The sequence below is a fragment of the Elephas maximus genome, chromosome X (assembly GCF_024166365.1).
Source record: "Elephas maximus indicus isolate mEleMax1 chromosome X, mEleMax1 primary haplotype, whole genome shotgun sequence".
In the NCBI taxonomy this organism is placed as follows: Eukaryota; Metazoa; Chordata; class Mammalia; order Proboscidea; family Elephantidae; genus Elephas; species Elephas maximus.
Genome location: NC_064846.1, coordinates 2,188,474 through 2,314,037, shown reverse-complemented (window position 1 = coordinate 2,314,037; position 125,564 = coordinate 2,188,474). Strand labels below are relative to the sequence as shown.

At 46.2% G+C, this 125,564-nt stretch overlaps 2 protein-coding genes and 1 pseudogene across 6 annotated transcripts; 1 reads left to right on the top strand and 2 right to left on the bottom strand.

The window, feature by feature from the left end:
- Window positions 1-5,740: 5,740 nt before the first annotated feature.
- Window positions 5,741-17,911, bottom strand: IRAK1 (interleukin 1 receptor associated kinase 1). Of its 5 annotated transcripts, none has more exons than XM_049872361.1 (14): window positions 17,676-17,911; window positions 17,424-17,591; window positions 17,162-17,299; window positions 16,994-17,088; window positions 16,642-16,827; window positions 16,430-16,494; window positions 16,192-16,306; window positions 12,146-12,264; window positions 11,422-11,629; window positions 10,805-10,870; window positions 9,410-9,646; window positions 8,220-8,658; window positions 7,738-7,881; window positions 7,174-7,327 (listed from the first exon to the last, which is right to left on the bottom strand). In XM_049872361.1, the coding sequence occupies exons 1-14, from the start codon at window positions 17,809-17,811 to the stop codon at window positions 7,266-7,268; spliced, it is 2,178 nt and encodes a 725-aa protein (XP_049728318.1). In that variant the 5' UTR covers window positions 17,812-17,911; the 3' UTR covers window positions 7,174-7,265. The 5 variants fall into 5 exon arrangements, with proteins under 5 accessions (XP_049728322.1, XP_049728318.1, XP_049728320.1 ...); XM_049872363.1 differs by having other exon boundaries at window positions 16,642-16,797; XM_049872360.1 differs by having other exon boundaries at window positions 16,642-16,830; window positions 17,676-17,909.
- Window positions 17,912-21,416: 3,505 nt separating this feature from the next.
- On the bottom strand, window positions 21,417-89,705 carry MECP2 (methyl-CpG binding protein 2). The gene is made up of 3 exons (XM_049871721.1): window positions 89,556-89,705; window positions 31,183-31,530; window positions 21,417-29,541 (listed from the first exon to the last, which is right to left on the bottom strand). Exons 1-3 carry the CDS (start codon window positions 89,615-89,617, stop codon window positions 28,464-28,466), a joined length of 1,488 nt encoding a protein of 495 aa, XP_049727678.1. The 5' UTR covers window positions 89,618-89,705; the 3' UTR covers window positions 21,417-28,463.
- LOC126069446 (ferritin heavy chain-like) lies at window positions 81,199-81,782 on the top strand (annotated as a pseudogene).
- Window positions 89,706-125,564: the final 35,859 nt, after the last annotated feature.

Genomic DNA, 125,564 nt, shown 5'->3' with positions numbered 1-125,564 from the left:
CAAATTAAAACTACAATGAGATTCCATCTCACACCAACTAGACTGGCATTAATCCAAAAAACACAAAATAATAAATGTTGGAGAGGATGCGGAGAGATTGGAACTCTCATACACTGCTGGTGGGATTGTAAAATGGTACAACCACTTTGGCGTTATCTTAAACAGTTAGAAATAGAACTACCATACAACCCAGAAATCCCACTCCTCGGAATATACCCTAAAGATACGAGAGCCTTCACACAAACAGATATATGCACACCCATGTTTATTGCAGCTCTGTTTACAATAGCAAAAAGCTGGAAGCAACCAAGATGTCCGTCAACGGATGAATGGGTAAATAAATTGTGGTATATTCACACAATGGAATACTACGCATCGATAAAGAACAGTGACGAATCTCTGAAACATTTCTTAACATGGAGGAATCTGGAAGGCATTATGCTGAGCGAAATGAGTCAGTTGCAAAAGGACAAATATTGTATAAGACCACTATTATAAGATCTTGAGAAATAGAAAAAACGGAGAAGAACACATACTTATGTGGTTACAAAGGGGGGAGGGAGGGAGGGAGAGGGCTTTTTATTGATCAATCTGTAGATAAGAACGGCTTTGGGTGAAGGGAAAGACAACACTCAATACAAGGAAGGTCAGCCTAATTGGACTGGATTAAAAGCAAAGAGGTTTCCGGGATAAAATGAAAGCTTCAAAGGTCAGCGGAGCAGGGGCTGGGGTCCGGGGAACTTGGTTTGAGGGGACTTCTAAGTCAACGGGCAAAATGATTCTATTATGAAAACACTCTGCATCCCACTTTGAATTGTGGCGCCTGGGGTCCTAAATGCCAACAAGCGGCCATCTAAGGTACATCAATTGGTCTCAACCCACCTGGACCAAAGGCAAAGGAAGAACACCAAGGTCACACGACAACTAAGAACCCAAGAGACAGAAAGGGGCACATGAACCAGAGACCTACATTATCCTGAGACCAGAAGAACTAGTTGGTGCCCGGCCACAATCGATGTCTGCCCTGTCAGGGAGCACAACAGACAACTCCTGAGGGAGCAGGAGACCAATGGGATACAGACCCCAAATTCTCATGAAAAGACCATACCTAATGGTATGATTGCAACTAGAGGAATCCCAGAGACGATGCTCCCCAGAACTTCTGATGGCACAGGACAGGAACCATCCCCGAAGACAAATCATCAAGCATGAAAAGCACTGGTCAGTGGGGGGGAGAGAGATGCTGATGAAGAGTGAGCTAATTAACTCAGGTGGACACTGGAGAGTGTGTTGGCAACTCTTGACTGGAGGGGGGATGAGAAGATAGAGAGAGAGGGAAGATGGCAAAATTGGCACGAAACGAGAGACTGTAAGGGCTGACTCAATAGGGGGAGAGCAAGTGGGAGAAGGGAGTAAGATGTGTGTAAACCTACATGTGACAGACTGATTGGAATGGTAAATGTTCACTTGAAGCTTAATAAAAATTAAAAAAAAAAAAAACCAATGGAGAGAAAATCTTAGTCAGCAGACCTGCACTTCCAGAAATGCCAAAGGAAAATGTTTCCAGATGGAAACCGAGGTCTAAATCTTTAAAAAATGAAGAGTGTTGGAAATGGTAAACATGTAGGTAAATATACAAGTTTTTTTTTAATGAATTTTTAATTTATTTAAAAGATAATTGAATAAAAATAAGGTATTGTGGAGTTTGTCACATGTGTAGAAGTAAAATACGTAACAATAGCACAGAGGATGGAGTGGAAGTATTTGGTGTAAAGTGTATAAATTCCACATGAAGTGGCATATTATTATTTGAAGGGAGAGTGTGAAAAGCTAAAAACGCATATCATAAACCCTAAAGCTAGTAAGTCAACAGTGAAGATAAACGAGTACCAGAAATAATTTGATCAATCCAAAAGAAGTCAGGAAGAGAAAAAGGAACAAAGAACAGAGGGGACAAATAGAAAACAAGTACAAGATGATAGACTTGAACCTATTCACTAAATGCAAGTAGATTAAAAGACCAATTAAGAAGTAGAGACTGTTAAGATGGGTTAAAAAAGGAAGACCAAACCATATGCTGTCTATAGTAAATATACCTTAAATATAAAGTCACAGATAGGTTAAAAGGAAAGAATGGAAAAAGTTATACCACAAAAAAAAAAAACTAAGCATAAGAAAGTTGGAATGGCTATATTCGTACCAGACAAATGGATGGAATATTGCCAGAAATAAAGAGGGGCATTTCATAATTAAAAAAAGGGTCAATTCATCAAAAACACGTAACAATCCTAAATGTGTATGTACCCAATAAAGGAGCTTTAAATTACATGAGACAAAATCTGACAGAATTGAAAGGAGAAAGATAAATCCACAATTATAATGGAGACTGCAACACCCTTGTCTCAGTCTACCAGACAGACCTAGCAGACAGAAAATCTGCAAGGATACTGAAGGCTTGAACATGATCTATCACCTAATTAACATTTATAGAACACTCCACCCAACTGCAGAACATACATTATTTTCAAATAGGCATGGAAAATTCACCAAGCTAAGCCATACATGAGGCCATCAAACAAGTTCCCAATAAATGGAAAAGAAATGAAATCATATAGGATGAATGATCTGCCCATAATGGAATTAAATTAGAAACACATAATATAACAATGGTGTGGGGGCAGCGTCTGACCTCCTCTAACTTCACAAGGGGGAAGGTGAGTCATCAGCAGTATCAACGGCCTAGGGCTGATTCCTATGAGGCAGGTTCAGACAGGCCTCCTCTCACCAACCTTTTTACCAGTTCTGACACCAGCCATCCCACAGCACTCTCCACTGCTCTGCTGGATTCGATAATTCATTGCAATGGCCACGCGGAGCTCACAGACCATACTCACAGTTATGGGGTTTATTTGGGAAGCAACAGGTTACAATTCAGGATACAGCTCTTCGATCAGGACAGCCTCTTCTCAGCCGTGCCCATGGGCAGGCCTCTCTCTGGTCCGTAGCCCCTCAACCTGGCCTCTGCCCTGTTCCCGCAAGCATTACAAAGCTCTTTAGCTCCACCCATAAGTACCTGGGGGCACCCCACTCCACCAGCAAGCCTCCTGCCCAAAGGTGCTCAGCTTTCTCACTCTTTGGGCCAAGAAGCTCACTTTGCCATCTACTGCCAGCCTCCTGGTTCTGCTGCCTCTGCTGCTGCTGTTTCTCGCCGTCTTGCTGTCTCCACTGTTAACAGCTCTCACTCTGTCTACTGGGTCTAGGAGGGTCTCAGTGCAGGGATCCCGGGTCCAATGGACACGCTCTGGTCCCCTCTTTTCTTTCTGGTGGTAGTCAGGTCCCCCTTTGCTCTGGGATTGGCTCTCTTTTAAGCCTAGTGGGATAGCAAAACTGACCAATCCCCTTGTTAGGGTTCCATATACCTTATTTGCATGGTCCCACCCCCACATGGGTGCCATGCACCTTATTTAGATTATTAGCAAGCTATCCAACCCCCTTGGTGGGCCACAAGCACCTCATATGCATATTCTCACCCAGTCATTTGGTAGGAGTAACTATGGTTAGAAGGCCCATATTAAGTAATTCGCTGCACTGCATATAACAAAAAGATACCTGCAAAATATCCAAATATTTGGAAATGAAACAACACACTTGGAAGTTAGTCATTGATCAAAGATGAAATCTCAAGGTAAATTAGAAAATATTATGAACTGAATGACAATGAATATAGAACATATCCAAACGTGTAGGATGCAGCTAAAGCTGTGCTTAAAAGGAAATCTTAAGCTTTAAATGCTTTTATTAGAAAAGTTTAAAATCAATGATTTACAGTCACACCTTAAGAAGCTGGAAAAGAACAATCCACAATACTGGGGAAATCAGCACAACTTGTACAAAGCAAGGTCACGGGAGCTCCACAGACACATCCAAACTCCCTGAAGGATCAAATTACTGGGCTGAGGGCTGTGGGGACCATGATTTTGGGGAACACCTAGCTCAACTGGCATAACAGAGTTTATAAAGAAAATGTTCTACATCCTACTTTGGTGAGTAGCGCCTGGAATCTTAAAAGCTTGTGCACAGCCATCTAAGATACTCCACTGGTCCCACCTCGTCGCGAGCAAGGGGGAATGAAGAAAACCAAAGACACAAGGGAAAGATTAGTTCAAAGGACTAGTGGACCACTACTACCACAGCCTCCACTAGACTGAGTCAGGCCCAACTAGATGGTGCCCAGCTACCACCACCGACTGCTCTGACAGGGACCACAGTAGAGGGACCCAGACAGAGCTGGAGAAACATGTAGGACAAAATTCTAACTCACAAAAAAAGACTAGACTTACTGGTCTGACAGAGACTGGAGAAATCCCAAGAGTGTTACCTCTGGACACCCTTTTAGCACAGTACTGAAGTCTCTCCTGAGGTTCACCCTTTAGCCAAAGATTAGACAAGCCCATAAAACAAAATGAGACTAAATAGGCACACCAGCCCAGGGACAAGGAAGAGAAGGCAGGAGGGGACAGGAAAGCTGGTAATGGGGAACCTAAGGTCGAGAAGGGGAGAGCGTTGACATGTGGTGGGGTTGGCAACCCATGTATTCGTATATTGACTAACGAGAAGCTAGTTTGTTCTGTAAACCTTCATCTAAAGTACAATCAAAAATTTAAAAAAGAATAAAATAAATAAAGTGGTTGTCATCAATTTGGGAAGTTTAGGTCCCTGAATGCTGACTGTATCTAAAGTGTCACCAAAAAGCGTTAGCATTAATCTAAATTCTAGCAATTTCAGAGTGTTACCAGATCCTGGCAGAGAAATGTTCATATCATCACTTATAAGGGAGAGAGTGCAGAGGGTCACAGCAGGTTTCTGAAGGAAGTACAATGTGACACCAGCCCCATGGAGCTGGAAAAAGATGAGAAAATTAAACCCAAAGTATAAGTAAAAGAAATCCATGAAATGGACAATGAACAAACAATAGAGAAAAATCAGTGAAACCACAACTCGGTTCTTTGAAATTATTAGTAAAATGGAGAATCCTGTATTTAGGCTGATCCAAAGGGGAAAAAAAAAGATGCAAATTACCAATATCAGGAATGAAAGAGAATGTCACAATGGGCATACAGACATGAAAAGGATAATAAGGGAATATTATTAACTATATACCAACTGAAATGGACAAATTCTTTGAAAGAAAATTACCAAAACTGACATAATAGAAAATCTAAATGGTTTGATATCTAATTAAAGAAATTAAATTCATAATTAAAAAAAAAAATTACCTCCCCACAAATAAAACTCCAGGTTTAGATGGCTCCCCTGGTGAACTCTATCAAACATTTAGAGAAATAACACAAACCTTGTAAGAATGTGTAATAGGAGAAGGGAACAGTTTCCAACTTATTTTATGAGGCCAGCATTACCCTGATAGTAAAAAACAGAGAAAACATTACCAGAAAATGACAGATCAATATTCCTCATGAACACAGATATAAAAACTCTCAACAGATATTAGCAAACGGAATTCAGCAATATATAAAAGGATAATGAATCATAACCAAGTAGTGTTTTTATCTAAGAAACACAAGGTTGATTTAACATCTGAAAATCAATCAATGTGATTCACCAGATTAACATCAGAAAAATATTATGATCATCTCAACAGATGCACAAAAAGCACTTAAAAAAATTCAAGAATCATCTATATTCAAAATTCTCAACAAACTAGGATATATGAAAACTTCCTCCACCTGATCAAATACATTTATGAAAATCCTACAGCGAACATACTTAATGGTGAAAGACAACACTTTCCACCTAAGACTGAGAACAAGGCGATGATGTTCACTTTCACCACTTCTATTCGGCATTTTACTAGCGGTCTTAGCCAATGCAATAAGGCAAGAAAAAGAACTAAAAGGCATACACATTTGAAAAGAAGTAAAACTATTTTTATTTGCAGATGAAATGATCATGTACATTGGCTACCCCAAGGTATTTACCGAAAAACTACTAGTACTAATAAATGAATTTAAGCAAGGTCAGAGGCTACTAGGTCAATATATAAAAAAATCAATTGTGTTTCTATATACTATGAATGAACAATCGGAAAATGAAATAAAAGTGCCATTTACAGTGGAATAAAAAAACATAAATGACTTAGAGAAAACATTAACGCCCTAGGAAAGCACTGTTGGACAGCAGTACTGTGGACCTGGCACCAGTGTAGGTGCGGCTCATTAGGAGTGGAAACAAGGGCCTCCAGAGGATTTGGGGAGCTAGTGTTTTTAGATGGACAGTCAAGAATCTTAAGATGAAAAGCAATGGAAAGAAAGCTCAACACTTTCAGTGCAAGAAACTCCACAAGTATAGCCAGAGATCCAAAATGCAAAATTTTATTACTCAAGGACAACTTTTACTTCACCAATGCCTAGCTTCATGGGGGCGTGTAGTGTGACTCATGATTGTGGACAAACAATCATCATAAGCCTGTGCTACAGCCCGGGGCTACTTTCTAAGACACCCAAGAGGACGCTCAGTTAAACAAAATCTGACTTGCTTCTAACATGCGAAGGTTGTTTTTTCTCTGAAAATGCTTCCCCTCCCTCTCTGCCTTGTTCCCAACTTCCGTCTTCTTGGGCCTCCTCACTGTTTAGGCTTGGGCCTAGCTGCTCCTTCTTTCACCATCAGTGCCTGGGTCAGAGGCTGAGCCCATGGCCTCCAGAGCTTAACCTGGTCTGCAGCCGTTCATAGACCCAAGGATGCCAGTGAACCCTGGGGCATGCAGGCACTGGCCAGACTTGTGGGGCGGGGGGAGGGCGGGGCGCTGTGGACTGGGAAGAGACTCAGAACTCCTACTTCTTGTGAGTGGACCGAGCCACAGGACAGCCACATGGCAACTTTCCACATTACAAACGGCCCGGGAGGGCTCTGGGCCTCACCTGCTCTATTCTGCAGCATAGATGGCTGCAGATACCCCACCTCACTCTCAGGGGAGCCAGCTCCCCTTCATCCCACTGCACCAGCACCCATGCAGCCAGCGGCCTCAGATCCGTACTCCCCATGTCCCTCTAATGACACCCAAGTGATGACCCAAAGGCCAATCGATGGCTTGGCTGGCCGAGTCCTGCCTGTGACCCCCCCCCTTCTCCCTCCAGGGACGGTGCCCCCACGCCCGCAGCCCACGAGCTGCCAAGCGTTCGCACACCGTGAGAACTTCCGACCACGAGAACTTTGACTTCCAGGTTTGGGGCGTCTGACCGGGCACATGCTCAGCTCTGAAACTCGTCACTCTCTTCAGGCCCCTGCCTGTCCGCAGGGCCCAGGCCCAAGCCTATGAAAGGGAAGAGGAGAGGACACTTAGCAAGCAGGTGGGGGCTCTGCTGCTGCCTCATCTCCTGGGGCATTTTCTGGAATCAAGGCTATTTCTAAGAAGCGCCTCTTCCAGTAGCATCTGGAATGGAAAGTTCTCGCTGGGCTTCTTAGTTTCTGGGAGCATCAGCGAGGGTTGGCAACCCCAGGCAGAGAAAGGTGTTGTCAGGGGCAGCCAAGGTTCACAGGAGAAGGTAGGGAGCTGGGGTAGAGTCGACAACTTGCCAAGGGAGAAGGGGTGGGAGGGCAGGGGTGGCTGGGTTTTCAGCCCTCCTTGGGGGAGTGGCCTGCCTGCACTGTCAGGACCTGTGGCAGCTGGCAGGAGTGCAAGTCTCCAGGGTATCTGCCCCATCCACCCAGCCTCTGGGGTACCTGGGAGTGAGCTCGAGGACAGCAGCTGGAGGCTGTCCAACACCCCATCTTCGTACAGGGCCAGCTTCTGCACCATCTTCTGTCGGGCGGGGTTGATGACGATCTGCGGTGGCTCAGATGATGTGGTACTAGCCAGCGGTGACCCTGGGGTACACAGCATCCTCTTAGCTGCCAGAGCTGTGCCAGCGTGGCTTTCCCTAGGCACTCCTCGCTGACCCTCGAGGTCTAGGCCTAGCTCCTGCTGACATCAGTTCCCGCAGGGCTCTCAGGGGTGGGGAGGGGAGAAGGGCTAGGAACCGAGGGCCCGGCCTCTCCTCTGGTGAGGCCAGACAGTCCCTAGGTCCCTGGGCCATGATGTGGGCCTCTCTCTAAGGCTGGCAGGCCCCCGCCCCATCAACAGCGGCCTCTTACTAAGGACACATGGGGCTGAACAGCAGGCCCCCAGTTCCTCTTCCCAGAAGGAGTCCCCTGCCCCCAGATACCTTCCAAGGCTGTGGGCCAGGACCCCGGGCCGCTCCCCCAATTTGACTCTCCGGTGACACCCCCTGCCTGAGTGCAGCTGGCCAGTCTGAGGGGCGCTGGGGCCCAGGTGGCAGCTCCTTGCCCAGGGCTACCTGGCAGGGCCGGGCCTGGGGGGGGGCTTGGAGTCAAGTGCCAGGAGCACAAGGCACCAGAGAGGCCGGACATGCTCTCGTCGCTCTCCACAGGCTCGTTGGGGCCTTTCCGGAGCTGGTCTGCAGCCTGGGCCAGGCCTCTGGATGGCGCTGCCAGGGGCTGCCAGGGGGCGCCCCTGCTTGGGGCAATGCCGGCGGTGGATACATAGGAGTTCTCCTGTGGGGAGGGTGGACCACGGCCGGTGGGCTCAGCAGGCTCCAGGGGCAGCCCTGCTGCTGCCTGCAGCTCCTCAAGCCTCTCGTACACCTGCGGGGGCAGAAAAGGCTCTCTGGGAGGGACCCAGGTGGGGCTCTCCTGCCCCACCAGACCCCTTTAAGAAGCAGCCCCAATGCCAGGCAGAGCAGGTCTGCCCACAGGCCAAGCCTTGGGGAGCAGAACCAGGGCTCTCTGGCAGGGCTACCAGCTTCAATCACGGTCTTCAGAGCACGGCCCTGGTGTGGGGCCCTGTGCTCAAACCACAAGGCTGCTTCAGGCTGTCCGTGACCTGTCCTCGGGCTGTCAGGGCCACTAAACTGGCACAACTTGTAACCGGGAAAGCTCTGTTCTTTGCCCCTTTGTCCCTGTCACCAGGAGCCCTTAGTCACAGCTACCAGCACCAAGGACTGAGAAAGGATTCTCTGTATCTTCTAGAAAGTGAACCTCACTGCCCTGCTGTCCTCAAATGGGGCCTTTTCTACTCTCAGCTGTCACCAGAGGGGATAGAGATCAGGGAGGGGGCAGAAAGATGCAGATGCAGTGGCACCATGCACCCAGCAGGGGGCGCAGCAAAGGTCATTTGTTTTTATCTCTGGGCCAGGCTCAAAGTCCAGCGTCAAAGCAGGAAAGCCCTGGGTCCCATGGTGCAGAGAGAAGCAGATGAAACTTGAATGCTGAAGGGCAAGCAAAGAATGTTGTTTTGGAAACTCCAGAAAGAGGCCTGGCAGGCAGTTTGGTCAGCTCACTCTGGTACAGGGCCAAGAATGCAGGACTTCAGGTCAGGCCCTCCCTCCAGGGCTACCTGGGTCATGGGGGGCCTCCTCTTAGCCCTGCGGTGCAGGCAGCAGCAGGCCAGCTGGCCCAGGGGCTGGCCTAGCTTGGGTGGGCAGGGCCCGGGCCTGGGATCCACGTGTTTCTTGTAGATCTGGGCAGCGATTGGAGCAGCCCAGGCATCCGAGGCCAGACCTGCCTGCGCTGTGGTGTGGCCACCTTTCAGGGCCACCCCGGCCTCCTCCGCCTCCTCTTCGACCAGGTCCTTCTGTAGAACAGACACAGTGAGCAAAAACTTCATCGTTTATGCCTCTTTCTATGTATTCATTAATCCCCCAGTGGGTGCCAAGCCCAACACCCTGAGCCCTCTTCACAGAGCTGACATTCCAGTGGGGGAGATGCCCAGGGGCCACAGACCCTGGGAAGCTGCTGCCACTGAAAGACATGCTGGGGCGGAGAGGCCCACGAGGGCGCTGACCAGGGCTGCTGGGTTGGCCAGGCCTCCCTGAACGAGTGCTTGATGGGATCAGAACTAGTCAGACGGCACGAGGCAGTGGGGACACACATAGGATCAGGCCCTTCACCCCAAGAGCAGTGGGGAGGCCTTCACCGGGGCTTTGGCTGTAGCCTAGAGAACAGACGGGAAGAGGAAGGGCTCAGAAGGCCAATGAGAGACAACCACTGAGGACCTGGCAAGTGATGGTGACAGTGGAGAAACAGCTGGTCAGGGTCTGGCTGGAAAGATGGGCCACCGGGACGTACTAGGGCACAAGTGGATGGGTGTGGAAGGTGAAGGAAAGGAGTCTGTTGATGAGGGAGGGCAGCTGAGGCCGCACAAAGAACAGGAGGGGAGAACACAGATGAGATGGCAGGAGCAGCTGAGAGTCCCCACAGAGACACCAGTAACAGACAGGGCCACGCGTGTTTGTTCCCTGAGCCAGGAGCAGACGCACCAGAAGGGTGAGGAGCAAATACTGACAGAGCACATTCCAGGCGTTTCACGTGTCCTGTCTGTTTTGCAGATAGGGAAACTGAGGCCCAGTGCTCCCTCTCAGGCCCCTGTCAAGTTGGGACTTGAACCCAGGTCTCTAGTCTTCTGGCCATGGACAGGCACCCAGGAATACAGGAGGGAGAGGCTGGGGTAACCCAGACCTGCCCTGCAGCCCTGACTGTCCCCTGCTGGGTGCCTAGCCTCCCCTTCCCCGCCCTCCTCCAGAGGTTCCTCTCCAGCCTTGGACCCAGCGCCAGCTACAGGGGGTTTTCATATGCAGTACGTGCATATAAAGACACAGGGTTCTCCTCAGCAAGGAGCAGTCCAGGCCCTGGCTGCTTTCAAAAAGGAGTCAGCAACAGCGGAGGCAGGCTTTGGGGGGCCCTGCCTTCCAGATCGTTCTACCCTCCAGGGCTGCCTCAGGAGCTGGCTCACCAGGTACTTGGTCCCAGTTCCCTGTGTTCTCACAGCCCTCTGGCCCACCAGGGTCTCCAGCACCACCTGGGAAGAGGGCAGAAGAAAGAGAAGTGGTCTCTAAGGCTGACAGAATGGCATGGGTTGGGGCCAACAGGCACACAGCCCTCAGACAAGCAGAGGAGCACTGGTTCCCAGAAGGGACAGCGCCAGGGGGACAGAGACCAGAGATGAAGACAAAGAATGCAGTGGCCCCACACGTCCCTAGTGAGTGAGAGGCCGCTGTTGATGGGGCGGGGGCCTGCCAGCCTTAGAGAGAGGCCCACTTCATGGTCCAGGGACCTAAGGACTGTCTGGTCTATCCAGAGGAGAGGCCAGGCCCTCGGTTCCTAGCCCTTCTCCCCTCCCTGCCCCTGAGAGCCCCGTGGGAACTGGTGTCGGCAGGAGGGCGCGGAGGATGCAGGGAGCTAGGCCTAGACCTCGAGGGAAAGCGAGGTACAGGGCTTGGAAGCGGCCTCATTAGTGTCTCACCAGACCAAACTCTGGTCCCCACATGGAATTTTCCAGGCCCTCTCATCTGTGACCATTTGTGGCCTTTTCCTCCCCCAGGCCGCCACAAGGGCCAGCAAGCAGCTCACCACCCCAAAGCTGAAAGTGTCGGTCTCCACGGCCAGCTTCCCTGTCTTGACATATTCCTCGGGCAGGTAGGCCAGGGTGCCCCGCACCGTCCGAGTCCGGGCCACGGCACTGCTTTGGCCAGGGCTGGCACCAGTAAAGCGGCTAAAACGGGCGAGGCCAAAGTCTCCCAGCTTGGGCATCAGTCTCTCATCCAGGAGGACATTGGAACTTGGGGACGAAAGAGAGTGGAGTCAGCCCCGCCCCGGCCCTAATGTCTCTCCATACCTGCCTGGCCCCTAACGCAATGGAATTCAGGATTGTTGACCTGGTGCTTTGCCCCAGGAAAACGGTCTGTCGCTGCCCTGCATAGTCCAGCAGACTGGCTAATCCCATGCCCACTGCCCAGTGACAGAAGGCTCAGTGGGCACACCCACTGGGTCCTTGCAGTAGAGGGTGGGGCAGCCCCCAAACTCACTCACTCAGTTTTGGCTCCCGTTCTTCAGCAGGGCCTGCCCTTGGCCTCCATCTCCACATGGGTCTGATGCTGGGGTACTCAGCAGCCCTGGAGCCCCCCAACTTGGATGTCCCAGGCCTCAAGCAGGAGAGGGCAGGCCCCTCACGGAGGCACTTAGGGCAGGGCTCCTCTGGGGCCAGACTCGCTGCTCTAAGCTGGCGGGAGGCTGGGAGGCATCTTCCCTTCACAGCTCTCATGGGCCCCAGGGTGCCGGCTGTGCCCCTCCTCACCTCTTGACATCCCCGTGGATGAGGCTGGGGCTGTCCTGGTGTAAGAACTGAATTGCCCGGGCTGTGCCCACAAGGATGTCCATTCGCTGAGGCCAGGAGAGGGGGGCGCAGGCCGGGGTCTGGAGGGCAGAGGGACACAGGGGGCTGGGGGGGCAGCCATGAGCACTCCTGTTCCTCGACTCTGACCCTCCCCCACCTGTCACGACTTCACTCTCTGGGCCTCAGTTGCCCCTTCTGGAAAAACAGGATCAAAACTGCCATTACCTACTTCACAAGGGGGCTGAAACTAAGTTAGTCCGATGTTTTGGGAAACGTTTTAAGAACGTGGAGTGTCTGTTTCCGGGATTCATTACAAACTATAACAGTCACTCCTGAGTTCCCCGAGTTCTTCTCCAAGCAGCTACTTGTCCTGGCTGAGTGGATTTTTGCCCTCCCCCATCACAGTGTGCCCATCCTGGGCACACAGGTGACAAGGCAAGGAAGCCCACAAGACACGAAGAGCTGCCAACTGCTCCCTTTTCTCAAAGGCCGGGTTGATGAGACCCTTTCGTCACTCTGCTCACAAGGGGGAGAAGCATGAGTTGGGGCGCTCTTGTGCAGAAATCCCCCTTCCGAGAGGCAGTGGGCCCAGCTCCAGGCCGTGCAGGAGCAGCCAGGGTAAAGCCATCAAAAGAGACCCATACATCAAAAAAATAATTCACCCTGATCAAGTGGGATTTATACCAGGTATGCAAGGCTGGTTTAATATCAGAAAAACCATTAATGTAATCCATCACATAAATAAAACAAAAGACAAAAACCACATGATCTTATCAATTGATGCAGAAAAGGCATTTGACAAAGTCCAACACCCATTTATGATAAAAACTCTTACCAAAATAGGAATTGAAGGAAAATTCCTCAACATAATAAAGGGCATCTATGCAAAGCCAACAGCCAATATCACTCTAAATGGAGAGAACCTGAAAGCATTTCCCTTGAGAACGGGAACCAGACAAGGATGCCCTTTATCACCGCTCTTATTCAACATCGTGTTGGAAGTCTTAGCCAGGGCAATCAGGCTAGACAAAGAAATAAAAGGTATCCGGATTGGCAAGGAAGAAGTAAAGTTATCACTATTTGCAGATGACATGATTATATACACAGAAAACCCTAAGGAATCCTCCAGAAAACTACTGAAACTAATAGAAGAGTTTGGCAGAGTCTCAGGTTATAAAATAAACATACAAAAATCACTTGGATTCCTCTACATCAACAAAAAGAACACCGAAGAGGAAATAACCAAATCAATACCATTCACGGTAGCCCCCAAGAAGATAAGATACTTAGGAATAAATCTTACCAAGGATGTAAAAGACCTATACAAAGAAAACTACAAAGCTCTACTACAAGAAATTCAAAAGGACATACTTAAGTGGAAAAACATACCCTGCTCATGGATAGGAAGACTTAACATAGTAAAAATGTCTATTCTACCAAAAGCCATCTATACATTTAACGCACTTCCGATCCAAATTCCAATGTCATATTTTAAGGGGATAGAGAAACAAATCACCAATTTCATATGGAAGGGAAAGAAGCCCCGGATAAGCAAAGCACTACTGAAAAAGAAGAAGAAAGTGGGAGGCCTCACCTTACCTGACTTCAGAACCTATTATACAGCCACAGTAGTCAAAACAGCCTGGTATTGGTACAACAACAGACACATAGACCAATGGAACAGAATTGAGAACCCAGACATAGATCCATCCACGTATGAGCAGCTGATATTTGACAAAGGACCAGTGTCAATTAACTGGGGAAAAGACAGCCTTTTTAACAAATGGTGCTGGCATAACTGGATATCCATTTGCAAAAAAATGAAACAGGACCCATACCTCACACCATGCACAAAAACTAACTCCAAGTGGATCAAAGACCTAAACATAAAGACTAAAACGATAAAGATCATGGAAGAAAAAATTGGGACAACCCTAGGAGCCCTAATACAAGGTATAAACAGAATACAAAACATTACCAAAAATGATGAAGAGAAACCCGATAACTGGGAGCTCCTAAAAATCAAACACCTATGCTCATCTAAAGACTTCACCAAAAGAGTAAAAAGACCACCTACAGATTGGGAAAGAATTTTCAGCTATGACATCTCCGACCAGCGCCTGATCTCTAAAATCTACATGATTCTGTCAAAACTCAACCACAAAAAGACAAACAACCCAATCAAGAAGTGGGCAAAGGATATGAACACACATTTCTCTAAAGAAGATATTCAGGCAGCCAACAGATACATGAGAAAATGCTCTCGATCATTAGCCATTAGAGAAATGCAAATTAAAACTACGATGAGATTCCATCTCACACCAGCAAGGCTGGCATTAATCCAAAAAACACAAAATAATAAATGTTGGAGAGGCTGCGGAGAGATTGGAACTCTCATACACTGCTGGTGGGAATGTAAAATGGTACAACCACTTTGGAAATCTATCTGGCGTTATCTTAAACAGTTAGAAATAGAACTACCATACAACCCAGAAATCCCACTCCTCGGAATATACCCTAGAGATACAAGAGCCTTCATACAAACAGATATATGCACACCCATGTTTATTGCAGCTCTGTTTACAATAGCAAAAAGTTGGAAGCAACCAAGGTGTCCATCAACGGATGAATGGGTAAATAAATTATGGTATATTCACACAATGGAATACTACGCATCGATAAAGAACAGTGACGAATCTCTGAAACATTTCATAACATGGAGGAACCTGGAAGGCATTATGCTGAGCGAAATGAGTCAGAGGCAAAAGGACAAATACTGTATAAGACCACTATTATAAGATCTTGAGAAATAGTAAACCTGAGAAGAACACATACTTTTGTGGTTACGGGGGGGGAGGGAGGGAGGGTGGGAGAGGGTTTTTTTTATTGATTAATCAGTAGATAAGAACTGCTTTAGGTGAAGGGAAAGACAACACTCAATACATGGAAGGTCAGCTCAATTGGACTGGACCAAAAGCAAAGAAGTTTCCGGGATAAAATGAATGCTTCAAAGCTCAGCGGAGCAAGCGCGGGGGTCTGGGGAACATGGTTTGCGGGGACTTCTAAGTCAATTGGCAAAATAATTCTATTATGAAATCATTCTGCATCCCACTTTGAAATGTGGCGTCTGGGGTCTTAAATGCTAACAAGCAGCCATCTAAGATGCAGCAATTGGTCTCAACCCACCTGGAGCAAAGGAAAATGAAGAACACCAAGGTCACGCGACAACTAGGAGCCCAAGAGACAGAAAGGGCCACATGAACAAGAGACCTACATCATCCTGAGACCAGAAGAACTAGTTGGTGCCCGGCCACAATCGATGACTGCCCTGACAGGGAGCTCAGCAGAGGACCCCTGAGGGAGCAGGAGAGCAGTGGGATGCAGACCCCAAATTCTCATAAGAAGACCAAACTTAATGGTCTGACTGAGACTGGAGGAATCCCAGCGGCCATGCTCTCCAGACCTTCTGTTGACACAGGACAGGAACCATCCCTGAAGACAACTCATCAGACATGAAAGGGACTGGTCAGCGGGTGGGAGAGAGACGCTGATGAAGAGTGAGCTAATTATATCAGGTGTACACTTGAGATTGTGTTGGCAACTCTTGTCTGGAGGGGGGATGGGAGGATAGAGAGAGAGGGAAGCCGGCAAAATTGTCAAGAAAGGAGAGACTGAAAGGGCTGACTCAAGACGGGGAGAGTAAGTGGGAGTAGGGAGTGAGATGTATGTAAACTTATATGTGACAGACTGATTGGATTTGTAAACGTTCACTTGAAGCTTAATAAAAGTTATTATAAAAAAAAAAAAAAAAAAGAGACCCATAGAAAATGGCCACCCAACCTCGGGAGGAGCCCTAAGCTAGGGGCTGCAGGGAGAGCCGGGAGCCCGGGCCCTGCCCACTGGTGAGACTCGTTCACAAATACTGAGCCCAAGGCTGTATGCCCAGTTCTCCCCAGGACCCCGTGTGCCACAGGCCCAGGGACCTGTGCCAGGTCAGGTGGGGCTACCTGGAAGTGGAGGCGGTCTTCCAGGGAACCATTGGGCAGGAAGCCGTAGACTAGGCAGTAGAAGCCGCTCTGAGCACAGTAGCCGGCAAAGTCCACAATGTTTGGGTGACGAAACCTGCTTGACAAAGGGAGGGCTACGTGTCTCGCCTCAGGCTTCACCACACTTTCCCCCTGGCCATGGCGGGGGCCCAGAGAGCCAGGCACAGCCCTGGAAGCATTTTGGTAGGGGGAAGCTCACCGGGACAGCTGCTCCACCTCAGTCAGGAAGCTCTGCTTCACAGCGTTCCACTCCAGATCGGCGTCCTGCAGCCCCGGTGAGGAGGGGAGGGGAGGGGAGAGGCTCTGCTCACCATGGCCACCCCACCACTCCCACTGCCACCTTTCCCGGACTTTCTGCAACCCAGCAGCCTGGGACCCTGAACTGGCGCCTTCGCCGGAGGACACACCCACCTCCTTCAGCCTCTTCACAGCATACACCGTGTTCCTCATCACCGCCCGGTACACGCAGCCAAAACCACCCTCACCGATCTTGAGCTCCTCGGAGAAGTTGCGGGTGCCCTGGGCAATCTCAGGGAGGGGCCAGCAGAACGGGGCAGGGTGGGCCCCCTGCAGGAAAGCCAGTGGGCTCTCTGGGCTCTGCTGTGGGACAAGACCCCAGCAGGTGGGCTCCTGTGTCTGGGTCTCCTCCCCTCTGCCCTGGGCAGCCAGGTCCCCAAATCCACCCCAGCTGCCTCCCAGCTGGCTGCTGGCTCCGCTTTCTTCCTCTGTGCCTGGAATCTTGCCTGAGGCAAGGGGCACCCACCTCGGTGGAGCAAGGGGCTGGAGTTGGCAGTGCTGGTCGGGGGACGGCAGGGTGTGCGGTGGGGCCGAGGTGGGGCCCAGGATGGGTCTGGGAACCTGTTAAAGTGAGAGACCACGGTCAAGGTGCCTCTTCCCCAAACCCATCTTGTCCAGCAGCCCCGGCTCTTACCTGGGGAGAGGAGGGTGGAGGCTGAGGACTGCGACTTCCTGGGGCTCCTGGCCTTGGCCTCAGAGGGGACAGAGATGCTGCTGGGCCCCAGGGGCGGGGTGGTGGCGGTGGGGGGCGGGAGAGGGGCAGGAGGATGCCCTGTGCACGGCGGAGGAAAGGGAGAGGGTGAGTGGCGCCTCGGCCCTCGGCCCCCGGCCCCCGGCCCCCGGCCCCCGGCCCCCGACCCCCGGCCCCCGGCCCCCGGCGGCCAGCGGGCACTCACAGGCCGTGATGATGTCCCGAGCGCGGAGGAGCTGCAGGTGCGTGAGGATGCGCACGAGGTCGGCCACGCGGGCGTTGCGATTGATCCAGGGCCACAGGACGCTGGCCGTGCGCTGTCCCGAGCGCTCGCAGAGCCGAAGCTCGGTCTGGTCGCGTACGATCAGGGCCGCTGCGGGGCAGGGGGCGTCAGGCGGGCAGCGGCGACCCGGGGACCCCCCGCCCCCCGCCCCGGCCCGCGTCCGCCGCCACCCACCGAACTGGCACCAGTCGGCAGGCTCCAGGGCGTCCATCACCTTGTAGAAGCGGCACATGACCCAGGGCGGCACCTCGTACAAGAAGTGCTGGGCGCCGGGGGCCGCGGGGTCCCCCGGGCCCGGGCCCCCGGCCATGGCCCGCCTAGCGCCGCCGCCGCCGGGCCGGGGCCTCTGGGGCCTCGGCGGGCGCGGGCCTCGGCCGGCCGGGTCGACGGACACTGACTCACTTCCCCTTTAAGTCGCCTCGTGCGACGCCCGGCGGGACGGAAGGGGCGGTGCCCGGGCCCCGCCGCCATCTCGGCCGCCGCCGCGCAAGCCTTGGCCACAAGGGGGCGCCCGCGCCCGGCCGCAGCCCCTGCTCCCGCGAGCCCGGGAAGTCGGACCTGCACCTCGCCCAACCGGGCGGGCCTCCAAGAGGAGCGGCCTGCTAAGTGGGGCGCTGAGGGACGAGGACGAGCGCTTCGGGCACCAGAAGCACAGGGCACGGCGAAGGCACAGTATGTTTCAGAATGGGAGAGTGCTTCCAGGTGGCTACAGCCGGACCATGAGAGAGCCATTTGGAGGTCCCGTTAAGATGTTTGGTCTTTAAGTGGTAGGCAGTGGCTAGTCATCAGAGTTCTGGGCAGGACAGGGTCAGTTAGGTGTTCCACAAAGGCCCCCCTTGGCTGACTCCAGTCAGGGAGGGCGCCCTGGCTCCATCTTCTCTCCTTCAAACCTGCTCCACCAAGTGTTAGCTCCTCTACTTTCCTTCTCTACTGGCTCCCTCCAATGAGCACATACACCTAAGTCTCTTCTGACCGAAAAACCGATCTTGGTGCCTCCCCGCATCACCTTCACCTCCTGCTGTCTCTCCTCCGTTTTGCTGTCACACTTCTCAGGCAGTTCTCACTTCCCCTGGGGCAGGACAGCAGGGTCTGGCTTCCCCCAGTCACCACCTCGAACTCTGCTCAGCTAGTTTGACTTCTTTAGCCACGTTTGTGTCTCTTGCCCACTCTCAAAATGTTCTCCACCCTGATTTCCTTGGATTCTTGGGCCACCCCTCCACTCCTCTACCCCACACCTCAGCAGCCACTATCTTCCCATCGTCCCCTGATCATCTCTGGGGCTCAGCCCTTCCCCACTGGCCCCCGCCTGCTTTATTACCTTCCCTGCTTACACTCTTCCCGGGGTCCTGGAGCCCTCTGATGGGGTCCCAGTTCCTTTTTGCAGCACACATGGCTGTCACGATGTGGCCCCTGCCCATCCTCTCATTTCTAACTCTCTCCACAGAGCAGCAGCCTTAAGCAATTCAGAACTCTGCAGGGTTCCAAAAATGTACATGCAGGGTTTTCTGTGTCCTGGAGTTTGCACATGCCACTGGATTGGCCTGGAACATTCTCCTTGTCCAACAGCTGTGGCGAACCTTTTCCGGTCCCTCGGCAGACAGAGCTGACTGCAGTCCACCCGGCACCTTTTACTTCTTGTGCATCCTGCTCACCACAGGGCCACCACCCCACTAGACGGGGAGTCCCCAGGAGCAGGACTGTTCCTTCTTCAGTTGGCTTCTCCAGCTGCCAATAAGTCTTCTCCGCCAGCTTCCTGGCCCCTCTCAATCCTGACCCCAAAGGAGCATCCCCAGCTTGTGTTCCCAGGGACTTAGGGCTGCTTCCAGAAGCCAGATCCTCCCACAGGGCCTGAAATCTATCCCCACTGAGCTTCTTCCACAGGACTTCTCAGGAGACAGCCCTTCCTGAGACACACCCTACCATCTGAGATGACCACACACATGCTAAGCTTCAGGGGAGCAGGGCCTGGGGCCTCCTTGCTCATGCAGGCTGTCAGCTCCTAGAACAGTCCAGATGCCTACGAGTGGGATCTTGTCCCCCTCCCTTTCAGTTTCCATTCAGGGCCAGGACTTGAGTGTACCTTCCAGTACGTGTGCGTCCAGCATCTGCAGCGTCCTCAGTCTGGAGCCAGGGCAAACAGCTACCGAGAGCCCATACCCTGACTGGGAACCAGAGAGGATGGGGGGACAGGCCTATAAACCCCTTCCGCTCCTGGGGAACCAGGCTCTTGTGGCCCACAGGGCCCCCTTAGGGCAATCTGTCAGCATGCCCTTGCTGGGTCAAGCGGCCTGGTCATCAGGCAGCCAAGGCCAATGCAGAGGTCACAACTGACGTTCGAGACAGGAAGAGCCAGAGCTGGGAGAAGGGGTCCAAAAGCACCCAGATGCTCCCCGCCCCTGGCAGGGACACGCAGACCCTCCCGCCCCCAGTCCCTGTGCTGTGATTAGAAGGACTGGAAGAGATGGAGGCAGGGCAGACCTGGCCGGCCCTTCTGGGGTTCCCCATTGTCCTCAGGACTTGGAGCACCCCAAAGAGGTGGCCTCCGCAGACGAAGAGCGCATCCCTTCTTTCTGCTCTGCCAGGCCTCAACCCCGTCCATCTGTGGCAAGGGCAAGCCAGAGACGGTCAGGAAACCCGTGTGACCTGGGAGGGGGACTTCTGACAATGAAAGCCCAGACCTTGAGTCACTTTCACAGAGAGATTTATCGAGAATGCTAACAGCACAGGATACAGTACTTCCCAACAAAAGGTGCAAACGCGTCACTTAGAAAGGCATGCTGAGTATTCTTTGCTTCACATGTATTAAAAACCTTACAAAAATAAAATAAAACTGCGTGCTGCCCATCTTTTCGAATAGTAAAAGAACCTTATGAAAAATCACTGGGTTTTACAACAAAAGACACAAACGGACATTTTTATGTAAATTTATAAGGCAAACTCTTTATATAATAAATAGGTTACAGGGATTCCGTGGGGGTGTTTTTCAACGTATACAGGTACATTCAGACAGGTTTACTGAAATGGTACAAATTTCCTTAATAAATTGCCTTTTGTTTTTAAATATATCAGTGCTTTCAGTCATTTGGCTATACACAAAGAACCCTTTTTTTTTTTTAACACTACAAAAAAGCAATCAATATTTTTTTTGTTTTTAAAACGACCTACTTATTTTCTAAAGTAATTGTCCCGAAACACAAAACCCGAAGGTTAATGCCATCAAGGCTGAGTCTGCCCCAGGCTCTCCCTACCCTCCACACTTCCCCCATCCTCGGACAGGCTTCCGGGCTGGGTGGCCCGTGTCACTGGCCTCCAGGCTGGGACAGGGAGTGTAACTGCGCCTCCGGAGGGCAGCCCTCCCCCACCTGGTTTTTGTAGCTACTGCCCCTCCCTCCCCGTGCAAGTGGCCACCACGACCGGCACTGTCCCTGGCCTTTCCAAGGAGGGCTGCCGGACACGGAGCAGAGATGTGTCCCATGAACCCCAAACAATGTCTAATGCTGGGTGACAGCTTCTCTGAGGGAAGGGAAGGGGGTTTCTCAATGCCACATTTTGCCAGGGATCAGAGAGCCCCCTCCCAAGTCAACTTACTGCCCTGGGACATCACATTGGTGTTGTGCATATGAATGGGGTGGGAGGGGATGCTGTGTCTTTAATGGTAACTTCCGCGGGACCCGCCTTGGAGAGGATCATCCAAACGCCAGGCCTGTTCAGGAGGAGCTGCTTCTGGCGGGGAGCACTCACCTCCCAGCGCCAGCTGGGCCAGACCCCTCCGAGGACCTCCCGGCCCCACCACTTAGGCCATCCACCCTCCCTCCCCACTTAAGCGAAGGCAGCTGCACACATCCAGTCCTCTCCTGGCTACCCTCGCAAATGCCACCTTGTCTTTCCTTAAAAATAACTCTGATGTGAGTAATCTTGGGGTGGGGGTGGGGTGAAGCCAAAAGAATCCACTGGGTGGTATGAAAGGGGTTTTGCTCTTAGAGGATGGCCACGTGTCAGCCAGAACCGGACTCTCTTTTGTCTTTTTGTCTTTTGGGGGGGTTGTGGCTGACCTGGGCAGGGGGCCATCTCTTCAGATTTCCCCGGAACGGGGGAAGAGGTAGCCCCTCTCATTTCAGTCACCGGCCTCCTCCCTCCAATTTTTGTTCATTTGTAAAGAAATGGTGTCTCTGGAACAATTACTTTAAACATGGTTACAATACAGACTTCAGTTCAAACACGTAAGAGATTTACTTAGCAAAGTTCCTTTCACCCACCAAAAACTACACAAATATAAGCCTCAACACCACAGTTAAGAGGACCAGTAGAGAGTGTCTCATGTTTGGAACACAAAAGGAAAAATCAAATCCAAACCAAACCCAAACAGAAACCCCCCAGAAAGACAAGGCAAGGGCAGGGCAGGAAGGAGAAAGGAGCGCAAACACAGCACGCGCTACAGTGTCCGGATACTCGGGCCGGCACGTAGTTAGTAACAGTCCTGGTCATATTTGGTCATATATTCATCAACTACTGACTCTGGAGCGGCTGTTATTGATTGAAGCAGGAATAAACTCAAACAGAAAAAGGCGGCCTTGGTAGCAAGGGAAGGAGCAGGCTTCAAGTTCTGTGACCCTTTCTGCACCCATCGTCCTCCACAGAAGCACTGAACAGGGGGCCTCACCGGCCGGCAGGGCTAGCAGCCCACGCGGGCTAACTCCGGCATTGCCTTCACTTCTGGTCAGAAATCACGTGCATTTACACATGGGGACACCCACCTGGGAGTGGCAGGACATCAGCGCCAGTGGTCTCCTGGCCGACTCTCCCCCACCCGGCCCACTGCTAATACTGAACACCAGCTTCAGGGTGAGTACCTCCCACCCAGCTTTCTCTCGAGGGTCCTGAGGGCAGCCCAGCCACCCAAAGGGCCAGAGACCCATTCCTCTTGTGAACGCGGGCCTCAGAAGCAGCAATGGCGCAGGGATGGAAGCTTTTGGCCCTGGTGATTATAATGCTCTCTGCTTTGGAAGAACAAGTTTCTAGTTTTTTTTTTTTTTTTGGTGTTTTTAATTAAAAAAGGATCAAAAAGAACCGTTACAGCTAAACTCTCTAGCAGATATTGCTCATTAAGAATTACAAAAGCAAATGCAATTTACTGGTAGGCTACGGGAGAAGAAAGGGGTGGTTCTGGAGTCTTCTCCAACTCCTGGTGGGGGCACACCGGACGCATGGGGTTCTGGAGTCCCTGGGGCCCTTCCTGGCCTTCCCATCTCCCCTCCGTCCCCTGACTCCCCATGCTGATCACCACGCCCAGCTCACTGGCAGGGGAGGGAGAAGTCGAGACTCTCTGTGGGTTCCAGCTCCCCCACCCAGAGCTGACTACACTCCAGTCTTCCCCAGGTCAAGGGAGCCTTGGCCACCTGCCCGTGCAGGTGATCTGTCCTGCACCCAGTCTAGGGACACAGCTCACAAGCACAAGAGACTAGGAAAAGGAGGGCACACCCTGGGTGACATTTGGCGCCTGCCCTGGCTTGGCACGAGGCAGCCCTGGAGACACCAGCAGGAGAGCCCACGGATCTGCTTGGACAGAAGAAGTGACCAGCAGACAGAGTTGTCGGTTTTTTTGGTTTTTTGTTTTTTATTTTCCCTTGTCCTATGCTATGGTTATCAGAAATATTGTAATTAAGCAACAGGTATCATTTTAACAGGTCTTTTGTGTGTGGCGCCACAAGCAAAATGAGTTTATAATTGTGCAATATACAGATATATATATAAAAATTCCACTGCTTTTTGTGTCTAGTTGGTGCATTAAATAAAAGGGACAGAAAAACTAAAGGCAGAACTAAAAAGCAAAACAAAGCCAGCCCCAGGATCAAGGAGCACAAGCAGCCTAGGCAGGTGTCTCTAAGTCACGAGGAGCATCACTGGACACACGGACACTGCAGGAGGGCACTGTTCACCTGATTCCTCTCCCTGCTAAGCAGGCCAGGACCAAGGGCAAGAGAAGACGGGAGGCCAGCAGAGCCAAGGCCATGTGCGAGCCTCCCAAATGTTCTCAAATTCCAATGTTGGGCTTCCACCCAGGAAGGTGGGGACTGGACTGGGCTGGGCTGGGCTGGTGGGGGCTGCTCTCCTCGCACCTGTCCTGCCTCCGCCCCAGGGTTTCTCCCACCCGCCCCTCCCGACAGGGCCCGGTGGCTTCAGGAGGTGGCCAGGCGCGAGGTGAGGGGCTCATCCAGCACAGCCTCTGTCCTCACCTCTGGAGTCAGAGGGGAACCCGGGTGGCAGTCTCATGAAGGGGCTGCTTCCCAACACTCTAGGCCCTAAGACCCGGAGGGAGAGTGAGGCAGGGAGAACTGGCCGAGGGGGTGGGAGGGGACTGGAGTCCCTGGGGGACAGGGTGCCCAACAGGCAGATGCCGAGGGATAGACGTCACGCCCTCCGTCCAAGTTCCCTACGCGTCAGTGACTGGGGTGGGCTTTGTCAAGACGAGGAGAGAGCAGGAAGTAGGGTGGGACCGGTGGTGCCAGCTTGCGGCCTGCTGAGTCACCGGTAAACATTCCACCTTCCATACCAAGAGCTGGGCTCCTACGCAAACCTCCGTACCCAATTCCAAAGAACAGGTCACAGGCTGGCTCCTCAGGGACTGCTACCAAAGGACAGACTGGCTCTCCAATGACAAAGTGGCCCAGAGTCTCAGGTGGCTTCGGGCTGGATTTCCCTTGGCCTGTACTGCTCACCAGACACCTCAGGCCAAGCTCGAAGTATTTTTAGATCAGCATTTTTGCAGAAGTTTGCTCTTTTTCATTCAGAAACATCGAAATGTAATTTTCTGCCAACCGTTTTCTAGGTTTTCCTTCTAATTCTTGAGAATTGGTCTCTGTGTTAAATTTTTCTCCTTTAATATGTAATTATAGACCCTGGAGGAGGCAGTATCCTAGTGACTTATAACAATTAAGACAACGCCTTTTCTAAAGCTTGACACAGTATCTAAAAGAGAAAAACACAAAAGTGGAGAAAATGAACAGGTTCTTTCGGAGTGTAGCTAGTTCGCTGATGGACAGAGCAGAGATGGGCCCTGCAGACAGCAGAGAGAGAGCATGGCGGGCAGGCAGGAGCAGGGCATCCTGGGGACCGAGGGGGTGCACAGGGCTTGGGACGCAAAACACTCACTGCTCACACCGGGGCCACTTCCTCCCCGGCCTGCTATGTCTGCGGGAACCGAGGGGCTTGCCCTGCCAACTTCCACAGGGGACTCTAGAAACAGCTCATTTCTGTCGGGTTAAACTCGAATCAGGAAGCAATGTGGGACAACCATAAAGGTCTCAAAGAACTGGTGACCCGTGACCATCCCCAGCCCAGTCAGGGCGGAGGGACGGATACACAGCTCAGGCTGCCCAACTCCAGTCAGGTACACCAGGTGGACTCAGTGCAGACCTTTCTGCTCTTGCCTGGGCTTGAGCTGCTTATTAAAAGTTGGATACAAGTCAGAGGTCCTGTCAGTTAAGGAAACGCCTGCCCTACCCAACTTGGCTGTTGGCTTCTGGTGATAACCCTTCTTTCAGGGTCCCCTTCAGGGCAATGACAAACAAGGCTTGGGGCCAGCAGGGAGCTTCAGGCCCATGCAACCCTGATGGGCTGGGTGATGTGGCATTTCTAAGGGGCCCCAGTGCCTCTGTACTAGTGCCTGGCTGTGGTCACGCCCCCACTCAAGGCTGGCTACCCCACTGATGACAAGCCCTCTAGTGCGGGGCAGGGCAGGACGAACCAGGGAGAGGAGGTAGAAACTAACACCTAGATCAAGGGTGGGGACGACTGAACGCGACCTTCAAGGCTCCAGCCCCATGGGCATGTGAAAGCTGTTGGTCAATGCCTGTATTTTTCACATAGTCACTAAAAGATGCCCTCAATCTTTGTCGAGTTCAAGAACACACATACCCGAGGCCCCCTTAACACAGGGTGGGACACAGCCTTCCTCCAAGCTCCTGTTCAAATCGACCTCAAGGCAGGGCAGCCACAGGGGCCATCCTCAGCTTAGACTCATGACAGATGGAAGGGGAGAGGAGAGTGTAGACTCTGCGGAGCCTGAGGCACCAGCTGCAGCTTTGGGAACCAGAGGGAAAGAAGCTGGGGGAGTGGGGGGTGCTGGCCAGCCCTGGGCCCGACTGCCAACTCCTGACTTTGCTCCCAAGAGCCACACTGCACTGGACTAGGCACATTGTATAAAAGCCAGACCAAGCCCAACCCATGTCTTCTTAGTGACAGTGTCTCAGCAAACTGGTCGGATGCCACACACACATGGGCAGGTGTCCTTCGGAGGAGCCAGGAGTTCCAGGATCACAGAAGCCTACCGAGTGAGGCCACGTCAGAGGTCAGGAGCCTTTTGTCCTCCGAGGAAGGGGAGTTAGGAAGGCCTCGCACCCTCCCCAGACCGCCCACTTCCCTTCCTGGGGAGAAGCCAGAGAAGAAGCTGGAAGGTTTGACAGCAAGTGCAGGTGCAAGGAATCAGGCTGACATGGGTTTTGTTGCAGTACTTGCCTTTACAGCATAAGAAAATGGATACAAATAGGCTAAACAGGCCAGCTATGACTCTACGAACCAAACGGGGCAAATTCCCTTGCTTCTAACCATTCCGGAAGAGACAAACACTGTTTTATCTGAAGCTACTGATTGGAACTGTCGACTATGGTTCCTGATCACTAAGACTGGCAAGGAAGTGCTACACGGTTTCTATGATGTTTCACTCCTTCAGGATCACACCAGAACAAGAAAGCCGGGGACAAGAACAGAAATACACAAGACAACACACATTTGACAGGTCACTGCAGCAGCTCACAGGTGACGTGCTTGTGGGTGTTTCTGGAAGCATAAGACTGCTGTCTCATTTTGCTACTTTGATAAGGTACTTCTCAGTTGGACAGATTTAGATATAAGAGACATCTCTGTAAACACAGAAAAGGATATACCAATATGATGAAGATATGCAGCTAAATAAGGACTTCCTGAACAGAGGTTAACAAGACAGGAACCCAAACTAAAACTTGTAAATTAAAACCCATCCCAAGCCCAAGCCCACTACTACCCCCAGCACCACACCTTGGACCAGAGAGAAATGTGTGATGCACTGGCCCCACCCAGCCTTCTCTGTTAGACAGGACTTCCTAAGAATCAGAGGAGCTGAGGGCTGAGACTGGGCGCTAAGTCAGGTCTCAGGAGTGTCTGCACTACTGTAAGCCAGGAGGAGCTGGGCAGAGTCAGCCAGAGGCCACTGTCAGGATAGCACAGGGGCCTCAGAGACTACACTGGGGGCCTCAATGCTGCACCCAGCTAACACACCCACCCAACTTCTCCCGCCTGCTTCTCTGGAGCTGAAGTTTTTGCAAAGGCTTGTTGCTTAGGGTTGGAAGAGCATTTTGCTTTTTTTCTTACCAGGGAAGAAAGGCCTACCTAGGAGAACAAAACCTTGTTGCTCCTTCATTCTCTGCAGGGAGAGAAGCCCTGAAATGCTATGGCCAGCTCTCATTCAGCGGAGACCGGGGCCTCCTAAGGGGCTGGGGCTGCAGCGTGAAGGCAGAGGGATAGGCAGGGAGACTTCTACAGGGCCAAGAGCCTACAAGCGTTAGCTCAGGGTATGGTGGGGCACTGCGGCTGCCTGGAACAGAAAGGACAAAATAGAAGGAGAGAATGGAAGAAATGAAAGGGTAAAATGAAAGGAAGAAATGGAAGGAGAGAAGAAAACACAATCAGGAAGTCCTTATAAAATTGCAGCAAACACTTAGAGTTTCGAAGCTTCGTGGGAACCCTATGTGCTAATCCCACTTTAAAACAAGCGCAGATATATACAAATACAGGCAGTCTGAACACTGTCACTTCTGGTGGCTGGAGTGAGCCAGTTTTCTCTCAGAGCATCTCTGTTTGTTTTGAAGTGGGAACATGAAGACTCAATAGTGCAAATAATTCTAAGCTGTCCCTAAAGTAGTAGAATTGGAAAATAACTGAAAGAACAGTTTTCCTCCCCCGCCCAGGCCACTATGTCCCTAACTACCGGTAAAGACAGCCTGGAGTAACTAGGAACCCCTTCTGCCCCACTGTGCTGGGTCTGGTCCCCACCCTGGGCCAGCCTGCTGTGTCCTCGGCTGGCTGTTCTCCCAGCCTCTCTCTCTAGTGCCACCCTCTGGAGAATGTCCCCTGAGAGTGGACAATGCCACCTTGCCCATTCTCCACTGGCTCAGGCCAGTCTACAGCCAGCAGTTCACATGATGGCTCCTCCCAGGCCATGTCAGGACTGGAGGGGACAGGGGTTACTGTTCTGTTCGGGCAAGTGTCCTGGTCGAGTTTGGATGGGTACCGGCGTGGGACCAGACTTGGCCTGCCATAGGTGGTCTTGCAGGGGCCAGAGCTACTTGCCATCTCGGTCTGCTCTGCTAAAGAATCCCGCTGTCTCTCCTGCCTCACACCTCCTTGTCCCGTTATCGCTGGGAGTGGGAGGTGGGGGGAGCTGGGAGAGGTACAGGCAGGGTGGGGGCAGGAGACTGGGGCACCAATGGCACGGAAAACGGGTATTTTCTAAACTGCTCTCTGTTCCTAATGACCACCAGCAGCGTGCCACTCCTGCCCCACACAGGGTAAAAAGGGTTGGGTGGGAGGGCAGGTGCAGGCGTTGCCTAAGCAGCCTGACAAACAGCTTGTCTGGTCAGTAGTATCTGCAGCAAGCCTTGTTGAAGGAGCCTAGTTTAGAAAAGTGCAAAGCTACTTCTGGCCCTGGTTAGGTCTTCAACCTGACTGTGCTTGTCGGTAAGAAAAACATCCCAATGCTCCAACTACTCCCACCCTGAAGCCACGAAACTCTAAGTTTACTGAAAGAAAAAAAAATATTTTTTATTTCAGTTAATCGGGAAGCTTTGTCAGAGCCCTACCCATAAGGAGAAGAGACAACAGCTGCCTTTATTCTTGTTGGTTTGCTTTTTCAATCCCCTCAGTTGAAAGTCAGCTAACTCTCTCTGTCACGGGCGTCCGGCTGTCCACAGGCTCCTCTCTGTTTGGCCTTGGCATGGAGGATGAAACAATGTCTTTCCGCTCTCCCTCCCCTCGGTGTTTGTACTTTTCTGCGGCTGTGGCGGCAGGAGCAACCGCGGGCTGAGTCTTAGCTGGTTCCTTGGGGCAGCCGTCACTCTCCAACGAGCCTCCTCGTGCCATCTTCTCCTCCTTGCAAATGCTGCTGCTTAAGTCCTGAGGCTCGGGGGAGCTTTTGGGGTCCTTGGAGCTTTCAGGCTCAGGCGGGGGCAGAGGCGGCAGCAGCGGCGCGGGGGCCTTGGGGGACTCCGAGTGGTGGTGGTGGTGGTGGTGCTCCTTCTTGGGGGGTGAGGAGGTGCTGCTGCTGCGGCCCTTGGGGCTGCTCTCCTTGCTTTTCCGCCCGGGGCTTTTGCAGGTCTTCAGTCCTTTCCCGCTCTTTTCGCCCATGGTGGACACCAGCAGGGGCTTCACCACTTCTTTAACCTCGATGCTGACGGTCTCCCGGGTCTTGCGCTTCTTAATTGGGAGCACGGTCTCCTGCACAGACCGGATGGAAGACTCTTTCACGGCTTTCTTCTTGGCCTCGGCAGCCGCGGCTGCCACCACGCTGCCGGGCTTCCGGCCCCGCTTCTTAGGAATGGCCTGGGGGTCAGCCTCTGCTTTCCGCTTCCTGCCTGGGCGTTTGATGACCATGACCTGGGTGGACGTGGTTGCCCCTCCCCCTTCTGCCTTGCCCCCCGCCGAAGCTTGGAAAGGCATCTTGACGAGGAGCTTCCCAGGACTCTTCTCCATGACCCTTTTCACTTGCACGCCCTCGGACGCTGCTGCCTTGGGTCTCGCAGTGCCACTCCCTTTGGGCCGCCCCCGACCTCTGCCAGTTCCTGGAGCTTTGGGAGATTTCGGCTTCTTAGGTGGTTTCTGCTCTCGCCGGGAAGGGCTCCCTCTCCCTGTGACCGTGAAGTCAAAATCATTAGGGTCCAGGGAGGTGTCGCCTACCTTTTCGAAGTATGCAATCAGCTCCACTTTAGAGCGGAAGGCTTTGCCCTGGGGGCTGGGGGAAAATGGAGAAACACAAAGAATGATTAGCGGCTTTCCAGGACAGTGTCAGAGATGGGGAAGTGCGGGAGAGGGCCATGAGCTCTCTGAGAGGATGTTTAACTGACACACCTGATCTCACTAGTAAACAAGAGTCTAGTGAGGAAAAGCCACAGCACACTGTCACTCTAGGGGCACCAGAAAGGCTGTGTGTGAAGCCACATGGCACAGGCAGGCCTCAGAGGAGCTGGTGTGCAGGCGGCCTGTGCAGCCTGTTAAAATGCTTGGGGCAGCCTGGATTGCCCAGAGTACCCTCCTGCCACTAAGCCCCCCGACCCAGCCCCGGCCTCTCCACAATCCAGCAACCAAAGGGGTCGGGCCTGTCACAGAAGGGACCCCAGGGGCCCTGCCTAGAAGTCAACCTGGAGTACATCCCGCTGGTCGGTGCCTGTGCCTGATCCACATGTCTGAGCCCAGGCATGTCGCTTAACCTCTCTGGGAATCTGTTTCCTTCCCTGTCAACAGGCTAACACTTTGCACACTCTTCTCAAAGGTGATGTACACTTAACCCTCATTACCCACAGTAGTGATGTTCCATAAAGTCCCCGTAAACAATAAACTAGCAAATACTGAACGAGCCTTGTTCAACCTCAGCTGGGAACTTTTCACCACCCTGGGTATGCACATGTCTGGGAAAGCACCACGAGAATTTTTAGCGAATAGGCCAACTCGCAAATAAGGAACCCGTGAATAATGAGGATCGATTGTAATTAAATAAATGATACACAAATGTCCTTTGGGAAGTGCTAACATTTTCTGCATCATTCCAAGGGGTATAACTGAAATGTACTCATTCCCTGTTCCTCTAAAGCTCAAACTCTGGAAGTTGCTCTGTTTCAACAGAACAAGTTCAGCTGGACAAATATCAAAGGGACAGATGGAAAGGCACGTCAGTGCTGTTGGTCTCTCTTCTCTGAGGCCATGTTAGAAGGCACACCTTTCTCAAAAGTGATTCACATAGTAAAACAAAAATCAGAATAGGCTGGGCACTATTAACTTCTTCTTCTGTTTCAAGGAAAGAAAAGAGGGCAGTCTCACGGTTTGGAGAAAAATCCCTGCAATGAATGTTCTCCAGGGGGGACATGGCAGACCCCGGGAGCTCCAGCTGCCATCAGTGCTGGGCTCGCAAGCTTGGGGGAGCAGGCTGCAGTGGGCCCGGCTTGGGACAGGCTCTTGTGTCCTTGAGCACAGCAGGCATGTCACCCTGAGTGTCTTCACTGCCTACATGTCGGACTCTGCTCTCTGTACTCTCCAGGGCTTTGTCTGGATCCTCACTGGACCCCTTGGGTAGGGTCTACTGCTACTCGTTATTCCATTTTCCAGGTGAGGAGGACATGAGGCACAGAACTCAGAGCATGGCACTGTGTCCTGGCCTTCTGGACACAGGCCTTCTAACACATCTGGTGGGCATTGTGTCCTGGCCTTCTGGACACAGGCCTAACACATCTGGTGGTCTGGCCTTGGACTTATTTAAGGCCTGGCCTGCCTCGCCCCAGGAGGCGGGGCTACACACTCCCACCAGTTTCTGCGCACCTGCCCCACCCCCAACCCTCGCAGCCCTCCAGACCCCACAGAGACAGGAGCTGCTCTTACTTACTTGATCAAATACACGTCATACTTCCCAGCGGAGCGGCCAGATTTCCTTTGCTTCAGTTTTCGTGTCCAACCTTCAGGCAGGGTGGGATCGTCATACATGGGTCCCCGGTCGCGAATGATTGAGCGCCGCTGTTTGGGGGAGGCAGAGGCCTCTGGGACGGCCGGAGCAGAGCCTGACCCTTCGGACGTCTCTGCCTTGCCTGCCTCAGCTGGCTCAGCAGAGTGGTGGGCAGACTGCACAGGCTCATGTTTGCCCTCTTTGTCTTCTTTCTTATCCTTCTTCAACTTCTTCAACTTCAGGGGCTTATCCTTGAGGCCCTGGAGGTCTTGGTCTTCTGACTTTTCTTCCCTGAAGTATTAAACAAGTATGTAAGTATCACAAAGAACACATCAGTTTGCAGAAAAAGTCAGCACCGTCAGGCAGGCTGGGGGGGTGCCCAGCACAGAGCAAGTCTCTAACTGCTGCCCAGGGCTCTGGTACAAGAAGGAAGCAACTCCAGACTGGTCTGCCTTGTCATGAGATGCTCCTTCCCAAGACTCCGCACCTGGAGAGGGCCACAGCCCTCCCTACCCGCCTTCCTGCTGGGACAGAAGACAGCCCCCTATTCCATTGATGGGAGCAGATCCCGCCTTGGCAATTTCCTGCACCCTGGGGCCAGTGTTTTGCCAGGATACTCTATGGCCAGGTCACAAAGCGGTCATCTGCAGGCGGTGTACAGAGGCCTCAGGATCACAGGCACCCTTTAGCAGCAGACATGAAAAAATGGCAAGGGCAAGACCATTCTTGCCCTGTGTCCTCAGCCAAGAATCCTCCTGGCCCGTAGGGCTCGCATCTCTGCCAGTCACTGCCCCTCTCATCTATTCCAGGGAGACTGGGCAGTGAAGGGGACCAGGGCACGCTCTGGCTGTACCAACTGGAAACTCAACCAGTGCATGTCACAAGAACACACATTTCTGAGTCTTGGGTCCTGATAAACTAGGTGTGGCCGACCAGTTCAGCCTTTGGGACTGGCTTACTAGACTTCCATGTGTAAAGGATGGGAAAGGAGGGCATGACAGCAGCACAGCAAGCCCAGAAAAAGGCTGCCCAGAACCTTCCAGTTAGTTTGCAGTCGCGGACAGACTAGACTCCCCACTTTCACACAACTCACAACATGATTCACACCCTGAATAACAGGGGGCTTCCTGGGTCCTGGAAAGGTCTGGCTTCTGTGGAGCTCTCGTTTATACTCCCCAAATAATTTTAACACCATGGGGCCAAGGACAAACCACAGGCCACAAGAAATGCCTGTTAAATACAACCAAGGGGTGGAAGGAAATTAGCGAGGTTCTGTTTTCAAGAAGGACAAGGTTGGGATGTAAATAGGTATTTTTAAGGTTTTTGAACTTATGACCTCTTTATGCTTTAAAAGGATATGACGTGTGGGCCGTGACCCATACTAGGGAGGAGGTAAGGTAACCCTACACAATATGGTTACTCAGCCTGCAGCTGACCAGGCACAGTTTCACTTTCCAGCTCGTCACCGAGAGCAAACGCTGCCCAGGGTAGAGACTAGGAAAGAGGAAAAGAACCTGGCTTCGGAACTAGTCTCTGGATATGCGTTTCAAATGAGAAGTGGCTCCATGATGGGACGTCAAGCCTGGTTTCAGTACCCCAAGAGCTTCCGGCCCCTCGGCCAGCACAGTCTGACCTGTACAGACTACACAGGTTCCAAAGAAGTCTCCAAGAGTCTCCTTTTCCTAGTGGAGGGAGTAAAGGACCCAAACCCTTGATGGTTCAAAGGGCAGTTCTGCCCACACAAACATCCAAGGACCACCCTGATGAGGCACCACCTTGGTGGCCTACGTCCTCAGTGCTTGGTCTTGAGCGCGGAGCAGCACATTCCCCAGAGGCACAAGGGTGCCACGCTCTCCAGACCACGCAGCTGTGGTCACAAAGGGGACTGAAGAGAGCCCCAGTGATGGCTACCCCAACAGTGAGAAATGAAAACATGTGAGGAAAGAGGAAAAAAGTGATTGTTATACACTGAATTGTGTCCTCCCAACATATGTGCTGTAAATCCTAACTTCCATGCCTTTGGTTCTAATCCCATTTCTGAACGGGTTTTCTTTGTCATGTTAATGAGGCAGGATTACTGTAGGATGCATCTTCAGTCAATCTCTTTTGAGATATAAGAGATTAAACAAGTAAGCAGAGCACAGATGGGGAAGAGAGATGCCAAGCCACATGAAGACCGTCCAGGAGCAGAAGCTCAGAAGAAACAAGGACCTTCCACCAGAGCAGTCGGAGAGAGAAAGCCTTCCCCTACAGCCTGCACTCTGAATTTGGATTTCTAGCCTCCTGTGAGAAAAAAATTTTTTTCTTTGTTAAAGAAAAAAATATTCCTGTTATAGCAGCACTAGAGAACTAAGACAGTGCTCCCACCGCCCTCCCCTCACCCCCTCCCTTCCTTAAGGTATAAGGTACAAACCATGAATTGCTCCTATGGAAGTTCAAGCTGAAACTGAAGAAAATCAGAGCAAGTCCACAAGAGCCAAAGTATGACCTGGAGTACATCCCACCTGAATTTAGAGACCATCTGAAGAACAGCTTTGATGCACTGAACACTAGTGACCCTTCGAAGACCACACGAGTTGTGGAATGACATCGAGGACATCATCCACGAAGAAAGCAAGAGGTCCTTAAGAAAGACAGGAAAGAAGGAAAAGACCAAGATGGATGTCAGAAGAGACTCTGAAACTTGCTCTTGAGTGTTGAGCAGCTAAAGCAAAAGGAAGAATTGATGAAGTAAAAGAACTGAACAGAAGATTTCAAAGGGCCTCTCGAGAAGACAAAGTAAAGTATTATAAATTAGATGTGCAAAGAGCTGGAGATGGAAAACCAAAAGGGAAGAAGAAGCTCGGCGTTTCTCAAGCTGAAAGAACTGAAGAAAAAATTCAAGCCTCGAGTTGCAACAGTGAAGGATTCTATGGGGAAAATATTAAGAGACGCAGGAAGCATCAAAAGAAGATGGAAGGAATACACAGAGTCATTCTACCAAAAAGAATTAGTCGATGTTCAACCATTTCAAGAGGTGGCATATGATCAGGAACCGATGGCACTGAAGGAAGAAGTCCAAGCTGCTCTGAAAAAAAAAAGCTCTGAAGGCGTTGGCGAAAAACAAGGCTCCAGGAATTGACGGAGTATCAGTTGAGATTGTACAACACAGTGAATGTAATTAATGCCATTGAATTGGACATTTAAAAGTGGTTAAAATGGCACAAAAAGGACAGAAAAATGAAATCCTGATACATGCTGCATGGGCGAACCTTGAAAACACTATGCTAAGTGAAAGAAGTCAGACACCAAAGGTCACATCTTGCATGATTCCATTTATATATCATGTCCAAAATAGGTAACTCTATAGAGGCAGAGGAGCCCCAGTTGCACAGTGGTTAAGAGCTACGGCTGCTAACCAAAAGGTCAGCAGTTCAAACCCACCAGCTGCTCAGAGAAACCCTATGGGGCAGTTACACTCTGTCCTGTAGGGTTGCTATGAGTCAGAACTGACTTGAGGGCAACAGGTTTGGTTTGGTTTTAAAGAGACAAAACAGAGATTAGTAGCTGCTTAGGACTGGGGAGGGGGAGATGGAGGAGTGGCTGCTAATGGGCATGGGGTTTATTTTGTGCAACACTGTGAATGCAGTTAATGCCACTGAATCGCACACTTTAAAGGAGTGACTTGTACGGTATGTGAATTCTCTCCGAAGTTTTAAAAAGCCCAATAAAACAGCTGCTGAATTAACCAATTACCTTAAGTCGTGAAAGCAGGCTTTGCATCGCCTGTGCAAAGTTGTAGCTGGCCAGACTGGCTGGCACGCAGGCACTGGAGGAAGCCGACCGGGATGCCAGCTCCGGAGTCCGCGACACAGTAACCACGACAGTCAGAAAGGAACTTAGTTCAAAGAGTTTGAGGACCAGGCTATTAGCCATGTAGAAGGTTGTCAGCTAAATGTTCGGAGGGCATTTGATCAATCGTTTTATTGTGGTAAAATATGCATAAGATAAAATTTACCATTAGTGGCATTTAGTACATTTACAACGTTGTGCAACTATCACCACTATCTAGGTTCCAGAGTATTTTCATCACCTCAAAGAGAAACTCCCTACCCTTTTCTTTTTAAAATAATGTTTATTGTGCTTTAAGTGAAAGTTTACAAATCGAGTCAGTCTCTCACACAAAAACTTATATACACCTTGCTACACACTCCCAATTACTCTCCCCCCAATGAGACAGCCTTGCTCTCTCCCTCCATTCTCTCTTTTCATGTCCTTTTCACCAGCTTCTAACCCCCTCCACCCTCCCATCTCCCCTCCAGGCAGGTGATGCCAACATAGTCTCAAGTGTCCACCTGATCCAAGAAGCCCACTCCTCACCAGCATCCCTCTCCAACCCATTGTCCAGTCCAATCCATGTCTGAAGAGCTGGCTTCAGGAATGGTTCCTGTCCTGGGCCAACAGAAGGTCTGGGGGCCATGACAACTGGGGTCCTTCCAGTCTCAGTCAGACCATTAAGTCTGGTCTTATGAGAATTTGGGGTCTGCATCCCATGGCTCTCCTGCTCCCTCAGGGGTTCTCTGTTGTGCTCCCTGTCAGGGCAGTCATCGGTTGTAGCCGGGCACCATCTAGTTCTTCTGGTCTCAGGATGATGTAGTCGCTGGTTCATGTGGCCCTTTCTGTCTCTTAGGCTCATAATCACCTTGTGTCCTTGGTGCTCTTCATTCTCCTTTGCTCCACGTGAGTTGAGACCAATTGATGCATCTTAGATGGCTGCTTGCTAGCGTTTAAGACCCCAGACACCACTCTTCAAAGTGGGATGCAGAATATTTTCTTAATAGATTTTATTATGCCAATTGACTTAGATGTCCCCTGAAACCATGGTCCCCAGACCCCTGCCCCTGCTACGCTGGCCTTCGAAGCATTCAGTTTATTCAGGAAGCTTCTTTGCTTTTGCTTTAGTCCAATTGTGCTGACCTCCCCTGTATTGTGTGCTGTCTTTCCCTTCACCTATAGTAGTTCTTATCTACTAATTAGTGAATGCCCCTCTCCCACCCTCCCTCCCTCCCCCCTCTTGTAACCACAAAAGAATGTTTTCTTCTGAAACTATTTCTCAGGTTCTTGTAATAGTGGTCTTATACAATATTTGTCCTTTTGCAACTGACTAATTTCACTCAGCATAGTGCCTTCCAGGTTCCACCATGTTATTAAATGTTTCACAGATTGCTCACTGTTCTTTATCGATGCGTAGTATTCCATTGTGTGAATATACCATAGTTTATTTATCCATTCATCCGCTGATGGGCACCTTGGTTGCTTCCAGCTTTTTGCTATTGTAAACAGTGCTGCAGTAAACATAGGTGTGCATATATCTGTTCGTGTAAAGGCTCTTATTTCTCTAGGATATATTCCGAGTAGTGGGATTGCTGGATCGTATGGTAGGTCTATTTCTAGCTTTTTAAGGAAGCGCCAGATAGATTTCCAAAGTGATTGTACCATTTGACATTCCCACCAGCACTGTAGAAGTGTTCCAATCTCTCCATAGCCTCTCCAACATTTATTCTTTTGTGTTTTTTGGATTAATGCCAGCCTTGTTGGAGTGAGATGAAATCTCATTGTGGTTTTGATCTGCATTTCTCTAATGGCTAATGATCGTGAACATTTCCTCATATATCTGTTAGCTACCTGAATGTCTTCTTTAGTGAAGTGTCTATTCATCTCTTTGGCCCATTTTTTAATTAGGTTGTTTGTCTTTTTGCAGTTGAGTTTTTGCAGTATCGTGTAGATTTTAGAGATCAGGCGCTGATCAGAAATGTCATAGCTAAAAACTTTTTCCCGGTCTGTAGGGAGTCTTTTTAACTCTTTTGGTGAAGTCTCTGGATGAGCATAAGTGTTTGATTTTTAGGAGATCCCAGTTACCTAGTTTTTCTTCTACGTTCTTTATAACGTTTTCTATACTGTTTATGCCATGTATTAGGGCTCCTAACATTGTCCCTATTTTTTTCTTCCATGATCTTTATCGTTTTAGGTTTTGTATTTAGGTCTGTGTTCCATTTTGAGTTAGTTTTTGTGCGTGGAGTGAGGTATGGGTCTTGTTTCATTTTTTTTGCAGATGGATATCCAGTTATGCTAGCACCGTTTGTTAAAAAGACTGTCTTTTCCCCCATTTAACTGTTTGGGGGCCTTTGTCAAATATCAACTGCTCATATGTGGATGGATTTATGTCTGGATTCTCAATTCTGTTCCATTGGTCCATGTATCTGTTGTTGTACCAGTACCAGGCTGTTTTGACTACTGTGGCGGTATAATAGGTTCTCAAATTAGGTAAAGTAAGGCACTGTGTTCTTCTTTTTCAGTAATGCCTTATTTACCCAGGGCCTCTTTCCCTTCCGTATGAAATTGGTGATTTGTTTCTCCATCTCAGTAAGAAATGTCCTTGGGATTTGGATCAGAATTGCATTAAATGTATAGATTGCTTTTGGTAGAATAGACATTTTTATAATGTTAAGTCTTCCTATCCATGAGCAAGGTATGTTCTTCCACTTATGTAAGTCTCTTTTGGTTTCTTGCAGAAGTGTACTATAGTTTTCTTTGTATAAGTCTTTTACATCTCTGGCAAGATTTATTCCTAAGTATTTTATCTTCCTGGGGGCTACTGTAAATGGCATTGATTTGGTGATTTCCTCTTCGATGTTCTTTTTGTTGGTGTAGAGGAATCCAACTGACTTTTGTAGGTTTATCTTGTATCCTGATACTCTGCTGAACTCTTCTATTAGTTTCAGTAGTTTTCTGGAGGATTCCTTAGAGTTTTCTGTGTATAAGATCATGTCATCTGCAAATAGAGATGATTTTACTTCCTCCTTGCCAATCTGGATGCCCTTTCTTTCTTTGTCTAGCCTAATTGCTCTGGCTAGGACCTCTAGCACAATGTTGAATAAGAGCGGTGATAAAGGGCATCCTTGTCTGGTTCCCGTTCTCAAGGGAAATGCTTTCAGGCTCTCTCCATTTAGAGTGATGTTGGCTGTTGGCTTTGTATAGATGCCCTTTATCATGTTGAGGAATTTTCCTTCAATTCCTATTTTGCTGAGAGTTTTTATCATGAATGGGTGTTGGACTTTGTCAAATACCTTTTCTGCATCAATTGTTAAAATCATGTGGTTCTTGTCTTTTGTTTTATTTATGTGATGGATTACATTAATTGTTTTTCTAATGTTGAACCATCCCTGCATACCTCGTATGAATCCCACTTGGTCATGGGGAATTGTTTTTTTTTTGATATGTTGTTGAATTCGATTGGCTAGAATTTTGTTGAGGATTTTTACATCTACATTCATGAGGGATATAGGTCTACAATTTTCTTTTCTTGTGGTGTCTTTACCTGGTTTTGTTATCAGGGATACGGTGGCTTCATAGAATGAGAAACTCCCTACCCTTTAAGCATTAACTCCCCATTCTCTCTTCCCCCAGCCCATGGAAACTATTAATCTGCCTTCTGATACTAGGCATTTGCCTAATCTAGGTCTTTCATGTAAGTGGGATTATGCAATATTCGTTCTTTGGTGTTTGGTTTATTTCACTCAGCATCATGGTTTCCATGTTCATCCACGTTTTAGCAACTTAGTAACTCCCCATTCCCCCAGCCGCTGAAACTACTAATAAACTTTTGTCTCTACGCATTTGCCTATTCTACATATCTCATATAAGTGGCATTGTACAGGATTTGTCCTTTCATATCCAAAACTTCACACAGCATAATGTTTCCCAGGTTCTTTGACCTTGTGACATGTATCAGAACTTCATTTCTCTTTATGACTGAGTAATATGCCATTGTATGAATGGATGACATTGTGTTTATCCATTCATCTGTTGAAAGAATACAACCCTGGCGCACACCTTTCCTGACTTTAAACCACTCAGTATCCCCTTGTTCTGTCCGAAGAACTGCCTCTTGATCTATGTAAAGGTTCCTCGTGAGCACAATTAGAAGTGTTCTGGAATTCCAATTCTTCACAATGTTATCCACCGTTTGCTCTGATCCACACAGTCGAATGCCTTTGCACAGTCAATAAAACACAGGTAAACATCCTTCTGGTATTCTCTGCTTTCAGCCAGGATCCATCTGACATCAGCAATGATATCCCTGCTTCCATGGCCTCTTCTGAAACCGGCCTGAATTTCTGGCAGTTCCCTGTCGATATACTGCTGCAGCCGTTTTTGAATGATCTTCAGCAAAATTTTGCTTGCGTGGGATATTAATGATATTGTTCTATAATTTCCACATTCGGTTGGATCACCTTTCTTGGGAATGGGCATAAACATGAATCTCTTCCAGTCAGTTGGCCAGGAAGCTGTCTTCCGTATTTCTTGGCATAGAGAAGCTGGACTATATGAAGAACAGGGCATCAGGATTGGAGGAAGACTCATTAACAACCTGCATTATGCAGATGACACAATCTTGCTTGCTAAAAGTGAAGACGACTGGAAGCACTTACTAATGAAGATCAAAGACCACAGCCTTCAGTATGGATTGCACCTCATCATAAAGAAAACAAAAATCCTCACGACTGGACCAATGAGCAACATCATGATAAACCGAGAAAAGACTGAAGTTGTCAAGGATTTCATTTTACTTGGATCCACAATCAACAGCCATGGAAGCAGCAGTCAAGAAATCAAAAGACACGTTGCATTGGGCAAATCTGCTGCAAGGGACCTCTTCAAAGTGTTGAAAAGCAAAGATGTCACCTTGAAGACTAAGGTGCACCTGACCCAAGCCATGGTATTTTCAATCGCATCATATGCATGTGAAAGCTGGACAATGAATAAGGAAGGCCGAAGAGGAATTGACGCCTTAGAATTATGGTTTTGGCAAAGAACATTGAATACACCATGGAGTGCCTGAAGAACAAACAAGTCTGTCTTGGAAGAAATAAAGCCAGAGTGCTCCTTGGAAGCGAGGACAGCAACGTAGTGTGGCCACGTTATCGGGAGGGACCAGCCCCTGGAGAAGGGCATCATGCTTGGTAAAGTAGAGGGTCAGCGAAAAAGAGGAAGACCCTCAACGAGACAGACTGACACAGTGTCTGCAATAATGGGCTCAAACACAGCAATGATTGTGAAGATGGTACAGGACTAGGCAGTGTTTCATCCTGTTGTTTGAGTCAGAACCGATTCAAGGGTACCTAACAAGGACTAATGATGTTGATCCTGTTTTCACGTGCTTATTGACCATTTGTATATATATTTATCTACATATTTTTTGAGAAATGCCTATTGAGATTTTTTGCCTATTTTTTAATTAGGTTATTTGTCTTTTTATTATTGAGTTAAAAGAGCATATGTTTTCGACACGAAAACCTTATAAAATATATGATTTGCAAATATTTTTTCCCATTCTGTGGGTTTACTTTTTACTTTCTTGATGGTATCCTTTGAAGCACAAAAGTTTTTAATTTCTGTCAAGTCCAACTTATTTTTTCCTTTGATTGCCTGTTTTTTTGGTGTCGTATCTAAGAATTCTATCCCAACTCCAAGGTCACAAAGATTTACTCCTCCATTTCCTTCTAAATGCTTTAGAGTTTAGTTTTCATATTTAGGTCTTTGATCTGTTTTGAGTTGTTTTTGTATATAGTATGAGGTCAGGGTTCCACCTGATTCTTTTGCATGTGGAGATCCAGCTGTCCCAGCACCATCTGTGGAAGACACTACTGTTTCCCCGCAGAATGGCTTGGCACCAAATAATCCACTTTGGAAACACTTTCTTCTGGCTTCTGTGATAGCCTTCACCCGGGCTCCTACCTCACTGTTCTAGTGTGCCGTCGAGTCGATTTCGACTCAGTGAACCTATAGGACAGAGCAGAGCTGCCCCATAGGATTTCCAAGGCTGTATTCTTTATGGAGGAAACCCTGGTGGCGTAGTGGTTAAGTGCTATGGCTGTTAACCAAGAGGTTGGCAGTTCGAATCCACCAGGCGCTCCTTGGAAACTATCGGGCAGTTCTATTCTGTCCTATAGGGTCACTATGAGTCGGAATCGACTCAACGGCACTGGGTTTGGTTTTTTTGTTTTTATTCTTTATGGAAGCAGATCGCCAGGTCTTTTCTCCCACAGAGCTGCTGGTGGGTTCCAACCCCTGACCTTTTGGTTAGGAAACAAGCTCTTAACCATTTCACCACCAGAACTCCTTTCTATTTCACTAGTGGTTCCTTTTTAAAGTTTCCTATTGATAATTTTTTTTCCTACCTTTGTATACTTTATGTATATGTTTTTACAGACTTATCAAAGTGTTGGCTGCTTTTATTGAAGAAGAGAATTTTTGACAAAATGAATTTTCAACATGGAGGCAACATTTTGGGGAAAAATAAAAAGAGATATCTAGTGAAGGGAGGAAGCTCAGGGCCATTCACTTTATGTGATTATCTCATCAGTAACTCCGAGGGCTGTCTTCACTTTCACTATTTTGCCTCTCCCTAGTGCCGCTGTGTCTCATCCACATGCCTGCCAAACTTCTGCTTTGTGACAAGGGTGGCCACTGAGCCCACATTCTGACTTCACCTTGACCCCATAGGAATGACCACAGAGTAGACAAATGGGGAAATACCTTTACTATTGTTGGAAAACAAGAAGGCTGCCATCAACATCTGTGGTGCAGTGAATTAAACATGGCCCTTTTAGCCATGCATGGTCTTGGAACTCCGGCTCAGCGACGTGGTGGGAGTATGTAAAAAAAGGTGCTTGTGGCCCACCAAGGGGATCAGACAGCTTGCTAACAATGCAAATAAGCTACATGGAACACTTGCGGGGGTGGAATCATATAAATAAGATGAATGGAACCTTAATGACAGGATTGGTCAGTTTGCCATCCTGCTAGGCTTAAAATGAGCCATTCCGGAGGTGGAAAGATGGGACTTCACTACCACCAAGAAAGCATGTCTTTTGGATTCGGGGTCCCTGCACTGAGAACTTTTTAGACTCAAGAGAGAGGGCTTTAACACCAGAGAAAGCATGAGATGGCAAGAAGTGGCGGCAAGAGTGGCAGAGAAAGGCAGCAGCAGAACCAGGAGATCGGTACAAGACGGTGTGGTGGGCTTCCCGACCTATCAAACGAGACAGCTACAAGAGGCAAGCCGACTCATGGAGCGAGAGAGCTGTGTGTCTGCAGTGTAATGAATTTCTTAATATAGCCCTTCTAGCCATGGTGTTTGTGACTCATGCACAATGACTGAGTGGGACTACGCAAACAAGGTATATGGAACCTGTGATGGTTGGGGTTATGGGTCAACTTGGCTAGGCCATGATTCCCAATGTTGTGTGGCTGTCCCCCATTTTATGTGTTGTGGATTCTGACCTCTACATGTTGATGAGGCAGGACTGGTGGAGGGTGTGTCTTGTGTCACAGCCTAGCAGGAGGGCAGGACTCAAGTCCCACTCTTAAGTTACGCCCTTCCCTGGAGGATGGCCTGCATCTAAGATATATGTGTGGATGACCTGGCAGGCTCTCTCTCCATATGGATCCTGTGTCCAGTTTGTGATCAAGTGACCTCTGGTTCTTGGGCCCGAGGCCTGCTGTGTGACCTGTCAATCCTGGGGTTTGTTGGCCTCCACAGCCCCGTGGGCTGACAGCCTATCATCTGACCTGATTCTCCAGCTTCCGTAGCCTTGTAAGCCAGCAGCGTCAGCCCCCGCAGCCACAGACCCACATATTTGGGACCTGCCGGCCTACACAAGTGTATGAGCCATTTCCTTTGTACAGTGTGTGAATTCCAGGAGGCGTTGCGGTGAATTAGGGAACCCAAAGACGTGAGGGAGAGTACTGAGGGGAGAGGGAGTAGTGGATGTTAGAGATGATGGAGTGGGACAGCAGCTTGGAAAAGGTGGACCTTTAGGACATCTTTAACCTCTGCCTCATAGGAACCAGCCTGGTGCTGATCCTTATGAAAGAAATTAATTATTCATTTAGTGCCTTTGGGCAGGAAGCTTGCTGGCAGAGTGGGGTGCCTCTGGGCATTTACTGGCAAAGCTCAAACAGCTCTGTAACACTTGCCCTAGCAGGGCAGAGGGCAGGCCAAGGGCCAAGAGAAGAGGCTTGTCCTGAAGGGGCCGAGAGGAGCCTGTCCTCAGGGAGCCAAGAGGACCCCTACATGGCCGAGAAGAGCTGAGAGGGCTGTCCTACACCGAAGAAGGGAGACTTTGCCTAAATGCTTCCTGATCCTGATTCCAAGCTGTAGCCTGTTGATGCGGATCCCCAGTTCTAACCTAGTACTTCCCTAATAAACCCCATAATTGTTGAGCACTGTCTGTGAGTTGTGTGTCGCCACTGCAACAAATTTTCGAACCCAGCAGAGAAGTAGAGGGTGCCATAGGAAGGACGGCTGGTGTCAGAAGTGGTAAAAAGGTTGGAGGGTGGAGGTGTGTCTGACCTCCACCTCATAGGAATCAGTCTTGGGCTGATGTTCATCTTCTCTCCTCCCCGTTGTGAAGTCAGGTGAGGAGGTCTGACAACATCACACCACAACATTTCTACAATGGCCTAGAAACTCTGCGAGATTTCTGGTGGATATGGTGCCACTGGGATCAATCTAAGAGAAATACTGCTCACACAATTCTGCCACGATTTAGCATGAACGAAGCAGGGACCCATCAGGGAGTTACGTGGACAGGATGCCCCAAGAAAACCCTAGAAAGTCTTTAAGGTCAGGCAAACAGGGCAATTTGCCGGTAGCAAGTCAGGGGAACCTGGAAGCACACTAGTGCCCTATGTGGAGAGGCCACTACAGGGCTGACCTGTTTCCCTTGGCACTGCTGAGAGGTTCCTGACAGTGATGGAGGGGCAGAGAAGGGCTGCAGCACTCCAGGTACCTCTGTACGACTGTAATGGGTAGAGGTATACGTATGGGTCTAGGTACAGGCAGAGACAGAGATTCCACTTATTTCGGCCACCTCCCCAGTAGGACCCTGGACCTCTACCCCACCCCAGCTTCTGCCAAAAGAGGTTCAAACTGCCTGGAAAGCCACGAGTGACCAGCAGGGGATAAAACTTCTGTTCCCAAAAACAACTCTGGGGTATTGGCTGAGCAGTTAAGTAACATGGTTGACGGCAAACAAATATAAACAAATTGGTAACTTTCTCATGTATGGATAGTCGGTAGAAAAGGGAATGGGAGGGCTGAATTACTGCTGCTCCAATCAAGATCCCAAATGGGTTTTCTTTGAAGCTGACATTTACCTAGAAGAATAAGCATCTGCAAATAGCCAGAGAAAGTAAGAAGAGGAAGCCGAAGAGGGGGAACCCAGGCCATGCCTTACAGCCCTATCAAAACTTACCTCTTACCAACTGTTGCTCACACATCACACGACAGAATCGATTCCACACGGATTAAAGAATTATGTTCAAATGGCAGATTCAAGGGTCCTCAATGAATTTCACTCTCCCAATCCCTAATCAAATGAGAAACAAACAAAAGCAGGGAGAAGGAATGCGAAGGAAGGAAGTCATCAAAAGATGGGAGGGGCCATTCTCGAAATCAGGATGCTTCAAGAACTGGCAGCCCAGGGAACGATTCTAGAGGAAAATGTAGCTGCCAGATTGAGCTCCTAGGCCTGCCCCTGCCCCCAGAAACCTTCCTGATGAGCTATATCCTGAGAATTCTCAGCTTGCAAGCTGGAAAGGAACACCTGGGTGCATGTCCTTCGCTTTTTCCTTTGAGACCTAGAAACTGCAATCTTGCTGGGTAGAGAGAGAGAATCAGATAAGGCGGTCAGTGAGTCAAGCCCACACTGGGCAGTGTATACTCTCAGGGACACACAGATGCAGGGAAACATCCAGAGCTTGAGGCTTCCCCATTGCAATGAGGAGGGCACACATAACCTTCGGGCAGCTAGAATTAGCTCTGGTATAAGACGTTTCACCCAATTCCAACAACAAGGAGAAGAATCTAGATAATGACAAAGATTACCCAGCTGCAGCTCCCCTCAGTATCCAAATTCTCTCCAACGCCCAGACAACCAGCCCTCACATGATAGCCAGAGGGAGAACACAGAGAGGAAATGCCAAGAGACTGGGAAGACAGAATCCCCATTCTATCAAAGCAAACATAAGAACTGCACAGAACCATCTAAGCCAGAGACCAAAGGAAAACAATTGACATGGTAAGTTTGCAAACATGTATGGCAAAAAGAAAAAAGAGAGACACGGGGAAGGAGACGGCCCCTGAAAGCAAAGTCTCTGTTCGAGAAGAAAATACACCTCAAGGAAAAGAAGGAAATTCCTTACAACTTTATAAGAACACATTCCCAACAGAAGAGCTCAAAGATGAGACGATGAAACACAATAAGATGAAAAGGCACATTCCCAACCTATAGGAACAAACTGTAGACCAAAACACATCATTATGAAACAAATAAATACATTAAAAACAGCCAGGAACAGAATATACATCGCTGAAAATCAAATTAGATAAACACAGTGAATGCAGAAGAAAAAGATGAAAGCTAAGGCAATTAGAGCAAAGCTAATAGCATCGGAAGAGAGACAAAGACAATTCAACATAAGGATAATTTGTGTCCCTGAATGGACACTGCCATCAAAGATCTATTAGGAGAGAACTGACCTGAAATGGAGACGAACTGTATTTGCAGCTTCAAAGGACACATCGTGTTCCTGGGAAAATTTGATAAAGAGTGCTCAATGGCAAGACAGACTCTAGTCAACCTACTCAGCTTCAAGGATAAAGAAAGAATTCTTCAGGCGTTCTGGCAGGAAAAACTATGTGACTTCCAAGGGGGAAACATCAGAAGACCACGCACATTATCTACAAAGTTCTAGGGCAGCTTGGTGCAGTGGTGAAGAGAGCAGGCTCAGGAGCCAGCTTGCCTGGGCACTCAAATCCTGGCTCAGCTGTTTACTAGGTGAGGGTGGGGGAGGTGAGGGGTCAAAGCACAGAGGTCAGAGACAAGTCAGAGAGATGGGTAGGGGCCAGAAAGCTCAAAGTGGCTACTCTGGGAAGGTGAACTTGAACACAGACCTGAATGAGGAGTGAGGAAGCAGGTCATGCAGAGGGATCCAGGCCTCTTAAGGAGCAGCAAGAGCAAGGACTCTGACACTAGGAACAATTTGGCATTTCCCTGTACAAACAGATGAGTGGGCTGGAAGCAAGCGAGCAAGGAGGAGAACGGCAAAAGATGTGGTTACAGAGGTAGGTAGGAGCCAGGTTATATCTAGCCTTCTAGGTAAAAAAAAAAAAAATTTTTTTTTTCTAGCCCAACTATATAATTTGCAGAGCCCAATGCAAAATAAAAACGGGAGCCCCTTGGTCAAAATTAAGAATTTCAGGATGGTGACAGCAGAGCATCACACCAAACACAAGCTCTCGTAAATCTTAAGGGACTGTACAGGTGGCACGCCCAGGAAGCCAGCCTTGCTTCTGGGCAGATTTTGAATTCTATTCTGAGCTGGACGGGAGGCCCTGGAGGTTTTTATCAGGGAAGTGACTTCTAAAAAAGGCTCATTTTTACAAAACTCACTCTAACAGTATGGAAGATGTACAGGATGTAGGGGGTGGGCATGAGGGAACAAGATGAAAGCAAGAAGACCTGAGGTGCCACAGACTGGGCTCTCCAAAAGAAGACGCTGAGTGCCAGCCCAGGGGGCAAGATGTGTACCAGGGGCTGATACCTGGGCAGAGGAAAAGGTCAAAGTGCACAACAGGCCTGACAAAACTTCAGCCCACCTGGCTGGGAGCTCTGGAGCAAGGAGTGCCTGGCAGAGTCCCACCTTGGGCAGAAATGGCCAGGGGGAGGGGGCTCTGTATCCCCCTGGCTCAGTCACCAGTGGGCTGCCCTGGGAAAGGCAGGACCTTGGGTAAGGAGCCTCTCACAGTTGAGCCCACTGAAGCTGGCAGGTGGAGCCTGCCAAGTGCATTCACGCCGAGGGTCCATGCAGTGACCTCTGTGTCTGTCACGTGAGACTACGGCAAGAGGCTCGGCAGGAAATGTTGGTGGCTGGCCTGGGGCAATCAGGGACAAGAAAGCACGTGCAGTGTAGGGGACGTAGGGCAGGTGGGAGATCAAGAGCTCTGGATTCCATGTTGTATGTTTTAGATATTTAACCTTCTAGAGGTCTCAATGGCAGCTGGATATACAAAAGTCTTGAGTTCGGGGAAGCAGTATGGCCTGGATAGAGTCTTGGCACGGAGGTCGGAAGAGCGAGGCAACTGAATGTGGCACCTGAGGCATGAGTGCAGATCTCTCACTTCACTATCCGGAGTTGTGAAGAGGAGAAAGAATCAGCAAAGGAGAAGAGAAAGAACAGTCAGTGAGATGGAAGGAACATCAGGTGTATCTGTCCAGATTATTAGTTGTAAGCAACAGAAATCAACTGTAGCTGATTTAAGCAGAAAAAAAAGCTTGATTAAAAGGCTACTGGGTGGCCCAGAGAATCCCTAAAGGGTTGGAGAAACAGGATGGAGTCCAGTTGGCCAGGAGCAATACCCCACTTCCTGCTACCAAACTGGTCGCATGCAGATACACAGCCTCTGCCAGCGCTAGTCCCATGGACCCTGCACCCCAGGAGCTCGTCCTTCTCACAGCTGTGGCAGTGAGACAGGGCTCCTCTGCAGCAGGTGTATTAGACTGGCAGTGCCAGGGTCACACGCCCACACCCTCTCAGGGCTCAGCCAATTTTTGTTGGGAAGCGCCAGATAGTAAATATGTAAATATCTTAGGTACTGCGGGCCACATAGTCTCTATCAAAACTACTCAACTCCACCACTGCAGTAAGAAAGCAGCCATGGACAACATGTAAAAGAATGGTTGTGGCTGTGTGCCAATAAAACGTTATTTACAAAAACAGGCTGCGGGCCGGGCGTAGTTTGCCAACCGCTCATAAGCTAAAGGGGAGACTCTCCCAAACACAGAAGTGGGTGCAGATGTGAGGTTGGCAAAAAAAAAAAAAAAGAAGCCAGTGTACACCATACCAGGAGAGTGAGGGGTCCCAGGAGGTACAAGAGGAAAATGTTTGAAGGAAACATTTTCAGGAAGTGGAGGACTCACCACTGGCCACACGACTTGGCTATGTGGATGCTCACTGGGGACAGGACAAGACAGTTTCATGCAATGAGAGGAAGAAAGCCTTTGAGGAGTTGGCTGAGCAGAGTGGGGGTAAGAAAGGAGGTGGAGACAGTGAGTACAAATACTCCAGGAAGGGCTTTGCTAAAGAGGAGCCAGAGAATTAGATAGGAGCAGAAAGAGCTATGAAATGAAGGGAGGGTTTAAGATGGAAAAGTCTAATGCACGTTAATATAGTGGTAGGATGATTCATAAAGGAAGGGAAACTTGAAGTCTGAGAGAGAGAGCGAGCACGGAGTCGTCACAGATCACGCCAGCTGGAGGGACAGGAAGTTCTCCTCATGGACTGAGATATCTGAATTCTAGCTCTGCGAGTGGAGCTGTCTCAAATGATGACAAAGCCCAGGGCGTGAACATGGCAGTGGGTGGCTGAGGCCGCTGGAGCAGAGGGGTCAGGGAGATACCTACATGTACTGCGGTCACTGGTGGGATGGCAGGGACAGGGAGAGATAGAAAAAAGTTGTGGGCCTGGCACTCAGTCCTCAATGCACAAGGACCACTGGGGCAGTAAGTGAGGTGGTGACAGGGAGTCAGTGGGGCTGGAGAACCAAGTAGCACAAGGGTCACATGGTGCTTTTTCAGATGGAGAGTAAGGAGGGGCAGGGAAGGAAAGCTGAGTCTGAAAGAGTCAGCAGGATGTGGAGGTAGATGGGGAGGAAAAGGAAAAGAGATGGCAGCTTTAGGCAAGGGAACCAGGTGTGAAGGCCTGACGTGGGCAGCAGGGCAGTGTGTGGAGGAGCTTGAAGCAGCCCTAAGTAGCTGAGGGTAAGCCGGTGAGAAAAGGAGCAGCAAAGAGGCTAAAGAGAGAGGCAGGGCCAGATGAGGGACCATGATGTCAGCCTTCATGGACAGTTGTCACTGTCACTCGCAGGTTTAAAGCACAGGAGGGAGACGTGACCCTAGAGAGTACGTGCTGGCTACAAACAACAGAACCCACCAGCTACTGGAGGAGTCCTAGAGAGAGGTGAGGCTTGAACTAGCATGGTGGTGGCGGGATGTAGAAGAGGAAGAGGCTGGAGACAGAGTTCAAAGGTGACTCCCTGGATGTGGGCAGGGCAAGGCAGATGGCTCTCAAGTTTCTAGCTGGAGGACTGGTGCTGTTAGCAACTGTAACAGAGAACAGAAGACATGGGGCTTGGCTGTCTGGTCTTCTGGTCCAACCATCTTATTTTAGAGGTGCTAAGGCAAAAAAAAAAAATTTTTTTTTTTTTAAGGCAAACAGTCAGAGTGACGCTATGGGACACAGCAGAACTGCCCCATAGGGTTTCCAAGGAGCGGCTGGTGGATTTGAACTGCCAACTTCTTCGTCAGCAGCTGTACTACCAGGGTCTCATGAGTCAGAACAGACTCTATGGCAGGGGTTTTTTTTTTGTTGTTGTTGTTTTTTTAAAGGGTAAGCAGTGGGTTGAGGAGAATGAGAGGGCAAAAATTCTTCCTAATGCTCCTTATTTTCTACCATGAAGGAAGCAAAGCAAGGGTTATTTCCTTTTTACTTCCCCTTCAGTGCTCTCTGTTGCCACCCAATGGGATCTTCGATGAAACCCCAAGAAGACTCACTGTGGACTCACGGGCAGACCGGGAGTCTTGGGAGTCTCAGGAGACAGCCAGCCTAACCGCAGAGTCGAGAGTGGTCCCAAGCCACAGCCACGGAACCAACCCACCCAGCCCAGGAATATGGGACAGCGCCCCGAAGCAGCCACTGAAAGCACCCCGGCTTCCTTTAGACACGTGACAATCCCTCTGCAAAGATCAGAGATTCCTGGAACTAAGAGACAGGAATTCATTTATATTCAGTAGTTCAAACTAAGATGGTTTTTGGCAGACACGCCTTGACCTTGACTTCTCTGTACTCCCAGGATCACTTATCAAATTCAGGTATACCAAGAGGAACAATTTGCAGACATCCAAGAAACTGTTATTTGGTGGATAAAAATTATGGTGCACTTGAGCTGAACTAAGTTTTAGGTTCTAGTGTTTAGCGTCTACATTTCAGGTGTATTTATTTTTTAAATTCAGGAATGCAAACAAACTTAGTGAAAAGTGTTAGCTCTCAGGGTAAAGCATGGAGCTACAACTACTTGCTGCTCTCCACCTTCCACCCCAGTTCTATCCTGGCTACCAATGTCACTTGCTGAACAACACTCTGTAAGGAGTGCTGTACCCAAGGTCAAAATGGGAGGCTCTATGGGTGAGTGGAGGCTGTCACTGCTCTCAATGGACTTGGCTGAGTGGGGGGAAACATGCATCCACAGGTCATGTTACCGTCATTGGACCTGCTTGATAAGAAGCCCACCCAGCCTGGTATGAAGCCTGAATGCAGGACATACAGCTCCGTACACGGGAGGGACAAGGATATGGAAACAGGGTCAAACAACAGGACCTGGCTTAACTCTCCTTTTCGGCAGGGAGGAGTGTCAAGGAGCAAATGAACATTTTCAAATGCCAGAGAGAGGTCCGGTAAGATAAATACTTGAATTTGGTAAACTCCAGGAATGAACAAATGGGTTACGCAGCAGGTGCAAGCTAACATTATGCTGATACCTCGAGAGAGAGAGACAGACAGACAGAACAAGGGAATAATCTTCTCTCAGTTAAATTTTATCAGTGGCCAGAAAGGATGAAGACACATGACTTCTGGAGAATCCGACCAGATCAGATGGACACCTGCAGCAGACCTGAGTGGCTGGTACCTGAGTAATTTCACCCTTAGGGCTCTTTATTGTAAATGACTGTTTTGGACTGGTAAAACGATTGGGAGGGGGAAGTTAATCCTTCAAGTATGAAAGTGCCAGTGGCTAGAAGAGCCAGGGGGGTAGCCTGCGGTGCAATGAATTACTTAATGTGGCTTTTCTAGCCATAGCCTTTGTTACTCACAAGCAATGATTGAGTGGGACTATGCAAATAAGGTGTATGGAACCCTAACAAGGGGATTCGTCAGTTTCGCCATCCCACTAGGCTTAAAATGAGCCAAACCAGAGGCAGGAGGAGAGGATCTAACCACCACCAAGAAAGAAGAGCCAGGAATGGAGCACATCCTTTGGACCCGGGATCGCTGCATTGAGAAACTCCTGTAAGTATGAGACAGAGAGGCAGACAGAGAGAGAGAGAGAGAGCTGTAACACAGAAGACAGCGAAAAGTGGCAGCAGAAAACAGTGGCAGCAGAGGCAGGAGACCAGCAGGAGGCAGCGCAGTGGGCTTCCTGGCCCATGGAGTGAGAAGAGCAAGAAAGCTGAGTGCCTTTGGGCACCTGGTGGAGCTGGGTTTGTCAACCCCCAGAGTTAGTGCTGTGCGCCTTTGGGCCAAGGCTTGCTGGCAGAGTGGGATGCCTCAGGGCGCTTATTGGCAGAGCTAACAGAGCTTTGTAACACTTGACCAAGCAGGGCAGAGGCCGAAGGGCCAGAGAGAGGCCTGCCTGCAGGCATAGCTGAGAAGAGGCTGTCCTGATCAAAGAACTGTATCCTCAGCGTTCCTGAACTTGAATTGTAACCTGTTACTTCCCTTATAAATCCCCTAACTGTGAGTATGGTCTGTGAGTTATGTGTGACCATTGCAACAAATTATCGAACTCAGTAGAGACACAGAGAGTGCCGTGGGAGGGAGGGCTGGTATGAGAATTGGTAAAAAGGGCTGGCGAGAGGAGGCTGTATCTGACCTCTGCCTCACAGCAATCAGTCTTGATTCTCCTCCTCCATTGTGAAGTTAGAGGAGGTCAGACGATACCTCCGCCACACCATTTTTACAGTTCCCGTCTGAAAAATGTGGGTAGAAACTGAGCCTACCTCGCCAGGGGGCTGTGCAGAGTGGGTGAGTTAGCACAGCACTGGGAGGGCTGGCCTCGGAGGAAGGCCCTGCTGCTGCTAGTTCTGTGATCAGAGCAGGCTGTTAGGGCAGGAACCAGCAGAGATGCAGATCCAGGGCCGACCACTGGGGAGGACTGCAGCTAGAAGCTACTTTTGTGGAAAGGCTGGCATGGAGAAGGATAAAGAGCCAATAGGAGGCTGCAGAAGAAAATACACTAGACGACATGATGGATAGATATTAGGCAGCCTTTCAAAGGATGTTTAGAAATAGTTTTTCATAATGGGGGAAAAAGCAGGGTACAACATTATGTATACACCATGTAACAGCAATTAAAACTCTATCCAGGAGAAAAATACAAAATAAAAACCTGAAGAAGTGGGAAAAAAGAAAAGGCATATGACACCACCTTAGTAATGAAGGAGATGTTAGTGGATGAAGGAAAAGCATTATCAGTTATAATGATAAAAGGGTCAGCCCACCAGGAAGAGAGAACAATTTCTAATCTTGAAAGCACCTGAAAACAGGGAAACTGACAAGTCCATCCTCACAGGGGATTTTCACACACATTCCTCGGCAATTAACAAATCAAGTAGACAAAATTACAGCAAGAATATAGAATATGTTCACAACACAATTATTAGGGCTGAGGTAGCAACTGGAGGCCACACTCCCTGTTCCAGCAGTCACCGAATGGGTATCAACACAGATCGTGGACCAAGTTCTCTGACCACAGTGCAGTTTAGTTAGAATTTGGGTTTTTTAAAAAGTAACTAGAGAAAAACAAAACCAATGCGCTTGGAAATGAAAAAAAAAAAAAACTAAGTAATTTGTGGGTCAAAAAAGAATCATAAAGTTTAAAAACCCTTAGAACTGAATTAAAGCGACAAGACTATATATCAAAGCTTGCTGGATTCAGCTGCAGGAATACTGGAGGGTCAGCCTTCAGTGCTTACATTTGAAAAGGCTGGTTGGCAATCAAAAACCTAAGTTTACATTTTGAGACGTTAAAAAGACAAAGACTGTACTTCAAGGAAGTAAAAGAAATGATAAAGATAAAAGCAAAAACTAATGAACTAGAAAACAAACATACACTAATACAGAACAGCTTGCTCCTTGAAAGACTAATAAAGCTGACAAGACTCCTAGCAAGACTGAAGAAGGAAAAAAGGAAGAAGGCACAAATAAACAGTCTTAGGAAAGAAAAAGGAGACACAGATACAGATGCTGCAGAGATGAAAAAATGATGATATGAACACTCATGTGACAAGAAATTCAACAACTTAGACAAAATGGACAAATTCCTAGAAAAACATACCTTCTCCACACTGACACAAGCAGTTGAGGAAAACGAAGGTCGGTTTAGAGGTAAGTGCTTAGAGCATCTCCAAGGCTGCGTCCAAGAACCTGGCCACGACGGTACCCTGCAGAGGGGCCTGGGGGCTTGGAGAGCAGGGCAGCAGGGACACTAAGATGAGCTGTCACTCGAGTTGATGCATGTTCAAAACTAAATCCAAATGTGCCTAACTCGGCTGTGGTGCGGAGGCTGGACAGCAGCGTGGGGAGCAGGTAGAGGGCAGCTCTGACCCCTGGCCACACTGGGTCTTTCCTTTCTTTCTTCTTTTCCCTTTTAATCTCTCCTAATTTGGAAGGTGACATGGCATCTTTTTTGTTTTCATTTGGATCTCTTTGATTACCACGGAGGCAGCACTTTTTTCCCATCTTCATTAGCCATCTGGATTTCCTTTTATGAATTTCCTGTTCATGTCCTTTGTTCAGCAGTGGTGACTACTGGTAAGTTAGCAACAATCAAAACTTTTGCATTCAAGTCTAGACTGAGAAGGAAATTAAAAACTCTGACCCAGTGCACTTGCAATAAATTCTACTGAATAAGCCCCAGACAACTGTACCCACAGCCCACGTCAGAGGCGTTTCCACCTTTCCTTGTAGAAACATGAAGCCTAGAATGAGCACTGGATGGTGGCCTACAGCAGAACTGTTTTTCTAACTCAAACGGTTCCCTCTTCTGGGTTCCAAGAAGTTACCACCTGAGTATTCATCCATTCGACAAACATCTGCTCAGCTGCCTCAGCGTGCCAAGCACCGTGCTTTGACTGAGGCCTCCTTCTGCACCCCCTTTCCAGCAGGGCCCTGAATTGCAACCAGTGCTCCTAAATTACTACTCCATTACTAAAAGGATGTACATCCAATCAAGAAGGTTAGTAGATTAAAGGCTCAGGAATGAATTCCAAGGCCACATGGCGTGAAAAGCCTACACTTGGGTCACTCCACTTGAGAGCACATTGTGAAAGCACGTTTTTACGTGGTCCACACCTGCACGTTTTGTCAAGAGTCCTTGGTCACAATCAACAGAAACCAACGGTGGCTAACTCCAATCAAAAAGGAATTCTTTGGCAGCATGTCTGAAAAGGGAGAGAAGACTAGAGAACTTGGCTTAGAAACACAGCTGCACAACTGAAAACACAGCCAAGCCAGTACACAAAGCAGCCGTCTGGTCGGACACCCACTCTGGGGGCCACGGCCACTTCATCACTGGACATCAGCCGCTACTGCTGCTTTACTGTCTCCATTACCAAGCCCTCACCGTCCCTAAAGTGTCCAGGTCCCAAAGGGTTTGGCCAAACCCAGGTATCATCACCATCCCATACCTGTTCTCCTGGGGCAGGCACGGCTGGCAGGCTACCCACAGTCCAGGCTCTCTACCTCCCTTATTAGCGGGAGTCTGTGCTTGGCTAAAACACAGTATTTCCCAGCCTCCAAGGACAGCTAGGTGATGATGGTCTGGCCAACAAGATGGCAGCAAAGGGCTTTATTTGCTCATCAGTTTCCACTCCCAGCTGCTCCTGCCCCTGGCTCTGGGTTTATGCACATGTCCTGCTTCAATTGCTGGGATGGGGAAGGAAGTGACAGCATGCTGGTCCCCAACAGAGGCTTTAAGAGGCCTCCTGTCTCTGCTCCTCTTCTGGGGCTCCTGACCTCTGCCAAGCAGAGACTGTCCCTGGTAGCTGCTTCCCCAGCCTGGGTCCTGGCACAACAAGCTTGAGAACACATCTGAACCCCATCTTGTGGCTGACCCAGACCCATGGGTAAGAAATAAATGACTGCTGCTCTCGTCCCTGAGGCGTTGGGGCTGTCTGTCCCCCAGTAAACCAGGAATTGTTGAATGGGCCTGCAGGGCTGGGCTGGCAAGTGTCCTTCTGCCCTTCCCCCGTATTACCCTCTTTCCTCTCACCTGTAACTGTCATCTCCCAACCATGAGGCAGCCTTGAGGATGGCATTCACGCACTAAGGATGATGGAGCAAAAGGACAGAGGAGCCATGGGTCCTGGATACTGATGGGGCCACTGCAGCGGCCACGGCCAGCTACCTCCAGATGTCATGTCACATGAGAGAAAAAATGTCCTGCTAGGCTCAGCCCCGTCTGGGCTTTCTTAAGTGGAAACTAGGGTCCACCTGCCACACCATGGGGGAATTCTTTTATAACAAAGAAGCTTTCATGATGACTGGAAGTCAAAACACAACAAAATGTCCATGACATACCCTCTGTGAGACTCACCCACAACATGGCTTCTCACCAAATTATCTACCACAATCACTGTAACTCCAACTACTGAAAAATGACACAATACCTTCTGAAATTGTTTCATCTACTTCCAATGGCTAAAAAACCAGTCTTTGGATGGTTATAAATGAATTCAAGAGACAAAAATCCAGATAATTCAGAATACACTACCTAAAACACATGTGCTTTCTTCTGTGTAATAAGCTCCCACTATTACTTATTCAGAGAAAACTCACCTCATTGCAGAAACATAAAAACGTTTTCAAAAAATTACTCAACACGCCATCTCCTATGACAGCAGATGACAAATCACTTCCTTTACGCTTGCAGTTGTCATAACCTGACCAGAACAAAAACACATTATTTCAATCGCTGAGACTCAGAAAGTTTGATTAGCCAGGGAATAGAAAATGCTCTACCCCAAACTATACCCAGTACACTGGGCTGAACGACTTCTCCCAAAATACATGTCCTTCCCAGAACCTCAGAATGTGCCCTTATTTGGAAGCAGGGTTGTTGCAGATGTAATTAGTTAACATGAGGTCATACTGGAGCACAGCGGGCCCTTAATCCAAGAAGAGACACATATACATTCCATGTGATGATGGAGGCAGAGATTACAGTGATGTGTCTACAAGCCAAGGAGTGCTGGCAACACCAGAAGCTAAAAGAAAGGCCTGGAACAGATTCTCCCCTAGAGCCTTCAGAAGGAGCATCACCTTGATTTTGGACTTCTAGCCTCCAGAACTGTGTAAGAGCAAGCTTCTGGTGTTTTAAATCACCCAGTGTGTGGTCCTTTGTTCTGGCAGCTCCAGGGACCTAACAGGCCCACCTAGAAGTGAAGCAAGTAGAACAAGCCTATGGAATGAGATGGGTCAACAGATACCAGGCCCACACATGGGCCATGACCAGATGCCAGGAGCAACGCTGGCTCTTACGCTTCCCTCAGAGATCCAAGGGGACTTGGCCCACTGCTCCTTCCTTATTCCAGCAGTCACTGGGTACCTCTGACAGCCAAGCGCTATGCTATGAGGGAGAGCACCGGAGCAGTCAGCTGAGATCTCTGTACTCAAGAAGCTTGTGACCCATTAGGGAATAAGCAACATGCCAAAAACCACTGTCTGGCTAGAGGGGCTACCAGAGCTATCTGAAGGGGATCTAGCGAGGGTACAAAGGAGAAAGTGGTCAAGTCTCCTGGGACACGAGATAAGGTGGGCACTATTAGCCTCTTTTCCATAATCAATTCTTAAGGTTCCCAAACTGTCAAGTGGAAATCCACCAAGGCCACTCTCATGGGCACGTTAAGCAGCACACCTGTTGGCAGAACACAACTGCTGTCACACAAATATGAAGCCTGGGTCAACTGCAAAGGCCCCTGACAGCCATCACCATTTCATTTCCTCTGCTCTGCAGAGCTCTGTTAGGAAATCACACTGTTAAATTAGACATTTGTTAAGTAACCACCTTTACGAAGTGGATGAACTGTGAGTACCACTCAGACTTCATACATTTCTCCCGTGTTTTCTGATAACTGAAAATTCCCCAAAAGCAGCCCAAACTTGAGCCCCACCTATTACTCTGTGTGTGTGCCTTCTGACTCACAACTGCAGAATTTATTAACCCATTAACAATCCCGTGCCTGCTGGCCAAGGAGAAGCTGATGGCACAACAGCAGACTGGGCTGTGTTCTATTTGGCCTCTCTTATCAACAACAACAGGAACCCCAGTGGCACAGTGGTTAAGTGCTTGGCTGCTAACTAGAAGGTGGATGGTTCAAACCCACCAGCTACCTCGTGGGAGAAAGATGTGGCAGTCTAATTCTGTAAAGATCTACAGCCTAGGAAACCCTATGGGGCAGTCCTACCCCGTCACATGAGGTCGCTATGAGTCAGAATCAACTCGACGGCAATGGGCTTTTGAACAAAAACAAAATCCCAGGGCAAGGTCCCACTGCAGAACTCATTCATTCATTAAATATGCAGAATTCTAGGTGCTGGGGATATGGCAGGGAAGAGGCAAAGTCTCTGCCCTCACAGCGCTTAGATTCTAGAGGGGTGGGAGGGAGTGGAGGGAGAGAGACGGACGGAGTGAGCGTGGATGAGTGTACTAACAAAACCAACCAGTAAAACAGAGTGGAGGAGATGGTGACCAGTGCCAGGGAGGGAGACTGGTAGGTAGGTCAGCGAGGGCCGGAGTGAGAAGGTGACACTTGAGAAGGCTTGAAGGAGACCAAAGAGGGAGCCATGCAGCTACCTGGGGGGAAAAGTGCTCCAGACAGAGGGTAAGCAGGTGCCAAGGCCCCGGGACAATGTGGCTGGAGCATCCCAGGAAGGGAAGGGAAGCCAATGAGGCTGCAGGGGGTGAGTGGACACGGGGGTGCCCAACGCTGGCACGTTGGGCAGAGGACTAGACAAGTGGCCACAGAGCTGAACAACGTGGAGACCCTCACAGAGCAGTCGGGTAGAGCTGGGTCAGCTAAAGGCCAACGGGAGAAGGTTCGTGGGTGCGTGGGCATAGGTCTTATGGCCAGTGAGTAGAGCATCCTTCCAGGAGCCCTACTGTGAAGGGAAGCAGAAGAAAGGGTCAGATGGAGAGCGTGGCAGCTTCTAAAGGGTGGAGCGGTCATGGCACAGGAGACAGTGGAAGACGGGTGAGTGTGATTTCTGGGAACAGGGGAGAGGAGCCTGGAGGGCGATTCCTCACAGCAGGACGGGAGGGAGGGCCCTGCTGGTGGTATTTCCTCTGGGAACTGAGAAATGAGGTGATCACCTGAGAGAAGGTGCAAGGGAGGGAGAGGAGAGGAGAGACTGGGGAACTGCAAAAAGGTGGGCAGGCAGCGTGAAGGTCCCTGAATGTAAATTTGGACGCAAACCAGTTGTCAGGCTGTGTTCGTCCTGACAGACAGGGCAGGGCAGGAAGACTGAATTTGCTCAGGGCCAAATATGATGAAGAGAGTGGCTAGGGAGACGAGGGGTATACCAGGGAGCAAGAACCAGCGGTTCAGGCTCGGGGAGAAAGGGCCAGAGAAAAGATGGGCCTGGCAAGGAATTCTAAGTTTGACTACTGGAGGGAAAGGGTATGGTAGAGTTTTTACTTTGGCACAGGACTGGGCAGTGTTTCATTCTGTTGTACACAAAGGGTCGCTATGAGTCAAACCCACTCCACGGCACCTAACAACAACCACTGCTTTGGCAGATAACTGAAAAAACGAAAAGATGAGAGCTCAATTTTCTGGAGCCAGCACCAGTCCTGGCAAAAATCGCTGAACTGTGAAAAAGAGTAAAAAGAGGTGCTATCAGTCAGAGCATATGAATCTTTAGAAAGTTGTCTTTAAGCATATCACGTAAGTACTTTCACTTTGCAACGTCTGATCTCTGTGGCAAGTCCAAGAACAAGGTACAGACGAGAAGGGACTGAAACTGACAGTAAGTGCTGAGGGGGGTCCTCCTGACAGCTGCCCAGCAACTGCAAGCAGACAGAGAGCAGCTGCCCTTGCAGCTGGGAGTCAGGCGGGCATTCGACTCAGACAACTCAGGACAAGAGGAGCATCTTGCTAAATCTACTATGAACCTTTTTAGGCTAAATCTGTTGTGATCATGCTGTATGGAGTAGAGCTAAACTGCCACTCCCCATCTGTTTATATCCGAAATGGAAACCAAGAGCTCTGTGGGGAAGCCTGGCCTTTCCTTGGGCCCTTCTATCCTGGAGGTAGGATGGGCATCTGGAGTGGGCTGAAGGGTGGTCCCAAAAGATTCACCCACATCCTGATACCTGGATCCAGCAGTGGTGGCCTTATTTGGGAAAGCGGTCCTTGCAGATATAATTAGTTAAGATGAGGTCATACTGGAATAGGGTGGGCCTTAACCCAATGACTGGTGACCCAGAGGGAAGGCTGCCATGTGATAATGGACGCAGAGATGGGAATGATGCCACCACAAGCCGAGAAGCTGGAAGAGACACGGAAGGATCCTCCCCTCGAGCCTTCAGACAGAGCACAGCCCTGCCGACACCTTGATTCCCAACTTCTGGACTCTGGAACTGTGAGAGAGTACATTTCTGTTCTTATAAGCCACCCAGTGTGTGGTATTTTGTTGAAGCAGACACAGGAAACACATACAGCGTCTCCGTGTGCTCTAATTCTCTGTAGAGTCCTTGGCTTTAACAAAGGATTCAGGTACTTTCCATCCTCCCTGTCTCCCCAAAGCCCACCCCCTATGTGGCCAGAGGCTCTGGGTGCTACCTCCTCTCTCTGTGCAAGGACTCTGTTCCCCCAGGTATGCAGCCTCTCCTCCTCTTTAGGTGGCCTCTTTACTGGGCTGTGCCCCTGTGGGGTGCAAACATGCCCTCCTATCCACCACTCAAGAGGCCCTTTCCTATCTCCACCCCCACCTCCCTGGTCTCCATCACAGCAGAACTTTTCAAGAAGAGCTGTCTACACCAGTCTCCACTTCCTCGTCTCCCACTCACCCATCCGCAGCTCCAATAGGCTTTCTGCTTCCATCACCTGCGATTATTTTCACCATCTTACAGCCAGGGTAGTTGCTAGTTCTTTGACATAAACTTACAGTGTTACTCCCTGCTTCAGATCCTCCAAGGGAAGGCAGCCTGCTGTGTACACGCATTTGCCACCTGCCCCTCCAGGCTCAATAAAGCTGAAGTACGAAAGTACAGAAGAAGAAACCACTAGCAGGGACGATAGCAGGAAGGGACTTATAAATAAATAGTGGGATGTTTCCAACAAAACCCTAGAGCTGAAGTAGTGAGGAACGTGGTGACAACTGAAACAGGGCAGAATGAACTACAAGGGAGATACAGAGGAAGGGGAGGTCGTGTGCCTACTAGAATCTCAAAGAGGCTTTTGGGTCAGATCAGATCAGGTCAAGCAGTGCCCCTCAAACTTTCGTGTACACACGAATCACCCGGGGTCTTGTTCAACTCTAGATCTGATCCAGGAGGTTTGGGGCAGCCCGAGGTTCTGCATGGCCAGCAAGCTCCCAGGTGAGGCTGATGTCGCAGGGCTGGTCCGTGGACTGCTTTAAGTGGCAAGGTGCTATGGTCTACAGAAAGGAGAAATGAGACTAAACAGGTGGGGATGGGGTGGGGAGGTTACAAAAAAGTTTGGGAATGCCTGTCCCTGGAGACACCTAATCACATACCCTCAGGCTAGAAACCAAAGGAACTTTCCTGAATAAATACCTGTGAGCGTTCCCCTCAGGCTTCTGATGTGGCTGCTGGCAGCCCAGGGGAAGCCCACCTCTTTCTCGCATCTGAGCGTCTGTAGTGGGAGGGTTAGCCCTTCCCTGCCCTGCACTGTGCAACACAGAGCTCCTAGTCCAAATCACCCCTCGGGAAAGACCCAGCAGGAAGAGGGCGACTCCAGCACAGCAGAACAGAGGCAGCCCGCCAGCTAACTAAGCCTCCTCTCCCCAAAGTGAATAGCTCTCCAGGGGCAGGAGAAGAGAAGCAGCGACATGAAAGACAGACCAATTCCATCCCTAGGAGAAACAGATAATACTCTCAGGGAAATTCTAGAAGATAAAACAGTCAGAAGAGAAACACCCGTAAACAAGAAAGAAACAGACAATAAAAGGGTTCAGAGATTAAAAATGGGTTAGCTACAAATACTAACAACACCCAGCAAGGTTTTCCAGTTGGCATTGTTTGTAATAGGAAAAGAGTAAAAATGACCCAACTGTCCAGCCACATGGAAACCCTGGTGGCAGAGTGGTTAAGTGCTACGGCTGCTAACCAAAAGGTTGGCAGGTGGAATCCGCCAGGTGCTCCTTGGGGCAGTTCTACTCTGTCCCACAGGGTTGCTAGGAGTCGGAATAGCCTCTACAGCAATAGGTTTGGTCTGGATTCTGGTCCAGCCACAGGGAACTGCTCGACTAAACCACATCTGTACAAGGGGTAACAAAGAGAGGGAAGGAAGAACTCCATGCCGTCATGGAAAAAGAAAGGAAGATCTTCGTGCTGATGTGGAGTGATCTCCTGGATATATTACATGAAAACCCGTAAAAACGAGATGCAGACCCATATATACAGCAGGCTAACTTTCCAGGTAAGAAACAAGGGAAAATAAGAAGACACATGTTTATCCGCTTACCTTACAAAAAGAAACACTAGAAGGATGAGCAAGAAATGAAGAAAAATGGTCACCTATAAGGAAGGAAGGAAAGAGCATCAGGGGTGAGATGTGTAAATGTCACTTCTCTGAGTATACCTTTTTATGTAGACTTGACTTTTGAACCATTTAAATGCTTTACATATTCAAAAAAATAGACAAAGGAAAAAGCCAACCACAAAGTTGTAAAAATGAACCAACTGTGTATCAAGTCGATAACATAACCACTGAGAAAAGAATTATTCCGAGGGACTTTTTCCTGAGCTATTACAAAGAAACATTTCAAACATACAGAAAAAGTTTTAAAGAACTGTTCAAAAAAACACCCACATGCTCGCCATCTAGATTCTGTTAGCAATTTGCTATATTTATTTGATCATGTATCATTTATCTATCCATCAATTTCTTATTTTTGATTCATTTCAAAATTTAAACACAAGTACACTGCACCCCTGAACACTTTAGCACGCATATCATTGACTAGAATGGAAAAGTGGCTTTCAGTGCTGCAGGTGACATTTACAGGGATCATTCCATGAGTTCTGTCAAGCGCATGCACCCGTGGCACGCGCTCGCCACACAAAGCCCTGCCCTCCGTGACACTTGGTGTCGTCACTTTTCAATTTTGGCTATTTTGGTAGGTGGGTAGTGGCATCTCACTGTGGCTTTAATTTCCACTTCTCTGGTGATTAATCGTGTTGAGCACTTTTTCATGAGTATACTGGTTATTTGTACGCCTTTGTGAAGTATCAAAATCTCTCCATTTTTAAATTGGTATTGATTTGTATTAGTTCTTTATCCTGGATACAAATCCTTTGTTAGATATAAGATTTTTCTATTTTCTCTATAACTTGTGTCAATCATTTTCTCTATGACTTTTCATTTTTTTAACGGTATCTTTCAAAGAGCTAAATTTTAACAAAGTCCAATTCATCCATTTTTTTCCCTTTAATGCTATTGCTTTCTGTATCCTAAAAAACCTTTTCCTACCTCCAGATTGCGAAGACATTCTCCTATGTTTTCTTCTACAGCTTTATACTTTCAGCATTTACATTTAGGCTTATAATTCATCTGGAATTAATTTTTCTGTATGGTGTGAGGTAGGGTCAAGGTTCTTTTTTTTTTTTTCTGGCACAGACAGCCAGTTGCTCCAGCGCCATTTGCAGAAAAAGACATTCCTTTCCCCATTGGACTGCTCTGGTGTCTCTATTAAAAAATCAAATGATACTGTAAAAATCAAATGGTCTATTTCTGGACTCACTATTCTATTCCACTGACTTATATATTTGTCCTAATACCAGTACCAAATAGTCTTGATTACTGTAGATTTACAGTATGCCAAAATCAGGTAGTATAAAAAAAAAGCCCTCCAATTATCCTTTTTATATATTATTGGATTCAATCTGCTAATATTTGATTAAGATTTTTGCTTTTATCTTCATGAGGGATACTGGTGTGTAATTTTCTTGTTTTGTAATGTCTCTGTGAGGTTCTCATAACATGAGCTGTGAAGTGTTTCCTCCTCCATTTTCAAAAAGATTATGTAAGACCGGTGCGCTATTTCTTAAATGTTTAATAAAACTCACCAGTGAAACCAACCAGACCTAGAGTTTTCTTTGTGGACTTTGTGATAATTAATTCAATCTCCTTATTAGATAAAAGGCTATTCATATTTCCTATTAAATATGAGATCAGTTTGGTAAGTTTTTAGAAGTTCTATTTTTCAAGGAATTTGTCCACTTCATATAAGATTGCAAACGTATTGGCATAAAATTATTCACAATATTCCCTTACAGTCCTTTTAATGTTTAAAAGGTCTTTAGTAATATTTCCTTTTATGCCTGATATCATTAACTTATGAGCTTTTCCTTTTTTCTTGATCTGTTGATATATTCAAAAAACCACCATTTGGCTTTGTCAATTTTCTCTATTGTTTTTCCTTTTATCAATTTCTGCTCATCACTTTTTCTTCCCTCTACTTTGCTCTTCTTTTTCTAGCTTCTTAAGGTAAAACCTTCCATTACTAATTTTACATCTTTCTTCTTTTCTAATTAAAAGCATTTAAAGCTATAAATTTCCCTCTAAGCACTGCTTTGGCTACATTCTACAAATCTTAATACATTGTATTTTCATTATCATTTGAAATATTTTCTAATTTTTCTTGTGATTTCTTCTTTGACCCACAGGTTATTAAGAAATGTATTGTTTAGTTTTCAAATATCTGGTTCTCTTCCTATATGTCTTATTGTTATCATTCCTAATTTAATTTCATTCCGTTCAGAGGATATAATCTATAGAATTTCAACCTTCTGAAATTTAGTGAGCATTGTTTTATGGCCTAGCAAATGATACATGGTTGAGCTATATCACATACACTTGAAAGGAACTGTATTCTTTAGTTGTTGGGTATATTGTTCTAAAAATGTCAATTAGGCTAAGATGGTTGATAATGGGAAACCCTGGTGGCATAGTGGTTAAGCGCTACAGCTGCTAACCAAAAGTTCGGCAGTTTGAACCCACCAGGTGCTCCTTGGAAACCCTATGGGGCAGTTCTACCCTGTCCTATAGGGTCACTATGAGCCAGAATTGACTCAATGGCAACAGGTTTGGTTGATAATGTTGTTCAGATCATCCATGTCCGTACTGATTTTTTTGTATAGTTCTATTAATTACTGAGAAGCCCATTGCTGTCAAGCATATTTTCACTCAAGTGAAAAGCCATTAAAGAAGAAAACTCATCCAATGCAGTTCCCCTCTTCCAAATATCAATTTCCCTCCAGTTTCTGCCTGCTTTAGTCACTCTCCAATGCCTTTAAATTTTTGTCCAGGGTTTGTAACTGCCGTCTGTAACAGGGGTGGTCCAATATGAATTACCTCACCAATACCAAGAGCAACTTCCCAGGTGGCTTTTGAACACAGTAAACTTGATTTTACATATTTAGTAAGACATACTCTAAGGATAAAAAGAGCTGCAAAGAAATGTAAGACTTCATTCAGTGTTTTTATTGTTCATAGTTGTGATGGTTATGGTTGTGTGTCAATGTGGCTGGGCCATAATTCTCAATGGTTTGGCAGTTAATGATGTAGTTTGGCAGGCATATGCCGTTGTGATCACTTCCATGATGAGATCTGATATCCACGATGGTGTCTGTAGTGAGTAGCCAATCAGTTGAAAGGGAGTTTTCTTGGGCATGTGGCCTGCACTGAACATAAGTGGACATTCTGGCAAGACTCAGGGACTTGTATTTGCCCTGGATTCTGCAATTGGCTCCTGTTCGTCTGACCTCTGGTTCCTGGGACTTGAGCTAGCAGCTTACCTGCCATCATGCCTGCCGACCTTGGGATTCTTCAATCTTCCCAGCCTGTGAGCAAGAGCGCTGCTCTCTGACCTACCGATCTTGGGTTTGCCAGGCCCTGTGGCTACGTGCCGTTGGATTGGTGGCGTAGTGGTTAAGTGCTACGGCTGCTAACCAAAGGGTCTGCGGTTCAAATCTGCCAGGCGCTCCTTGGAAACTCTATGGGGCAGTTCTACTCTGTCTTATAGGGTCGCTACGAGTCAGAATCGACTCGATGGCACTGGGTTTTTTTTTTTTTTGGGTGGCTACGTGAATTAGGGGAAGCCTCTATCCTGACCCATGGACTTGAGACACTGCAGCCTCTACAATTGTGTGAGCCATTTTCTTGATATAAATCTCTCTCTATATATTTATTTATATGCTCTACCGGTTTTGCTTCTCTAGAGAACCCAGCCTAAGCCAGTAGTAATACTGGTATTGTAATTGTGTAACTATTTTATGTACGATATTTTTACACAAATAATGTGCACCACCTACGTCTGTTTGCCAACCATGCCCTCCCCGTGACATATTTTTGTAAGTGTGCTTTGCTAATTTTTAAATTTGTCATTAAGTATTTTGTTGTTGCTAGGTGCCGTCGAGTCGATTCCAACTCATAGCAACCCTTTGTACAACACGATGAAATATTGCCCGGTCCTGCACCATCCTATGTTGTTGTTGTTAGGTGTCATCAAGTAGCTTTCTGACTCACAGTGACCCTATGCACAACAGAACAAAACATTGCCTGGTCCTGTGCCATCCTCACAACTATTGCTATGCTTGAGCCCACTGTTGCAGCCACTGTGTCAATCCATCTCATTGAGGGTCTTCCTCTTTTTCACCGACTCTCTACTTTACCAAGACACATTTGTCTATTCTTTTGGCAGCCCACGGTATATTCAATATTTTCTGCCAACACCATAATTCCAAGGCATCAGTTCTTCTCTGGTCTTCCTTATTCATTGCCCAGCTTTTGCATGGATATGAGGCAACTGAAAATATTATAGCTTGGGTCAGGTGTACCTTAGTCCTCAAAGTGACATCTTTGCTTTTAAACACTTTAAAGAGGTTTTTCGCAGCAGGTTTGCCCAATGCAATACATCGTTTAATTTCTTGACTGCTGCTTCCACGGGCGTTGACTGTCGACCCAAGTAAAATGAAATGCTTGAAAATTTCAACATTTTCTCCATTAATCATGATGCTGCTTATTGGTCTAGTTGTGAGGATTTCTGTTTTATGGTAAGGTGCAATACATACTGAAGACTATATCCTTCAGTATTAAACATTAGCATTTTATTATTAGCGTAATTAGTGTTAATAAAAATTAGCATAGCACACTTACGAAAATACCTCACGGGGGGTTGTGGTGGCAAACAAACGTAGAAGTCGTGTGTTATCTGCATAAAAATACAGTATAAGATAAAGCAAGTAAGCAAATATGTTAATGTTATTATGAACCAACACTTTCAGGGTAAGAAGATATAAAATAAAACTTAAGAAAAAACTCTGTAATGTTAAGTTTCCACTGAAAGTATCAATATGTATTCATAACTTTTAAAAAAATCAATTAATTTTATATCTCTGTCCACTGAAAGGGCCTAGAAGCAATGTCACCCCAGTAAGAATAAACATATCTAGTACCCTACATCTTGGATTCTAAATGCTGTTTTCCACTAAAAGGAACGAGGATGTCTTAGAACTAGTTCTGGTACAGGAAAAATACATGCTGGGGTGGGGTTTCTTGTACCAGAAATCAAGGAATTGCTCTCAGAGTGGGTCAAGAGTACACGGGAGACAATATGAAGGGGCTCTCACTGGCCAAATTTGGAATTATTTGAACATCAAAAAAAGAATAATGACCAGAGCTGAACTGTAAGACATTTAATAAATAAAACTCCATGAGCCCATACTAACACAAGAGAGAGGAGAAAACACAATAGCAAATATTTCACCACTGTTTATCATTTACACCATTATACAGTAACTACTATACCGCCAATCCCTGGAGAAGGACATCATGCTTGGTAAAGTACAGGGTCAGCAAAAAAGAGGAAGACCCTCAATGAGATGGACTGACACAGTGGCTGCAACACTGGTACCGCCAATCCCTGGAGAAGGACATCATGCTTGGTAAAGTACAGGGTCAGCAAAAAAGAGGAAGACCCTCAATGAGATGGACTGACACAGTGGCTGCAACACTGGGCTAAAACATAGCAATGATTGTCAGGATGACGCAGGACTGGGCAACATTTCATTCTGCTATACGTAAGGTCACTATGAGTCGGAACTGATTTGATGCACCTAACGACGACAACAACTACTCCACCTCCTTATTCTGAAAATCAGCAATTAAAGGCAAATAATTAAGCATTTACACTGTCTTTTTAGGAGACAATATAGTTCATTCTTACTTATAAGACAAAGTTCTTTAAAGAGCAATGCCAATAATAAATGTACAAGGGATGACAGAATTTTAAAAAATTTCATTTGCAACCTCCAATGTAATGATGATTCAGGTAAGGTTCATCAATGAACATTAAAACCATTACCTGAATGGTTGTTGTGCAACACAATATTCATATTTTGCCAAAGTATCACCCAACAGATGGACATCTACTAGAAAGATATGGCAGTCACCCCCTACTTTAACCAAGTGATAAAACATGGAATCATGGGACAACCAGTGTAGGTTTCCGATCTGATGCTATATGAAGCATACAACATTGCCTAGGAAATATTCTTGCCAAAGTATTTAACCTGAACAAGCCTGTAGACTTACCTTCCTATTTACAATTAATGTAAGGTATAAACAAGTTAAATTATACCACAAGAAAACAGACAAATCTAGAATGCAGGCCTTCTATATATAACTGGACTGGTTGCTTCAAATAGTATCACTGGTAGAAGGGAGGTAGAGGGACAGCTTTTGTTAGAGAGACAAATGAGGCACAATCAAATACAGTTCATAAATTTTAATTATTAACTAGTTCCCCAAATAACAGCTGTAAGAGACATGGGTGAAATCTGAGTTTGGAATGGCTAGTGGGTTTTATCTGATAACATTAGAGAATTACTGTTATTTTTTTTATTAAATATTTTACTCTGTTTTAGGTAAAAGTTTACACAGCAAATTAGGTTCTCATTTAACAATTTTTGTACAGATTGTTCCCTGATTTGTTACAATTTTTGCAATGTCTCGGCATTCTCATTATTTTCATTCTCTTTGTTCTGTTTCCATTAATTTAGCTTCCCTACCCCTCCTTGCCTTCTCATCTTCACTTCTGGGTAAAGGTTGACTGTTTGGTTTTGTATAATTGATTATTTAAGGGAGCACATAAGCCAACATATTATTTGGTTGAAAGGAGACTTCCGGGGGTGGCTTTGGTTCCAAGTTAAAAGGGTATCTTAGGGTGATAGTCTCGGAGTTCCTCTTGTCTCTATCAGTCCAGAAAGTCTGGCTATTTTTTAGGAATTTGAGTTTTGTTCTACAGTTTTTTCCCATTCTATCTGGGACCTTCTAATGTATCCCTGGTCAGATAAGTCAGTAGTAGCAGCTGGGCACCATTCAGTTCTTCTGGTCCCAGGCTAGAAGAGGCTGTGGTTCGTGTGGGCTATTAGTCCTATGGACTAGTTTCTTCTTTCAATCTTTGGTTTCCTTTATTCCATTTTGCCCCAGAGGGGAAGAGATCAATAGTTATATCTTAGATGGCTGCTCACAAGCTTTTAAGACCCCAGGCACTACTCACCAAAGTAGGATGTAGAATATTATCTTTTTATGAACTGTGTTACGCCAACTGACTGAGTTGTCCCATGAGACTATGGTCCCCTATGGTCCCAAGCCTTTTAACCCAGTAAACCAATTCCACGAGGTGTTTGGATATGCCTAGGTCGGCTCTGTAACTGTGCCCCCTATGTGCTTTATTATACATATGAATGTATATGTTAATTTTTTTAATGGGATCAGGGCATTGTGCTTATGTTAGAAAATGCCCTTATTTTTAGGAGAGCAAGTATTTAGGGATGAAGTGTCCTGATGTCTGCAAATTACTTTCAAATGGTTCAGCAAAAAGGTATAAAAACACACATATTTATATAGACCAAATGGTAACAACTGTTGAAGCTAGGCAGTGGGCACACAGGTTTTCATAATGAATTAGAAAAAAAAATGTTTGGCTGAAATAAAGAATTTAACAGAAGGAATAAAAAATAAAGTCTAGGAAATCTTCCAAGATTCAGAGCAAAAAGACCAAGAAATGGAAAATATGAGAGAAAATTGAGACAGAAGACCAATATAAGAGGTCCAAAATTAAACTAAAAGGATTCCTCATAAGAACGAGAAAATAGAAGGATGGAAAGCAACATATCTTTTTTAAAAAAGAGGTGACAAGAGACAAAAGTATTGTGATTAAACGACCACAGCATAATGGATGAAAAAGATTCAACTCTAGACACAGTCTTGTGAAATTTCAGGACACTAAAGAAAAAGAGAAGACCCTAAACTCTTCCAGAAGAAGGGAGGGAAAAGAAGGCCCCCTACAGGCATCAGGCATTTCTTTCCTGAGTACCTCTGCACGTTAGAAGACAACGAGAGCAATGCCTTCAAAGTTATGAGGGAAAATAATTTTCAACTTGGAATCCTACACTCAGCCAATCAAGCGTTAAGAGCAGAATAAAGGCATTTCAAACATGCAATGACTCAGAAAACTTATTCATTGTAATGCTTTGGGCTGCAAGTAACAGAAAACCCAACTCGAACTAGCTTAAATAAGAAAATTTCTTATTGCACATAACTGGAAATCCAGAGATAAGGCAAGCTTCCCTCAGTGCAATCACTAGCTGAACAACAGCATCAAGACCCAGGCTGTTTGCATGTCTTTGATCCACCACCCTTGGTGTGTACACTTTGTCCTCAGTCTTGGTCCCTCAGTCTGAGGTCATAGAAGAGCTGCCAGCAGCAACTTCCTCTTATTCATGTCCACTGAGAGAAAGAATGTCTTCCCAGCAAATGGCAATGTAAGCCCTTTCCTTAAGACTGACAGGACCATCTTAACTCATACATCCACCCTTGATCAGTATCAGTGGCCAAACTCGAAAGATTAGATAGGAAACTTAAGGGGTACTGAGTTTATGTTATCAGAGGAGGAACAACCTGGAAAAGGCGGGTGAGAATAGCTGCACAACTTGAAGAACGTAATCAGTGTCAGTGAACTGTACATGTAGAAGTTGTTGAATTGGTGTGTGTTCTGCTGTGCGTATTCTCAACAAGAAAAAATAAATTATATGAAAAAATAAATCATTTAAAAAAATATCAGTGCCCTATCTTAGCAAGGTATTTAAGGCAGTACGACAAGTAAAAGAAAGACATGGGTTCTAGGAAACAGTGGCTCCAACCCAAGAGATCAGTGAAGGGAAGATTCAGGGTGGCGGCTATGTGCAACCTTAAAGAGAAAATGCTTGTCCACATTGCAGGAGGAGTACAAGGAGCTCAAAGAGAAAGGACTTTTGGGGAAAAAGAATAATCACAGGAAATAAATAGCATGACTGAGAGAATTTTAAAACAAGATCAAGGAATATCATTAAAGAAAAAAAAAGGCAATTAGAAACAGTGGAAAAAACAAAAAGCTAAACAAGAAAGCCAAGGTCCAAAAATGAAATAGATTAAATTCTGGCGATGGTTTTAAACAGATGATGGTTTAAGAAAAGAAAATCCATTTGACCTTGATTGGATTGGTCATTCTCCTTTGAGTGGTCCAGTGATTGTGACCCTTGTTATATTGTTGTTAGGTGCCAGTAAGTAGGTTCCAACTCATAGCAACCCTGTGTACAACAGAACAAAACCCTGTCCGGTCCTGTGCCATCCTCTTAATTGTTGCTATGTTTCAGCCCATTATCGCAGCCACTGTGTCAGTCCATCTTGTTGAGGGTCTTCCTCTTTTTGCTGACCCTCTAGACATATCAAAAAGGAAACATAATTCTAGCACTATCAGGTCTTGACTTGAATAATATTGGCTTATGTATAATAATGTAAATGATGTTTACTGGTTTCCAACTTTTAGACTTAACCTATGACTTAGGTGTGGTTATAGAGCAAAACATAAATGTTAACAATTATAAGAATGTATATGCTCAAGTATAGCTTTTAGGAGGTAAAAGCAGGGGAAAGGTGGAAGGAAAAGTAGAGTCTTTACTATCCCTATCTTGTATAGACTGTGGACTAAAGTTGATGGAACAAGAAATACTGTTTAAAGTTACAGAGAAAATGCAAATAGGAATCTCAGCATGGGGAGGGTAATGTAAGCTAAGTCATCTTCTTTCATTTCAGGGAGTTAGTACAATTTCCTTAAGTTGGCAAACCAAGAAAGATGAATAAGCATATTATTTACTTTTGAAGGTAAACATCAAAAGGAACTAAAAGGTTAAAAGCTATATATCTCTAGGGTGTGGAGCAGGGAGGGGAAGAGGTAGACTGTTGTTTAAATCATAAGCTCTTTTGAGCTGACTCTTTACCTAGTAATAGTAGTATTTTGATAAGAATTCAAAACCCAAACCACCTAACTCTTCAATAGCTTCCTATTGTTCCTTCATTAATGTCCCAAATCCTGTATGACCTAGCCCCTATGTCTGACAGCACCTCCTGCCACCAGGCCCCTATCGCCCCCACTCCAGCCATGTAGGGCTTTTTTCAAGTTCCTCAGATGGGCCTTCACACGTGTTCTCCTCCATCCGGAATGCCTCCTTCCACCCTGCACCTTCCCCACTTCTGTTCAATCTTCAGTTCCCAGCTTCCGCACTGCTTCCTTCCTCCTGCGAGGATGATTCCTAGAATTTTGGATTGAGAAACTGGATGTTGATGCTATTTACTGAGATGAGGAGTGAAGGGGGAAAAATTGAGATTCTGTTTGGGACTTGTTACAGTAACAACTCAAGTGCAAACACCAATGAAGCCGTCAAAGGTGGGGCTCAGGGGGAAGGTTTGAGACAACAGACGCACCATCCCACAAAGCAATGAAGACGCAGAAACAACGCAAATGCCTCTTAACTAAATGAAGGCACAGCCACGCAATGAAACGTCAGATAACCCGAGGAACGACGCTGTAAAAACATGAACCAGAGAAGGGTGGCAGACCTACGGGCAACTTCTACTTTTCCTATTTTTTCCATTTTCTGAATAGTTTTTTGTTAAACATACATTGCTTTTATAATTAGAAAATAAAATGATGTTGTTTTCATTTTGGGAAAAAGTGATACTATAAATCCGCATTTACTGACATGGAAAGATAATGACAGCACACTGTTAAAGATGGCAACTTACAACAGCACATGTTATACGATCCTATTTATCTAAATAGGGTCGCTATGGGTCAGAATCAACTCGACAGCAGTGGGTTTGGTTTTGGTTTTTTTTATTTACCTATGTGTGCATGCACACAGGCATATAAGACGACTCTGGAAGGATGTTTGAAATGTTAACATCAAAGGCAACTTTTGGTCTATTATTCACCAACCAATTATATCCTATTAAGTATTATTAAACAGTGATAGAAACATTCATTATACTTTGCATGACAGCTACAAAACATTGTATGTGTTTGTAAATAATTGATATTATAATATACTGAACTGAGCTTTAAATGTCATTTTGCTTCTGTTGCTTGTACTTTAAGGTACTCCTTGACCTCTTCTCCCAGCCCCCATAACTGACTAGCTAAGTCCTGAGTGCTTTTACATCTGCAGCTGCATGGGATAATCTGGACAGAACAAGCATTCGTAACCTCTTTCTGCCATGGACTCCTTCTCAGATAAGTATTTTGAAATGCATAAAAAAAATGAATACAAATCAAGGAACAAAACACTGGTGATGAATTGGCGATAAAGTAAAGCAATATGCGCTTCTTTGTTAAACCATTAAATGACAAGATCTAGAGGTAGATCTAATAACTACTGTACTTTTGAAATAGTCATAAGCATAAATAATACTTCAAAATACCTATGACAACTATAATATGATAGTAAACCACCTTTGATCACTCTGGCAACGAAGTCACAGATACTCCTAACAATATGATGGAATGCTGCCTACATTCATTTTTGAAAGAAATCTAAATTTTTCAGTTAGAGGCTAGTAAAAATGAAGATACAATTTTTTTCCATCCCTGAATTCTTAACCCCAGATTAATTCTTAACCCCCTGAATTCTTTGCCCCAGACCAATGCCTTGGTCCACAAAGATACACACCAAATATTAATAGTAGTTATCGCCACTTGGTAGAATTTCTGAACAGATTTTAATTTTTTTTGTCTTTGTGCCTATATGTATTTTCTAAGTTTAAATAATGATGTTTCACTTCTGTAATTAAAAAAAAAAGCCTAATAAATACTGTGTTTTGTTGTTTGTAACAAAGACATCCTATACAGTTGCTTACAAACTATATTAACATTTTTTATAGGAAGACACCACTTGACAAAAAGGCTTTTGACCTTCTCTAACGACTCAAGATAGAAAAGGTCAAAAGTGTTTTTTTTGTTGTTGTTAAAAGTAGTGTCATCCTATTTAAAAAAAAAATCACATAATCATATGGTCAACTATGCTGGGAATGACAACTCGAAGAGGAATGGCATTGCATTCATTGTCAAAAACAACATTTCACACGATGACTATGAGCCCAAGAGACAGAAAGGGCCATAGCAACCAGAGACTTACATCATCCTGAGACCAGAAGAACTAGATGGTGCCCGGCCACAACCGATCACTGCCCTGACAGGGAGCACAACAGAGAACCCCTGAGGGAGCAGGAGATCAGTCGGATGCAGACCCCAAATTCTCATAAAAAGACCAGACTTAATGGTCTGACTGAGACTAGAGGAATCCTGGCGGTCATGGTCCCCAAACCTTCTGTTGGCCCAGGACAGGAACCATTCCCGAAGACAACTCATCAGACATGGAAGGGACTGGACAATGGGTAGGAGAGAGATGATGATGAAGAGTGAGCTACTTGTATCAGGTGGACACTTGAGACTGTGTTGGCATCTCCCATCTGGAGGGGAGATAGGAGGGTAGAGAGGGTTAGAAACTGGCAAAATTGTCACGAAAGGAGAGACTGGAAGGGCTGACTCATTAGGGGGAGAGTAAGTGTGAGTATGGAGTAAGGTGTATATAAGCTTATATGTGACAGACTGACTTGATTTGTAAACGTTCACTTAAAGCTCAATAAAAATTATTATATATAAAAAAAAAGAACATTTCAAGATCTATCCTGAAGTACAACGCCGTCAGTGATACGATAATATCCATACGCCTACAAGGAAGTCCAGTTAATACGACTATTATTCAAATTTACGCACCAGCCGCTAAGGCCAAAGATGAAGCAACTGAAGATTTTTAACAGCTGCTGCGGTCTGAAATTGATTGAACATGCAATCAAGATGCATTGAAGATAATTACTGGTAATTGGAATGCAAAAGTTGGAAACAAAGAAGAAGGATCAGTAGTTGGAATATATGGCCTTGGTGACGGAAACAATGCCGGAGATCGAATGATAGAATTTTGCAAGACCAACGGCTTCTTCATTGCAAATACCTTCTTTCACCAACATAAACGCCAACTATACACATGGACCTCGCCAGTTGGAGCACACAGAAATAAAATCGACTACATCTGTGGAAAGAGACGATGGAAAAGCTCAATATCATCAGTCAGAACAAGGCCAGCGGCTGACTGTGGAACAGACCATCAACTGCTCATATCCAAGTTCAAGCTGAAACTGAAAAAAATCAGAGCAAAGTCCACAAGAGCCAAAATATGAACTTGAGTATATCCCACCTGAGTTTAGAGACCATCTCAAGAACAGATTTGACACACTGAACACCAGTGACAGAAGACCGGATGAGCTGTGGAATGACGTCAAGGACATCATACACGAAGAAAGCAAGAGGTCATTGAAAAGACAGGAAAGAAAGAAAAAAAACCAAAATGGATGTCAGAGGAGACTCTGAAACTTGCTCTCGAACATCGAGCAGCTAAAGCAAAAGGAAGAACTGAGGAAGTAAAAGACCTGAACAGAAGACTTCGAAGGGCAGCTCAAGAAGACAAAGTATTATAATGACATGTGCAAAGAGCTGGAGATGGAAAACCAAAAGGGAAGAACACGCTCAGCATTTCTCAAGCTGAAAGAAGCAAAGAAAAAATTCAAGCCTCAAGTTGCCACAGTGAAGGATTCTATGGGAAAAATATTAAACAACGCAGGAAGAATCAAAACAAGATGGAAGGAATACACAGAGTCATTCTACCAAAAAGAATTAGTCGATATTCAACCATTTCAAGAGGTAGTATATGATCAGGAACCAATGGTACTGAAGGAAGAAGTCCAAGCTGCTCTGAAGGCATTGGCGAAAAACAAGGCTCCAGGAATTGATGGGAATATCAATTGAGATGTTTCAGCAAACAGATGCAGCACTGGAAGTGCTCACTCGTCTATGCCGAGAAATATGGAAGACAGCTGCCTGGACAACTGACTGGAAGAGTCCATATTTATGCCTATTCCCAAGAAAGGTGATCCAACCAAATGTGGGAATTACAGAACAATATCATTAATATCACACGCAAGCAAAATTTTGCTGAAGATCATTCAAAAAGGGCTGCAGCAGTATATCGACAGGGAACTGCCAGAAATTCAGGCCGGTTTCAGAAGAGGACGTAGAACCATGGATATCATTGCTGATGTCAGATGGATCCTGGCTGAAAGCAGAGAATACTGGAAAGATGTTTACCTGTGGTTTTACAGACTACGCAAAGGTATTCCACCGTAAGGATCTTAACAAACGATGGATAACATTGCAAAGAATGGGAATTCCAGAACACTTAATTATGCCCATAAGGAACCTGTACATAGTTCAAGAAGCAATCGTTCAAACAGAACAAGGGAATACTGCATTGTCTAAAGCCAGGAAAGGTGTGCATCAGGGTTGTATCCATTTATCATACTTATTCAATCCGAATGCTGAGCAAATAATCTGAGACGATGGACTATATGAAGAATAACCATCAGGATTGAAGGAAGATTCATTAACAACTTGGGATACGCAGATTACACAACATAACGAAAACAAAAATCCTCACAACTGGACCAATAAGTAACATGGTAATAAATGGAAAAAAGACTGAAATTGTCAAATATTTCAATTTACTTGGATCCACAATCAATGCCCATGGAAGCAGCTGTCTAGAAATAAAGCGACACATTGCATCGGGTAAATCTGCTGCACAAGATCTTTTTAAAGTGTTAAAAAGCAAAGATGTCACTTAGAGGACTAAGGCAGGCCTTACTCAAACCAGGGTATTTTCAATCGTCTGATGTGCATGCAAAAGCTGGACAATGAATGCGAAAGACTGAAGAAGAATTGACGCCTTTGGATTATGTTGTTGGCGAAGAATACTGAATATCCTGTGGACTGCCAGAAGAAGGAATAAATCTGTCTTGGAAGAAGCACAGCCAGAATGCTGCTTGAAAGTGAGGATGCTAAGACTTCAGCTCGTGGACTTTGGACATGTTATCAGGAGGGACCAGTCCCTGGAGAAGGACATCACGCTTGGTAATGTACAGGGTAGACCTGCAACGAGATGGACTGCCAACAGTGGCTGCAACAATGGGCTCAAACATAGCAAAGATTGTGAGGGTGGCGCAGGACCGGGCAGCGTTTCGTTCTGTTGTACGCAGGGTTGCTAAGAGTTGGAACCGGCTCGACGGCACCTAACAACAACAACAACTTAAGTGGTTGGATGGCTTTAATCGTTTCCATGTTCTTTCAAGGCTAGGGAAAAAAAATCACTAGAATTATTTATTTTAGAGTCAAAAGGAACAAAAAGACAAACTGTCACAACTGCAGGCGTCTGGCTATTTTATTTGCCAAGTGTAATTCCAAAAACAGCCAAAAATATTAGAGGAAATTAGTACTTAATATGGACTAATACCTTCTGCTGTTTACAAAAACACAAGAACCACAAACACACGGAAATTTATATTTAAAAATTAGTTACCAAATATGTGTAAAAAATTTAAAATAGAACTTATCAAAGTAATGTCGCAACTTAAGTACCGCTATAAACCCCAGGGAAACCAAGCATGCTTTAACATTTGCAAACATTATTCACATGCAGAAAGCAAGCTCATGCTCCAGCAGCGACATGGGAGGCTGTAAAGGAAGAAGAAGCTACAGCTGGGAGGGAAATGTGCATGTCTCAGAAGCTTGCTTTGCTTTCTTTCAAACCTAAAAATGAAACCATTGGACTGCCCTATTAGTAAGTCTAGAAAATGGGTGCCTGCTTGTAGAAGGCTTTTACAAACACAGAAACAAAAATATCTTCTTCTTAGTTAATAGGACCCAAGGATATAAACATAAACCAGACGCCAATCCTTCTCCCTCAGGGCTCTAGCGGAGTTTATGTCCTAAAAATGTTTATACAGCGTGTGGAGACATGGTAAATGAACGAATGAGTCTACATATATCAACATGGACCAATCCCAAGGGCCAAGCATTCAGTGAACAAAGCACGTTGCAGAGTACTACATATGGTGGGATATCCCGGAAGTGTAAAAAACACTTTAAAATATTATATACTGTCATGTGTAATAAAAGTATAAAAACTGGGATGAAAAGGACCCGTGTTACCTTTAGCCAAGGGGTTATCCCAGGGAAGGCAGAATGCAGAGTGGAAGATGGGCTGGGATTTAGCTGGCTCTATAATGTTTTTCCCAGTTTTCTTTTTTTATATACTGTTTTATAAAGTTTTTTTTTTTTTTAATAATGTTTCAGTTCCATAAAAGAGCTAACACAGTATGGCAAAATGGTGACATGTATGAGGTTTGGGTGCTAAGTACATGAGCGGCTACCACCTGAGCAGACTGTCTGGCCAGGGAGGACGAGGGTAGGGGGCACTGCTAAGAGGTCTGGGCCTCAAGGGCAGAGGGTTGGAGACAGCGAGTGGCAGGCAGAGGAGGGCTCTGCGGGGTTGGCGTGGCACTAGGCATGAACTGTTGGGCACTGGTGCTCGACAAACTGAAGAGCTTGCTTCTGCATTGCTTTCTTCCGCATTGCTTTCTTCATCCCAAAAGTCTTGTTAGACAGGTAATAAATACAGGTTAGGAGAACTAAACAGTGGCCTTGGTGCCCAAGTCAGTTCACGTCCACATGAGCTCCCGGCCTCACTGCAGCCCAGCACTTGAGAGTATCAGAGAATTCTGCACTAGAGGAAGTCCTGACTTTGCGGGCATTGCCAGCTCTCAGGGGCAGACGGGGAGAAAGGAAGGTTCCCCGAGACTTGCAGGAGGACCCCTGGGTACAAGGAGGGAAAGGACAGGGAAGTCAGCTTGGGGAAGATGACATACAGAGCAGGGTGGAAAGGGGACAGGACGGGTGGACAGAGGACCCTGCATTCTAGGGCCCAGGGAACATCTCAGGATGTGATGTCACCTGGGAAGAAAGTTAAGGCTGTTGGACACCGGTGGTGCTGTCGACCGAACACTTTGAAAATGCATCCCCCCACTCCTACTTTCTCCTTCAGATCTCGGGGGCCAGTTTTCAGGATTTTCTTCTCTGATCCCACCTCCCCAACTAGGTGGGACCCCCTGTTAGGTTTCTGGGGTTCCCCTTAGCACATGGTCTTCACTATCATAGCACTTATCTCCTTGTAAAGGAACCTGTGAGATTGATCAGGGGAGGGCAGCCTGTGTGCTCGTCACCACTGGTGCCCCAGCGCCTAGCACGGTACCTTTATAAACGGTCAAAGCCATAGGCAAAGGAAGAAAAGCAGCCTGGTTGTGAACACTTCTGATATACTCCTTCTGTTCACTGCAATACATACGAGACATAACACTTGGTTTTACGGGAAGATCCGACAGCTGAGGGAGACTCAAATTCCAAGTTCTAAGGAGCTACACAACTTAGAGCTGACCAAAAACAATAACACCCCATCTTCTTCAAGATTCAGAAACAAGAATTGGCCAGTTTCCCTTCCCAAGAAAAAGGTCCTACTCACAGGTCCTGCTCACATGAGATTACATCCTGATGACGTGACAACTTCAAAGTTTTGCTTTCTAGTGTAAACTGCTAACAGATATTTCTTCCTTGCCCAATTAACAGTTTTCTAATCTCTACAAATAGTATTGCAGTCGTAAACTCGTGCACTTATCCACTCATAAGTAGTTTTTTTCCTTAAAAGCCTGCAATTAAAAAGCTGCTCTTCAGCTCCTGTCTGGAGGGGAGATGCGGGGGGGGGGGGGGAAGCTGGTTGAATGGACAGGAAAATCGAGGGTGCAGAGAAGGAGCGTACTGTCTCATTAGGAGGGGAGGAACTAGGGGTATACAGCAAGGTGTATATAAATTTCTGTATGAGACTGACTTGATTGTAAACTTTCACTTAAAGCACAACAAAAATTAAAAAAGCCGCCCTTGATTTAGCACTATCTGATAAAAGAAAAAAAAATTTTTTTTCTTTTTATCAAAGCTGAGAATGCCTGTAGCCTATGATCCAGTAACTCCCTCTTCTAGGAATTTATCATACCAAGAAACCTGCCCATGAGCAAAAAAGCATCTGTGCAAGACTAGTCACTACAGTATTAATGAAATTGGAAACATAAATCTCCATCAAGAGAAAACTGGTGAATAAATTAAGGTATATCCAGCCTACTCCAAACCTTAAAAAAAAAAAAAAAAAGATACAGCTCTATGTGAACCGCTACAGATCAATGTCTGAGATACAGTAATTGAAGAGGGCAAGCTTCACAGATGTGCGCAGTATTTTACTGTTTATGTAAAAACATACACCCTTGTTTGCACATGTGTGTGTGCATGCATACACACACACACACATAAAAATATGTCTATAATGGTGGCTGCCTCCAGGGAGAAAACTGGACAGCTGAGGACAGAGATGGCAGGCGCCTTTCCACCATATAACCTTTCATCCCATCTTCTGAATTTTATACTATATCCCTAATTTCAAAAAAATCATTAAAAAAAAAAGTCTTACACAACAAACCTTTTCCTTAATCACGAATCATTTATATGCCTTCTCCATTAAGTAAAAAAGATTCTCAGTCCAAATCAAGACTCCACTTCAGTTTTAAGGGTATTTGTTAGATTTAAATAATGCAAGTTGCAAAAATTACATCCGCTCCCCTAAGAATATATTCACCAAAAGCCTGCTTCATTTTTATCAGCTATTACAGAAAAGCTTCAACATGATCATAGAAGAAAATTACCATTTTTGTCAGTACGCAACTTTTATTCCACCACAACCAAGCTAACTGAATATAGAACTGTTTCAAGACAAAAATCAGCCTGCAATTATAGCAGTCAGAAAACAAACTATGCTTATGTAGCAGTCTACCCTAAAGCTCTAACTTGTATGTCAAAATTTAAAACACACACACACATACACAACACTGGCTTCCTCCTAGCTTATATAAGACACACTTTTGTGAAGAGCCACTCTTTTCTCGAGTCGTCCAGGATAAGCACTGTACTTGCCTGGCAACATTACCTCTACCCCCCGCCCCATGACAAGGGCAGCACAGCCTCCAGGACTCAGCACCGTCCCTGGCTCAAAACAGATGCCCAAATATTTGCCGATCGATGAATAAATGGCTACCTGCTAATGGCCCTGCCATCAAGCCTCACAAAGAAAAATTTAGAAAGAGCAACTTTACAGAGAAAACAGGAAAGAGTTTAAGATCTATCATTTTTAAGATTTTAGCATATGATAAAGGCGAAAAACAAATGACTTATTCAACAAGTGGCTGACACACTGGCGAATTGATCTAGACCTCACTGCATTCTAAACTGAAATACCGGCCAGATGTCCTTCACAGAGTCTCCACAGTCTCCTGCTCCAACAGTACCTGAACAGAGAATCTGGTGCTCGCCAACCTCCCCCTGACTAGTCACTCCCAGCCAGCCTGCTGCCACCTCCTCACAGCAAAGCCCTCAGATGCCCCAAGGGCCCCCTCCTCAATTGCCACCATGACAACCACATCCCCCTTGCAGGTGTGCCAGAACTACACCCAGGACTCGGAGGCTGCCATCAATCGCCAGATCAACCTGGAGCTCTACACCTTGTATGTCTACCTGTCCATGTCTTACTACCTCAACCTCGGTGATGTGGCTTTGAAGAATTTTGCCAAATATTTTCTTCATCAATCTCATGAGGACAGTGAACATGTTGAGAAGCTGATAAAGCTGCCAAACCAACGAGGTGGGCGAATCTCCCTTCAGAAGATTGCATCAAGAAACCAGATCGCGATGACAAGGAGAGCGGGCTGATGCAGCTGAGTGCGCTACACTTGGAAAAAAGCGTGGACCAGTCACTACTGGAACCACACAAACTGGGCACTGACAAGAACGACCTCCACTTGTGTGACTTCACTGAGTCTCATTACCTAAGTGAGCAGGTGAAATTCATCAAAGAATTGGGTGCCTACTTAAGGAACTTGTGCAAGATGGGAGCCCCCAGAATCTGCCTTGCAGAGTATCTCTTTGACAAGCACACCCTGGGAGACAGTGATGGACAGAGCTTTAGCCTGGCTTCCCCACAGCCACAGGGGTGACTTCCGGGGTCACCAACGCAGTATATGCCATAGTAGGTTTATCTTTACCTTTTTTACACATTGTACCAAAACATCCACTTCAGTTCTTTCATTTATATCATTCCTTCAAAGAAATTTGGTAACCATAAATAAATAAAAAAGAAAAACCAAGAAAAAAGTATTTAAAAAACCATTAAGAAAAAACAGGAAACTTACCTATATTCTTTTGTACGTATGAAACACACAAGTTGTTTTGAGAAAGAAATAAAATGAAGATGAATAATTGTTCTTAAAGCAGAAAAGTATTTTCTAAGTATAAAAGCAAAAGAAGAAATCATAACAGACATTTTATATATTAAAAAGGACAAGCAAAATCAAGACATACGACAGAAGTAGGAAATTTTTTTGCATGATGACAAAGAATATCCTCAACATATTACGGGTTCTTACAAATCAAGTTAAAAAGAAATACCCCAACGGAAGAATGAAGCAGACCACGAAGAAACAATTCACAAGACAAAATACAAATGGCCAAATTACTGAGATTCAGTTTCAGCAATATCTGAGACCAGAGATGGCCACCCAATCCTGGTAAGGGTGAGAAACTGGCACTTTCCTGTGCTGTCCTGGGAAGTGGTACAGCCATTTTGGAAGGCGATGTGGCGGTACCCACCAGCAACTCCAGGTCTGGGCAGCCATTCTCCAGCAAGACTGACTCAAAAGGAAGTTCAATACAGCCACTGTTGAATGGCAAACCACTGGAAACAACACTAGGGGGACGACGAAATATATGACAGTTCATCGACACCATGGACTGACTACAGTGCTACTGAAACAAACACACAGATAGAAATGTCCTGGCCCAAAGAGCTGCAATCTATATTTTTTTGTTTTTAATTTTATTTTTTTATCATTTATTCTTGTTGTTGCAATCTATGTTTAATCCATCCCATATGTCTATTGAGGAGAAGATTTAGAAGGCTCTGTATTAAGCTATGGAAATCCTCATGGCATAGTGGTTAAGAGCTACGGCTGCTAAACAAAAGGTCATCAGTTCTAATCCACCAGGCGGCTCCTTGGAAACTCTATAGGGCAGTTCTACTCTGTCCTATAGGGTCGCTATGAGTTGGAATCGACTCGACAGCAACGGGTTTGTGTTTTGGTATATTAAGCTATTAACAGTGGTTATCTCTGAGTAGTGGAACCTGAGACTAAAGCGGAGCGGTCATTTTTTTACTTGATATACTTTAAATGGTTTGAGTTTTTGATAAAAGCATGTATTATTTTTGTATTTTTTGAAAAGGAAGTAAATATCAAGCACTTAACTACTAAGGACAGGTTCTGGCTTTGAAAATTCCCTTCAAAGTTCCTTGAAACTCAAATGGCCATATTTTCCCCATTCATCAGCAATGAGTTTTTTTTTTTTAATCTCTTCCTTTCTACATTTCTTAAGAGAAACTGTATAGTGTCACCACTGCCTGTTTAAAAAAAACCCCATTTGTAATCTGAGAAAAAGAACATTAAAAACATAAACCACCACCCCACGCCTAAAAACCTACCAGAAGAAATCCATTCACTCATCCTATAACATTTAGGCAACATTAATTTCTGAGACAACACACAAAGTGTTCGCCATGCAACTCCCACCAGCACGAATCCACAGAGTACAAAGAGTGTCCTGTCCATGTGGCCCCAGGCACAACCCTCAGAAGTAAAGGGAAATGACAATTTGAGTCACAGGACCAGAACAGAACCAAACTGGGGACTAGAAGGAAACACAATGCTCCCTGCCTTCTTCTAGACCACCTGTTTTCCTCCACCTAGGCCTCACCTGCACATAGCTTCGGAGGCCGGCTATTTCTTATGGAGTGCTTTACAGTGAGGAGTCAGAAGCCACTGCAGAGCACAGAACAACGTGTTCCTTGGGGTCTATGTAGAAATCAAAATGGCAGTCAATGTGTAAGCCACAATTTTTCTCGGGAAGAGAAATGGAAAAACTTGATTAGAATGTTCTGCCTCACCACACTGAATGTTTGAAAATCAGAGTGTCAAAATATCAAATACGGACTGACCACTGATTTAAAGAAAACTTGAGATGTTGAGCATAACAGTAGCAAAATGAAGGAACCACTCAATTTTACAAAACTGGAGTGCACACAATGGCGACAAAGTCGCTAAAGGTGTAGCTGATCCATCACCTGAGTCTCAGGCCTAGAGCGACTAGTAGCCCCAGCTTTTCTAAAAGCACCCTGCCCCAGAGTCTAGATCCCTGGCTGCACATGTCTGCATGTGGCGTGCACACTCGATGAGGCACAGCTACCCCCCGTTCTGGGACAGCTTTCGGGAATCCATCTTTACAAGGGACTACACACCGGTGCCCACAACGGAAAATGCACTACAGGCACTCAGAAACATTTGCCAGTGAGTCATTCACAGAAAACAAAACCAAACCCAGCCCCCTGCTGAAGACCGCTAGGCTGTACAGCCACAGGTGGAGGGCTCAGGGCAAGAGCTTCCGGCGCGGCTGACCTGCTTCAAGGTGAACTGGAGTTGCAGCTCACCAGTTCCGGCTCGACTCTGACTCCCGCCCCCAGATCACGCTGTGGCTACCAAGGAACCCTACCCAAACTGACCGTTCAGGGCTCAGGGAAGTGACTTTTTTTTATTATATGGCACAGTTTGGCACAGTTATATCTTAGTCTTTGGGGTACTTTTATACTGTCCAAGAGTAGTATATCTTTTTTTTTTCCTTTTTTTTTTCCTTTAAAAACAGATGGCCAAACCAGGACATATACTAAAAAAAAAAAAAGGAAGGTTACTTACCTGAGCCCTAACATCCCAGCTACCATGGAATCCTGTTGGAGCTGGTCTACAGAAGCAAGATGTATTCTGGGGAGTCACATGTCACATCAAAGCAGGAACTGGTGAGTCTGTACTTTTATGGAGCCTAAAACAAAGAAAATTGTAAGTTGAAAGCCCTCATTGTGCTGCACGACCTTTTTCCCAGGGCGATTTGGGACATCTTGAAGATAAACGTATAGACAAAGTGCTATGCTAGTTCCCGGCTTAGCTAGCTAGAAGCAACATCTGGCCCGTAACACGCACTGCTACAAAGAAAGGCGCATTCTTGTCCAAATCAACACGTACAAGTCTTGTCTCCTCCAGGGTATACTTTGACACTACAAAGCCTACCGTTAGTGGCAATCTCTGGCAAGTATCTCTGCCACCAAGTCATACAGAAATACTCTGGGAGAGAACACACGTACAAGAGAACACATAGCACCAAAACACCATCCCGGAAAGAACACATGAAATCAAGAGGCGGGACTCCCTTTTTCAAGCAGCTTAAGTTGCAAAGAGCTCTGTGACATCTTGTAAAAGAGCTTTAAGCCCAAGTGAGAGAAGCAGTACCAATGGAAACCAAGAGCCCTGGGAAATCCAGAGCCATCACCCCAAATAAAAAAAATATGCACAGCTATTTCAGAGCAACCACTTATAAATTTTTCAGATCAGTAAAATGCAGTGTCCAACAATCTAAGGTATCCCCTTAATAGTTGCCCTTTTGTTTCTGAGCTCACGTTCAAAAAAGAACTTTTGTCATTACATTTTTAGCCATTTAGATAACCACTGTTTCCTTGTTACAACATAAACTGCCCCATATTAGCTAATCTCAGATGCTGTGACTGTCCAGTCCAACTGCAACACTTTTATCTTTAGACTAAAAAAAGACTAGGCTAGAGTGTACAACTTAGAAGCTCTTCACACAAACAATTACTCATGTAATCAAACCCAGAGGAAGGGCAACACCAACCAAGTCGTTTATGGATAGTCTAGAACTACCAAGAGAGATACCTGGAATATATACACCTTCTGTGCTTCAATGAGGCCTCATAATTCCTTTAAACAAAGACTCAAGTCACAGAATGCTTAGAACTCTCAGAAGGCAAGTTCACAGTATTACTCAGCTATATAAGAAAAATACAACTGGTATCCTGGCTGGGAAGCCCCGGAGAAGCCGTAACTTCTCAAGGCCCCAATTTTTTTCTCACTTGTAAACTGAGGGAGCTGGACTAAGGTTCCTTCCAGCTCTGAAAGTTCAAGATCTTTGATTCACTCAAAATTTCAATAAAAAACAAAACCAAAAAAGTGCCAGAAAATGAGAACAGTGAGGTGAAAACCACAGTAAAGCAGTGATTTGCAGGTCCATATAGATGACACCTCCAGTTCCAAAGGCAAGTGAGACGAGTGACCCCTTCCTAAGGCTTGGTCCCACCAGCTTCAGAGGCAGCATCAAGAATCCAGACAACTGCAAACCAATTAACTACGGTAATGGCATGTAAATATGCAAGGACACCCAACATCAGTGGGCTTTCAAGAAGTTATAAAGGCCGAGGCTTTATTAGCTAATGGAACGTTACCCCACCTTTGGCATGGAGTGGGGAAGTCCTGCCCTTCCCCAAATTTCCACTCCAACTCAGTTATTTCACATACCATACCTACCATCAAACTCGTAGAACAAAGTAGGTAAGCAATGGCGTGCAAATAAAGCTTTCGATATGAGAAGTTTCCTTGGAAGAGAAAAGCGATCAGGTAGAGGCAACGAAGCATGGCTTGTATATAGGAAGCCCAAGAAAAGTGACCACTCACATTGTTCTGCCCAAAACTGTGTAAAGGCACAGTGGTGACAACGGCAACTGGACTAGGAAGGGCTGATATAGAAGCATTAGGATGAGGTCCTGCAGCTAAAGTGGCAATCACGCTCTACCCAAGAAAAAAGGTGGCGTTTGCCACCACAGGAGGTTGGTCAGCCACTTCAATTTGAAACTGCCTGGTTGATGCTTTAGTCAGCCCCCAGCTCAGCAACTGCTCTCGGCGCACCTTGAACTACCAGTCACTATGAGGCCGAGGCCGGCCAAGCAGTGGAAGGGCGCCTCACCTCCAAGAGAACTCAAGTGGCGGGACTCCAAACTGGACCGAGCCAAGTACAAGGTTCTCATGAATATTTATTCGACTTTATAAAAAAGTAAGGGTCCGAAGCCACACGACTTGTCATGAAAACAGTCCCAAGAAGGTACATTAGAGTTGGAAACGGATGCAAGTAAGGAACAAACAACTTTAACCTCTGCTCTTCTTTATTCTAGACTGAAAAAACAGACTCCTTGTTCCATCTCCGTGCGGGGGGTCGGACGGGGGGAGTTGGGTGTCACCTAGCCAGCTGTTTTTTCAAAACCACACAGCTTGCCTCTCCCCCGACACCAGATTCAGGCAGGCAGGCAACAAGGACTCCAGTTGGAAACTGTAAACATGTGAACACAGAAGTAAAAACTGTACCCTAATCCTCCTCATAGACAGAGGTGCGTGCCCTACCCCAGACCCATCTCAGGATCCAAACAGCAAAAAAGTCAGAGTAGGCTTTACTGCAGATGCTTTCCTATCAGGTGGAAAAAAAAGGCCTGGTACTCCAGATTTAAAGCATTCTACGCAAATATTTTAAAACAGGAAATAGAAAGGTGTGATAGGCCAGTACTAGCAAGCAAGCTGCAGGAGGCTTCTTCAAGCTGTTAGGACGTGCTGCCTTCAGATGCCACCAGGCACTTGCCAGAGAAAAGGAGTTCTGGGAGGATGCCTGTGTGGTTCAAAGGGGCTCCAGAGGAGGCAATCGCGTTGTCAACTAGGGAAAGCAAACTGAAGAACTAGGCTCGTCATGTCTTAGGTTCAGATGGACAAATCTTGGAATCTTCATCAAGTGAGGCTTGTGTGTCTGTGTGCGGGGATGAATGTACCCCAACAATGTGGCGACCCAGCTGACCTGCCACGAATGGGCCATCTGTGGCAACTGATTTCAATCGACGCACAAAAGCCCACTCTACTTTTACCTCAACTGAGCGTGCTAAGATTCAGACACGTTCAGGTACAAAAACAAAAGCAAGTGTTTCTCAGGCTTCCTGACTAGGATTTGAAGTAAAAGTCCTGAAATAAATAAGCCTGTTTCCCTAAATCTCTGGTGGAAATTCCCAAAAGACCTAAAAAATCCAGACCCTGTCTTTTTATAGGGACCCAGCATATTTCATAAGACCCAAGAGATCAGCTTAATCTCGTTATTAACTGAAATTAGTGTGACCCAGTTGAAAATTCCAGCTACAGAACCCAAATTTCTCCTCTACAGTAATCACTGCCTGTTTAAATTTACTACAGAGGCCTGAATATGTTTTATTCCTATAGTATAGCCAAATGTCTAAAACTTGTGGGAGTCCCATAGAGTCTAAACCAGTTAGCTGCACACAATCATAGTTCTGATTCCCTGATCACCAACCACCCCCTTAATCATATCCTATAATCTCACCAATGTGGGTCACTGATCCCATACACTGGAGACGCACTTGTCAATAGCTCCGCAGAGCCCATTCCTGTTAGTGGAAAAATCACCAGAAGTACACATCTGCCTGACCATGAGTCAGGAATATCAATTTTGTGGTGGAGCCCATTTTTGCTGTGACCAATCCACACCCAAACACAGTCCCGACAGAAGCCACTGACACGAAGGTGAAAAAAGGAGATTTGTCATCTCTTCCAAAGCAAGCTTTCTCCCTTCAGGGACCATACTTATCAGTGTCATAAACGGTCTCCTTTGTCAGAGCAATCTTTTTAGACTCTTCAGGATGACCTTAAGTCTTCAGCGCAAAACCAGAGAAACGCTGCCACTGCCACAAAAAGTCACCTGAGTTTCAGTTTGGGTGATTCAGTCATAACCCAACCGAAAAGAGAATAAACTTTCAGGAAAATCGACAGGGACCATAGCAATGCAATGAACTTGACACATCTGGTCTCGGTGATCTTGTGCAGATCGTGCTCCAGGGCTATGGGAGCCCATTACATACTACGTCCCATTACACTTATGTAACTGGAATATCGCTGGCAAAGGGGGGGAGGGTGAGAGGGCGCTAATATTCCGAAGTCACAGCCCCCCCCCTCAAAAAAATCCTTTGAGTAGCCCGGGGGCGCGCTGATGCCGAAAAGCCTCATGTGCTGCCGGACAAACAGTCCCCTACCCACAGTTCCAGAAGAGAACTATAGCCACCTCTTTATGATGAGTGGTGGGACCTAGGACATTATGTCTATTGCCTCTTGTGGGTGGACAATAATTCCCGCCTACTTCTTGGGGCTAGATGTGGAAAGGAGACGGTGGACGGATTCGCTTCCAGTGGGGGCAGAGAGTCATGGAACGGGCGAGAAGAAGGGGGAGGCAAAGCCTGAACATGGGGGGTGAGCGCGCCGAAGCCCTTGTGGCGCACTCTCCCGACGGGAGGCGGACTGCGCACGCGCGCCGTTGGGGGGGGCAAAGTAACGGGAGAGGGGGCGCGAGAGGGAGGGAGAGGGGAGAGCGCGATCCAGGGAGAGGCCGGGTGCGCGGGCGCGCGACGGCGCCGCGGCCCGAAGCCCCGAGAAGGGCAGGACGCGCGCGCGGCCACGACAGGCGAAGCCCCGGCGACATGGGCGCCCACGGGGCAGAGATGCGCGCGGAGGGCGGGAGGAAGTGAGACAGAAGGCCGAAGCGGCCCGGGCGGCGGCCCCACGAGACCGCGGCGAGGACGGTCATCCGCGAGCGCGAGTGACGGGCCGAGGGGGGAGCCACCAATGGAGGCGGCAGGCGGGGGAGGGGGAGAGTAGAGAGGAGGGACGCCATCCGCCAGCCCGAGTCGCCCGAGCCCGCGGGCCCCTCCCGCGCCACGTCCCGCCCCTGCCCCCCTCCCCCAAGGAAGGGTCCCCGCCCGCGGCCTCAGCGGTACCACTCACAGTCTCTCCTCCTCGCCTCCTCCTCCTCCTCCGCTCGGCGCGGCGGCGGCGGTGGCGGCCATTTTCCGGACGGCTTTTACCACAGCCCTCTCTCCGAGAGGAGGGAGTGCGCGCGCCACCGACGCCGGGACCCCGCACGGCCGACGTCGCGCCCCGCCCTCCCCGGTCGGCCTGCGCGCTGCTGCACCTGCGCGCCCGCGCCCCGCCCCGGCCCAGCCCCCGTTGCCGCCGCGTCGTCCCGAGCCCGCCTGCCATTGGCTTTTGTGGTAGGGGTGGGGCGGTTCCTGGGCAGCGTCCTCGCCAATTGGTAGGAGCTCCTGTCAGTTACGTCAGGGACTAGGGGGCGGAACCCCTGTCCAGCTGCCGATTGGCTGCCGCCGGCCGTCATTTGGGAAAGAGGCGGCTGGGCCCCCGAAGGGCTGGTTTAGTGGGCGGAATTTGAATGCTAGGGATTAATGGGCCCTTGCGGATATTAGGGCGAGTGAAGGCCTAGGCTCGGAGCGCTCGTTTGCGCGGCCCAACCGGCCGGTCGGCCTGCCGTCCAAAAACGCGCAAGGCGCGCTGAGATAACTGTTTCACTTCTCCCGCATTTTCTCACCATCACTCCCTTCATAGAAGCAGGAAAGTTGCTTGACGTTGGCACAGCCGAGGGACCTTGGTTTCAGAGGCCTACCCATTGCATTCTTTCTTCTGAGCCCGCAGGGTGCCAGACCCTCAGAGGGGCGGGCACTACACTGACAAATCACAGCCCCTGCCTTCGTGGAACTCTGGTGGGGGAAAGAGGATGCACGCTAAGGCCTTCCGAGACCTGCAATTGTTAAACAAGGAATGGTTTGGTGGAGGTATAGATGTGGAGCACTTCACTCTGCCTGGACGAGAGTGGGAAGACTTCCTAGAAGAAAGGATTTGGGAGCGAGATCCAGCACTTCTATTTCTGGAAAATATTTAAGAGCGTGTAAAAAGTTTTGGCCAATGGGATATTCAGTACAGGACTGTTTGTTAAGGTGATCCTGTCCTGATACCCATTCAACATCCACTTCATCCAGTACTCCTTGTGCTGACACTATGATTACCAGGGCACCTTCTGATTTTAATTTGGCTTTCCCCACATTCATTTATTGAACACTTACTATGTGCCAAGCCCTGTTCCAGGATTTGGATGAAAAACATCCAAGACAGTGAATTAACATTTTCACGGGGAATATTCATGCTAAACATACAAATAAGTATATAATATAATGTCACAGAGTAACAAGGATTTAAAAAAGATAAAGCAAGGATGGAGGTGCTATTTAGCTATCCACAGGCTTTCTCACTCATTTTATTCCCCCAGATGAATATACAGGGAAAGGACATTCCAGGCAAGTTGAAAGAAAGGAACAAATCAGTCTCAGAAGACATACAACCACTTAAAAGTGAGGATGGCAAAACTTTCAACTCACTGACTTTGGACATGTCATCAGGAAAGACCACTTGTTAGAGATGGATTAACACAATAGCTCCATCAATGGACTCAAACATACCAACGATTGTGAGGATGGCTTAGGATCAGGCAATGTTTTGTTCTGTCGTACATAAGGTCACCATGAGTCAGAGTGGACTTGATGGCTTTGTTGTTGTTAGGTGCCCTTGAGTCAGTTCCAACTCATAGTGACCCTATGTACAACAGAACGAAACACTGCTCAGTCCTACACCAACCTCACAATCGTTCATATGTTTGAGCCCATTCTTGCAGCCACTGTGTCAATCCATCGTGTTGAGTCTTCCTCTCTTTTGCTGACCCTCTACTTTACCAAGCATGATGTCCTTCTCCAGCAACTGATCCCGCCGCCTGATAACACATCCAAAGTACGTGAGACGAAGTCTCGCCATCCTTGCTTCCAAGGAGCACTCTGGCCGTACTTCTTCCTAGACAGATTTATTCCTTCTTCTGGCATTCCATTGTATATTCAGTATTCTTTCCCAACACCACAATTCAAAGGCATCAATTCTTCAGGCTTCCCTATTCATTATTCAGCTACGAGGCGATTGAAAACACCATAGCTTGGGTCAGGTGCGCACTTAGTCCCCAAGGTGACACCTTTGCTTTTTAACACTTTAAAGAGGTCTTTTGCAGCAGATCCACCCAATGCAACAAGTCCTTTGATTTCTTGACTGCTACTTTCATGGGCGTTGACTGTGGATCCAAGTAAAATGAAATCTTTGACAACTTCAGGAAACCCTGGTGGCATAGTGCTTAAGTGCTACAGCTGCTATCCAAAAGATCAGCAGTTCAAATTCACCAGGCATTCCTTGGAAACTCTATGGGGCAGTTCTACTCCATCCTATAGGGTTGCTATGAGTTGGAATCTACTTGATGGCAACGGGGTGACAACTTCAATCTTTTCTCCATTTATCATGATGTTACTTCCACGGGCACTGATTGTGAATCTAAGTACAGTTAAATCCTGGACAATGTCAATCTTTTCTCCGTTTATCATGATGTTGCTCATTGGTCCAGTTGTGAGGATTTTTGTTTTCTCTATGTTGAGGTACAATCCATACTGAAGGCCGTGGTCTTTGATCTTCATCAGTAAGTGCTTCAAGTCCTATTCACTTCCAGCAAGCAAGGTTGTGTCATCTGCATAACACAGGTTGTTAATGAGTCTTCCTCCAATCATGATGCCCTGTTCTTCTTCATATAGTCCAGCTTCTCGGATTATTTGCTCAACATAAAGATTGAATAGGTATGGTGAAAGAATACAAGCCTGACACACACCTTTCCTGACTTTAAACCAATCACTATCACCTTGTTCTGTATGAACAACCGCCTCTTGATCTATGTAAAGGTTCCTCATGAGCACAATTAAGTGCTCTGGAATTCCCATTCTTCGCAATGTTATCCATAGTTTGTTATGATCCACACAGTCGAATGCCTTTGCATAGTCAATAAAACACAGGTAAACGTGCTTCTGGTATTCTCTGCTTTCAGCCAGGATCCATCTGACATCAGCAATGATATCCCTGGTTCCATGTCCTCTTCTGAAACCGGCCTGAATTTCTGGCAGTTCTCTGTTGATATACTGCTGCAGCCACTTTTGAATGATCTTCAGCAAAACTTTACTTGCAACAACTAACAACAAGTACAACAACAAATCAAAGGCCCTAAGGAAAGTCTATGCTTGCCATGCTGGAGACTAACATGGAGATCTGTGTGGCTGGATAGTAGTTGGGAATGCAGTTGGAGAGGCAGCCCGGGCCACCATGGGAACTGGAAGCCAACATCATCGGATTTATGTTTTAGGAGAATCACTCTGTAGGGGCAGTGTGGAAAACTCACCATAGTGGGACAATAGTAAGAAGAAGAGATCTCATTAAAACTTGGAATACAGTATATAAAAATAACAAGGAAAATATAGTATAGATGGCAATTGACAAGAGAACAAAAACACAGAGAGATTGTATCAATATGGCAGACTGAGCACAACTGTACCCCATCTGTCAAAAATTTCCTTGAACCAATAGGAAATTTATATTTTAGAAGAGTAAATTCAAAATGACTATGGAAAAGAGAATGGTACAATGGACAGTCCAAAACTTTGGAAACAACACCCCAGAAGATAAAACAGAAACACAAGTTTTTGTTAAACACTCATGGAAAACTTGCTACAGTTGCTGATGCCTTGTAGTTGTTGTTAGGCGCCATCAAGTCACTTCCAACTCATAGTGATCCTATGGACAACAGAACAAAACACTGCCTGGTCCTGAGCCATCCTCATGATCATTGTTGTGCTTGAGCAGCCACTGTGTCAATCCATTTCCTTGAGGGTTTTCCTCTTTTCCGATGACCTTCTACTTTACCAAGCATGATGTCTTTCTCCAGGGACTGATCCCTCCTGATAACAGGTCCAAAGTATGTGAGACGTAGTCTCCTCATCCTTGCTTCTAAGGAACGTTCGGATTGTCCTTCTTCCAAGACAGATTTGTTCGTTCTTCCGGCAGTCCGTGGTATATTCAATATTGTTCCCCAACACCACAATTCAAAGCATCAATTTTTCTTCAGTCTTCCTTACTCATTGCCCAGCTTTCACATGCATATGAGGCCATTGAATACGCCACGGCTTGGGTCAAGCTTACCTTAGTCCTCAAGGTAACATGTTTGCTTTTTAGTGTTATTTAAAAAAACCCACTGCCGTGGAGTCCATTCCGACTCATAGTGACCCTGTAGGACAGAGTAGAACTGCCCCCGTAGAGTTTCCAAGGAGGGCCTGGCGGATTCGAACTGCCAGCCTTTTGGTTAGCAGCTGTAGCTCTTAACCACTACGCCACCAGGGTTAGTCGCTTTAAATGTCATCTAAAGTGACATTTTGGCTTATGCATTAGACCTTAAAACAACAATCTCAGTGAATTCCAAAATGTAGAAATCATGCAGATCACAGTCTCTGACATCAATTTAATAAAATTTAAAAAATTAGGGGCAAAAGAATAGGCACAAAACAAAACAAAAAACCCCGCTCTCTACGTTGAAGTTTTAAAATAGGTTTTGAAATAACTTGAGTTAAAGAGGAAACAAAAACTAAAATTATAAACTCCTCACATATGAACAACAACCTATGAGATGTGGCCCAGTGGTCATGTATAAAAATCTACAGCCTTAACAACATTTACTAGAAAATAAGAAAAAGAGGTAAGAAATGGCTTGATTCCGATAGAAGACAGCATGCAGACGCTCAGGCGCATGCGCATGCGCATACACACAGTTTTTCTTCTTTAGCCTTGTTGTTGCTGTTGTCAGGTGCTCTCAAGTTGTGGTGACCCCACGTGTAGCAGAATGAAATGTCGCCTGTTTCTGTGCCATTTTCATGATATTTGCTATGTTTGAATGCATTTTTTGGCCACTGGTCAATTAATCTCACTGAGGGCCTTCCTTGCCTTTGCCAATCCTCCACTTTACCAGTCTCTTTCTTAGAAGCCCACAAAAAGTATAGAAGAACAGAAAGGAATAAACCCATAAGAATAAAGAGAATGTGGTGAGGAAGAGGAGATTACCACCAATGGACAGATTTCAACAACGATTTTTTTTGGAAGACACTTGGGAATGAGTTGTTAAATAAAATAGGAAAAATACAGCATAAAATATTTGAAAGGGAAATACAGAAGAGGTGGGAGCCAATTTGCCAGATACATCAGAACGCTCAGAATCAACAGGTGTGGTGGTGAAAGGCAATAGTATTAATTGAACACCTGGGGATTAATTGAAGGTCCAAATACAGGGATGACCGTACCAGTTGGAATCTCCTCTTCCCCACCAGACAGCTGAGGTGGCAGCTGGCCCAGGTTGTTGTTCTTAGGTGCTGTTGAGCCGGTTCTAACTCATAGCAATCCTATGTATGACAGAATAAAACACTGTCCAGTCCTGTGTCATCCTCACAATCAGCTGGCACAGCTCTGCAAAGAAAATTCTAAATAAACTGAATGAAATATCTGTGCAGAACAAAGGTTTCCAGTGTGGATATTGGCATGGCAACCCCCAAACAATTTTCTCCTCATTCTAGCATTTGGGGGATATGGACCCTGTTCCTCAGCTCCCTGCCCTATAGAGAGAAGAGCATAGCAAGAAGACAGACCTATTTACCCAACAGCAGACTAAATCCACAATAATTACCTGGCCCTTTTTTTTTTTCAATATAAACTGACTGCTGAGGGCCATCATAAATTTGAAGAAAGACTTCAACACAAACAAAATGCAAGATAAACATATAAGGGGGGGAAAGAACTAGGAGGAATCCCAGAAAATACAGATAACATACAGGAAAAAATTTGATCTAATTAGTCTATTCAGAGAAGTAAAAGAAAATACTGCATCCACAAAACAAAAACAGCATATGATGTAAAAGGAGCAATCAGAGAACTAGAAGAAGTATTGGAAATTAAAATATGATTATTGAAATTCAAATTTCAATAGAAAGATTGAAAGATAAAGCTGAAGAAGTTTCTCAGAAAATAGAACAGATCAACAGAGAGAAAAAATAGAGAAAATATGAACACTTAGAAGAGTGATATAGGAAATCCATCAAGCAGGTAACAAGGTTTCTTTCTCTTTTTTTTATTTTGTTGTTATGGTTGAAAATATGCACAAAAAACATACTCCATTTCAAGCATTTCTACATATTCAGTGACATTGATTACATTCTCACCCTCCTTTTCTGAGTTGTTCCTTCCGCATTAACATAAACTCGCTGTCCCCTAGGGTTCCTATCTAACTATCAAGAGTTCTTGAAAAAAAAAAAGAATTCTTGAAAGATAAAACCAAGAAAAAGGAACAAGAATCAGAATAGCATCAGACTTCACAACAATACTGGATGATAAAAGACAATAGGACAATGCTTTCAAAAATCCAAGGGAAAATCTTTTTCAACTTAAAATTCAGCCAAAATATCCATTAAGTGTGATAATAGAATAAAAATATTTAGATATGCAAAAGCTAAGAAAATTTACCTCTCAAATATCTTTTCTTAGGAAGCTACTTGAGGATGTTCTCCAGCAAAACCAGGGTGTAAGCCAAGAAATAGGAAGATGTGTTATCCACAAAACAGTGGCTCTAATCCAGGAGAGCAGTGACAGGAAATACCAGGCATGCCAACTGGGCAGAAGGCCTGATTGGCAGTCGGTCTAGATTGGAGTAGGAGAATGGCAAGCTATGGGAGAAAGGACTCCAAGAATTTTTTTTTTAAATGTGTGTGTGTGAAGTCAACATATTAGATGGTGTGACTGTTGACAGAAAATTGAATCTAATAATGGTAAATAATTCAATAAAATAAGGAAGAGCAATTAGAAACACCAGGAAAAAAGAACTTTTTTTATTCATATGCAGTGTAATGAATTACTTAATATGACCCTTCTACCCATTTTATTTTACCCATAGCCTTTGTAACTCCCGCCAAATGACTGGGTGAGACTATACAAACAAGATGCTTATGGCCCACCAAGGAGATTGGGTAGCTTGCTAATAATATAAGTAATGTGCATGGCACCCTTGTGGGGGATGGACCATGCAAATAAGGTGTATGGAACTCTAACTAGGAGATTGGTCAGATTTGCCATCCCTCTAGGCTTAAAATGAGCCAACCTAGAGGCAAAGAGGAGGGATCTGACTACCACCAAGAAGAAGAGACGAGAGGGGAGCATGTCCTTTGGATCTGGGGCCCCTGCACTGAGATCTTCCTAGACCCAACAGACAGAGAGAGAGAGATGGCTGTAACACCAGAGACCGAGAGAAACGGCGGCAGAGAAATAGCAGCAGCAGAAATAGGAGACTGGCAGGAGATGGCATGGTGGGCTTCCTGGCTCACCAAGCAATGCAATTACAGCGAATGGAGCAAGGGAGCTAAGCGCCTACAGGCAGGAAGCTTCTTAGTGGAGTGGGGTGCCCCCAGGCACTTGGCAGCAGGGCTAAGCTCACCAACGCATGAAGCAAGAGAGCTGAGAGCTTTCGGGCTGAGGCTTACTGGCAGAGTGGAATACCTCTGTGCACTTATCAGCAGAGCTAGAAGAGCTTTGTAACACTTGTCCAGGCAGAGCTGAGGCCCAGGGCCAGAGAGAGGCGTGCCTGCAAGCACAGCTGAGGAGAGGCTGTCCTGATGGAGGAATTGTATCCTGAGCATTCCTGAACCTGAATTGTAACCTGTCACTTCCCCTAATAAACCCCATAATCATGAGTATCGTCTGTGAGTTCCGTGTGGCCATTGCAGTGAATTACTGAACCTAGCAGAGGAGTACGGAATGTCGGTGGGAGGCACAGTTATTGTCAGAATTGGTAAAAAGGTTGGAGGGTGGAGGCATATCTGACCTCCGCATAGGAATCAGCCTTGGGCTGTTGATCTTGATTCTCCTTCCCCCTTTTGAAGTTAGAGGAGGCCAGACACCCCTGACATGCCATTTTTTCATCATACTAGATAGTTATAATCAAAATAAGAAACAAAGTAAAATGTATCATAATTTTACCAGTTGGTAGTGTGTAAAGGTGCGCCTGACCCAAGTCACGGTATTTTTTATAGCCTCATATGCATGCAAAAGCTGGAAAATGAATAAGGAAAACTGAAGAAGAATTTATGCCTTTGAGTTGTGTTGGCGAAGAATATTGAATATACCATGGATTGCCAGAAGAATGAACAAATTTGTCTTGGAAGAAGTACAGCCAGAAGGCTCCTTAGAAGCAAGGATGGCGAGACTTCATCTTACACACTTTGGATTATCGAGAGGGACCAGTCCCTGGAGAAGGAGAACATGATTGGTAAAGTAGAGGGTCAGCAAAAGAGAAGAAGACCCTCAATGAAATGGATTGACACAGTGGCTGCAACAATGAGCTCAAGCATAGCAATGATTGTGAGGATGGTGCAGGACCGGGCAGTGTTTTCTTCTGTTGTACATAGAGTCGCTGTGAGTTGGAACCGACTCAATGGCATCTAACGACAATAACAAGAAAAGAAAATCCATTGGACAATTATGCTGGGGAAGTTCTCTTTTCAAGTGGCCTAGGAGTCATCACGTTCAGCTTATAGAGGAGGAGATATAATACTAGCACCCCTCTTCTTGGTCTGGCATTGAAAAATATTGACATAGGCATCATAACGTGAATTTTTTGTTTGGTTTTCAACTTCTAAAGTCAACCTATGCACAAAACATTAAGGGATTGGTTATTGTTGAAGGATGAGGTGTAAATGCTTACCCTGACAATGTAAAATTAAAGTGTGAACCTGAAGCCCTTGCCATTGAGTCAATTCTGACTCATAGCGGCCCTAAAAATTAAAGTGCAGCTGATATAGAATGGGATGCTTACCAGAAAGGAAAGGGTAAGGACACTAATACCCTCAACTTACAAAATGACGGGTCCAGATACACTACTGTTGAAAGCTGATGGAATGAGAGATTTAAGTGTATTAGTCAAACTTATAAAGCAGGGGCAGAGTATTCAATAAGCAAGGTAAGCACAGTGCTTACCCTGCTTACCAGATCATCTGTGGTGAACAATTTCACATTTTTCACCACATCAGTGACTCTGCTTCTAGGCATGACTGGCATCTGTCTCTCTCCCAACCCCCGAGCACCTTCCTACAGAATCAAAGCCTCTTTTCAAATTTACAATCCCTGACAGGGACAGATGACCTAGTAAGCAAGGTAAGCACAGGCTTACTTGTGCTTACTTACTAATCTGTAGTGAACAATTTCACATGGGTTTCACCACATCAAAGATGTGCTTACCTTGCTTATTGGATAATCTGCCCCTGCTTACAAAGAACTAAAAATATCAGTATAAATATCAAATATGGTATATCAGGAATCACTAAGACCACCCTCAGGCTCAATGATTCACTGAAAAGACTCACAGATCTCAAAAAAGCTGTTATACTCATGGTTACACTTTATTACAGCAAAAGGGTACAGACTAAAATAAGCAAATGTAAAAGGTGCACAGGGCAGAGACCAGGCACAAGCTTCTGGTTGTCCTCTTCCAGCAGTGCTTACATTGTTAACACAGACTATCTGCCATGGCCCTAGACCCCCACCATAAACCCCGTTGTTGGCATAGATTATCTGGAGTGGCCCAAGGCTCCACGTATACAAAGTCACTCTTATCAAGCAAGATATTCCAAGGGCTTAGAGGTCACCTCCCAGTACCTGGGCACAGTCCAGTTTCTGTGGGATGTGCACAGTCTGAACACCCCAAATCTGCTTAGTTAACCCTTTACTGCACATATGGGGAAGAGGAGTATGTCGATGAACTGAAGCTGGTCTCATGTAATGCTTGGATAAAGATGAAAATCTCATCACTGAGAGAGGTGGAAAATGCATATTGGAGTTTGAGGGGTATAAAAATGGCATGGCAGAGGCATCTGACCTCCTCTAACTTCACAAGCGGGAGAGAGAATCACCATCAGTATCAGCCCAAAACTGATTCCTATGAAGTGGGAGTTAGACATACCTCCTCTCTCCAAACTTTTTACTAATTCTAACACAAACTGTCCCTCCCACGGCACTCTGTACCTCGCAACTGGTTTCGGTACTTCGTTGCAATGGCCACACAAAACTCACAGACAATACTCACGATTATGGGGTTTACGAGGAAAGTAATGTGTTACAATTCTGGATCAGGAACAACTCAGGATACAGTTCTTCAGTCAGGACAGCTTCATCTCAGCCACGACCACAGACAGGCCTCTCTGGCCCTTGGCCCCTTGGCCGCTTGAGCCTCTTGGGCCAGCCCAGCCTCTGCCCTGCTCGGGCGAATGTTACAAAACTCTTTAGTTCCTCTGATAAGTTCCCGGGGGCAGCCCCACTCCTCCAGGTAGCCTCTGCCTGAAGACTCTCAACTCTTTCACTCTGTAGGCTGGAAGCCCACTGTGCCATCTCCTGCCAGTCTCTTGATTCTGTTCTTTCTGTTGCCACTGTTTCTCTGCTGCTGTTTCTCGCCATCTGTCTGAGGCTGGGTTCTCTAGAGAAGCAAAACCAGTGAAGTGTGTATTTGTATAAGTGTTGAAGAGCAAAGATGTCACCCTGAAGACTAAGGTGCGCCTGACCCAAGCCATGGTATTTTCAATCACATCATATGCATGTGAAAGCTAGTCAATGAATAAGGAAGACCGAAGAAGAGTTGACACCTTTGAATTGTGGTGTTGGTGAAGAATATTGAATATACCATGGACTGCCAAAGAACGAACAAATCTGTCTTGGAAGAAGTGCGGCCAGAATGCTCCTTAGAGGCAAGGATGGCGAGACTGTGTCTTACATACTGTGGGCATGTTGTCAGGAGGGATCAGTCCCTGGAGAAGGAAATCATGCTTGGTGAAGTACAGGGTCAATGGAAAAGAGGAAGACCCTCAATGAGGTGGATTGACACAGTGACTGCAACAATGAGGTCAAGCATAACAACAATTGTAAGGATGGCTCAGGACCGGGCAGTGTTTCGTTCTGTCGTGCATACGGTTGCTATGAGTCAGAACCGACTCGACAGCACCTAACAACAACAACACATATGTGTATATATATGTAGAGAGAGAGAAATTTATCTCAAGAAAATGACTCACGTGGTTGTAGAGCCTAGCAAGTCCCAAGTTCATGGGTCAGGCATCAGGCATCAAGTAGAAGGCTTCTCCTGACTCATGTAGCTGCAGGGGCTGACTAACCCAAGATCCACAGGTCAGACAGCAGGCTGCTGGCTCACGGCTGCAAAGGCTGACAAATCCAAGATCAGCAGGTAAAACAGAAAGCTGATGGCCCAAGTCCCAAGAACTGGAGGTCAGATGCTGATGAGCCAAATGCAGGATGCAGAGCAGAGCAGAACAAAAGCTAGCGAGCTCTGCCAGAAAGTCCACATATATTGGATGCAGGCCACATCCCCAAGGAAACTCCCTTTCAACCAACTGGTTACTGTCTTAGTTACCTAGGGCTGCTATAACAGAAATACCACAAGTGGATGGCTTTAACAAAGAAAAATTCATTCACAGTCTAGGAGGCTAGAAGTTCAAATTCAGGGTGCCAGCTCCAGTGGAAGGCTTTCTCTCTCTGTCAGCTCTGGGCGAAGGTCCTTGTCATCAATTTTCCCCTGGTCTAGGAGCTTCTCAGCACAGGTACTCCAAGAGCAAAGAAACACGCTCTGCTCCCAGCACTACTTTCTCAGTGGTATGAGGTCCCTATGTTTCCCTGCTCCCTTCTCTCTTTTATATCTCAAAAGAGATTGACTCATGACACAGCCTAATCTTATAGATTGAGTCCTGCCTAATTAACATAACTGCCTCTAATCCTGCCTCATTAACACCATAGAGGTAGGATTTACAACACAAAGGAAAATCACATCAGATGACAAAATGGCGGACAATCACACAATACTAGGAATCATGGCCTAGACAAGTTGACACACATTTTGGGGAGATACAATTCAATCCATAACAGGTTCTCATAGCAGATCTCATCACGGAAGTGATTACATCATTATACAATTGCCAAAGCACTGAGATCATGGCCCAGTCAACTTGACACACAACCTTAACCCTCAAACCATCTCTCACTGTCTCCAGTGTTACAGTTCTCTGTCTCCTGGGTCTAGAAACTTCTCAGTGCAGGAACCTCGGGTCCAAAGGATGTGCTCTGCTTCCATTTATTCTTCTGGGTGGTAGTGAGGTCCCCCCTCTCTGCCTCTGGGATGGCTGAATTTAAGCCTAGCAGGATGAACAAACTAACCAATCCCGTCATTAGGACTCCATATACCTTATTTGCATGGTACCACCCCCACAAGGATACCAAGAAAGTTATTTGCATTATTAGCAAGTTGTCCAAACCCCAATCTGCTGCAAATGACCTCTTTAAAGTGTTAAAAAGCAAAGATGTCACTTTAAGGAATAAGGTGCGCCTGACCCAAGCCATGGTGTTTTCAATCACCTCATATGCATGCAAGAGCTGGATTACGAATAAGAATAAGGAAGACTGAATAATTGATGCCTTTGAATTGTGATGTTATCGAAGAATATTGAATATACTATGGATTGTCAAAAGAACAGACAAATCTGTCCTGGAAGAAGTACAACCAGAATGCTCCTTAAAAGTGAGAATGGGGAGACTTCATCTCTCATACTTTGGACATGTTATCGGGAGGGATCAGTCCCTGGAGAAGGACATCATGCTTGGTAAAGTAGAGGGTCAGTGAAAGAGAGGAAGACCCTGGAGGAGATGGACTGACACAGTGGCTGCACCAATGGGCTCAAGCATAGTAACGATTGTGAGGATGGCGCAGGACCAGGCAGTGTTCTGTTCCGCTGTACATAGGGTCGCTATGAGTTGGAAGTGACTCGACTGCACCTAACAACAACCAATCCCCTTGGTGGGCCACAAGTACCTTTTTTGCATAGTCCCACCTAATCCTTTGGTGAGAGTTGCAAGACCATTGTGAGAAAGGTCATATAAAAATGATCTATGGCGTTACAAAGAGCTTGATAAGGGACATCCATTTTTCCCCCACCTGAGCGTCATGGAACTTGACACTATGATTCTAAAGTTCATCAGAGAAAATTTATAAGATCGGCCAGGAAATGTTTACAAAGGGGAGACTTGCCTTTCCAGGTATCCAAACACACTGTGAAATGTTCCGTTTCAGTGCTGAAACAGACAAACAATAAAACCAAATAGATGCCAAAAAGAACCAGATATAATGCAGCAGGTCCCCCTTCTGCTGCCTTGTTAGTTCCAGGGCCCAGTCTTTTCCTGTATGCTTCACCGTGGTGACTGGCAACCCAGTTCGAGCCAATGAGAAGAACAGACAAGTCCACCAGGGGCTTCTGAGAAGCTTTGGCAGTTCTGCTCTTCCTTGGCAGGGGTGGATCTGCAGGAGACACCTAAACCCCGGCAGGAGCTCGATCACGGGTGTCTTCGTGAAAACTTTCTCTATAGTTAAGGGTCTCCTATACTCCCCAACGACTTTTTCTGTTTCCTTAATCAGAAGTTTCTTGTGACCCACGGGGACACAGAAGCTCTGATCACTTCTGAGGACTTGGGTGAATATAGATGTCTCAGCATCTGTGCTTATTTCCCAGTTTGGGTTGTTTATTTTGCATTGTTTTGTTTTTGCTCCTGCTTCGACTGACTATTGTTTTATCCTTTTGTCTTGTTTTGTGTTTTGGGATTGATTTTTTCGTTTTCTGGTTTCTGTGTTTTAACTGCATACTTTCTGCTTTCATCATTCCTGTTCTCTAAATATTCTCCAAAATTTTCTTTGATTTTTTATTTTTTTGACCTAAGATTTTTCTTCAGGGAGTTCTAAATTTTCTACATAAGCTTTGGTTTGTTTTGCCTTCCATTTTTGTTGTTAATTTTCTATTCTAAGAATGTGTTCTGTGTTATTTTCTATTTTTAGAAATTTATTAATGCCTTTTTTTTATGGCTTAATATTCAATCAGTGGTTCTTCCATCACTCCTGTCTGCCATGATGACCAGCTTCAAATGTTCCTTAGTGTGGCCTCAAAATTGCTATTATATTAGTCAAAGTCCTTCCAGGAAAACAAAAACCACTTCAAGTAGTTACAACTGATGGCACTGAATGCTGGGAAGGGAGTACCTAGTGTTGCCAGGAAGTCAATAGTGAGGCAGCTTGGGGGTCAGCACTGCCTGGGAGCTGCCATCACCCCTAGGCTGGAGGGACACAGGGAGAAGGCTGGGCCTGTTGGTGAGAGCTGGAGCCCCTAGAGGAGCAGCAGCTGCAGCTGAGAAGCTCCAGGGCAGAGCCAGAGGAAGGAATACAGTACCTTGGCTTCTCCCCTCCTCCACCCTTCCAGTCTCTTGCCAGGGCCTCCAGCTGGCCCCAGAGCCTGGGAAAGACAGGCTGCAGGGCGACTTACGATTCGGAATAGATTTGAGTCCAAACAGGCCCAGAATGGCCCATCGATTAACTCTCGACTATAAAAGACGAGGAAGTTAGCTCATGCTTCTTGCCACCTCCCCTCCTTCCTGTCCCTCTACTCCTCCCAGCAGTTTTGTTTATATTAGTACTTGCAGATCTTCTAGGGGTTTTATTTATACCTTTAAATAATAATTCAAAGCTTCATTACTCCATTGATCAACACACAAGACAATATCTATAGATCCCTAACTTTTAAAGATAAGGGAGTCAGCACATTTAAACTTTCTCCCACCTCTTCTCCCTCCGTATCTGATTTTATTCTTTCTGCATCCTGATGGCTCTGGGCTTTTGTGTCTGGCTTTGGAATTGCAGCTCCTGTTACAGATGCTTGGCTTTAGGTCTCCAAGCATCTAGTTTGCTAGATTCCGCCATCAAGCATCTTGGCATAGGTCCACAATGTTTCCTTTCAGATAACCACTCAATTTTAAAATGAGCATCATTCCACCTGAGCCAGTTGCTGAAGATGCCCCCTTGGCCTACATCTACCTGTGGGCCTGCAGTTTCAAGCATGGGGCCACTGGTTTGTCCCTCAGGCTGTGCCAGGTCATTTGGGCAACTCTGTGTACTGTCCAGAGCCTTCAGAGACACGTCTGCTCTCAGCAGCCCCCCTCAATTTGGGAGAATAAATGTAAATGAATGGAAAAAGCATAAATGGTATCTGCCAGAAGATAATTCAAAGAACATTAAATACTACCCAAAAAAATGTAATCTTATGTCAACAATCAGACCACTTTACAACAAAGAGGTAACTGTAATGAATCATTATGAACCTAGCAGCATTTCATTGAAAGAGAGAAAGCACAATTTATGAAGAAATGGACAGAAACATAAGAGTCTTATTTCTGTGGCAAAACAGAGAAGTATACAATTGGCTAAAGCTATAATCCATGACATTGATTTCCTAACTATGAATTGAATTTTGTACACTACAGAGAATACAGTTTTCTATTCTGTAAAAATGGTGTGGTGGAGGCGTCATGCATCTTCTAACTTCACAAGGGGGAAGGTGTATCACCATCAACAGCCCAAGGCTGATTCCTATGAGGTGGAGTTGAGACATGCTTCCTCTCTCCTCCATCTTTACCAGTTCTGACACTGTCCCTGTCCCCACGGCACTCTAGTTCTGTACTGAGTTTGATAATTCATTGCAATGGCCACACAGAATTCACAGACAATACTCACAATTATGGGGTTTATTAGGGAAGTAAGAGGTTACAAGTCAGGATCAGAAATGACTCAGGATACAGTTCTTCAATCAGGACAGCCTTTTCTCAGCCATGCCTGCAGGCATGCCTGTCTCTCTGGCCCTTGGCTCCTCAGCCTGGCTTCTGCCCTGCTTAGGCAAGTGTTACAGAGCTCTTTAGCTCCTCCAATAAGTGCCTGGGAGCACCCCACTTACCAGTAAGCCTTGGCCCGAAGGCATTCAGCTCTCTTGCTCCTTGGGTTAGCGCTTCCACTGTAGCCGCCTTGCTCCATGAGCCGGGGAGCCCACCGCACCATCTCGTACTGGTCTCCTGGTTCTGCTGCTGCTGGTTGGTTCTCTGCCACACTTTGCTACCACTTCTCGCCGTCTTTCGCCATCTCCTGTGTTGCAGCTCTCTGTCTCCTGAGTCTAGGAAGTTCTCAGTGCAGGGATCCTGGGTCCAAAGGACGTGCTGTACACTTAGCTCTTTTTCTTGGTAGCTCTTTTTCTTGCTCCTGTCTCCTTTTATCTCTTGTAAGATACAAGGTATGACTTAAGTAAGGGTGTGACTTGAATAAGGGTGGTAAGGGTGGTAACTTTAGCCACTTCCTCTAGTAAGGTGAAGATACATCCCACCCTAATCCTCCCTTGTTAACACAACGGATAAAGGACAACTCACTCCCAAATGGGACCATAACCACAGGCATAAAAAAAAAAAAAAAACTTGCCATCAAGTTGATTCTGACTCATAGTGACTCTATAGGACAGAGTAGAACTGCCCCATATGGTTTTCAAGGAGCACCTGGTGGATTTGAACTGCCGACCTTTTGGCTAGCAGCTGTAACTCTTAACCACTACACTGCCAGAGTTTCTAACAACAGGCATAGAGGCTAAGATTTACAACACATCACAAAATGGAGGATGACTACATCATTACATAACTGCCAAACCACTGAAAATCATAGCCCAGTCAAGTTGACACATAACCTCAGCCATCACAGGTTCCATACACCTTATTTTCATAGTCCTGCTCAATCATTGTGTGGGAGTCACAAAGACTATGGCTAAAAGGGCCATATGAAGTAATTTACTGCACCACAAGTTCCAATCAAAATTTGACAAAAAACCGATAACATATTGTTTTAGTCATCTAGTGCTGCTGTAACAGAAATACCACAAGTTGGTGGCTTTAACAAAGAGAAATTTATTCTCTCACAGTCTAGGAGGCTACAAGTCCGAATTCAGGGTGTCAGCTCCAGGGGAAGGCTTTCTATCTCTGTCAGCTCTGGAGGAATGTCCTCATCATCAGTCTTCCCTTGGTCTGGGAGCATCTCAGCGCAGGAACCTCAGGTCCAAAGGATGCGCTCTGCTCCTAGTACTGCTTTCTTGGTGGTATGAGTTCTCCATGTCTCACTGCTTGCTTCTCTCATTTATATCTCGAAAGAGACTGGCTTAAGACATTACCTAATCTTTTAGATTGATTCCTGCCTCATTACTATAATTGCTGCTAATCCATCTTATTACAGCATAGTGATAGGATTTACGACATATGGGACAATCACATAAAATGGTGGACAATCACATAAAATGGTGGACAATCACACAATACCGAGAATCACAGCCCAGCCAAGCCGACAGATATTTTGAGGGGACGCAATTCGATCCATGACATATATTAAGCTGCAAGGGAAATTGGAATTAATTACTCAAATGTCCCAGCTTCAGAGAAGCCTTCCCCACCCATTCCATCTAACATGGTTGCCGCTGTCTTTATGCTGTCCTTCTCTATGTCTTTACTCTGGATCTCTTCTGAGCCCTTATCACTACCTAACAATTATGTAGGTAGGTGCATCAGCTTTTGTCTCCTCCACTAAAATCTAAGTGTCATAAGGGCATAACTGATCGAACAAATAAATTAGCCAAACACAGTTGCACCTCAATTGCCTTTGCTATCAGCGTGAAGAACAAAACAGGGTCTTCGTTAGACGTCTTCACTGTCCCAGTTCCAGGGCCTAGAAGGACAGGGCAGTGGGAGGGGGTGCAAGTTCTGAGAGGGTGACAGGGATGACTGTGAAGAAATACATGAGAAAAGTGATGGATATCAAACCCAGTGGTGAGTAAGGAAAGGGCAGCACCATCACTCTTGTGGCAAGGCTCCCAAGAGAAGAGAAGCTGGACAAAGCTTCTGGGGCTTGGTCCTGCCTGCTCCCTGAGTTCCATTCCGGGGGAATCAATGGGCAAGGTCACCAGTGACTCCTGGGAAACAGGCTGGCTCCCCATTCGGATATCTGGCAGGGCTGAGCTGGGGACAGGGGCTGCATGTGTCTGTCTCTCACAGCATGCTGTTTCAATCCAGACTGGCTGTCCCCAAGCCTGAGGCCTGAGGGCCCTTCACCTCTGTCCTTGGTTGGAGCTCATGTTCCTATATCCTTTGTCTTCCTCTTTCTTGTTTACCCCTCAGTTTGATGGAGGATATTCTCCAGTAGTTCCCCAAGAGAGAGTGCACAGGGGATAAATTTTTGAGAACGTGTGTGTCTGACAATGTCTCTATTCGGCATTTTGATGTTATTGATCATTTGGCAACATAGAGAATTCTAGATTGGAGGTAATTTTCCTCCAGATTTTGAAAGGAATGGCTCCGTTAGCTCCCTGTTCTAGGTGTCACCATTCTGGTTCCTGATCCTTTATATGTAAACTTCCCCCCCCCCGAAGCTTATCAAACCTTCTCTTTCTCCTCAACATACTAAGATGTCACAGTGATGTACCTCAGTGAGAGTCTGTCTGCATCCATGAACTTAGCATTTGGTGGCCCTTTTCAATTGGCATCTCATGTCCTTCAGTTCTGGGAAATGCTCTTTAATGGTTTAATTGATTTCTTCCTCTCCATTTTCTCCGTTTTCTGTTAAGCCTCTACTATCATCATCTTTCCCTTTCTATATTCCTTTTCTTTGCCCTTTTGCTTTACTTTCTGAGAAATTTCCCCAATGTAGCCTTCAAAGAGTTCTATAGTTTTTCATTTCTGCTACTGTGCTTTTAATTTTCAGAGTTCTTTTTTCTCTGGGTGCTTTTTTGTTTTATTTTTGTTTTGTTTATTCTTGTTCAGGAGTCCCTGGGTGGTACATAATGGTTAACCAAAAGGTTGGAGGTTCAAGTCCACCCAGAACCACCTCTGAAGAAAGGTCTCATGATCTACTTCCGATAAATCAGCCACTGAAAACCCTGTGGGACACAGCCCTACTCTGACACGCGTGGGGTGGCCCTGAGTTGGAGTCAACTTGACAGCAACGGTCTTTTTCCTTGTCTATTCCTGTTCGATGGTTGCAACAGTTTCTCCTCTTGTCTCTGCAAAGATGTTAACAGTAGGGTTTTTTTTTATTTGAAGTTTTCTTTTCCCTACATAGTCTGTTTCCTCCTCCTGTTTACATGCCCACACGTGTGTGAGCACGGGAGGCCAAATGGAATCTCCGAGTCCACTACAGAGGCTTCTCTCCATGGACTCCTATAGGGGGAGTCGGCATGGCTGCCCCAAAAATACCTCAAGTGGATGGCTTCAACAAAGAAAAATTTATTTTCTCACAGTCTAATAGGCTGGAAGTCCAAAATCCGGGCTTCAGCTCCAGGGCAAGAATTTCTCTCTCTGTTGGCTCTGGAGGAAGGTCCTTCTAATCAATCTTCTCCTGGACTGGGAGTTTCTCTGAGCAAGAACCCCAGGCCCAAAGGGCACGCTCTACTCCCGGCGCTGCTTTCTTGGTGGTATGAGGTCCCCCTGTGTCTCTGTTTGCCTCTTTTATATCTCAAAAGAGATTGCCTGAAGACACAATCCAATCTTGTAGATTGAGTCCTACCCTATTAACATAACCACCGCCTATTTCACCTCATTAACATCATAGAGGTAAGATTTACAGCACATAGGAAAATCACATCAGATGACAAAATGGTGGACAATGACACAATACTGGGAATCATGGACTAGCCAAGTTGACACACACTTTTGAGGGACACGATTTCAATCCGTAACAGTTGCTATGAGTTGGAATTGACAGGTAACTGCCAGAAATTCAGTCCAGATTCAGAAGAGGCCATGGCACCAGGGATATCATTTCTGATGTCAGATCGATCCTGGCTGAAAGCAGAGAATACCAGAAGGATGTTTACCTGTGTTTTATTTACCATGCAAAGGCATTCGACTGTGTGGATCATAACAAATTATGGATAACATTGTGAAGAATGGGAATTCCAGGACACTTAATTGTGCTCATGAGGAACCTTTACATAGATCAAGAGGCAGTTGTTCAGACAGAACAAGGGGATACTGATTGGTTTAAAGTCAGGAAAGGTGTGCTTCAGGGTTGTATCCTTTCACCATACCTATTCAACCTGTATGCTGAGCAAATAATCTGAGAAGGTGGACTATATGAAGAAGAACAGGGCATCAGGATTGGAGGAAGACTCATTAACAACCTGCGTTATGCAGATGACACAACCTTGCTTGCTGAAAGCAAAGAGGACTTGAAGCGCTTACTGACAAAGATCAAAGACCACAGCCTTCAGTATGGATTACACCTCAACATAAAGAAAACAAAAATCCTCACAACTGGACCAATGAGCAACATCATGATAAATGGAGGAAAGATTGAAGTTGTCAAGGATTTCATTTTACTTGGATCCACAATCAACAGCCATGGAAGCAGCAGTCAAGAACTCAAATGACGCATTGCGTTGGGCAAATCTGCTGCAAAGGACCTCTTTAAAACGCTGAAAAGCAAAGGTGTCACCTTGAAGACTAAGGTGCTCCTGACCCAAGCCGTGGTATTTTCAATTGCATCATTTGCGTGTGAAAGCTGGACAATGAATAAGGAAGACCAAAGAAGAATTGACACCTTTGAATTGTGGTGTTGGCGAAGAATATTGAATATACCATGGACTGCCAAAAGAACGAACAAATCTGTCTTGGGAGAAGTACGACCAGAATGCTGCTTAGAGGCAAGGATGGCAACACTGTGTCTTACACACTCTGGACACATTGTCAGGAGGGATCAGTCCCTGGAGAAGGACATCATGCTTGGCAAAGCACAGGTCAGTGGAAAAGAAGAAGACCCTCAGTGAGGTGGACTGACAGGGTGGCTGCAACAATGAGCTCAAGCATAACAACAATTGTAAGGATGGCACAGGACCAGGCAGTGTTTCATTCTATTGTGCATAGGGACACTATGAGTCGGAATCAACTCGACAGCACCTAACAACAACAACAAGCTGACTACGACAATTACTGATAAAAATTATTTTACGATTATTGCACTATTTAGGTTTTCTGCTTTTTTTTTGAGTCAATACTGGTAATTTGTTTTTCCAGGAATTTGCTCATTTCAACTGCATTTTGAAATGTAATGGCATAAACTTATTCACAATTTTCTGTGTTTTAAAATCTTTACTGCATCTGTGGTTATGTGCTGCCTTGCACTCCTAATACCTTTTACCTGTGCCGTTCCTCCTGTATCTCTTGATGAGGTTTATAAATGTTGTTAGTCATGCCTGAAGTCCAGCAAAGCTTCTGCCTCTGACTGGCAGTGCTTCCTTGCCCCCTGCTCTACGTAAGAAGTATGTTTTTCCTTTTCCCATTGCTATCCTTATGACAACAGTATAGATTACTGTCTGTCGTGGGAATGACACAAAGACCTCCTGACTGCAAATGGGTAACCTTTATTCCAAACTTAGGAAAAAGCTTGTTTTCTCTAAACTTAAGTGGAACTTCGTATGACTGTTTTCTGCACTGTATTTCTGATTGAAACTCACAATCATGTTGCTCATGATTTCTAATTAAATCTGTTGCCATAGGGTCAATTCTGACTCATAACGTCCCTATAGGACAGATTAGAACTACCTCATGGGTTTCTGAGGAGTGGCTGGTGGATTTGAACTGCCAACCTTTTGTTTAGCGGCTGAGCTCTTAACCACTGTGCCACCGGAAGTCCCTGAAAATAAGGCAGGTTTTAAAGCTGTTGCCGCCAAGTCAATTCCGACTCATAGTGACCCTAGGGAGTGGAGTATAACTGCCCTATAGGGAATTTCTAATTAAACGTCCCTTATCTTGTGTCATGTATCTGGGGCAACGTGACCCTTGTTTAACCCACACGATTTATAAAGACATAATAGATTTTTAGCCCTTGAGAAACTAAGCTGTTTTGCACCTAGGAGACAAACTCATCCGAAGTCCCCCCTTGTGTCTCTGAGGGCCGCCCCTGGGACTGCTGCTCGGTCCGGCTTTCTCCTTTGCTCCTTGCCTTGCTGCACTTTCACAGGTGCACCACCTTTTTAGCTGGGATTCTTGCTCTCACAGTCTGGCGGCTTTCCCCAAAGTCACTTGCCCCAAATAAGCCTCCATTAGAGCACAGCCCTGGCCCTTGGGGAGCCCGAGCAGTGCACCGTGAGGGTCCTCAAGTCCCTGGCGCTTTTGCCAGGGAAGGCTGCCACTGATGGTGAGTTTCACCATGGCTACGGTGATTACGCTGGTTTCTGAGCTCTCGGCTTTCAAAGCCTAGTGGCCACTTGAAGTTTCTGGTCCAATTTGGTGAGTTCCTCTTGTCTTTCAGGGTGAGAGACCGAAAGCCCTGGTTCTGTGACTCATGACTTTGTTCCAGTACACGAAACTGATAAGACCCCTTAAGGATGTTTGTCTTCTGGTTCAGAAGCTGGCAGCCTGGGTGAGGGGTTCCAGATAGGAAGTCTTGAAAACCTAGTGATGACCCCACACACTGGCTTCAACTCTGAGGCTCAGTGAAAAGCCCAGAGCCAGGGTAGCTGTTCACAAGCCTGGTGCTTTCTGCCTACAGGACAGTGGCCTCTCCCTGGCAGAGGGCGAGCTGAGTAGCTGCTGCCTGGCGGGGGCGGGGGGGGGGGGTCTGTTTACAGTTATCCTTAGCCAGAGCTGGAGAACCGGTTCTACCTGTTTTCTGTGGTCTCCATCTGTAAGCCCTGCTCACTGGAGCCTGTTGGCCGGGCACACTATTGAGTAACCCCCCACAAGGGGACCTGGGCTTGTGCAAGCAGCTGCAGAAACAGACCAGGTTCACAAGAGAGCCACCCCTAGAGAATAGTTCCCGGGGGAGTCCAGGGCATCGGTGTCATCTCGAGCACGTGTTCTGAGGCTCAAAGGGAACAAGTGCACTCATGTCTGCCTGCTGCAGAGCCTTCAAGAGCCCGACCTCCCCGCAGCTCCCTGAGGCTGCTTCTGATGGCTTTTTCTTTTTTCTCCACTGAAGAACCACCGGTGAGCTACTGCAGGATGGGAGGAGAAGCTGTGGGTGCCAGCACTGAGTTAAGACCCGAGCACCTAGCTCACCCTTGATCCCCCAAACAAAGTCCTACACTTTCTGTAGAACAGCATGAAATGGGAGCCTCCCCCTTACCTTGTCAAATCCTCACCCAGAAATTCCCTGAGCACCCAACAGAGACCCCCACTCAGGGCTCAGTGGTAGGGGAGGTATATCAGTATACAGAGGAGGCCTCCTTGACAGTCTCCAGCTTGCTAGAGAGCTTGCTAAGATTCTTCTGCTGGGTGTGAGTGAGGGTTTTTCTAGGTATATGTACTTTCAGGACGACAGCAATATTAAAGGGGAGGAGTTTTCTTTGAATGGTGCCTTTACCCACGTCTGCAGGAAATCAACAAATCAAGACATCAAGGCTCTCATTGGCAGCAGAGCTCCTATTTTGATTGGTTTCAAAGACTCCCAAGAAAAAAATATTTTAAAATTGAAGTCCCAACTTCGCACGCTGTAAAAATGCTGGCCCCTTAAGAGAAACTCGAAGTCATGGGCTGGGAGGTGAGCTCAGGCAGGTTTTCCCAGTGAAGCCCTCACTGTCTGTATCCTCCAGGTGGGCCCAGCCACCCTCACCCCCTGGTTGGTGGCGGTCCCAGGGCTGGTGCACGGCATCAAGCCGTCAGACTTCACTTTGACCTCAGAGAGAGAGAACAGCATAAGACATTGCCCTGCTCCCTGCTTGGCGTGGAGGCAGGGGAGACTGCAACCAGGCTCTAAGGTCATTAGGTTGGTCTTGGAGCAAAGGGAACTTGGGCGAAGGCAATCTAGCAGCTACACGAGAGAGATGGACAGACTGGGCAGATGGGACACACGAAGGGAAAATGAAGGGCTGGCACTGGGGCAGAAGCTCTATCTGAGCAAGACACCAAAGAGGAAGTTTCTCAGCAGCTTTACCAATAAGGACTCATGAAATGGAAAGAGAGTGTTCTCAATTCTAAACCATTGACAATAAAACATCTTAATCAACAATATTGGAAGGAAGACTGACTGATCTTTTAGTTTTCTCTAGAGAAAGTAATATTACAAGTCCCTTGTCATGTGAAGATGAGATTAAAGAGCATGTGACCAAAAGTGTAGGGAAAAAAAGAATAGAGAGATGGGTCAAACCTGTAACATAAAAATAATAACAATGACAATGATATTTTGCAGGCTTTTTAATTTTTCTGTGGTATTTGTCAGTGCGGTGTAATGAATTACTTAATATGGCCATTGTAGCCATGGTCTTTGTGACTTATAGAATGATTGAGTGGGACTATGCAAATAAGGTATATGGAACCTGTGACGGTTGGGGTTATGGGTCAACTTGGCTAGGCCATGAGTCCCAGTGTTGTGTGGTTATCCTCCATTTTATGTGTTGTGGATCCAGACCACTACATGTTGATGAGGCAGGATTGGTATAAGGGGTGTCTTGGGTTGCAGCCTTGCAGGAGGGCATGACTCAAGTCCCACCCTCACTCAAGTTATGCCCTTCCCTGGGGTGTGATGTGCATCTGAGATATATGTGTGTGTCCTGGAGGGGCTCCCTCTCTCTCTGCATCTGGATCCCATGTCTGGTTCGTGATCAATTGAGCTCCAGTTCTTAGGACTCAAGCCAGAGGCCTGCTGTGTCTGACCTGCCAATTCTGGGATTTGCCGGCCTGTACAGCCCCGCAGACCAGCGGGCTAACATCTAACCTGATTCACCAGCTTCCTCAGCCTTGTGAGCCAGCAGCCTGTGGTCTGCACTGTCAGTTTGGGTTTGTCAGCCCCTGCAGCCACATGGGTTGGGAGAAGCGTATGTCTGACCCACAGATTTGGGACTTGCCAGCCTCCACAACCGCATGAGCCATTTCCTTTATACGAGTTCGGCAAGAAGCAGCAGAGAATAAGGGAACCCAAAGACAAGAGGGAGAGTACCGAGGGGAGAGGGAGTAGTGGATGTTAGAGATGATGGAGTGGGACAGCAGCTTGGAAAAGCTGGACCTTTGGGACATCTTTAACCTCTGCCTCATAGGAACCAGCTTGGTGCTGATCCTCATAAAAGAAATGATTCGTTCAGTCAGTTTTTAAAAACTCATAGTTAGTTGATTTCTTTTCTTATTCTGAATAATTATTTACTTTCACAACAGCTTTTGTATTCATAATTTTTTTTTCTTAAAAAGGGAGCCACTCACATATAGACACATGAGATTATGTGGGCAGCTCCTGTCTGGAGGCAAGATGAGAAGGGAGAGGGGGACAGGAGCCAGCTGAATGGACTTGGGGAATACACGGTGGAGAGGAGGAGTGTGCTGTCAGGTTAGGGGGAGAGCAGCTAGGAGGACATAGCAAGGTGCATGTAAGTTTTTGTACGAGAGACTGACTTGATTTGTAAACTTTCACTTAAAGCACAATTTTTAAAAGAAAGAAAGGAAAAAAAAAGGGATCCCAGGTTGTATAAGCTTTAGTCCCCAAACAATGTGGATCCGTCCCCCAGTATGCACGGTAACCTGCTAAGATATTTTAAATAAATTAATCAGTCTGTGGGGACAAAATCTCATCATGGTTTTCTCTGCAAAACCACTAATTTGTAACTGTCCAAAAAAGAAAAGCCAGTTAGTCAAATCACGGAATCTTTCGTTGTTACATGCTAACAAATAAAAATTGTATGTGTAAATGACCACGTAAAAGAACACCTAGGTGGTGCAGTGGACTACTGATCAAAAGGTTAGAGGTTGAAGTCTACCCAGAGGTGCTTCAGGAGAAAGCCTCGGCAATCTACTTCCAAAGAAAACCAGGCATTAAAAACCCTACGGAGCACAGTTCTACTCTGACACACATGGAGGCACCATGAGTCAGAATTCTCTTGACAACAACTGGTTTTTTACCAACATTTAGAGGCCTTTAACAACGTAAAAGAGACAAGGAGGAAGGTGGCCCGCCATCCTCATGGGAACGGGAAAGCTGAGAGAAAGGCCCCTGACTCCTACAGTTTGCCCCACCCAGTGCTGGGCAGCAGGAAGTCTGGAGAACCCTGAAGCCCAGAGGAGCCTCCCTTGATCTCTAAACTGAGGGCTGGACGGCTTTGGGCTGCAAACCCTCACCGGGATCATTGCATTAATCTCCAAAAGACACAACCCCTCATCTTTTGTGATTAAAATTTTGAGCCCCACTTGTCAAGTTGTAGCAGAAGTTGTACTCCTCTTAGTAAATAAAGCCAAGAAAACATTTTAATACCTCAAATTCACTCAAGACTTCTGCATAAGCTAAACCCTTGAACACATTAAATTGTTTTGTTAATTTTCATTTGAAAGGTAGCTCTATTCTTCTCTCCAATTTCATCACAGTATGAAATATAATACAAATGTTACATTTTGCGTTTTGCAAGGTAGGAGCTATCAAATAAAAAAAAAAATCAAATAGAGCTTCCTAAAATCATTACACTTATCCTATAGGTCAGATAAGTGATCATTTCTTATACTAGATATCCAAGTTTATAGAAATGTAATCCTGTGAGTTGAATTAAGCTGAGCTATAATTATTAATGTCTTTATTTTTAAATCAATCTTTTTTAAATTTTATTTATTTTGTTGTTGTTGTGAACATACACAGCAAAACATACACCAAGTCAACAGTTTCTACATGTATAATTTAGGGACATTGATTACATTCTTTGAGTTGTGCAACCATTCTCATCCTCCTTTCGTGAGTTCTTCCTCCTTAACATAAATTTGCTGCCCCCTAAGGTTCCTAGGCCCCCACGTGTCTGTCAGTTTGTCGTACTTTGGGGACTTGCTTGTTCCTGTGATGCTGGAAGCTATGCCACCGGTATTCAGATACCAGCAGGGTCACCCATGGAGGACAGGTTTCAGCTGAGCTTCCAGACTAAGACAGACTAGGAAGAAGGACCCGGCAGTCTACTTCTGAAAAGCACTAGCCAGTGAAAACCTTATGAATAGCAGCGGAACATTGTCTGATATAGTGCTGGAAGATGAGCTCCCCCAGGTCAGAAGGCACTCAAAAGATGACTGGGGAAGAGCTGCCTCCTCAAAGTAGAGTCGACCTTAATGACGTGGATGGAGTAAAGCTTTCAGGATCTTCATTTGCTGATGCAGCAAGACTCATAATGAGAAGAAACAGCTGCAAACATCCATTAATAATCGGAACCTGGAATGTACAAAGTATGAATCTAGGAAAATTGGAAATCATCAAAAATGAAATGGAATGCATAAACATTGATATCCTAGGCATTAACCCACTGCCATCAAGTCGATTCCGACTCATAACGACCCTATAGGACAGAGTACATGCCTTTGAATTGTGGTGTTGGTGAAGAATATTGAATATACCATGGACTGCCAAAAGAACGAACAAATCTTCCTTGGAAGAAGTGCGGCTAGAATGCTCCCTAGAGGCAAGGATGGCGAGACTGCATCTTACATACTTTGGACATGTTGTCAAGAGGGATCAGTCCCTGGAGAAGGACATCATGCTTGGCAGAGGACAGGTTCAGTGGAAAATAAGAAGACCCTCAACGAGGTGGATGGACACAGTGGCTGCAACAATGAGTTCAAGCATAACAACGATTGTACAGATGGCGCAGGACCGGGCAGCGTTTTGTTCTGTTGTGTACAGGGTCGCTATGAGTCGGAACGGACTCGACGGCACCTAACAACAACAACAAGGTTCCTAGCTAATCTTTAGAGTTGCTGTTGTCAATTCAATTCCATATGGATAGTTCTCGCTCTTTTTTTTTTTTTTTTTTTTGCCCTTTAGGTGAAAGTTTACAGCTTAAGTTAATTGCAAATACAAAAATTTATACACATATTGTTATGTGACATTAGTTGCAATCCCCACAACATGACAGCACACTCCCCCTTTCTACCCCAGTTCCCTGTGTCTATTCAACGGGTTCCTGCCCCTTCCTGCCTTCTCATCCTGCCTCTGGACAGGAGTCACCCATTTTGTCTTGTGTATCTGATTGGACTGAGAAGCACACTCCTCACGAGTATTATTTTTTATTTTATAGTCCAGTCTAATCCTTGTTTGAAGAGTGGGCTTCAGGAATAGTTTTAATTCCAGGTTAACAGAGCGTCCAGGGGCCTTATTTTCTGGGATAGTCCCATATAAATAGTTCTTAAAAGAGCACAATGCTCAAGGCAGACATTTTTCACTAGTTAAGCTAAACTATTGTTTGATTTTAAGAAGACTTTAGGGGATATTTCTGGTTTAAGGTTCAAAGATTATCTCAGGGCAATAGTTTCAAGGGTTCATCCACCCTTCATGGCTCTAGGAAGTGTGGAGTACATGAGAATGTGAAACTCTGTTCTGCATTTTCCCCCTTTTAATCAGGATTCTTCCATGGAATCTTTGATCATAATGTTCAGTAATGGTAGCCGGGCACCATCCAGTTCTTCTGGTCTCGTGGCAAAGAAGGCAGCTGTTCGTGGAGGCCGCACATTCCATTTCCTCCTCCTATTCCTGACTCTCCTTCCTCTGTTGCTCCAGGTGAATAGAAACCAATTGTTGTGCCTCGGATGGCTGCTTGCACGCTTTGAAGGCCCCCGGCACTACACAAGGAACTAGGAAGTAGAACAGAAGCACTAAGCATGTTATTAGGCCGATTAACTGGGCTGTCCCGTGGAGCCATGACCCTGAACCTCCAAACCAAGGAACCAAATCCCGAAAGGTGTTTGGCTGTACATAAGCAGCCTCAGCAGCGATTCTTTTTTCTTTCTTTTTTAAATTGCTATATCTATCACACAACTTTTGCCAATTCAACTTTTTACAGGTGTACAACCTATTGACAGCAATTACAATAATGGGCTGTACAACCCTTCCTTTAATCAATGTTCTATTTCCATCACCATTAACCTCCCCTTTGTCCCTTCCTCCCACCCCTGGTAACCACTAGTAAACTTTGTTCTGTCTACATTTGCCTTAGTCAGAATCAACTTGATGGCAACAGGTTTCGGTTTTGTCTTTTTATACAAGAGGTTATATAATATTTGTCCTTCTGTGATTGGCTTATTTTACTCAGCATAATGTCTTCCAGCTCCATTCATATAGCAGCACGTATGAAGACTTCATTTTTTCTCCTGGCTCAGTAGTATTCCATTGTATGTATGTACCACATTTTGTTTATCCATTCATCCATTGATAAAAAAAAAATTTTTTTGATGGGTTGTTTAAATTGATCTTTTTAAGCTCTGAACAATAGCATTAAATATATAGCCCTAGAGGTTACTCACTTTGTGAGGTCGATGAAGTTTACAATGTCACATTTCCATTTATTAACTGTGACCGTCTTGTTCTTCAATGTCAACCTCCTATCATTTCTAAGATTCCCTAACAATTGACTTTGAGACTTTGGATGGATAATAAATTGAGGTAATTAGTGAGTAATCTTTACCTGGACAATCACCCAAGGAATTAAAGTTCAGAGAGACAGAGAATGAAAAAGTACAGAGTTACTTTTTACTTATGTCTTCATGTTTAAGTACAAACACAGTTGTCCCTCATACCCTCAAATTAAATTGACAAAACCACTGTAGTATAAACATTGTTTTATGCTGTGCCTGATTGTTTTAATTATACTTTATGATTTAAAGTCTTAAAGCTTTAAATAATATTTGCAGCTGAACATCTTTTACTGTGACTGTATGTAAGTGGATATTTAAACAAATACACACGAAGATATATTAAGTTAATGAATTTTTAAAAAGCTTATGTGTAATAGAGTTGGGAGGATTGGCTGCTCAGAAGAAAAGGGTCTCAGCATGAGGTACTCTGCTCAGATGGCAGAGGGCTGACCCTCACTGTACTAGGAACTCCCACTTCCCAAGAGTCTGCTAACGTGGGGCTTTCATGACACCCCTGGTCATGGCCATTTCACAGTGGTGGACAATTAGAAAATAAGCTACTAAACAAAACAAAGAACAAAGGCACCTCCTCTGTGGAGGAGCTAAAATTCCTCATGGTTATCCTGTTACCTTCTACTGTGAGTTGCCATAAAATATTGTGACTCTGGTTACACTCTCAAGGCCATGGGCATTTCTTGTCGTAGGGCACCTGGGCTCTTATCTTCAGTGACTGAGCAGCCTCCTCTGACAAGTGCTTTCTATACTGGCCTTCTCCGAGATCAGTCCTCAGAACAGTAACAAGGTTAACAGGGGTCTTTTTCAGGCGACCTTCTTTGATGGAGGGCTGCTTGGTAGCGCCAAGCTTCGCGCCTTGGCCTGGCTTCTGTGACCTATCACCTGGTGCATGTGAACAAAGGGGGGATGGCAGGAAGGAGTAAGAACGATCAGAATGCTCCGCAATTATTAGAAACGACTCAGCGGGATTATAGGAGCTACCCTGTAGATTTACTAAAATGTCGTTGACTTAAATATGTTTTGGTAAAAAGAAATGAAGTCACGATACATGTTACAATGTGGATGAACCTCAAAAACATTACGCTCAGTGAAATAAGCCAGCCAAAAAGATCACTTATGGTATGATTCCACTGATATGAAATGCCCAGGATAGGTAAATCCATAAATGCCGGGAAATGGGGGGAGGGCGATGGAGAGTGACTGCTAATGGGCACAGGCTATTTTGGGGGTTGATTAAAATGTTCTGAAATTAGATAGTGGTGATGGTAGCACAACTCTGTGACTGTACTAACAACTACTGAATTGTACACCTTAAAATGCTTAATTTTTTTCAGTGTAGACCTTATCCCATTTATTGAATTTTTTTATTGTGCTATAAATGAAAGTTTACAAATCAAGTCAGTCTCTCATACAAAAATTTACGTACACCTTGCTATATACTCCTACTTGCTCTCCTCCTAATGAGACAGCGCACTCCTTCCCTCCACTCTCTCTTTTCATGTCCATTCAGCCAGCTTCTGACCCCCTCTGCCCTCTCATCTCTTCTCCAGACGGGACATGCCAACATAGTCTCATGTGTCTACTTGATCGAAGAAGCTCATTTTTCACCAGTTATCATTTTCTATCTTATAGTCCAGTCCAATCCCTGTCTGAAGAGTTGGCTTTGGGAATGGTTCCTGTCCTGGGCTAACAGGTCTGGGGACCATGACCACCAGGGTCCTTCCAGTCTCAGTCAGAACATTCAGTCTGGTCTTTTTACTAGAATTTGGGGTTTGCATCCCACGGCTCTCCTGCTCCTTCAGGGGTTCTCTGTTGTGTTCCCTATCAAGGCAGTCATCGGTTGTAGCCGGGCACCATCTAGTTCTTCTGGTCTCAGGATGATGTAGTCGCTGGTTCTTGTGGCCCTTTCTGTCTCTTGGGGTCGTAATCGCCTTGTCTCCTTGGTGTTCTTCATTCTCCTTTGATCCAAAGGGGTTGAGACCAATTGATGCATCTTAGATGGCCACTTGCTAGTGCTTAAGACCCCAGACGCCACTCTCCAAAGTGGGATGCAGAATGTTTTCTTAATAGATTTCATTATGCCAATTGACTTAGATGTCCCGTGAAACTATGGCCCCCAAACCCCTGCCCCTGCTACGCCCGGTCTTCGAAGCATTCAGTTTATTCAGGAAACTTCTTTGCTTTTCGTTTAGTCCAGTCATGCTGACTTCCCCTGTATTGTGTGTTGCCCTTCTCTTCACCTAAAGTAGTTCTCATCTACTATCTAATTAGTGAAAACCCCTCTCCCTCCTTCCCTCCCTCCCAACTCCCGTAACCACCTAAGAATATTTTCTTCTCAGTTTGAAGTATTTCTCAAGTTCTTTTAATAGTGGTGTTATACAATATTTGTCCTTTCGAAACTGACTCATTTCACTCAGCAGAATGCCTTCCAGGTTCCTCCATGTTATGAAATGTTTCACAGATTCCTCACTGTTCTTTATCCTTGCGTAGTATTCCATTGTGTGAATATACCATAATTTATTTATCCATTCATCCGTTGATGGGCACCTTGGTTGCTTCCATGTTTTTGCTATTGTAAACAGTGCTGCAATAAACACGGGTGTGCATGTATCTGTTCGTGTAAAGGCTCTTATTTCTCTAGAATATATTCCAAGGAGTAGGATTGCTGAATCGTATGGTAGTTCTATGTCTAGCTTTTTAAGGAAGACCCAAATCGAATTCCAAAGTGGTTGTGCCATTTTACATTCCCACAAGCAGTGAAGTGTTCCAACCTCTCCGCAGCCTCTCCAACATTTATTATTTTGTGTTTTTTTTGGATTAATGCGAGCCCTGTTGGAGTGAGATGAAATCTCATTGTAGTTTTGATTTGCATTTCTCTAATGGCTAATGATCATGAGCATTTCCTCATGTATCTGTTAGCTACCTGAATGTCTTCTTTAGTGAAGTGTCTATTCATATCTTTTGCTCATTTTTTAATTGAGTTATCTGTCTTTTTGTAGTAGAGTTATTGCAGTATCACGTAGATTTTAGAGATCAAGCGCTGATCGGAAATGTCATAGCTAAAAACTTTTTCCCGGTCTGTAGGTAATCTTTTTACTCTTTTGGTGAAGTCTTTGGATGAGCATAGGTGTTTGATATTTAGGAGCTCCCAGTCATCTGGTTTCTCTTCTGCATTGTTAGCGATAAAATGCTTAATTTTTATGTTATGTGAATTTCACTTCATCTGTTAATCAGTTTAGTGACACATCAAATGGACATTGTCAGGCCCTGCGGGACAGTGTCACGGTGCAAGGCTGATAGCGTGGTGACACCAACACGTGGGAGGCAGCAGCTGCAGTGTCGGTGCCCAGCCTCTCTCCATTGCAGGCTTCAGTGCCAGCGATTTAACGACATCTTCCAAACAGTGACAGTGACTCTACACATGGGACTCAGATGAGCTTTAGTATAATGAATGGCTAAGTTTCGAAAACCACAACTGTCTTCTGTCTTTTTCCAAAAAATCAAGGTGAGATTCACATAACAAAATGAGCCACTTTAAAGTGAACAATTCAGTGGTGTTTGGTACAGTCACAAGGTTGTGCAGCCATCACCTCTATCAAGTTCCATTAGCAGCTGCCCCCCATACCCCCCACCAGCCCCTGGCAACCAGGAATCTCCTTTCTGTTTCTATGGACTCGCCAGGTCTAGACAAATCACCGAGTTCTAGCTGTCGATGACACCTCACGTGGAGTCTATAACAAATCAGCAGGGAACTTGACTGCTGTAGGCTGGCCTGGTCCACAACATCCCTGAGCATCAGGGTGCCAAAGCGTGTGCTGGCTCCTTCCCAGAGGCCCTTCCACCCAGAGAAAGCCGTCCTTTGCATTGGCCACTCAGAGTCTGTCCTCTGTCCTCCCAGACTATAATGGGACTATAATCAAATTTGTAATTACAACTGCACCAGAAATGTCACTTTTAAAGGTAAGGCTCAAGTAGCCAGATTCAAGATGCCCACATTACATGACAAGGGCTGAACTGCAGAGGAAGAGCCAGCGCCTGCACACAGCCTCCAGGAAAATGGCCTGGGGGGTCACAGCCTTGTGGGGAGCCAGCAGGTCACTTCCCACGAGGCACCTCTGAGACAGAGCCCCCATACTGGCAGGGGCTGCAGCGTGACCCAGTGGGGACAAGGTTTCTGTCTTTGTCTCCCTGAACCAAAGGCAGTAGAAACACATCCACAACAGTGGAAACTATGAACATCTCTTGTAAAATGTCTCCATGTAAAAAAGGCCTGACAGACAAAGGGAACACACACAATAAAGCCGCCCACACCCCTGTACAACGTGAAACCCTGTTAAAAAGGATTCGTCTTGGGGTTCTGTTTGGCATTTCCTCCCTAACATGGGAAAATGGTTAAAAGGGAGGATAGCAACGATTGTGAGGATGGCACAGGACCGGGCAGTGTCACGTTCTGTTCTACGAGCTGGAACCAACTTGACGGCACCTAACAACAACAGCAATATCACACTACGTATAAATCTTATTGATAATGTTAACTGCATATATAGTATAAATTAAAGCTTTTATATGATTTCCCTGTCTGTGAGAGTTTACCAAAAAAAAAAAAGAGACAATCAGACTACAGGTTGTATTAATGATATTAGTAAACAAAGCATAATAAAGAGATTTCTAAGTTCAGGTAGACGTAAGGAGCCACGTGAATTTCCCCACTTCTTCTTGCTAGGTGCTGCTGAGTCGGTCCCGACTCATAGCGACCCTATGCACAACAGGACGAACCACTGCCAGGTCCTGAGCCATCCTTGCAACCGTTGTTATGCTTGAGCCCACTCTTGCAGCCACTGTGTCAGTCCACCTCATTGAGGGTTTTCTTTTCTTTAGATGACCGTCTACCAAGCATGATGTCCTTCTCCAGGGACTGGTCCCTTCTGAAAACATGCCCAAAGTATGTGAGACATAGTCTCGCCATCCTTGCTTCTAAGGAGCATTCTGGCTGTACTTTTTCCAAGACAGATGTGTTCGTTCTTCTGGCAGTCCATGGTATATTCTTTGCCAACACCGTAATTCAAAGGTGTCAATTCTTCTTTGGTCTTCCGCAATCATTGCCCAGCTTTAGCATGTCAAAGGAAGACCACTTCTTCTAAGACCCATGAAAACGCAAGAAGAACGAATGAAAATCTCCCACAATCTACATCTTTCACGAAACCTGGAAGCAGAGAAGCAAACTCCAAATAATGGTGGTGAGGGGGCGGGGGAGAACCACCGAAAAACAGAGCTCTGTAGGCCAAGAGGCCACCAGGGTGTGGCAGGGCAGTGGCACGTGACAAAGGGTTCCTTCCAGCCGTCCCCGGGACGCACCGACCAGGGACCCACTCCAGCGGGAGAGGCCCCGGTCCTGCATCGGAGCTGCTCTGGGCAGCTCCGAGAAGGGTCAGGACAGAGAGCAGTGCTGTGGAGGCTTTCAAAGGCTAGAAAGCGCAAGCAGCCCATAGCGGCCGCGCAGATGGTACCCGATTCGCCGCCCCACGGAAGCGCCAGAAGAGGGAGCCGGTGAGCTGAGAAACAGGGAAACCAATCTAGTGCACCCTCGGATTCCCTAGGATCCTTTTGCGCGCATTGAAATATAAACAATAGAGGCAAAAGTAAAGAAAAGCAAGACCGTTGCAGTCATACAAACAAAACACAAAAGCAAAGCGTCTCAGCAGCAAAGGAAGCTCAGCAGAAAAGTGTTTGAAAACATTTTATGTGTCAGCTCCTTTTGGGGTGGAACCCCTGCTGAGAATTTGCATTTTCACCCCAGATATACTGAATCAGAATCTACATTTTAACATAAAATCCCCGGGTAATTCTTATGTATAACTTCTGGGGACCTTGTTAGAAATGCAAATTCTCTGCAGGGGTTCAAACCTGAACAAACTGGTTGGAAGGTCTGGCCTGTGTATGGACAAGGACTTTCACAGGGCCAATGTGTTTTCATCCATTGCTGTCACCAGATCTTTTTGATGTTCAATTTGTCACCAGTTCAGCCAGTAGGAGCCTTTGGCCACTGCCCCATCAATTTCTGACACAACAAACTATTCCAAGCTCACATTGTACTTCTTTTGATAGATAGTACTAGGAAATATATGTGTATTTAAAATTATGAGATCATATTTAAATTTTAAATTTAACATGTTGACACTACATATCTCCACTTCCTCTTATCATGAAGATCAGGATTCATTGAGCTAATTTTTTGTTTTGTTTTTCCTACATATAAAAGAACCAGTTTCAACATAATGATGTTGTTGTTCGGTGCCGTGGAGTCGGTTCCGACCCATAGTGACCCTGTGCACAACAGAACAAAACACTGCCCGGTCCTGCGCCATCCTCACAGTCGTTGCTATGCTTGAGCTCATTGTTGCAGCCGCCGTGTCAATCCACCTCGTTGAGGGTCTTCCTCTTTTCCACTGACCCTGTACTCTGCCAAGCATGATGTCCTTCTCCAGGGGCTGATCCCTCCTGATAATACACCCAAAGTATGTAAGACACAGTCTCACCATCCTTGCTTCTAAGGAGCATTCTGGCTGTACTTCTTCCAAGACAGACTTGTTCGTTCTTCTGGCAGTCCATGGTATATTCAATATTCTTCGCCAACACCACAATTCAAAGGCGTCAACTCTTCTTCAGTCTTCCTTATTCATTGTCCAGCTTTCACATGCATGTGATGAGATAGAAAATACCATGGCTTGGGTCAGGCGCACCTTAGTC

Excerpts from the sequence above, each read along its gene's own strand:
- IRAK1 (XM_049872360.1), bottom strand. The coding sequence starts at position 17,811 with ATGGCCGGGGGCCCGGGCCCGGGGGACCCCGCGGCCCCCGGCGCCCAG. Across the intron at positions 10,871-11,421 it reads ACACTTTCAGCTTTGGGGTG|GTGGTGCTGGAGACCCTGGT; the intron begins GTGAGCTGCTTG and ends CCCTCTTCCCAG. Across the intron at positions 8,659-9,409 it reads GGAGGCCCCCCATGACCCAG|GTGTACGAGAGGCTTGAGGA; the intron begins GTAGCCCTGGAG and ends CTGCCCCCGCAG.
- MECP2 (XM_049871721.1), bottom strand. The coding sequence starts at position 89,617 with ATGGCCGCCACCGCCGCCGCCGCGCCGAGCGGAGGAGGAGGAGGAGGC. Across the intron at positions 31,531-89,555 it reads GGAGGCGAGGAGGAGAGACT|GGAAGAAAAGTCAGAAGACC; the intron begins GTGAGTGGTACC and ends TTAATACTTCAG. Across the intron at positions 29,542-31,182 it reads TATGACGTGTATTTGATCAA|CCCCCAGGGCAAAGCCTTCC; the intron begins GTAAGTAAGAGC and ends ATTTTCCCCCAG.